Genomic DNA, 144,179 nt, shown 5'->3' with positions numbered 1-144,179 from the left:
CGCAAGAAAGTTAGAGTTCTTCAACAGAAGTCGATAAGCTGCACCAAGATAAGATGAGGTGTGCTTCGTATCTTCTTCAGTGTGAACTGGTATTACTACTGCAGATGTACAAAAAGAAATCCTTCAACGACGAATGTCACATCATCATCATCATCATAATCGTCGTCTTCATCGTCATCTCGATCTAAAAGTTGATGACCGGGCGAGTGGGCCGTGCGGTTAGGGGCGTGCAGCTGTGAGCTCGCATCCTGGAGATAGTGGGTTCGAACCCCACTGTCGGCAGCCCTGAAGATCGTTTTCCGTGGCTGTTCCTTAATTAAGGCCACGGCGGCTTTGCAATTATATAAAATTACCTAAAATTACTCATCATGAAAACTACCCATCGGATTTTGTTCAAACCACTTCATAATCCCTCTCAGAAGTAATAAGAACAAACTGCGAAATTTTCAGCGAAATCGGTCCAGTAGTTTTTGAGTCTATTAATCTCAAATATACCAACATCCAATTTTATATATATACAGTATATATATATCTATTTGAATATAATGAGATTAGTGCATACATTTCAAACTTCGTATATTGTGGACGTTTTCGACTTTTATTATGCATATTTTAACGTGTTTTACAAGCATTCCTAATCTTTCGGCAATGAAACGGTTAAGGGGGAGCGGAATTATCATGACACACATCCAAATCACACTATAATAATTCAAGAAGGTGGAAACAAGTGGATTTCAACTTGGTGATTCACTGGACGTTATGCAGAACGTGAAACGTGAAATGGAAGATATCCCAGGAAACCTTGCACTCCGTCTGCTAAAAAAGTATTGCGATATCATTAAACGAAATCCTGGCTACTAGATCATGATAGCTATAAACAAATATTTAGTTGGTACTGATAATCTGGATCTATCAGACTGTTTTAACACCTACACTCGCTCCCGAATTCAAGTACTGTCCTGTCACATCCGTAGACGTCGAGAGATCATTCTCCACATTGAAGCTGGTTTTAACGGACAAACGCCACAGATTTAAACCAAAAAACTTGGAGAAGAGTGTTGTAGTGTACCACAAAGCAAATTATGGACAGGAAAAGTGCAGTGTAAAATGAAAGAGGAATGTTTATTTAAATGTGTTTCTGCATGTTTGTGGATTTTACACGCTTTTTAAAAACCTTACTAATTGACTTATCATGTGTATTCATTAACATATATGCTGTTCGTTGAAGGATTTGTTTTTGTACATCTGCAGTAGTAATACCAGTTCACATTTCCAGTCCTGATATCCAGAACATTCAGGTGATATGAGTGCCTCTCTAAACAAACTTGAGATTTAAACAGACTAACTTTATTGCAAGTTGAACTTTAGAATCAGTGATTTCGTTCATAATTCAACGAACTATTTCGTTCATTAGAATTCACATTACATTTTATAAGTGGTGAATGACAATTCTAAAATAGACTATAGCACAGAACTTTAGAAGAAGATAAAATTTACGATATTTTGAAGTGTTAAAATATTAAAAAGACTCTAGGGAAATTCATTCTCAAGTGAAAAGATGTTAATTTGAATTTCATTTTTTGTCATTTAAACAAATACTTTAAGAACATTATGAACTTATCAGGAAAGAACTTATTGATTAACACACTGGGTCTTGTGTAGGAGAAGTGTGCATATAGTTTTAACACTGAACACCGACAGAATACGTCTCACAAACTATGCACGGATTTTATTGCAGAAATTAAGTTCCCAGGAAGAAACCATAATTTAATTTAATCGATTGTGCATGTTAAAAACACTTGGGCTCTTTAGGTTCAATCGTGAAATTGCCAGCGTTTCAACCCAGTGTAGCAGTGAGCTTAAGTGCTTTTAACGTTTGAAATCGATCCAATTAAATTACGGTTTCCTTCTGGGAACTTCATTTTTGATATGAAGGTCAAAGGCAGACATTTATACAAATGGAGGCACATAGTGCACTGCCACTGCATTGCGCTACGTACGAAGCTTGCAGTGGTGTCTCAAAGGGGCGATCGCAGAGTCCGACGGCTCTGTACTCGAACCGAGCAGAGGAGGGGTGGATAGGGCTCTACCGTGGCTCTACGCCTCCGCTTTCGGGAGACGGAGAGGAGCAGGTCCCCACTGTCGGCTGTGCTGAGAATGGTTTTCCATGCTTTTTCATTCTCCTGCACTAAGGCGAATGCTGGGATAGTTCCTAGTATAGGCCACGGTCACCAACCCTCTCACCTTTTCCCCATATCTCGTTCACCGTAACAAATCTCCTGGCCTGAGAGACGGCGTCACCCTGTAAGAGGCCCTCCTCTCCCCTTCAGGGGAGAAATGAAAACATTTTAATAGTAACAGTAACGTCTGAAAGGTGCAGTAGCCACCAGCATCTCGGATAGCTGTAGTAATCCAACTGACAAGCCTAGTGCTACACGGGGGCGAAGACTGAAGAGACCTAGTGTACTAGTGGAGCAGTCGAAGCTGTAAGTAGTGTGATTTTTGTCTTTCATACAGATGTTTATTCATGACGTGATATTATGTATTGGTGATGGTGAACGGCGTGTATCCAGTAAAGGAATGTTACGTTTGTACTTCTCACAAGCGTATAATAGCGTGAAAATAAGTCCATACTTACTGCATATTTCACCACTTTTTGCAGCCTAGTTGCATGTTTATATCGGTGATTTCGATGTCAAGTCATCAGCTTTGGTTTCGTTCTTAATCATTCTCTTATTAGACTTCAGTACTTAGACTTGTAGAAATCAAGTATGAGGCATACAGATCCTGTTTATTAAATACCCATAGGTCACAAATCAATAGTTGAAGTAATGTCAATTTAATCGTAATGTTTTACAAGAACTGTTCGAATGTGCATCCTACTGCTGTAATGCACACACACTTTCTGTCGTACACGTTCAAAGACCAGAGACATGAGAGTACCCGAGTGACGAGCTCTTTCTCGTATTCAATCCGAGTCGCATACTCCCTCGCTCTGCTCCAAAGGTGTTGTCACAGCACATCTTAACGTCATAACATGGTTAACAGAATGTATATATAAAATAGGAGTTTTGTCTGTACATTCTCAGGAATGGTACAGAATGGTATTTCTGTATCTGACGTGTCCACAGTAACAAGGAAGTGCACATTTTACTTTTCCTTCATGTCTGTCTGTCTGTCTGTCTGTCTGTCTGTTTGTCTGTCTGTCTGCACGGGAAACACGAGAAAACGGCTGGAAAAAATGAGAGGCACTACTAGGCTATAAATAATTTTATTCACGCTGATTGAAATGGTAGTCTAGAGAAAGGCGTAAAATGTAATTCAAATATTTATGGTATTAATGGTCCTATCGATAAATATTCGATACCTGCAGTTGTATAGAACTAAATTACCGATCATTTATGTCTTACAATTTTACCGTTCCGGCGATGATCACTGAGAAATTCATGAAATTCGGTTTGTATTGCTAAGTCCATATCAACACCGAACCACGAGAAAATGAGTCAACATAATTTAATTAAAATTGGTATGAAAGTCTGGAAATAAGGTACTACCGTCTAGGTTATAAATAACTATCATTTACAGCTGGATAAAATGGTAATTTAGGGGAAGATGCCTAGAATTCATTTTTTTAAATACCTATCTTATTGGCCCTATCGTACCGCACCAAAAGTTGTAGCGAATACAAGTTCCAGCCATTTATGTCTTCTACAGTTTCACCATATCGTTTATGGTGATAGAATTCATTAATTTAGACGTTTCTTGCTTATGTAGTCCATATCAACAGCAAGCATTCCTAACATGCAAATATTGTTTAATCATGTTAAGTGGTGATGGCTTTTTATCATGATTGCGTTAAGGTGTAAAAGCCGAGGTCATCGGTCCGTATTAAAACGGGAAAATGTGAAGAAAATTATTTTTAAAAATAAGAAAAATCGTAAAGGAACGATCACTTGAGGAATAAGACAAGAGAATCATAAAGAAGGAAGGACTACCTTTACATTAGATGTTCTAAGAGTCGGAAGAAAACTAAATGTGAAGGCCTACAATATCGAAAGTTCGTAAAATTGATCAACAATAACATTGCATTGACCATTGTTGTGATGTGATTTGTCTCTTCTGCTGCCACTCATCTCTGATAGATGGGATTACTGCTGCATCCCGAGTAAAACAGCCCGCCCGAATATTGGCGGAAAGTAGCTGGGGGAGTTAGAGAACTGTCTCGTCTACGACGGTTACTGCAGCTAGTATGTGATATTGACAGTTTTGAATCAAGATAAGTCAAAAGTTATACCCTTACAACAAAGTTTCTGATTTTATCAGTCAAAAATTCGCTTATACCCAGGATTATTTCAGTCTTTTATCAACCATATGAGTTAGAGAATTGAATTTGGCACTCCCTATAGATTAGCTTCAACAAGTTCTAAAGCCTCTAGCAGGCCATGTCCCTATTCTGCTATAAAGGCTATGCCGTCAGCTCGTATGTATACAAAATCAAATTAATTCAAACGAATAAACACAAACATTATCCAGCCTCTATACCAGCGCGTGTCCAGACGACTTGGATGAACAAGCAGAGCAGCATCTCTGATCTCCGACAAGCCTCCCTTGAGGGTAGAGAACTTAAGAAAAGAAACGAGATGGAGAAAAGGAAAGTAAAGGAGAATCACTCCCTTAGGCAGGAAGAAGTTTTCCTCCTAAACTGCACTCACACAATGGAACTGAGGGGGGTGATTTTGAAAGGGAGACACTTCGCTCTCCTCTGGAAGAATGCACGTTATATTCCCCATGACAGTGATAGCCTACGGGAACCAGAAGAGAGCGGTGGTGTTCCTCATACAAAACCTTCTCACGTTGAAGAATGCGCCGTGTTCTGGCTCGTGTCAATGAGTCCCCCTACAGTTCCTTCTGGGAGAGGCTGCGATTACCGAGTCAGTGTAGTCTATTGGTCCATTTTCTCCTATTTTATATGAGTAAACATAGCGATTTTAGAGGTGGATTAGAAAGACTTCTGCACAAATTTTCAGAAAAAGTAAGCCTATCACTGTGGCTTAGCGCTGATGGTCTCATCATATCAGATTTGAGTCCACTCACCTCTCTAAAAGTATTCGGGCATCTACTTAAAACTGTCACCTATTTTTGCTATTCCATAAGAAATCTGTGAACTCTGTGACACATGTGGAATTGGCTCTGTTTTACGGCCGGATCCCCTTCCTGACACAACCCTGTTGGAGGGATATATTTACTATCGCGTGTCTCTGTAGTGGATGGATAGTAGTCTCGTGTGTTGTATGTAAACGAATTAGAGAAATTAACTGTTCACAGTTTAAATCCCCGGCCCGCCCAGAAAGCGATACCAGGGTCTTCTCGACCGAAGGCCAGTGCGCTGCCAATTCAGCCAAGGAGCCAGCATTACTACACGATACATCTTAATCATGGACCAACATTGTCCGTTCATATTGCCGGAAGTAGTTCGATGATCGTTCTGCAGCTGGCAGTTTTAACGCAACGCTCCGTGGTAGTAGGCCTATTTCCGTTTGAAAACATATTCAATCAATCAAATGTCCGACTTTTTAGTTGATTGGTCAGCGCCAACGCCTTCGATTAAGAGAGTCTCGGGTTTGATTCCAGGTCGGGTCGGGGATATTAATCACGTCTGATTAATGTTTCTTGCTCGGGGAATAGGTGTTAGTGATTGTCCCAACACCCTCCTCTTCATATTCATACAACATATCACGCTACCAACCACCACAGGAACACGCACTAGTGATTACATCCCTCCACATAGGGTTGGTGTCAGGAAGGACATCCGCCGTAAAACGTGGCCAAGTCCACATGTGCAACACAGTTATCAATCAATCAATCAATCAATCAATCAATCAATCAATCAATCAATCAATCAATCAATCAATCAATACTGCATTTAGGGCAGTCGCCCAAGTGGCAGATTTCCTATCTGCTGTTTTCCTACCCTTTTCTTAAATGATTTAAATGAGATTGGAAATTTATTGAACATCACCCTTGGTAAGTTATTCCAATCCCTAACGCTCCTTCCTATAAATGAATATTTGCCCCAATTTGTCCTCTTAAATTCCACCTTTACCTTCATATTGAGATCTTTCCTACTTTTAAAGACGTCACTCAAACTTGCTCGTCTACCAAGGTCATTCCAACCGAGTTCGATAGCTGCAGTCACTTAAGTGAGGCCAGTATCCAGTAATCAGGAGATAGTGGGTTCGAGCCCCACTGTCGGCAGCCCTGAAGATGGTTTTTCGTGGTTTCCCGTTTTCACACCAGGCAAATGCCGGGGCTGTGTCTTAATTAAGGTCCCGGCCGCTTCCTACCACTTCCTAGGCCTTTCCTATCCCATCGTCGCGATAAGACCTATCTGTGTCGGTGCGACGTAAAGCAAATAGTAAAAAAAAAGAAAGAAGAAAAAAAGGTCATTCCACGCCATCTCTCCGCCGACAGACAGCTCTGAACATACCACTTAGTCGACCAGCTCGTCTTCTTTCTACCAATTCTTCCCAGCACCCGCGACCCCACATGTGTGGGAAAAGTGATAGAAAAAGAAGAATCAATCAATCAGTCAGTCAGTCAGTCAGTCAGTCAATCAGTCAGTCAGTCAGTCAGTCAGTCAGTCAGTCAGTCAGTCATCACTGATCTGAAATTAGGGCTGTCCACCAGGTGGCGGATTGACTTATCAATTGATTAAGTAGTATTTTTTTAATTATTGCAAAGAAGTAGGAAATGTATCCAACACGTAGGTTATTGTTCAAACACAGTATTGTTCCTTGTTTCTTATTTCATATTTAGTCTTATTGTTATATATTTATTCTAAAGAAATGTTTGTTTACACCTGTAGTTCTAATAATTCGAAACCTTTTCATTTTTATAATTGGCTTTACGTCCCATCGACACAGATAGATCTTATGCCTACAATTGGATAGGAAAAGGCTACGAGTGGAAAGCAAACACCGTGGCTTTAATTAAGGCGCACCTCCAGCATTTGCCTGGTGTGAAACGACGGAAAACTATCTTTCGGGCTGCCGAAAGTGGGGTTTGAACCCACTTATCTCCGGAATATACTGTATTGGTTCTTTAAATTATTATGTTCCTCATCTCCATCCAGTTCCTCACACACTATTTCCTTATCGAAAATGTTTTATGTCTACATTCCTCCGAGTTCAAACAACACACGAAAACATGAGCTACACAAGGAACACACAGTCGTTGCATACAGGACATGTCGTAATATCAGGGAAGGACAACAAAATACGAGGCATGTTTTTTTTTAAGTAAGTACCGCTTTGACAAAGAAAAACAAGTGATGCAATTTTTTAACAATTATTTTTTTTGCATATAAGCCTGTATTATAACTACTTCTCAACATTAGTTCCAAAAATGTTAAGGCACTTGTCATATCGTGAAACGAGCTCCACCCTCATAGAAATCAGCCGTCTGATGCGCCAGGACATCATCCGTGATGACGCAGATCTCCTAAATGCTTTTTCAAGTGCAGGAACAAGTTTTCAGTATCCACTACGCTTCTCGTCGTAACGTTAGTACGGCCTTCCTTAAATGCTCTGACCCATTGTCTTACCATTACTTCGCTCTGGATGTGTTCTCCTTACACTACACTAATCGGCCGATGAATATCAACAGTTTTCACGTCTTTTGCATTTCGGAAACGAGTCGCAATGCATACTTCACACTCGGCGGGACCGTTAATTGTCATAGGTATTTTCAATACGCACAAACAAATGTAAATACAGGCGAATGCTTACATAATGACGTTTGTGGCTTTGAATTAGGTGTCGTGTACGGCGGTTAACGAAGCGCCTTCCGCGTATTAACGAGAGAGCGAACGGGTTCGAAGAGGATTCGAATCCGCGAACTCCAAGGTAGAAAGCCTGTGATTTAAAAAATAGCAGGCATATAAAGGCATGTATATATGAAAGGAAATTACAGGAGAGTCTGTATATGTTTATAATTCATAATTCATAAATGAAGTAATAATAATAATAATAATAATAATAATAATAATAATAATAATAATAATAATAATAATAATAATGGGAATGACAGAATATTTCGAAGAAGGATTTAGAACAATCGATGTTGCGTAGGAGCTCGTAAGCCAAGAGCTTTGTGAAACATTGTGTGAGTTAAATACGCATTTCTTCTGAGTTGGAAATATACAGAGTCACGTGTAAGGAACATAGGGATAGCTTCTCAGAGCTTCTGAAACAATGTGTGTAGTGCAACGTGACAGGAAGGTTGCATACTAAGGAACCAATCAGAGAACAGTGCCGTCGTGACGTGAACTAGTGACTTGTGGTGGTGGTATATGATCAGTAGGATTATTTGAGAAAGAACAGAAAGAAACTATATAACTTGGTAACTGGCAAACAACAAGGCTTTTGACGTTCATCACTCGGAGAGGCTTTTTGACTCACAGCACTCGAAGAGGGCTTTTGACTTTCACCCCTCGAAGGAGGCTTTTCGACTGTAGACAGTATCGCGCAGAAAAGTGAATAATTAACTAGGGAGAACTGTTGGAGTTCTGGAAGACTTAGCATTGAGCCGTAGTACGCAGTAAAGTGATAGTAAGATATAGGGATATCAGGCTCTTGAACCGAGTGTGATTTGTTGGTGAACAATCACAAGGGTTTTCCACACCGATTGTCAAAGTAGGTGTTGGAATATAAGATTATAGACCAGCAATTCAATTTTAATTGGGAGTATTCACGTCGCCGGAAAGTAACGAGTTCCGGGCATATCTACGCAGAAGAGGACAGAGGACTGAAGTTCTTCAGCGGCCATATTTAAAAACGGTACTTAAAAGACACGCTTCGTAATAAGACAGTGGATGTCCTTAAAGGCCGCAGTACAGTTAATCACAATTCACATCCAGATGTCTCAACATATTACTCCAAGAGAGAACAAAAGGCTGGTACTTAGACCTATGGAGATCATACTACAGTACATTACACTGCTGTCCGTTCCGTCGCTCTCAACACTTAGCCGGCTGCACGTCAGTACGATGCAGGATACAGGGTCTCTCAAAATAATCTGGGCATAATAAAACCAGTAATATAAGAGAGGATCCGTCATCAATTTTTCCTAAACCCTTCGGTTAATCGCAAGGGGTAACTGGTTCATATCTCTTACGTCCTGCGACATAGTGTACTGAATTCGAAACAGAACGTTCACGGTGAAGAGTGTTAATATTAGCATTCGAAATTCCCAAGGAAAATGCATGCGGTACGCAGAAATGATCAGAATCTCCTCTAGCGAACGGAGCACAGAAATGAGCACGTGACTGAGGAACGCACAGTATCCGCTGTTTACGTGAACTGTGAAGTTCGCAAGCTATACAGTAGAGTGCATTGCGTGATTCAACACATGTCGTGAAAGGACAAGCGGGGCATCGGAGAAGATAAATTTAAAGCATTATTTCCTGTACGTTGTAGTGTTTGTGTACTGCTCTACGTGAAGCACACTACGAAAACAAAATACAAATATTAATATTCATAGTATGTATTATACATTAACAATTAACAGAATTCAGTTATGATTAAACATATCTCCTCAATGGCCCAAGGACTCTAAAGTCGAGCTGGGAAGGTTCGGTCTGTTACATCAGGAAATCTAAGTAACGTAAAAAATATATTTGGCATTAATAGTGGTGTCATTTCTACTTAACACCTATCAAAACATAATAATAACGTACGGATCTACCTTAGACTTAGTTTTACTAGCCTATATCCTAGGATACAGTCTTTAATACCTGTCAAGACCACATGACGTGCTTGAAATGTTTCCTTGTATTCCATAAGTTATGTTACATGAGTACGTCATTTCAGTAATTATCTTGTAGTGTGACGAACTTGGACGTGCAGGAAATGTACTGTGTTTACGACATGCTTTATAAAATAAATGCACGATGCTCACCCGAAACCGGCAGGAGTTTTACTACTAGTATTCCAGTTTTGTACGCCAGTCGGTACAGGATACCTTAGCGCATGATAATAATAATAATAATAATAATAATAATAATAATAATAATAATAATAATAATAATAATAATAATAATAATAATGTCACTACATTATCCGGGCATGATGAGCAGATGGTTCTCAATGATACGCCGCCAGTAATTTGCATGTGAGCGAGCGACACGCCAGTATACAACGGTAGCGCACTGCCCAACGTTATCAAGCAAGACAGCTTGGCCGGCTACACGCTGCACAGGCTGACACAGAAGTTGCTCACGATTGAACTCATATTTCTTTTCGATTTTCCAGTGAGCTTTCTGCACAAGGAAATAAAAAACGCCAGGGATCGATTTTTGTTCCAGAACACTATGTCCTCTTACAATTTCAGTAACTTATTTTCAGACACCCTTAAGTCGTAAGTGTCATATAAGACAGACATCGCTTGTTCACGTGCAAACTGTACTGAAATGACTGAACAGGTCTACACCAGGACGATAACGACATCCATAGAAGCAACAAGCTCGAACGATATTTCAAGCAAACAGCACGTTTAAAGGTGACGCAGACAAGGCTGAATATATTACATTCTTAATTGCCTTCATTAATACTGTTGAATACAAAAAGATAACAATAGAACGGAGGTGAGAGGTTTGTCCTGGAAGACTATTGCAGTCGAACTGAATTTAATTACCTCATTACATTAATTATATTGTACAGATGAAATTAATAATTTCTTCCCTTCCTTTTGTTCTTTATAAATACCGTACCAATACAGTGCGACAATGTCATCTTCACCTGAAACTGAATGGAAAGTGTGTCTTGTAGCAGAGATCCTATCGCTTTAGTGTGCAGTGTTACAGCTTTAACTCGTAAAAACTAGGGCACATTTCGCCTTCCTTCACTCAGCAACAGAATGCCTCACTGAAATTAAATATTAAGTAGGAAAAACTCAATGCCTTCTCAAAATCTCAAAGTATTTATATATTGCATACCAAGCATAATTACAAAAAGAAACGTTTCCTTTGCGAAAAGCTATTGATCATGAATATGTCTCTCAATAAATTAAACTCAATGCTAAATCAAGGAAAACTGCAACTCTACGTCTTTTGGCGATCAAGGCCTACAGTAACGAGTAATGTGACGTCACTGACGGTACACTTTCTATTTCAACAGAGTCTATTTTTAAAACTCTTCAGCCGCAGCATCTCTGGCGACCAAGGCCTACGGTAACTACAATTGTGACGTCACTTCCGTCACACATTTTGTCGCGCTACGTTGCACAAATTTTCGGATGACCCCCGGCCGAAACATACATTCATGTCAAAAATCAAAATGGCGTCTGTGCGGCCGTTTTCCGGATAATTTACACAAATATCAACATTATACAATGATATCAACATTATACAATGCTTCTGGTTCCACTAGGAGTTTGGCTACAAGTTGTAGAATAATTGAAATCTATGAAGTAGGCAATTTATATTTTTATTATAAACTGATAAAGACATTGTCCAACAGTACTGATCGTCCGATTTAACTGTAATGTTTAAAAAGATAACTTTTAACTGTAACGACACACCCAACGCAGTTTTAGTCACTGATGATGGAATTTAAAATCTGGCAGCCGTCTGTGAATATTAAATGCAGACAGCTTTTCTTTATAGTTCATCTTTTGACAAGGTGTTTTCAAGAATACTATTGTTTTTATTTTTTTATTTCCACGTATCAAATATTTATTTTAAGTAAACAGCGAGGGGCGAAACAACAATCTAAAACACTTTGTTATTTTGCACAAAATATAGATGAAGTTTCACTTCAATTGCTTTAAAATTATTTTGATTTTGAAAAGGTAATATTTAAGAATGGACACGGTTGAGATAATTTGAAGAGCTTAATCTATTGACAATGCTGCACTTTTTGACTCCAGAATTATTATAGATATCAAGGAAATTCTTGAAAGAAGACACTCCAAACTAAGTTCTAAGAAATAAATTGAGGAATGACATGTACGACCCTGAAAGGTGTTGGTCCCCCAAGAACATTGACCGATTACCAAAGAGGAAAAACTTTGACGAAGCGTCATTGTGACACAGACCCTCAAGCGATAAGCTGGCATATTAAGGTTGGATCGATCTTTCTATAAGAAAATGGTTCGGTCTTGTTCTGATTTAGGAGAGAATATATAAGAGGCAATTGCTTCCATTAGAATCTGTTAGATTTGAAAAAGTAAGCTACACAGTGGAATTCATACGAAGGGCACATAAATGACAATCTAAGCAACAAGGGAAGATACACTACGCAACGACATCAAGAGTATAAATATAGGCTACATTCCGCCGCGGCTCATGCGAAAATCAAATGACGCCGGTAGAGGGCCGGGGATCACAATTGATGAACAGCAATAACAGTTGCCTGTGGGGAAGTGATTTAACTTATAACGCTTCTTTTCGGAATAGTGTATCAAATCCCAGGGAAGAGGGGCATAAATTTCAATTTTGTGGGGCGACACCCACGCCTACTTATAGGAGAATCCCTGAATTTCAACCACCAAAAACATCTACCTACTTCGTGTATCTGTCAGTATAACGTTTAGCTTGAAGTGGTAATTGTAGAAATACGTGAATAAGAAGCTGTACAAGTAAATATTTATTTTCAGCACATTCATAGGCGTATATCTGTACCGAATCAAATATAAATTTAAATGAAGATTACATTATGTTGATTTGTAAACATGAAGTTCAGCCGTAACACGAAAATTCTGGAAACATGTGAATAATGAAAGTATACTTTGTATATTGTAGGCTTACAGTATTTCTAGATGATAATAACGAAATAGGGTGTGGACTAATAAACACACTTTCACATAAAATACTCAACAGCTTCAAGAATCCAAACAACATTTTAACAGAAAATATTCCCATTATAGTACTGCGTATGTAGATGCGCCCAACTTAAATTTATGGAACGTGAACGGGACAGGTAAGATTCTAATTTACATGCTACAGTTATTAAGTAGTGTCTCGATTAACCTATATTCGCTTATTCGGCAACTTGAAAATCATAGAAAATGTTGTTAAGTGGGAGGGAAACAAAAAATTCTGACAGTGAAGAAATTAACACAGAGATGATAGATAATATATTGCCTTGTATGAAACGAATTCCTGAATGTGCAGATGCGACTAATGAAGACATAAGGGAACGGTTTGTCCTTGGTGACCAGTTCGAAGTGACTAATGAAGATGATATCGGCATTGTTAACAACTGTGAGAGAAGAAACAAAAGAAGTAGGATTGAGAGCACTTGGAGCAGCATCGGAATTCGTGGAGCAACGAGAAGAAACCTCTAGCTCTGATGTGTTACTCCTACAGAGAATGCGTGACATGACGGTGAGAATATTACAAACTTGTTTTAACAAATTTGAATCCGTATGAATATGTTCTTAAGTTCAAATGTTTAACTGTATCGCACAGTGAATGTAAATATCAAATGTATCAATAATAATACATCTGTAAGCAATTCGCGACTTTGTTTTATGGCACTCACTTGAAGTAGCTATCTGGTCATCATCTCGGGCATGTTTCTCCAAATTTACTTGATCTTAATATTTGTGAGGTACGTTTTCCTATCTTCCAAGATATTCTACTACAGTATTTCTCATTGTTCCTTAACCACGGATATCTCTTATCAATAGATATTTCGACTGGAGGATTTAAATTTACATTTCGGTTTAAAAAAACTGAACAACTTTCATGAGTAAGTTTGAAGAGTCTGCCTTATAATGCCTCATGACATCAATAATATTTAAACGTATTAGGGTCTCAAAATAATAATCTATTTTGGCACCATGTTCAAGATACTAAGGTTAGGTTTTCTTCTTTTGTGAAGGAATGCCTTTTCCCATCATTCGAAATAATCTGGCCTGGAGAGGGTTAATTAGCCTAGCCAGAATAGTGAACAACACGCATACAAAATGAAATATAAGATTAAATAAATAGAACGATACGCTGTTTATTTTTCAAGGAACGTATCTTCTCTCACATTCAACACACAGATTCAACCACAAAATATGTCGTTAACAGGTCTCTTCAGTGAATTATACAAACAAAAACACCATAAGAAGAAGACATCGAAATTGGAGACAGCCACTTTGTTTTATGACAAACTTTACACAAACTTATAAATGTTTTCTCTGATGAAACTTCTGATTTCTACCAGAAAATTCTTCACGGACTTAGACTTCACTAAAGTAAACAACGGCCCTCTTTCCCAGCATGTGAATGCGATAAAAACAATACACCACCAGGTACTGTAAGCAAAAACTTTAGTTTTGCAGTGCAAGATGAATGCTATTAGAGAAATTGCCACTAGATTCATCAAAATGGATTTAACTAGCGACAGGACTTCTTCGTCGATGTTAAGAATAGCGTCCTGTATTCGCCAAATCGTCGTGGGATCTTGATGTAAAATATAAAGTACTGGTAATAGAACAAGCACTACAATAGTCTGGTAGCCCTTCATTGCTGCGCTGCTATCAATAATCGACTGACCTCACTTGCCTTAGACCAACAAGTGGATGAGTGGGAAGATTTCCATTGGTCTCCTTTGTCACCTGACGTGCCATAGTGAGGGAAAAATCTATAAACGTCGTCACAACAACAGAAAATCAATAGGCTACTGCTACGTGTTCAATACAGAGCTCCGCCTCATAAGTAGGTCAATTCACATTCACGTAAGTATTCTTCTTCCGAAATTATAGTTCGCTACAGTAGGGTCCATTTTCCTGACGGCCAGGACTTGCCCATGTTTAACACTAGTTCAGGTAAGCTGTTCTAGGTAACAGTGGCGTATGCTGAGAACAAGACGTGCGCTACCACTAGACTCAGGTTACCGCTTTTCGATAGTTTGTTTAGTGAATGTCATTCTGAGCTGCAGCCAATAGCCAACGGAGTAGCCTGCTGTGTTGTCAGTGCTGATTCACAAGCTACTGCCCTGGCCTCTGCTACTGTCAATAATCAACACATGATCAGTGGAGATGGTAGCCAAGGTTTAGCAAATTAAAGTCCGGCTTTGTGGCGAAATGGATAGAATGCTTATCTTTGGTCCGATGGGCGCGGTTTAATACTCAGAATCAACCCTCTCCTACTCTTAATTCCCCTGGAGAGGGGACTGGGTGTTTATTGCATCTTTACCATTCATTTCATCCTCACTAGGTCGCCAAAAAGCCTATACAGATGCCAAGGATTATTATTATTATTATTATTATTATTATTATTATTATTAATATTATACATACATTATCATTATACACTGTTATACCTTTCAGCGTTCAGTCTGCAAGCCTCTGTGAATTAACTAAATGTCACCACAATCCTCTATTTGCAACTTGTGCTGTGGCCTCATTTAGTTCTATACCTCTTATCTTTAAATCGTTAGAAACTGAGTCTAACCATCGTCGTCTTGGTCTACCTCTACTTCTCCTACCCTCCATAACAGAGTCCATTATTCTCGTAGGTAACCTATCCTCCTCCATTCGCCTCACATGACCCCACCACCGAAGCCGGGTTATGCGTACAGTTTCATCCATCGAGTTCATTCCCAAATTAGCCTTTATCTCCTCATTCCGGGTACCCTTCTGCCATTGTTCCCACCTGTTTGTACCAGCAATCATTCTTGCTACTTTCATGTCTGTTACTTCTAACTTATGAATAAGATATCCTGAGTCCACCCAGCTTTCGTTCCCATAAAGCAAAGTTGGTCTGAAAACAGACCGATGTAAAGATAGTTTCGTCTGGGAACTGACTTCCTTCTCGCAGAATGCTGCTGATCGTAACTGCGAGCTCACAGCATTAGCTTTACTACACCTTGATTCAATCTCACTTACTATATTACCATCCTGGGAGAACACACAACCTAAATACTTGAAATTATCGACCTCTTCTAGCTTTGTATCACCAATCTGACATTCAATTGTGTTGAATTTCTTACCTACTGACATCAATTTTGTCTTCGAAAGGCTAATTTTCATACCATACTCATTGCACCTATTTTCAAGTTCCAAGATATTAGACTGCAGGCTTTCGGCACAGTCTGCCATTAAGACCAAGACGTCAGCATAGGCCATACTGCTCACTACATTTCCACCTAACTGAATCCCTCCCTGCCATTTTATACCTTTCAGCATATGATCCATGTAAACCACGAACAGCAAATGTGAAAGATTACAGCCTTGTCTAACCCCTGTAAGTACCCTGAACCAAGAACTCATTCTACCATCAATTCTCACTGAAGCCCAATTGTCAACATAAATGCCTTTGATTGATTTTAATAATCTACCTTTAATTCCATAGTCCCCCAGTATGGCGAATATTTTTCCTCGGTACCCTGTCATATGCTTTCTCTAGATCTACGAAACATAAACACAACTGCCTATTCCTCTCGTAGCATTTTTCAATTACCTGGCGCATACTGAAAATCTGATCCTGAAAGCCTCTCTGTGGTCTGAACCCACACTGGTTTTCATCCAACTTCCTCTCAACGACTGATCGCACCCTCCCTTCCAAGATGCCAGTGAATACTTTGCCTGGTATACTAATCAATGAGATACCTCGATAGTTGTTGCAATCCTTCCTGTTCCTTTGCTTATAGAAAGGTGCAATTGCTGCTCTTGTCCAATCTGAAGGTACCTTACCAACACTCCACGCTAATTTTACTACTCTATGAAGCCATTTCATCCCTGCCTTCCCACTATACTTCACCATTTCAGGTCTAATTTCATCTATTCCTGGTGTTTTATGACAATGGAGTTTATTTACCATACTTTCCACTTCATCAAGTGTAATTTCACCAACATCATTCTCCTCCTCCCCTTGAGCTTCGCTGTTCGTAACACCACCAGGATGATTTCCTTTTACATTGAGAAGATGTTCAAAATATTTCTTCCACCTCTCCAGTGATTCCCTGGGATCTATTATGAGTTCACCTGAATTACTCAAAACACTGTTCATTTCCTTTTTTCCCTCCCTTCCTAAGATTCTTTAGTACTGTCCAGAAAGGCTTCCCTGCTGCTTGACCTAGCCTTTCCAGGTTATTACAAAAATCTTCCCACGACTTCTTTTTGGATTAAACAACTATTTGTTTCGCTCTGTTTCTTTCATCTACGTACAAATCCCTGTCTGCCTCGGCCCTTATTTGGAGCCATTTCTGATAAGCCTTTTTACGTTTACAAGCTGCTCCCACTTCATCATTCCACCAAGATGTTCGCCTTTTTCTATCTTTACACACAGTTGCTCCTAGGTATTCCCTTGCTCTTTCTACTACAGCAACCCTGTATGCCATCCATTCACTTTCTATATCCTGAACCTGCTTGCTGTCTACTGTTTGAATCTTCCACTAATCATATCCATGTACTTCTGTCTAATTTCTCGTCCTAGAGATTTTCTACCCTTATTCGTTTGCAGACAGATTTCACTTTCTCTACCCTAGGCCTAGAGATTCTTAGTTCACTGCAGATGAGATAGTGGTATGTATCATCGAAAAATCGCCGGAAAACTCGTACATTCCTAACAGATTTCCTGAATTCGAAGTCGGTTAAGATATAGTCTATTATGGATCTGGTACCCCTAACCTCCCATATGTAGCGGTGAATAGCCTTATGCTTGAAGAATGTATTCGTAACTGCTAAATCCATACTAGCACAGAAGTCCAGCAAACGCTTCCCATTCCCATTAGCTTCCATATCTTCCCCACATTTACAAATCACCCTTTCATATCCTTAAGTTCTATTCCCAACTTTCGCATTGAAATCGCCCATTAGGATTATTCTATCCTTGCTGTTGACCCTGACCACGAAGTCACTCAGTGCTTCATAAAATTTGTCAACTCCATCCTCATCTGCACCCTCACATAATAATACACGGAAACAATTCTAGTCCTAATTCCTCCAACTGACAAATCTACCCACATCATTCGCTCATTTACGTGCCTAACAGAAACTGTGTTGCGTGCAATTGTATTCCTGATAAAGAGCCCTAGCCCAGACTCTGCCCTTCCCTTTCTAACACCCGTCAAGTACACTTTATAATCTCCTATCTCTTCCTCCTTATCTCCCCTTACCCGAATATCACTTACTCCTAGCACATCCAGATGCATCCTCTTTGCTGACTCAGCCAGTTCTACTTTATTTCTTCCATAAGCCTCATTAATATTGATAGCTCCCCATCGAATGTCATTTCGTTCGCCAAGTTGTTTCCACGGAGTCCCTCGCCTGTCAAATGGGAGTGGGACTCCGTTACTCCCATAGGTCCGAGGCTTGCTTGTTCTGAGCTCAGCAAATTTATGAAGCAGGATGCTACCCTACTTGCACATAGTCCAAGTGAGGATCTCTCCTCTAACGGGTGGATTGTATAGTCCTAGCCGCCTGAGCACAAGGAGGGCCATGACTCAGAATATGTCCGAGATGCCCACTCCCATTCCATAGCAACTGGTATCCCGACACTCGGGACCACTTACTAGGCCACTTAGCCGTTGCCCATGGTTCACGAACTAGGACGTGACTACAGTAACTCACACCATGAACCATGATGTGAAGAAGACTAAAGCAAGCGTTGTATGAAACGCGATTTACTCGCATCTTATACAAGCCCTTCCAAGACGATATTCAGACACTCCAGCGTCTTTTAACAACTTAAACAGTTAATGGGATGTTAGTTACATTAAGCGTAACGACGTTTTAAGCTTCAAGTTTGCAAGAGATTTTCTTCAAAGATGGCCTAATTGAGCATTTATAATATTATGTGACATCACGAAGAAAATGTACGAGAGAATTTTAGTGAGACCAGTGCATTAAATCAAGATGAGGGAATATGAATCTGTCTGCTTAGTCCGCTCAATAGGAACTGTTTACAGACCCAGAAAGAGTTTGAAACATTTTTTAGGATTGAGTTCTAAAATAAAATAATTAAAAATTTAAGCAAATTTGCAGTCCACCCACCAGCGTCTAATATTTTTCATTTGTGGTCAGATAGTAAGTACGTTGCTTGATTAATGACAAGCCTGCCTTTTTCAGAGCTACGGGCACTCGACTAACGACTGGTGAACAAATCCAGTCCACTAGAGCTGAAATGACGTCCAAGTAAGCTCGTCAGTGTGCCTCGCTTCTATGTACACGCATGCACAGAAATGGTGTCCCGACATAAACAAAGCATAGCGTTCGCCCACTTCCTCGCTTAACACATTGTTGCAGGTAGACAACCCGCTGTGTGACCTGTGATGCAAATACTTGAACTTGATTCCTCGTCAGGAAGACGAGAAATCAGAAACGATACTTCTACCTCTGGGTGCTCTAAGTTTCAAAAAATATGGTATGAGAGCCATTCAGGAGCGTATATGACCGGATATAGAACTAAATACGATATTCCATTGAATACTGAAAATAATAATGAAAGCAATTACCTTACCTTCCTTTAACGATCATCAGTAATGAGATTAATGGGACTAGGATCTCTGGTAGTAAATATTTTGTTTTAAACCTGGTGGATGTTTCGGTATTTAAAATGAAGTACTCTTCAAGAATATTTACGAAGAAAGAGTAAAATAATTACACAAGGACACACCCGCAAGGACGTGGGTTCAATTCCCAGTGAGGAAGTCGAAATGTTTCAGAAACAACATTTCTACTTCCGGAGGTACATATGGTCCTGAGATTAACTCAGCCTACACCAAAAATCCAGGGCAATTCCTCAGGGCAAACGCGGCTGGGCGTAGAGCTAACCACTCGGCCCCACAAAGTGCCGTGGTTACGGATAGTGGAAGCCTTTACCTTCATGGCCTGTACGAACATGGCTTTGCTTTTTTTTTTTCTTTTTTTTTTTTACTAATTATTATTATTGAAGGGGCAAGGAACTGCAGTAGTGAACACTTTGGTCCTAGATCAGGTACATATTTTGGTAATTAACGTAAAGTGTCTTTGCAGAATTTTTCACAAGCAGGTCTGACATAACCTGCGGAAATTCTCTAAGCATTACTGACAAGGCTGGTTATTCGAAATTTAATTTCTAACTAGCAGTGGCGTATACTGAGGGCTACCAAGGCTAATGGTGAAGCCCTAACCTCAAATGAGAATGATGGAAGTCTAAAGCACATTATAATGTAAGCATCTCACAGATTGTTCCATTTACAAAATTTTAACGCAACGAGATTAAACGTCGCTCGTATTTCTGAGTACAAGGCAACGCAGAAAGACATTGCAGCCCAGACACAGCGTCCTTCCCCCCACGCCGCACCTCGCTCGGCTTGCTGCTGAATGCATGGTAGGTACGGGGACTGGGGTGATAGGTGTGCTTCGGTCCGTCAGATCGCCACTGTTAACGAAAAAGAGATAGCTTAAAGACTCGAAGTTCAGCGGAAGTTTTCGAATAGACACATGCGTTGCTCATCGTATATACTTCCTCACCTCACACTCAGATAACAGAGTGCTGGTATTCACCTCACTTTTGCTCCTACATCCTGGTAGAAAGACTGCAGGCTGCTGTTAGAGGACTAATATAGTTTTCTTCTTATAGGTTGATCTGCTAAAATGAAATGCAATCTTTCAGGTTCTGTGTTCTCTTTGGTTGGCTGAAATCGAACCTGTGATCATGAGTCGGACAAAACCACTTATCTCCCGAGGAAGCTAATAAACCAGTGACGATGGCTACAACTGCTAGTAATATTGTCAATTGAAATCTTCAATTTAATAATAATAATAATAATAATAATAATAATAATAATTGTACCGAGACGTACACCTCTACGCCGCACATTTAAATCTTGCGCCTTAAAGAACTCCTCTAGAGGATAAACCGTCAACTTGAAACTGGACCAACTTATAAATTTTCTCCGAAGATGGCACCAATACAATTTGTTATTGTGAACTGTATGAATTTCTATTTGTTTTTGTTTTCCATTCATAAATAAGTTTGAACATTCTCTCATAGATGTCACTACTAACAAACTTTGATCATGCACCCTGGTGCGAAGTGAAGGAACCTTTTTTTTTTTTTTTTTTTTAAGAAACTTTGTATTCATAAGTTTTATCTTTACTAAATTTCGTTCATTCATTTTTGTTTTGGCAATATTTATCTTTTCTTTCCACCAGTTTTGAATTTAGCCAATCAAGAATTTCTGTAAATAATTTTCGACCAATCCCATATTTCTTCTTCGATTTTGAGTGTAACTTTTGATTTTAACCAATAAAACTCTGTGGGTGTGTCTTGATTATTCATGAAAGGTCTCAAACTTTCCCCAGGGTTTATAAACTTCTCTCTTGGCAATTTGATCAACATCTAACTAAGTGTGTGTGTCACGCAGGCAGCGGGAGGCGCCTCTTTCTTCACGCAGCAGTTCTTCAGCAAGGTAATGGCCGTTTAACATCTTTATTTCTTGCTAGCTCTCCAGTTTAAACCGAGGGGAAAGGTAATAATAATGTTAATAATGTTATTTGTTTTACGACCCACTAACTACTCTTTTACGGTTTTCGGAGACGCCGAGGTGCCGGAATTTAGTCCCACAGGAGTTCTTTTACGTGCCAGTAAATCTACCGACACGAGGCTGATGTATTTGAGCACCTTCAAATAACACCGGACTGAGCCAGGATCGAACCTGCCAAGTTGGGGCCAGAAGGCCAGCGCCTTAACCGTCTGAGCCACTCAGCCCGGCCCGAGGGAAAGGTTCGAAACCTTAACTATGTAACAAACCTTCTAAAATGTAAATCTCATTTCGGCTCATGTAAAATTTTATAAATTTTTAACTGTAATCGGGGATAGAGAGTGATTTACCCTCTCGAGCTCCCCTTCATCTTGGTTTGAGGTACCGCATTTGTTTCTGCTATGTGTTAAAGTTATCTCCATGCGCGCTACCTCACGAGATTGGGATTAGCCCCTGTTTCGTTGGCCAAGTGCCCTGTAGGTCTGTAAATGTTTGGTGGAGCTCAATCTCAGACTCCATTCCTGTTGTACTCGGGACGTTTATTGAACCTGTTCCTTTTTACCAAAGCCCCGTAGGTTGGGTACTAGATACCCCTGTGTAATAAGATGGCTATTTGTAAGTAGTGCCTTGTAAGGCCAGTGATTGTTAGGCTTTCACATGGTGTTGCCTTGAGTAGGCTGTGTATACCAAGAGCACGTCAGCTCTTTTCAAGTGTTGTAAAATTGCCTCTGGGAGGCCTGATATTGCAATTTTGGGAGCAAGTGCTCCAGGCATTGGGGGATTTCTGCCCTTTGGGTAAATGTATATTCTTTGTAAAGTTGAGCTAGGAGTTCAAAATTGTAAAACTAGTGGCTTGTAGCCCAAAAATTTTAAAATTCTGAAGTTTTGGAACTTTCTAAGTCTTGTTTCTAAATTGCTGGGTCATTGTTATTTCACTAAGTTGTTTAAATTTTGTTGTTTCAAGAAAATATAACCTTTGTTAAAATTTTAAATTAACTTTGACTTTGTAGTTAGACCGCCAACGGCCGTAGCCGTGTTCAAACACCGGATCCCGTGAGATCTCCGAAGTTAAGCAACATTGGGCGTGGTCAGGAGTTGGATGGGTTGCCACGCGTTGTTGGTGGGGGGTAAGGGAATGGAGGAGCGGAAAGGAACTGGCCACCCTACCGCACGTACACTCCGGCTCAGGAACACCTCTGCGGAGGTTCGGACCTGCCTTCGGGCAGAATAACCCTTGCCTTACGTTGTAGTTAGACCCATTCATCCCGGCACCTTCTTTCACCTCTGCTGATCCACGGGTAACCCGGTAATAATAATAATAATAATAATAATAATAATAATAATAATAATAATGATGATGATGAGAGATACTGGCTTTGAAGACCTTAACTCAACTGCCTGAGGGACATCCTTACTAGAAACCTCTGTCTTAAGAGTGAAATAAAGAAAGTCTAGAGATCCCTAAGATCGGATTCCGTGTAAGACTGCATGTAGCATCATAATGATTCGTGATGATCCAGCCCCCGTAGCACGAGCTCTGAGCTTTTGGTATAATTAAGGCAGTCCAATCAATATGTGCCACACAGTGGTTGTACGGCATGGACCCTTAATTGAATCGATGTGAGCTGCGACTATGTTATGGACCGACATCTAACATTGCAGTTTACGTTCAAGTCATTGTGGATGATGATTGCAAGGAAAATGATGCTATAATGGCAGGTGGCCCTGATCTAAGTCACTGAGGTTGATGACCCCATGACCATCCAATTTTCAAAGCCGAAGGCTGAACACAATTAAGTGACAGTAATTGATGACCAAGGTTTCCACATTAAAAAAATTCCCAGCGGATCTGATGCTCAACAAATCAAAATCAAAAATAATAACAACAACAAACGCTCACAACACTTGCAGCAGTAAAGTCCCTTTGCCATCGGACAAGTCCCCTTAATCGGTAAGATTTCCCAGCAAGTAAAACTGAGATTTCCAGAATACATTTTCAAGTTAGTCACCTGATTTTAAGCTAATTCTCAAAATACGATTTCACTGAATTAAATAATTCAATAAATGAAGTAATCTCATTATCCTAATTAATAACAAAATTTTATCCATCCCGGACGAATGGTTTCCTTAAACTCTCTAACTATTTAATTACATTGTTTTATTGCTCATACTTTTATTCATCGCTGCTGAAAACGGGATACATTTTTATAATTTGGAGTAATGAAATGACGCATGGCTTTTAGTGCCGGGAGATCCCAGGACGGGTTCGGCTCGCCAGGTGCAGGTCTTTGTATTTGACGCTCGTAGGCAACCTGCGCGTCGTGATGAGGATGAAATGATGATGAAGACAACGCATTTTATTTGATGACGTCACTAAGCAAGCTTACGTTATAACACTAACGATTATAAAGACACTATCTTGGATAATCCTAACATTATATCCTACAATATGCATAAATTAACACACAATCCAAAATAAACAAATCCCTGTCACATCGCTTCGTGACATTCAAATAAAACTTTGTACACTCTCAAATGATATCAGACAACATCACTACCGATTTTCAAATTTTGACATCCCTGAAAATGGTTATTTCCAATAAATCGTACCATCGTCTCATTTCCGTCGCTTCAAAAAATGAATTCAAGTTTCTACTGAAACGAGTCTCTTATAAATAATTAAATGTAATTCCAAAACTTTTTAGTACAAATGACAAAATCTCAGTTACAGTTAGATTCTTTCAGACACCTCATTGACAATGTCCTCAGCAGAGTTAAATCCGTCATAAAGGCGAAGTGTGGACACCACATATTAATGACCAATAATAGGGAATTTAACACGGGTGAAGTCTAAGAGCAATTTCAGACAGGTACCCGGATACTTTGGATCAGGTAGTGTACTTTGGAGTTATAAAATCACATGCACACTATTCAAAGCAAAATAATTCAAGCGTTGACGCGGCAAATACAGTACGTAACGAGCTTGCTTCCTCGATATCTATCGATCTCATTCATGAATGTGGCATAACAACTGCCTGCTCGTCTGCAGGAACTGTAAATAATGTTTCATCCGTCAACAGGTGAACTGTGTGGGATGTTAAACATCTAGAAGGAATAATGGATCGTGATTGAACTGTCGCTGATGTGACGTCCTGCCTCCCAGGTGGCCTGCGTGCTGGCCATCAACAAGTATTTGGTGTCGGTTATTTGAAGTGAGGGACGGATGTAGAGCGGTGTATTGATTAAACGTGGTGGGCCAACTACAGGAACAATCTCTTCAACTTACCAGCTATGAAATACCTCTGTTGGAAGCCTGCTCGTAGCATGTGCCATTTAGATCAACACTGCGGTCCAAAGGACGGTTTTTCATTTTAACCCGTCTGGTCCTTTGTTGTTCTTTTGAACGCAATCAGCTCTGGACCACGAAGGGCGTGAAAATGAAAACCTCCCTAGGCCTCAATACCATCGGTGTCGGAAAGAACAAGAGTTGACCAAGGGAGACAGAGGAGCCTAGCACAAGTACGCGGACGCAATGCCAGATCTCAGCTCAGAGCCCCATGGTCGCCAACCCACGCTCCCCAAGTTGAGAGCCTTGGGGCCCCTTTTAGCCGTCTCCTACGACAGGCAGGGAAAACAGTGGGTGTTATTCAACCGTCCCCACCCTCAGCGGGGTGGAACTGAAGACAGACACACATGCATTTCCTGTTCAACGGACAGAAGTTTCCACGTTTTTTATCCCTCTTGTTCCAGTTTCTACTGCTTTCGTAACACTTACGACTCGTTCTCATTTTCGTTACTCTCAGATTCATTCACTGACTAATCTTCAACTTTTCTCTTCTTAATCAAAAAATTGTCCACACTAAACCTTGAAGAAACGCAAAATTAACGCGATAATGTATATAATATTGGTGGAATTATCATACAACCTCAAAAATGCCAGAACACGGACATAATGGCGTTACGACTCCAAGCCTACAGACAAGTGACTGTTTAAAGAAAGCTGTGCGCGCAGAAGATGGAGTCTCCTGCATTGTGTCGCAGTAATAGAAGATAATGTGCCGTAAATTATAAAGTGTTGCCAACCGCTGTTTTAGAGATTGCTTAAGAGGTTAACTGGTTCATGTTGAGGAGATGACGTTAACAATTTTCAGAACCCCAGCCTCAGCTTTACCTTGCTCCACAGCTGAGTATTAAACTGGACTGTGGCTGAACAGCTCTGGCGAACGACTGGTTGATGTCCGTTATTTCTGGCTCACTCCCTTCAACTACAGTCCAGCGGCTACCCTGATTGATCAATATTGTACGACTTCGCATTAGAAGAGAACAAGCTCAAGAGTCTGCAACTCATAGGCCCTATGTACAGAGTTCAGTCCTACGGACCGAGGGATACAGCAGTCTCACTCAACACTAAGCAGAAGAGATGTGATCGTTCGAAGGTATCGACAAGAGAAGAAGAAGGGGAACGAATGGCGTAAAACAGAATTACTTTCTATTCCTCGCAAACCAAACATCGTCGATTTCGGGAGAGAGAAAAAAGTGTCCAAGGAAGGACGGATTTAAAAGATGAAAGTGAGGACAAAGGAACAGGCCACGAAAGCCGTCGGAATGAGGAATTTTCCATGTCTCCGAAAAGAATTACCGTCTGGGTTGGAAGGGAACAAGAGCTAACCATGAAGGAGATGCAGTCCTGTTGTTGTAATAGGAGGATACTCGACAAGACTGGTGACAAACGTAAGCACTAAATAAGCTCAGGAAGGGGAAGATACATGTTGTCCTACAATATACAGCATTGTTAACATCTAGAATAAAATAAATTATATTTAGTGTAGTAATAGTCAAATAATTGTAAGAAGAAGAATGTAATGAATTTCAATAAAAGGAATGCTCCCTCCTCAGTTTCAGGCTATCCGGAACTAGAGGAAGAGAGTAATCTAAAAGAAACATGCAGTCCTGTTTCTCCAACGAAAGCCTAAATAGAGCGAGGATGCCTCTAGTGACCCCAGACAGCTAATATTATGACAGCATGATGTTTGCAGGCAAGGCGTTCTTTGGAATATGAAAGTGTGTCACCTGTGATAACCCGTTTGCGTAGGTTTTCAAAGCCTGGGGTGAAACAGTCAGGTGAGATATTTTTATGACGTTTCTTGTGCTAAACATGACCTTGATCTGATTTTTCATTCATTTTCATCACCCACGTTTCAAACAGCTGATCGCCCAATTGATATTCATATAAATCAACGAAGGTCTTGTTAAAATTAAGGCATTCCCTTGACTACTTTAGGATTATCAATCAAGATCAATCAATACTGATCTGCATTTAGAGCAGTCGCCCAGGCAGAATATTCCCTATCTGTTGTTTTCCTAGCCTTTTCTGCAGTGATTTCAATGATATTGGAAATTTATTGAACATCTCCCTTGGTAAGTTACTCCAATCCCTAACTCCCCTTCCTATAAATAAATATTTGCCCCAATTTGTCCTCTTGTATTCCAACTGTATCGTGCACTACCTCCGAAAACAAGTTATATTTCCGTATTTGTGGGTATATGTTATATAATAACAAAGATTGCGAAATATTTCACCATCAAATTTAATCAATATTTTGACGTACAGAAGCACATTTTTAATGATCAACGACTTGGTGTGTTTCTTTGCGAGTTAACATACAAGGGATTACTTCTTGTCCATTTTGCATGTGAAACAGATCCCACAATTGTGAAGTCTGTATCAGACAGACCTTCCCAATCGTTCAGTCAAAGTACGTATCAAGTGATGAACAGCAGCCCAAACCCTGGGTAATTTTCATGCACAAGTTTCAGGTACCTTTCGGAAATTAGGTAGATGAAACTTTCTACAGATATCAACGCCGATTACTCAGATTGAAGATAGAGAACTTACATCCATATCCATGACCGCCTAAACGAAATAACCATGGCCCAACTTCGATAGTCATCAGACCTAGGAAGACCATTCACCAGTCCAGAATGGTAGGTAACATGGTAAGTCGACTGGGTAATATTCATTCTCTTTATCAATTTAATGTTTGTTTCTCAAGTAACTTAATGTAAAAAGATAGCCGTGCGGTATGAGTTTAGATGCCGTACTTCTTACTCTCTATCTCTCTTATCTAGATAATCTATTATCGTTTTTATTCCAAGCTTATAGTTATTAGGCTTTATTATTTTCTGTAGCTGTTCGTATATTTCTATATAATGGTGACAGTAGAACCTTTACATGATTACCATGTTTAGATGGATGTTAGGAAAACAATATCAAGTCCATCCGTGCTAAATCTAGTGGATAAATGACATTACGTGACTGTTTTATTCCTTACGTGTTGTCTATAAATTATTTTATTTATAAACTTTCATGTTTTGCTAACGCTTGTCTGCCCAAATACAGCTGCGAAACTAGAAACGTATAACACGTCAAAAACGTTTAGGGTCATAATTACTTCACCTAACACAGATAACAAACAGAAACTGTTACCGAAACACCCTTGTCTACGTGTAAACATGCTTCAATTAAAAGAATTTCACCAGTTAAATCCGAACCGTATAATAATAATAATAATAATAATAATAATAATAATAATAATAATAATAATAATAATAATAATAATGTGTACCGGGGGTACACCTTCTCCGGCCAGTTAAGCTGCACGCCTCCTATAAGGTCATCTAGGTAATCTGACTTGAACTCATGTTATGCAAGATACCTCGATTTTCAACCACTAGATGTCTCTGTCATCGGTTTATTTGCTCCCCCTAGTGGGTCGAACTCTAATTAATTTATTAAGAAATGTGTATTTTCACAGTTGGCTAACCTTACTTTTTGAAGATTGTTTTGTTCTTGTGTCAAGTTTGTCAACACTTCTGCCCCCTCCAACTCCTGTATCTATCAATCAATCAGTCGGAAATGTTGTGAATATTTTCTCTAGCCAATAAAAGTTGGGGATGTGTACTGAAATCCAGCCTATCCGTAAAGAGTTCTGAAAACTTTCCCTCGAGATACTATAAAACCTGGGCGCTTTAAGGCCGTATTGCCGTCTTCATCGCTCCATTTTTAGTGAGGCGTGTTCTTTGGGAGCAGGGGCCGCGGGCGGCGTTCGGAAGGCCCAAGAAGCAAGGTAATGGCAGAAATTCATAATATGTGACAGCTCCAGGCAGATAGCTTGAGAGGAAGGTTTCAAATATCTTTCATTTATGTAAAGTTTTAATTTCATGCTTTAAAGGTAGATTTTCGTTAAGTCTGAGGACCCTGTTCAAATCCCTGCTGGGAAACATGTAAACGAAGGGAACAAAGAGTGATTACCCTCTGTTGATTCCTATTCAACTTGGTATGGCGTGACTAAAATTTTCTGAACTTCTAAATTCTTGACACTTTTGGCATTTAACATTTCTCGTTTAGTCACCCCTCTGCAGAATGGGCTTAGCCTCTGTAACTTCGGGCCATAAGCCCACTAAGGGTTTTAATGGTTCTATAAGGAGTGCAGGACCCCCAGTTTTATCAAACAATACATTGTGGTGTAAAGTTCCTTTTTGAACACGTGAATTATAAAACTGTTGAGCAGACGATGAGCCCAAACCGGGACCGGTGATTATATACTATATATACTGTAATATTCATTTCTTGTATGTTATCGTGTTGATAATTTTCGGACATATGGTCCACTGTTGTTGTGGGAGCTGATTAAGATTTTCTTGACGGTTATTTGTTCCAAACTTTCTATCAAATTTTAAGATAGGAAGGAAAGGAATAGAATTTCAAAATTTAGTGCATTAAGTTATGGTTTGGTCAATTCCTTGTCCACCCATTCATGCCAACATCTCCTTACACCTTTGTAATCCATGATAATCCCGTAATAATAATAATAATAATATTGATAATAATAATAATAATAATAATAATAATAATAATAATAATAATAATAATAATAATAATAATAATAATAATAATAATAATAATAATTTTGTTACCGTGTTTTAGTGGTAGGTAGAGGTGAAAGAAGGTGCGGGCGTGAACGGGTCTCAAACTACGGAATCAAAGTTAATGTAAAATTTAACAAGGTTATATTTTCTTTTGAAAAACAAAGAAATAACAAGCATGGCAGGTACAAAGTAGCAAATCAAAAGGGGAGTTACAATATTTACAGGATTTGGGCTTCGCGCCCTGACTTTACACTGCTCGGGCAATCAGCTCAGTTTTACCCCAAACACAAGTTTCAACAGAGGGGCAGAAAACCCCATTCATGCCTAGGAGCCCTTGCTCCAAATTACACTGAAAAGCCTCCTCGAGGCATACAACACTCAATTTTCAAAAGAGCCACTCGCTCTCAATTTTAAGCCTCTCCCAGGCCACACCAAACTCCACCTTCAAGTTGTCCTCACTGGACATAGACACAGAGGTAAAATACCCAACCTACTGAGGTCTATTAAATGAAAAGGGGTAATTACATGACCTCTAAAATAACAATTTGAGAGGAGGCGATCTTGCACTCCTAATACACTTGTTTTTAAAACCTAATCTGGCTCTAGGCCACTAATGCAAGGGCTAATCCCATACTACAGAGGTGACTTTAGAAAAGAGCAGTTGGTTTTACATTAACGAAGAATAGGTTGAGAAAATAAGTTCACCTCAAAACAATGTGAGTGGGAGCTCGAGAGGGTTAGCACTCTCTATCCCAATATGCCGCTTAAAAGAGAATAGATGAAAAGATTGGTTACATTTTAGGAAAAGGTTACATGGTGGAAACGCTTCGAACCCGCTCCGAGAGTTAAACTGCCAACCTAGCAAGAAAAGAAGTTATTAAGAGGCCATTACCTGGTGTTGAACAGCTGGAGAAGAAAGAGGCGCTTCCCGCCCCCTGCTATGTACTTTACACACTGAAAGATGGAACAGAAGTGGCCCGGAGCCCCAAAAATCAGCAGTTTATATCCTCTCGCAGAAGTTTCGAGGCGTTAGGGGAATGAAAACACCCTCCCGCAAATTCTTTATTGGCTAGGGTACAGAAACATATCCAAGTTGGGGGAAGATACATCGGATTGGTCGGAAATAACTCAAAGAAATTCGGGATTGGATAAATCTAAAACAAGGGGAAAAAGAGGGGTATACAGCCAACTTAAACAATAACAGAAAGAAATTTAGCAAAGAACAAACATTTGAAATAAAAATTTCTCCAACAAAATAGTTCTTTGACTCCGCACTAGGTTGCACTATTGGTGATCTTCAGTAGTGTCCTCTAGAAGAGAAAGTTCACACTTCTTACTTCAAGCGAAACAAAAACACATCAAAAATGACACAGTTCAAAAACTCAAAGTTTTCCATGTGGTGACATCTTCAGAGAAAGTAGAGAATTAGTAGCGTAGATAAAGTTCAGACTTCCTCCAACAGAGGAGTTTCAACAGGCGCGCATTTTAAATTAGCGGAGTGGAGGTGTACCGCCCGTTACAGACCTCCCCCCCCCAAAGTTCCTCCCGGGGTGACACATGAAATGTTTGAAAACAAGGTCCAAGTTTTGATGTAGATATGGAGATTAATTGCCAAAAAAAAATTATAAGATTTTCTTAATTTGGTTTGATTCAGTTTCAAAATTTTGTTGTTGCAGGTGAAGTATAGTCTTTAAGTTTGTAGAAGTAGAATTCTGAAGATAAACTTTTAATACTCAAAAGTGATGAAAAATTTTGCAATGTCCACCAAATATTGCTGTTGAATTCCCAAGTGTAGTCATTGCTTATAGTAACTGTTCATGTAGTTGATGTTGATGAAGTTGGATGGCCAGACCGGCCGTTGCAGCTTGCGTCCAAAGGAGGCCGCTCGGACCCCTCAAGTACCCTGAGATACCGCTCGCCCGCACTATGAGGGGAGCAGAGGTGTTGAAACACGCCGCGCCCGCGGTGAACATATACAGGCTGCGGGCAAGTAGCAGGTCGTGCGCCGCGCCTCAGCCTTGGCCGGGAGGAGAGCTCCGGCTCGCCGTGCACCTGACGTCCTCGCTGGAGAAGAGGGGGCCCGTCCTCTGCCCCAGTTGCTGCACGGCGCCGCGCGGCTGCGGGGGCACTGAAACATTAAAGCTAGGCGGCAGAATTGTGTTGGACCATCATGTTTCTTTGAGGGCACAGGCATGTAGAGAGATTGAGGGGCCAGCGGCGTGCAGATATCCATGGCATTTCATCTAAGCCAGCCACTGTGTGTAGTGGAGCAGGAGACGGGAGCGTGGTAATGGCCGTGGCAAGGACAGGATGGCAGTTTAACAAATCGGGGGAGGTTTCACACAAATGCTTACATATAAAACAAAATAGAAGGAGCAGAATGCCTAAAGAGGGGAAACTAAAAAAAATATAACCTTCATATTCCTATCAAATTATATGAAGCAAGTTGACACAAAATTTACACCGGTTTCACCTGGGACAGGTGAACTCTAAATATCCTCTCGGTGGCTGGATTACTTAACAATAAGGTAACCGGCGTAAGGAAATCAAGAATAATGCATGGCCCATGAAATCTGGGGGCAAGCTTGCCCGCGGGAACAATGTTCTTGACCATCACCTGGTCACCTACATTCAAAGTGGTGGGTCTCCGTCCACGATCATACCTTTCCCTAACCTTTTCATGAGATACCTTAAGATTGGCTTTGGCCTTCTTCCAAAGATCTTTAATGTTATCCGGATCTATTGTCTCGGGTAGAATGTCACTCAGAGACCAGAGGTTAGAGAGCGGCGTGTTGGGAACAAACTTAAACATCAAGGAAGCTGGAGTGAACTTATGAGATTCATGAACCGCCGAATTCAAAGCAAAAGCTAACCAATGCAGGGACGTGTCCCACCTAGAATGATCTTCATGATGATAGGCAATAAGTGCGGACCTGAGATTACGATTAACCCGTTCAGCCAGAGATGGTTGAGGGTAATAAGCAGAAGTAGTTACATGAGAGATGGATAAGTCAAAACAGAATTTACGAAAAAGATTTGATGTGAACGCCTTAGCATTATCAGACACAATATATTGGCACGGACCAAAAGAAGCAAAAATAGAATTTAGGCAAGTAATGGTGGACTGAGCGGTAGCCAGCTTAGTCGGAAATAACCAAGAAAATCTGGTAAAACCATCTACACATACAAAGATGAATTTGTTGGCATTTCCCTTCGACTGGGGGAAGGGTCCTACATAATCAATATACAGGCGTTCCATGGGGCGCGATGCTTGATGCGAAGACAAAAGGCCTACCTTGGTGGACATGGTGGGTTTACTGAGCAAACAAGATTTACAAGCTTTTACAAGTTCACAGATTTCACCGTCCATACCTTTCCAGATGAACATTTCACGAATCTTTTCACGAGTTTTAAATATTCCCAGATGCCCCCCCCCCCCAATGGGGTCTCATGATAGTATTTGAAGATCATAGGCACAAGGACAGCTGGAACGACAACCTTCATCATCTTGTCATGCCTCGAAGGGCAACATAAAACACCATTCCTCAGAACATAAGGGACGACATGTTCCCCAGAAGAAAGGGTTTCCATTATCGGAGCCAGCGTCGGATCTTCACGTTGGTATTTCTCGATATCCCTAAAGAGCATGGGAGCATCTGTTAGGATGGCGTTAACCTCAGATAGTATGGACTCGGAAGTTGATGAACTGTCGACCGGTTCATGGGTCTCGACGTCGTTAGAAAACATACGGCTGAGTCCATCAGCAACAACATTTTCGGTACCTCTGATATGTCTAACATCAAACTGGAAGGCAGAAATACGGATGGCCCAACGGGCTATACGACCAGTACGACGCGGCCTACCTAAGACCCAGCTTAAGGCTTGATTATCTGTCTCCAGGTCGAATTTAACATGTTCCAGATAGAGACGGAACTTCTCTAAGGCGAATAAGACTGCCAAACCTTCGAGCTCATATATGGAATACTTGGCTTCTTGAGCCGACAAGGTCCTAGATGCATAGGCGATGGGTCGCCTCCCTAGTTCAGTCTCTTGAAGAAGGACTGCCGCTACTGCTGACGACGACGCGTCGGTTTGGACGATGAATTTCTTCGAGAAATCAGGCATAGCAAGTACAGGGGCATTACAAAGAGCTAATTTAAGGTCTTCAAAAGCGGCTTGTTGAGAAGGTCCCCACTCGAATTTGATGCCTTTCCTACGAAGAAGGTTTAAGGGCGCCGCTCTATTAGCGAAGTTAGGAATAAACTTCCTGAAGAAATTCACCATACCAATAAACCTGGCGATGCCTTTGATGTCCTTGGGAGGTTTAAAATCACGGATGGCCTGTGTTCTAGAATGATCGACGGCTACACCATCAGGTGACACAATATGCCCTAGGAAAGACATAGAGGGCTTAGCAAAGGCAACCTTGGACAACTTAACAGTTAACCCAGCTTTACGAAGGCGATCGAGAACTTCTCGCAGATGATCTAGATGCTCTTCAAAAGTCTCTGAAAATACGACGACATCATCCCAGTAGTGATATAAGTACTCAAATTTGATGTCGGAGAAGACCCTATCTAGCAGCCTAGTGAGTACAGCTGCTCCCGTAGGGAGCCCGAAAGGCACGCGGTTGTATTCGTATAAATTCCAGTCCGTGGCAAACGCTGTAAGATGTTTAGACTCTTCGGCAAGGGGAATTTGATTATAGGCCTGATTCAAGTCCAAGAGAGTAAAGAACTTGGCCTTACGAAACCATGAAAAACAATAATGAAGGTCAGGAAGGGGCACAGATTGCAACACCACCTTCCGATTGAGAGCCAAATAATCAATTACAGGCCTGAAGCCTCCTTGGGGTTTCGGAACTAGAAAAATAGGCGAAGAATACGCCGACTTAGAGGGCCTGATAATACCGTCCTTCAACATCTGATCGATGATTTCTTTTAGAGCCTTCATTTTAGGTGGAGATAGCCTATACGGTGGAAAACGGACAGGAATCGAATCCGTGACCTCAATTTTGTATTCGATCAGGTCAGTAACACCAAGAGTATCAGAGAACACCTCGGGAAACGACTGACACAATTTGCGAATACTATCAGCCTGCTCCTCAAGTAGATGTCTAAGGTCTAACAACATCTCATCCTGGGTAGGCGAAATAGAAGAACATGATGCAGAATTACACTTTAATAGAGGGATATTGCAATTAGAGGCAAATTTGAAAGTGCAAGACCTACTCTGAAGATCGAGCACAAGACCAGTGTGACAAATAAAGTCCGCTCCCAATATAATGGGGCAAGACAAGTGCTTGGCCACAAACAATTTAACTTTCCATGTGAATTTAAAAATACGAATTTTGACCAATAAGGAACCTAGAATTTCTAATGGGGATGAATTAGCCGAAACATATTGAACAGGAGATGAGACATAGTCAGGTAGTTTACAAACAGATTTCAATTTAGAATACCATTCAGCCGAAATAATCGAACAAACACTGCCTGAATCTAAGAGAGCTGTAATAGGCTCGTTATTTAACTCAATCTTAAGAAAAGGAACCGGTGCGGGGGAATCCGCCGCAATCCTAAGACACTCTTTGGGACCTTCAAAAGATAAATTTGAAAATTGCTCGTTCCCTGAATTTACAACCTGTTTACCAGGGGCTGAGTCTCGGGAAGATGGATTAGTGGACTCAGCCGAAGCCACTAGTCACTTTTTATTATTGGCATAGGTAGAATTTGCACCAGAAGTTGAGCAGGAGGGGGTGCTATTCGAGTTTGGGCAATTCTTGGCGATATGTGAGAAAGCCCCACATTTACAACAGCCTTGTGCTGAACCAGCTCCATTATTTGCCCTACTAGTTTTGACCAATGGACATTTATTGCGAAGATGGTCAGGCGACCCGCAAGCATAACATTTACGGGGTGTGACTGGTCGGCGAGGTGGAGGCCGAGTATTACTAAACGAAGGAGGGGGTTCTTTTGCCACACGCAAAGAATCGGCGTACCTAACTCCTTCCGCTGAGACGGCCAACGCTTCAAGTTCAGAGAAAGTTTGCGGGCATGCCGCGAAACACAAATATGACCTATAAGATGGTGAAATGCCTTCTACAATGGCTTGTACAATCTGGTCCTCAGGGAAGTGCAGAGCAAACACCCTAGTATAAAACTTAATGTCTTGTATGAAATCAGCCAAGTTCTCATCCAATCGCTGTACACGATAATAGTACTTCTGAATCAGAGAAGACCTCGCCCTAGCCGGGATGAAGTTAGCTAGCAAATGGGCATGGAAATCCTCAATAGATGATTGCTCGGCAATGGCTCTTACGATTTTATCTGAGAGAATACCAATAGCATACGGATAGATAATTTGCAAAATTTGACATGGAGAAAGAGAAAACACAAGTGCATGATCCTGAAATTCAACTAGAAATCTTAAAAATGAAATTACATCACTGGTGGTATTAACAGAAAACTTAGAGATACCTCTGAGCAACATTGCCAATGGATGAGGCAAGCTGCTAAACCCGGGTGACATAGTAGGTAAAGGTTTCAATGGCAAGGAAGTTAATTCAGAACGGATGTTACTCAACGATGCACGGCGTTCAGATTCGTTGTCCAATGGGGCAGAGATAGTTTGAGCGGCGATCGTTTTCCTATTAACTTCTCCCTTATGAGGCTCTTCCTCGCTACCTACATTCACTGTGGTGGGTAGATCGCTTTTGGGAGGAACCTCCCCTGTTAACAATTGAGTGACCTTGCTAGATAATTCAGACATATTTCCAAGCAGCGTACTAGCTTCCTTCTTCTGAACGTCATTTAACTTTAGAGACAACAGATCGTTAACTCTATTTGAAAAGTGATATAGCCTAGCTTGCACACGCTTAATTTGATTAGGAGAAGGATCATTTTCATCAAAAAAACTAACTACAGAAGCTAGCCCAGTAATGTTCTCCGTGATCGTGGAAAGAGAGTCGTCAATTTCTTTCTCTCCCAAATTGGGGATGGAAATGGGCAAATCTAGGGACTCTCTAAGCTTGTTTGTGTCTACTGCAACCGTGCCTCCAGATTGTACATTTCTAATAGTCAATTCATAGATCAACTCCTCCTTGCGCAAATAGTTAAGATGGAGAACATCGCGAGGGCCGGGCATGATGACAGAACAATTTTGAAAAGGTCAAAAAATTCCAGCAACTGAGAAAATTGTTAGAGTTCGGAACAAAACAATGTTTAGCCGTCAAAAGGGGCTAAATTGAGACCCATTCAACCACGCTCTGCTACCACTTGTTACCGTGTTTTAGTGGTAGGTAGAGGTGAAAGAAGGTGCGGGCGTGAACGGGTCTCAAACTACGGAATCAAAGTTAATGTAAAATTTAACAAGGTTATATTTTCTTTTGAAAAACAAAGAAATAATAAGCATGGCAGGTACAAAGTAGCAAATCAAAAGGGGAGTTACAATATTTACAGGATTTGGGCTTCGCGCCCTGACTTTACACTGCTTGGGCAATCAGCTCAGTTTTACCCCAAACACAAGTTTCAACAGAGGGGCAGAAAACCCCATTCATGCCTAGGAGCCCTTGCTCCAAATTACACTGAAAAGCCTCCTCGAGGCATACAACACTCAATTTTCAAAAGAGCCACTCGCTCTCAATTTTAAGCCTCTCCCAGGCCACACCAAACTCCACCTTCAAGTTGTCCTCACTGGACATAGACACAGGGGTAAAATACCCAACCTACTGAGGTCTATTAAATGAAAAGGGGCAATTACATGACCTCTAAAATAACAATTTGAGAGGAGGCGATCTTGCACTCCTAATACACTTGTTTTTAAAACCTAATCTGGCTCTAGGCCACTAATGCAAGGGCTAATCCCATACTACAGAGGTGACTTTAGAAAAGAGCAGTTGGTTTTACATTAACGAAGAATAGGTTGAGAAAATAAGTTCACCTCAAAACAATGTGAGTGGGAGCTCGAGAGGGTTAGCACTCTCTATCCCAATATGCCGCTTAAAAGAGAATAGATGAAAAGATTGGTTACATTTTAGGAAAAGGTTACATGGTGGAAACGCTTCGAACCCGCTCCGAGAGTTAAACTGCCAACCTAGCAAGAAAAGAAGTTATTAAGAGGCCATTACCTGGTGTTGAACAGCTGGAGAAGAAAGAGGCGCTTCCCGCCCCCTGCTATGTACTTTACACACTGAAAGATGGAACAGAAGTGGCCCGGAGCCCCAAAAATCAGCAGTTTATATCCTCTCGCAGAAGTTTCGAGGCGTTAGGGGAATGAAAACACCCTCCCGCAAATTCTTTATTGGCTAGGGTACAGAAACATATCCAAGTTGGGGGAAGATACATCGGATTGGTCGGAAATAACTCAAAGAAATTCGGGATTGGATAAATCTAAAACAAGGGGAAAAAGAGGGGTATACAGCCAACTTAAACAATAACAGAAAGAAATTTAGCAAAGAACAAACATTTGAAATAAAAATTTCTCCAACAAAATAGTTCTTTGACTCCGCACTAGGTTGCACTATTGGTGATCTTCAGTAGTGTCCTCTAGAAGAGAAAGTTCACACTTCTTACTTCAAGCGAAACAAAAACACATCAAAAATGACACAGTTCAAAAACTCAAAGTTTTCCATGTGGTGACATCTTCAGAGAAAGTAGAGAATTAGTAGCGTAGATAAAGTTCAGACTTCCTCCAACAGAGGAGTTTCAACAGGCGCGCATTTTAAATTAGCGGAGTGGAGGTGTACCGCCCGGTACAAATTTACAACAAAAAATGCAAGTCCACACACACAAAGTTCAGGCACTAGAGTATTGTGATCAAAGCTGAAGTTCTACACGCCAGTGAAACGCTGGTACTCGATAGAAAAGGGGATCTCGAGAACATTCTGAAGAAAGATCATGAGGAAAATTCTTGGTCCAGAAAAAATTGAAGACGGAAATTCCGTAAAGCAACCGAGAAACTGTCCAACCTGGCAACAGATATTAGAAAAGGAATATTAAAATTTTACGGACTAGTTCAAAGACTTACATCAAAAAGGCTTACACACAACATCATGATTCATGACAAACAGCGGAAAATTGAAAAGTCTACCATGGATCCAAGAAGTCAAAAAAGGATCTGTCCGACGAGAAAACGAGAAAAACAGAGTATTCTCGACATAAGCACGAGCGCGAGTAAGCGAACGGATGAAGGAGTACTGGCGAAAGAGATAGGAGAACTTGAGAAAATGATAGGAGTTGGGTAATCGAGACCCATAGAGAGTTGAAACGAAACAACTAATAATAACAATGTTACTGTTTTTACGTTCAACTAACTACTTTTACGGTGGCGCCTACATGCCGGAATTTGGTTCCGCAGGAGTCCGTTTACGTGCAAGTAATTTTTTTTTGCTAATTGTTTTACGTCGCACCGACTCAGATAGGTCTTATGGCAACGATGGGACAGGAAAGGGCTAGGAGAGGGAAGGAAGCGGCCGTGGCCTTAATTAAGGTACAGCCCCAGCATTTGCCTGGTGTGAAAATGGGAAACCACGGAAAACCATCTTCAGGGCTGCCGACAGTGGGGTTCGAACCTACTATCTCCCGAATACTGGATACTGGCCGCAATTAAGCGACTGCAGCTATCGAGCTCGGTACGAGTACATCTACTGTGGAGGCTGAAGTAATTGAGCCCCTTCAAATGCTACCTGACTGAGCCAGGATCGAACCTACCAACTTGGGCTTAGAAAGTCAGCGCCTTAACCATCTAGCTCAGCCCGGCACTCGTGCGATAATATCCATCAGTATGAAATTTGTCTTTCAACATCAAATACTTGAGCCACGGCAAATACCAAATCCTCGCGTGATAAAAATGTGGTCTGGAATCTTTTTTCTGTGAATAAAGGGACGGTCTCACTACAACTTTTCTTGACATTCGGGATATTCGAAGCCATAGAAAATAAGCTATGGCTTCTAATAACAGAGTATAATTGCGCAGTACATTACGGGTTCGTAAATAAATTGAATTCCTATTCACTGCCGCACTCGAGGGAATGGAAGAAGAGAGCCCTCCCCGCACCTTATAATCCAGTTCACACTGGTCAGCAAGCAAGTGGGTTGCCATGGTGACGAAGACGATGCTTTTTAAAAAGGATGCCATCGGGCTCGTCGAGCGGGAAGTGGAAATGAGCGAACAAGGACTGGGTGTGGCCGGTAGATTTATACGACGACGAAGGCGGGACACAGAGAGAGGGCGATGGATGTCCAGCGGCCTGGGGGGTAGAAGGCCACGCTTCGTTTAATTGCTTGTTTAATGCAAAGTAATCAAGCGGGAGGACGTTGGAGATGGGAGAAACCATCTGACAGCAGTCAAAACATATTTTAAAATGGGTCGAAGTAATTAGTTTGAATTAAATGAGCCTGCCAATTTTTAATACCAGCGGCGATTGCTAATGGAATATATATGCGACTTTTCTTTTTATCGTGTGCGTTCAAAATATCATTTCTACTTCGTAAACTCTTTCTCTTGTGGTGACTTATCGCTAGAAATATCGATCAAGAGATTTTTCAATTTGAAGCAGCGAACTATTACTAAGTGAAGGTGATTTAGCAAGGCCTTATCGCCCACGTATGGGCGTAAGGAAGAAATGCACATAAATATTTTTACTGTTGATGGGTAATAAGGGTCTGCACGACTGTCACAAAACAAGAACAACTTCCTGTGCAAAATTTGCCTCAATCGAACTTAATATCTCTATGTATGATCCATATGATGAGTTTGGTTTGTTCTATAACAGAAGGAAGAAAGTCTTACAATGCTCCATTCCTGTCGCTTTTATTATTCTGTCCTTGTCGAACGCGTCCCTTCAAACATTCCCTACCTTAATTTTCCATCTAATTACCTCCGTCCTTTTCTTTTAAATTCCTTTAACTTCAGTCGGTATTTTATGATCACTAAACTGCAGACAGAATCTAGTCTGCGAAAGTCTTGCCTTTCAAAATATTGTTCCTGTTTCCAGGTCTTTTCCATGCAAACAGATGTCGTTTGTGGTTTTCGAGCCAAGCGTTGTCAAGGGCTAAGTTAGGACCATGTCTACCACCGAATTTCTTCTTTTTTAGTTCAAATTCTCTTACTACGTTGTCTCCTCTTTCGTGGCCAATCACTGTATTCCAGTCTTCCATTAGAGTTGGATGTTCAACTCTTTCCACAATTCCTATCAACTCTTCGTTTATTCTTTCCATTTCTTCACCATTGCCTAAACCTGTATTATTGTTTTGGTGTCTATCTTGACCAAAATAATCCGCTCGCTACGCTGTCTTAGTAACTTATCTGTTGCTATATTGTCTTCTTCTACCGCTTTTCCCAAACTTGCGGAGTCGCGGGTGCGAGGTGCGTCGCACATGTGTATTTGACCCCGTTTTACGGCCGAATGCCCTACCTGGCGCTAATCCTACGTGGCGGGATTTAATCGCTATTGAGTGTTTCTGTGCTGGTTGGTAGTGTGGTGTGTTGTCTGAATGTTTCTCCCAACGCTTTGTTCCTCACAAACTCCCCGTCACCGAGCTGTAAAAACTCATCGGACGCTATTAAAACCACCGACCCTGCCGAGAATCGAGCTTGGGACCGTCTGAAAAGAAGGCTTCAATGCTGACCATTCAGCCAAGGAATGTTTCCTATTCATTATTAGACCGACTAATTCCTCTCCTACTGTTTTCTCTTCAGTTGCCTAACCAGAAATCCTCCCCTTCTTGTCGATGTACTACACTTGCACGAAGTAGGGTACATCTATCTACTTACCAGTACATATTTTCTCAATCAATCAATCAATCAATCAATCAATCAATCAATCAATCAATCAATCAATCAATCAATACTGAAATGAAATGGCGTATGACTTTTAGTGCCGGGATATCCCAAGACGGGTTCGGCTCGCCAGGTGCAGGTCTTTCTATTTTACTCCCGTAGGCGACCTGCGCGTCGTGGTGGTGGTGGTGGTGGTGGTGGTGATGAAAAGATGATGAAGACAACACATACGCCCAGCCCCCGTGCCATTGGAATTAACCAATTAAGGTTAAAATCCCCGACCCGGCCGGGAATCGAACCCAGGACCCTCTGAACCGAAGGCCAGTACGCTGACCGTTCAGCCAACGAGTCGGACTCAATCACTACTGATCTGCATTTAGGGCAGTCGCCCAGGTTGCAGATTCCCTATCTGCTGTTTTCCTAGCCTTATCTTATTAAATGATTTCAAAGAAATTGGAAATGTATTGCACATGTCCCTTGGTAAAATATTCCAATCCCTAGCTCCCCTTCCACAGCGATTCAAACTTGAAATATCCCACGCTGCGTCTCGCGAAATGTCAGCATTAATCTTCCCTGTGATCGCCCTCACTTGCTCGGTTCCCACCCGACATATTTGAAAAACTACGCTGGGTATAAAATCTATAAACTTTCGTCGGTCCCTACACCCGGCTGCTTTCTCACCTTTACAAATAAATATCATGCTAACACTTGTCAAAAACAATGCATTTCTTGAGGAGGTGTTAAACTCTCATGCCACAAGTTCATTTGTGTAATTACTGTGTGTATGTGGAGCTTTGAAGCATTCTCATTATTAAGAACAGAAATCCTGATAATTATCTTCTTATATCTGCAATTAAACAAAGATAATGAGTAGTTTAAATTAAATGCTATGACCTTCTGAAGGCAAGTAAAGAAACAGATAATGAAAAGAATTCAGATCGAAACAGATCAGCCACTGGGGATGAAGCTGAACAATTGAAGTAGCCACCACTTATGTTTGCATATTGTCCTAATGCAATAACTTAGGTTAAACGAGTCATTCTGATGTGAAATCAAGCAGCCTAATGATTGAATTCTTCTTCTTCTTCTTCTTCTTATTATTATTATTATTATTATTATTATTTTGTATTATTATTATTATTATTATTATTATTATTAGTATCCAGGTCCGTCTCAGTGGTGTAGTGGTTACTGTGATTAGCTGTCACCCCCAGAAGCCCAAGTTCGATTCCCGGCTCTGCCACGAAATTTGGAAAGTGGTACGAGGGCTGAAACAGCCTCCGGAGGTCAACTGAGTGGAGTGGTTTCGATTCCCACCTCAGGTCATCCTCGAAGTGGTTTTACGTAGTTTCCCACTTCTCCCTCAGCCAAATGCCGGGATGGTACCTAACTTAAGGCCAAGGCCGCTTCCTTCCCTCTTCCTTGTCTATTCCTTCCAATCCTCCCATCCCCCACAAAGCCCATGTTCAGATTAGAAGGTGAGGTCCCTCAGTGAGGTGCTGGTCCTCCTCCCCAGTTGTATCCCCACCGAAAGTCTCATGCTCCAGGACACTACCCTTGAGGCAGTAGACGTAGGATCCCTCGCTGAATTCGAGGGAAAACCAACCCTGGAAGGTAAGTGGATTAAAAAAGAAAGAAAGAAAGAAAGAAAGAGAAAGAAAGAAAGAAAGAAAGAGAAAAAAGATTATCCATATGGAATTATTTTATTATAATGAACATTTGTAAAACGTTACCTTAAAGAACACGTCAAACTAGTGACGTAAATATTGTTATTAAAGTTATTATTGTGTGAAATTATACACGATCCTGCTGAGGGTAGTGGCCATTAAAGGTGTTTAATTGCGACAACTATCCATCTCCATGCCTAAATGGTTACCGTGCTAGCCTTGGTCACAGGGGACTCGGGTTCGATTCCCGGCGGGGTTACGTCTTTTGACCAAAATTGGTTAATTTCGCTGGCACGGGGAGTGGGTGTTTGTGTTGTATCCATCATTATTCAATCATCATCAGGACGCACAGGTCGCCCGTGGTAGCCAAATCATAAGACCTGCACCTGGCGAGCCGAACATATCCTCGGACACTCCCGGTAGTAAGAGCCATTTCATTGTGACAACTGCTTCTTATTGGCTTCTGGCTAAGAAAATGAACTCCTATCTGACTTCTCAACGTATTACAGCAAGTGGGAGGGGTTACATTAAATGTATTATTATTATTATTATTATTATTATTATTATTATTATTATTATTATTATTATTATTATTATTATTATTGACCTACTCATTGGATGAATTGTCAGCGTGGAAGCCTTCGGTTTAGAGGTCCTGGGTTTCAGCCTTTCTCTACCTCATTATCACCACACACACACACACACACACACACACACACACACACACACACACACACGTACCCAGGCGCGCAGGCCACGCATGCAATCAACACAATCGAGCAACCGGCGCTTGAAAGCACTTCAGTTGGACAAAATTCTGACACCTTTGAGGCTCCGACAAGCGTAAAGGTTAGGTGAACGTAAAAAACCAAAACTATTTTTGTAGAATTAATTCATTTCTTTGTCATTGTTGTTCACATTGCTGGGTCTACACCAGTGAATAACACGTTGACCACACCAAATTCTTGGAGTGCGCTGTTCAGTATTCCAACTCTGTTCTGTCAGTATTTGCGGATTTGTTACTTTTACTCCCTCTAGCCTGGCGTGCACGTAGTGATCACAGCGAATGGTGGGTTTGATTGAGCAATTATTCCGCCAGGCGGAAGTTCAAATAACAATTGTCGAATTAGCTGATTCTACGATTAGCAGCTACATGGCTCTGATGTTGACACCAGAGCTGTATCATTACTTTAATGTCACAACCTTTGATTTGGGAACTGCTTCTGTAAATAGTGATTCAGTCCTCCTGACGATTAATATGGCCCCGAAGGAGTTTTAGAAAAATACTACTAGATTACTGCGATTAGCTTTTGATTTGATGGATCAAACGTACTGGAATCTTCCGAGCCAAACACATCAAGCGCACAAGAGGGAAACAAGAAGGATAAATAAATTTGAAAATATTTCCAAACAAGTCAATTGCAAATGTGTTTGACGTACATAGAAATAAGTATCCTTAAATAAAATGGTCTGAACAAATTATTGTTTAGAGACTTGTCTCGCTTATTGTATATTTATTTTCATAAGATCTTGAAACTACGTATTTACTAGTATTGGTCCACATATATCACCGTTCGATTGACGTAAAACAAAATGTAGCCACAAAGCACTTACTGCGAGCTATTTATTGACGATAAACATACTATTTTGCAGACTTTACAAGTATATTTCATCAAGAGCTACAGAAATAGCCCGTATAGTTTTGATGCAACTATAATAATTTAGGCAGAAGAAGAAACAGAGATATGGTGATTGATAGACTTCAAAATTGCATACGATTGCATCCATACGGAAAACCTACTAAAATTTCTGAGACACCTGGGACTACACCCCAAATTAATAGATATTATAAAATTGACCCGCAGAAACACCAAGACAAAAGTGAAGTTCACGGCTAAATTTTCGCAGACATTCGAGATCAAAACAAGACTACGCCAAAGTGATGGACTTTCACCACTACTGTTCAACTGCGCTCTAAAACCGGTAAGTTTGTAAATCACCTTCACTCCATGCCACTTCACTGTCTGCTTCACTGGACAAGCGTTACAATTCAGATAAGCATATCATTTCAAAGTTGTATTTAGTTCAGACATCAGAACAGAGGAATGCTTAAGTGGACTCAATGCTCAGCACAACGTTATCAAAGAAATTGGCTCTTACCGTAAAGACTAGTAGGTGAACGCTGCTACCAAACCATCCTCAGAGACCTAACACAATGTGTTTACGAAATGCTGTCTTAAAATTAGCTCCACATTTCATGAATCTGCTTGACTAGTAATACATAAACAGTATGTCCTATTTCTTTAAAACGACAAAAATAAATATTTACCGGTAACTTCGAAGTTTTGAAAATTAGATGGGTGGAATCACATGTCCTGTATGATTCGCTTGCTCAACCCTCCTCTTTCTGTAAGTAGAAATTTCCTATCCAGTGTCCGACTCCAGGGCCAAATGGTTAGCGTGCTGGCCTTTGGTCACAGGGGTCCCGGGTTCGATTCCCAGCAGGTTCGGAAATTTTAACCGTCGTTGGTCAATTTTTCTGGCACGGTGGCTGGGTGTGTGTATCGTCTTCATCATCAATTTATCCCCATCACGACGAGCAGGTCGCCTACGGATGTCAAATCAAAAGACCTGCTCCTGGTGAGCCGAACATGTCCTCGGACACTCCCGGCTCTAAAAGACAGTGCCAGTTGCAGCAATGAATGGCATACAAAATTAATTATTGTTGAAAAGGCACGATTGAAAGGAATTCGATCTGCTTTCCATTCTATGGCCGCAGGTGTTGCCAACAGGAAATCGGACCGATTTCCCTAATATGCTCTTCTATCACATTAAAATACACACAAAACGAAAGCACTAAAACACACTTATAAAGCCGGAAGCAGCATATGCAGCAGACAAACTCTTTCACGTGAACGAACAATCAAAGACTGACAGACTCCAGAAGATCGAAAGGAGGACTGAAAGAACCTGTATCAACAAAAAAACAGAAAGACGGGGCACTGGCGGATAGTTGGAACCCATTATTGATACTGTGCAAAGAGCCGACTGCAGGATATTGGTACAGTATAATCTCGCCACAAAAAATACCACAAAGGATCAGAAAAATAAGGGAGGAAATCAAGGAAATTGGCCTTACACCAGCAAACACCACAGATAAGATAAAATTAAACAAAAAAATCCAGGACATCGACATCCGCTTCACACTAACAAGAAAAGCTCATAACACGAACATTTTCAACACCAGAAGGGGCACGAAGATCGGACTCATGAAAAAGTACTTGGAGGATCGCAAGGTCTTCGGAGATAATGGACTGACTAAAGTGACCCCATGTGGTCATAAGAATGAAAAAAGGAACTTAAGCAGCTTAGTTACTTTTAAGGGTGCCGTACTAGTTGAGTAATTTTGTGGACTGTTCCACTTTTAATTTACTGTACGCTGCTCAGATAGTCTAGCATAATTATTCATAACCTAATAATATTTTGTAAATTATACGTTTTTCACGGTGAAAGATTTACTGAAAGTTAAGCTGTTTCCAAGATTACTTTCCAAATACAAAAAAGTCACTGTATTACATATCAAATTCCTTTAAATCGTGCCTTTCCAATAATAATAAAATTAATTAATGAAGAAATACTGTACCTTGCTGCAAGTGGCACATGAATTCTAAAGTTCATTCTGTTTCGAGAGCTGTGTTTTTATTAGTTCAGGAACTTTTCTGAAAAAGTTCTATTAGTATGTTTTCTTCAGCTGTGATACCTTGATCAAATTCAGCCTACACACCCCGAAGAGAAAACCCAATGGACAAGAGTGCTCTCCCGGTGTTTGCTCTGGTGCAATCCGCGATTCTCCCGAGTGTGTTTGCGGCTCCATGCGCCATTACATCAACAAACAGGCCGCCTGCCGTGGAATACTGATCAGGAGCCTCCACTGCTACAGACCTACTTCAGTGCATCCACTCAAGGATGATACAGTGTCTTGTGAATGAGAGGAACTTCCCAGAAACTGCCAGGGCAAGTTGTTTACGAAAGCTTTCGAGTTGTCCGATTATCCGGCAAGTTATATTAGCATCCAACAATGAATTAATATTGTTGATGACACAGATATTAAGTGTTCGACCAGGAGGCAGTTTGGATCCTCAAACAGTGCCATCGATGCTTGTAGGGAAACAGCAGAGAGCTATGGTGCGTCATAATCGGGGGTGACTGGGCCAGTAAATGCTATTACAGCACAATTGGCTGTATGAGCAGCATCGTCAGCTTGCATTCGGGAGATAGTGGGTTCGAACCCCACTATCGGCAGTCCTGAAGATGATTTTCCGTGGTTTCCCATCTTCACATCAGGCAAGCGCTGGAGTGTACCTAGGCCACGGTCGCTTCCTTCTCACTCAGGTTGCAATATATATATGAATAGCATTTTTTTAACAATTGGTTTTACGTCGCACTGACACACACTGGTCTTACGGCAGCGATGGGATAGGAAAGACCTAGGAGTGGGAAGGAAGCAGCCGTGGTCTTAAGGTACAGCCCTAGCCTTTGCCTGGTGTGAAAATGGGAACCACGGAAAACCATCTTCAGTGCTGCCGACAGTGGGGCTCGAACCAACTATCTCCCGGATGCAAGCCCACAGCTCCACGCCCCTAACCGCTCGGCCAAGTCACCCGATAATAGCATATTTCATAATTTCCAGATGCACTACTCATGCTCTGAATGTTATTCATTAATCAGCAACTTCAGCAGGTCCCATACAGTCACAGCCAAAAGAGAATGAATCATGTGTTTAAGCTACATTTTACTCCGGCCTGTGAGAAGAAGTGACATAAAAATACAGCATAATCAACAGATAGCAAAGTTCGGAATTTATCACCATTAAAATAATGAATCCTAGGATGCACAAGTAATCAGAAGCAATTTAGGCTGACGTTATCAATTGAACTGTGGGGTTATTTTATAAGTGCTCCAGCAATTCACATACATACAAACAATTTACAGGATGAAAGAAAATTCAATACTCAAACCTCTAGGAATGACAAAAGAGACAGTTTTTTTAATTACATAACCATAGGTAAGAAATCAATAGGTGAAGTGTAATTTTAGGTCGTGTGTCATTGCAATTGTAATACGTTTTACTAAAAAGAGACCACGTTTCCCTGTGCGAAAATCAAATGATCGTAAGTATGTCTCTCGGTCATGGCCATCCATGAACGGCTGCTAATTTCAGATGGCGACCAGCCACGGTTGCTATGGTTACACTTCCGTCACACATTACAAGATACACAAATGTCGGGATGAGGCCGTAATTCTGTACGTCATTCACACGAGAATGTTTCAACAGCTGAAATTGGTACCAGAAATAGATTGTTACGTCTACCTTACATAAAAAATACAATGAACCTCTGATGACCACGATTTTTGCACTATTTTAAAGAAAAATACGGTTCTATCAGCAAAGTCGATGTTGCATATTGGCCGTATGACGTAAGTACACAGCTCTTTCTATCTTCATGATGCCGAATGCGTACATCCTGGCTTCGGTTGCCTTACACAGCCATATTTGAGAGAAACTGGTAGCAGTTATGGGTTACAAGAACAATGCAAGGAACTGTCTTTCAATTAAATGAATTAATCATATCTTTCCATTCTGGGGTTTATCTCTATGTCTGACACCGTGATTATCCGAGTTCGTGTAAATATTTTGACCAAGAGATGTTGGCCGGCAGGGAAGGAGAGGTGATGTTATAGCAGTTCTAACCACTAGAACGCGTGCCAATCCATTCCAGACCTCTCCGCAGTGCTCATATGACGCTGTTGATGGTGATTCGTTGTATGTAGCTTTCTCAAGAGTGCGCAGATCCATAGACGTCAAAGTACAACTCCGAGCTACAACTGCACTAAAAATACTACAATACCTGTTTTGATTCCATTCGATTGCCATACAAAACCTGCAAAGTGTAACTTTTATTCATAACATGTATTAATATAGAACTTCCAATTTCGGTTTAGATACACAGTTCAAAAAAATTAGGGGAACATGTTTTGTAACTTCTGGTATGTGAACGTTAATTTGGTAGATGGGGTTCCAATGGTCGTACAGCATACCTTGAGACCTTAGCTACTCAGGGTATGTCAAATCGAAGTTATACTCTATCTGTAGGCGTAGCCATGCATTAAAATGTCAGGTGACCACTCAAAATAATGCGAATAGCGGTGCGTCCGTGTGCGTTGTGAGGTACACAGATTACTGCGGTCATTTGAGCACGTTGTACGTAAACCAGCACACCCCATGAGACATCTTTTTCTTCTTTTTTTCTAATTGCTTTACGTCGCACCGACACAGATAGGTCTTATGGTGACGATGGGACAGGGAAGGGCTAGGAGTGGGAAGGAAGTGGCCGTGGCCTTAATTAAGGTACAGCCCTAGCATTTTCCTGGTGTGAAAATGGGAAAACACGGAAAACTATTTTCAGGGCTGCCGACAGTGGGGTTCGAACCTACTGTCTCCCGAATACTGGATACTGGCCGCACTTAAGCGACTACAGCTATCGAGCTCGGTATGAGACATCTTAACGAGGTTCAAGTCGCAAGGACCGTCACTTTGATCCAGGAAGGATGGACGTTTCTTCGTGTTGCTGCGAATCTTAATGTCTCTCCGTCAGTAACTCACCACTTGGGGAATCGCTACAATGAGACAGGCCAGTTCACAAGGAGGGTTAGACAAGTTTGTGGATGCATGGCAACCCCATAGCATGACCGATATCCGACCATCTGTGTGTTGCGGCGTCGATCAGCAACTGCCAGAGAACTGCAACAAGACCTCAGGAGGGTCACTGGAATCACAGTGTCTGAGCAGGTTAATAGAAGTGTCCTTACGACCCAGACGTCCTGTTCGAGTGCCCCGTTTAACGCAGCAACATCGCGCAGCTCGCCTTCTGTTTGCCCGTACTCACGTCAACTGGCAACTTTGCCAATGGAGACCTGTGTTGTTCACAGACGAGTCCAGATTTCCCCTGATACAGCGTGATGGACGTCAACGTGTATAGAGTTGCCGTGGTGAGTAGTACATGCCAAATGTTGTCCAGGAAGGCGACCGACTCGGACAAGGTTCTGTGATGCTGTAGGGTGGCATCAGTATTGATGGCCGTATGGATCTTGTGTTCGTCCGTGGTAATCTTACCGCTGCGGGGTACATCGAACAGATACTGCTACAGCATGTGTTGGTTGCTGCATACGGTGTTGGCCCTGAATTCGTACTCATGCACGACAATGCCAGGGCTCATGTAGCATGCATCACCAGGGCTGTCTTGCGAGAACTGGACATTCAAGATATGGAATGGCCAGCAGTGAGTACCGACCTTAATCCCATCGAGCATGTGTGGGATAGGCTTGACAGAAGTGTTCGTGGGGGGCGTCCTGTTACATCACAGACTCTCCAAGACCTCGAACAGTCTCTCATTGAAGAATGGGATCTGATACCGCAACGTGACCTCCGTCAACTTATACGTAGCATGCTACGTAGGTGCCAAGCTGTGATAAATGCTCGTGGAGCACATACATCATACTGAAGCTCTCCAACTGTGATAAAAATCTACCCTGGAGGACTGTTATCACTTTGGTTTAGCCCCTATTTGGAGATTTCCTTTTGTGTTCTGAAAATGAAGGCGAATCCATCTATGTTCTTTTGTATACTTCAACGGCAATGTTTAAGGGTTTGGTTGGTAATATACTTGGGTGTGAGGTATTGTTTTGTGGATCATGGCATACGTCCAAAAACATGTTCCCTAATTTTTTTGAACTGTGTAGTAATTTCGACTGTCGAAGACAGGCTTTTGTGAAAACAGTTCAAAAGTCCGTCCTCCAGGCATGTCCTGTAGAGAGTACGCAGCGGCAAGCAACCAAAAGACGAGCTCTCCCTCGGGCTCCCTCTCCCGTTCTGCTGTAAACGAACACATACGTACTGCGCCTTGTCACAACACATTCTGCCGTCATGGCTTGTTTAACAGAGTACGTCATTTTGTGGTTTTGAAATGAAATGGATGGGAGTGTCCGAGGACATATTCGGCTCGCCACAAGCAGGTCTTTTGATTTAACTTCCATAGGCGACCTGCGCGTCGTTATGAGGATCAAATGATGATGAAGACAACACATACACCCAGTCCCCGTGACAGCGAAATCAACCAATGGTGGTTAAAATTCCCGACCCTACCAGAAATCGAACCCGGGACCCCTGTTACCAAAGGCCGGCACGCTAACTGTTTAGCCATGGAGCTGGACTATAGAGTAGTAATAGTATACAATATCCTAGGCCCCTAAAACGTATCAACTACAACTTCACAGACTTCTTGTCAGTTAGCTTGTCTTTGCATTTAACGGGTACAAACTAGAGCTTGTCAACAGCCGGTACAGGGGCCAATTCCACATAAAATTACAAGGTTTAAGAATGCAAAAGTACAACCTTCGGTTGAGAAGCACTGTAATAACGGAGTGAGGAACTCCAGGAGTTTGTTCTTGTAACTATGAAAGGCTTTATAGCTTTGTCGGCGACACGGAACAAGTATGTTCCAGAGGAGAACTTATTGGTCAAAGTTACTGAGGCCAAAGCCTAACCGTGCTTACAGTTGGGTGCCGCAAAATTAACTGTTCCAGTTCGAAACTGCTGTTTCTGAGAGTCTCCAATGTTCCTGCAAGTCTATAGATTTAGTGACTTCCTGCCAAAGTATTCACAGTGGGGCAAAGGGAGATATTATTTAGTTCTAATTTGAACATTTCCATTATTTAAAGGTTATATACGTAGCATAAATATGTGTCTGAACTAGGTGCATAGTACAATATTTCTTATCAGCACAATCTTTGTTTTAACTAGAATTTTCTATGGAAGTTCAACATTAATAAGTAAGTCTCATGTAATTACGAGAGTTTTCCAGAAGTCATGGCAAGTCTCTCAAGAAAACTCCGACATAGGAAATGTACTCATTACATTTGAAAGTGTACCAGAAGCAATTAAAGGTGATAACACTTGTAGTACGGACGCAGGAATCTCTGGCAATTTGAAAGGAAAAACGTGGTATTTCGAAACCATTGCTTTGTTCCATTCTCGTAAATCCTGCACACACTCACTTGTGCGTATGGAACAAGCTATTTAACATCCTTCCAAATAGCCTTCTAGGTTGATCATGATTCGTTGAGAAAGACGGAAAATAACAACTGATGCATGAGATTCGTCGTCAATGTGTGCCATCTCACGTCGAAATTCTCGCACGATGTCTTGTTTGTTGGCAAAGCGTTTGCCACGCAATGGCTTCTTCACTTTGGGAATAAGATCAAAGTCACACGGACTAAGATGTACGTATGGACGCTGTTTGATTTCGTTTCCTTATTATCAGACTAATGCACTCATACCCAATCTGCTGGCAACGTTACGAAGTTCACCTACTTTCAAATAGACATATGTGTTTTGTACTGGCACAGTTTCAAGAAATAAAAGATAGTTGTCGGGAATTCTGAAACGACCCTCGTTTGGTTTACTTTTCTCTTTCACAGGTTCTTTTTGAGCTGGGATTCAATATGCAATTAGCGTCATCAGTTCCTGAAACTGTCTGAACAGTGTGAACTGTCTGAACGTATCTGCAAGGAACAATATTATCCGGAAATTATCGGGTTCATCCTGGTGGACGCATCCTCTCCTTTTACGAACTTCAGCAATAGCCGTCTGTTATTCAGCATCAGAATATGCCTGCCCTGTCTGGTGTAGATCTAGTCGTGATAATCAAGTGGATGTCGCCTTAACTGAGACCTGCAGACTCATTACAGGATGTCTGAGATCTACACCACTTGATAAAGTTTGTTGTCTAGCAAGAACCTTCAGATGTTCGCCGTGAGTGTGCATCCAGACTGGAGATATCTAAAGCACTGAACCTGATGACACACTTTTTATGGGTACCAACCAGCAACCCAACGGCTCAAGTCAAGGAAAAGCTTTCTCCATACAACAGTCTCACTGAACCACCATTGAACTTCAGAGTGAATTCACGGCGTTCCAAGTCCAGCCACCTTGCTGAACGGCTGGCGCTCTTCCGAAAGACTTCCTTCAGGCCAAGAGGTAAACTGGTCAACATGCAAGACGCTTAACAGGTTGCGTTCAGGAGTTGGAAGAACAAAGACCAACATGAGAAAGTGGGGTTTTGTCTGTGACTCCACTCTATGTGAATGCGGTGAAGAACAATGAGCCATCTTCTTGTTTGTAACTTGTGTCCAACTACTTGCTCTCTCCAGAATGTGATCGACGCTACCAAGAAAGCATGTCAATTAGCCGCATATTGGTCACACTACATTTAATTAAATTTGTATTTATGTAGAGCTTAATCGCATCGTTACCCGCCTTCATCAGAAATGATTAATGGTTATAGTACCAGATTTGTTATTGTTATAATGTATGTTTCTGACACGTTTAAAAAAGTAAGTTCCCGACACCCTTGTTACCATGGCAACCAGCGTCATCTAGGAGGGCAAGCTCTTAGTTCGTTTCCAGACGGTGACGCAGGAGCTGTTTCTCGCTAAGCAACATACACTAATGTGGACGAAGGAAACATATTTAGAACTGGCACCGGGCATGGCACAAAAATCGATCAGTTTGTTGCACGACGAACACAGCGAACCGCCTACACCCTAGATCGAGCACGTCACTCCGTTTATTAAGGATACGAGTTAAATTCGTAGACGAAACAGACGCGGAGTGAAGCCAGAGCACGTCCTCTACATGGCGATGCGGATTTTACGTATACGTTTAACTGAAGGTTTGTTCGCCGTGCTACAGCAAACCCAACTCGCGCCGGCCTAGAAGACAAGAAGTTCATGAAGGGATGTATTGAGCGGAATTTCTTAAATCGCTTCCCAACTCCATACGGTACTGGATACAGCGGAAGAAGGACGCGTCTGCGATGATCCATCAGTTAGGTAAAACCACTGTAACTTTGAGCAGAGAACTGTGGACATGAACTCGTTCTCCCGTCTTCAAAGCCCAAAAATATATCCGTGATTCTATATTTTTCCGTGTAGCGAAGAAAATATATGCGTGTGAATTTTTTGTAATTACATGGTTTCCCAGTTAGACTTCATAATATTACAACAACATACATACCGTATATCTTACTTAGACTTCTACCGTCGTCACTACCATTTTTAACTGCTTGCCAGCGTTTCTCTTCTGGTTTCAATTGGCAGTTGGATGCGTCGGTTGTTCTGCAGGTAATGAGGGTAGGTGCTCCAACCCTTCGTTTCGCGTTACCACTTAAGGCGAGGTTTCAGCGGCGTGACAGCCTGGTCTGGTGAAGTCCACTGAAGTGATGGGCTTATCAGGAAACTTTTTTTTACAATTGGCTTTACGTCGCACCGACACAGATAGGTCTTATGGGGACGATGGAACAGGACAGGGCCAGGAGTGGGAAGGAAGCGGCCGTGGCCTTAATAAAGGTACAGCCCCAGCATGTGGCTGGTGTGAAAATGGGAAACCCCGGAAAACCATCTTGAGGGCTGCCGACAGTGGGGTTCGAAGCCACTATCTCCCGGATGCAAACTCACAGCTGCGCGCCACTAACCGCACGGCCAACTCGTCCGGTCAGGAAACATTTGACAGAACAAAACAGTTCATATAACCGAGCGAGATGACCGCGCAGCTATGAGCTTGCATCCGGGAGATAGTGGCTTCGAACCCCACTGTCGGCAGCCCGTTTTCCGTGGTTTTCCCATCTTCAAACCAGGGAAATGTTGGGACTGTACCTTAACTAAGTCCATTGCCGCTTCATTCCCACTTCTAGCTCTTTCCCATCCTCGACATAAGACCTGCCTGTGTCAGTGCGACATAAAGCAACTTGTAAAAAAAAAATTCATACAGCATCACATACGGTATAGACACAATAAGTCAAGAAAAGAATACTACTTCCCCCTGTGGGTGGGGGCGGTACAGTAACACCCACGATATCACCTGTCTGCCGTGAGAGGCGACTAAAAGGGGCCCAAGAGACTCTGAACTTGGGAACGTGGGTTGGAGACCACGGGGCCCTTAGGTGAGTCCTGGCATTGCTTCCCCTTTTTGTGCCAGGCTCCTCACTTTCACCTATCCTATCCGACCTCCCTTGATCAACTCTTGTTCCTTTCCGACCCCGACGGTAGTAGAGCACTTGAGGCCTAGGAAGTCTTTCATTTTCACGCCCTTCGTGGCCCATGTCTTCCTTTGGTCAATACCTTCATTTTCCGAAGTGTCGGATCCCTTACATTTTTCTCCCTGATTAATTTTATATAGAGGATGGTTGCCTCGTTGTACTTCCTCTTAAAACAATAATCGCCACCACCACCAGAAAAAGAATACTAATCGTGGCCCTGCGGAAGAAGAAAGAAGGCTGTTCGCAATAACCTTCAACTAAACGGAAGAACTTCAGACTAACTGCCTACTCTACTACGCCTCATTTGTTCGCCGCGATCGGTTCTTGCGGTTTCCCTACAACTCTACTCTTGGTGCTATTTGAGGATCCAAGGAGCCTCCATGTTGAAGATCTAACGGTTAGAGGAAGAACTCCTGGCGGGAGGAAAGGGGTCACCCGCCCTTCCCTGTGAGCGCAGCAGTTATAGAGTACGTGCAGAATGTATTGCAAGCAAACTCAATCGCGTGCTGGATAGCAACCATGTGGGAGAGACAGGAATTAAAACCGGCCAACCCGAGTAAACTGTCAGAGGCCATCGAACAGACATTAGCACATACAAATGAGGCAACACACATAGGAATAACGAATTACAGCACCGCTTATTATTTCAAATTTCAGAGTGGAAGTGATTCGGTAACAATCTATAAGAAAACATAACTTGAAAGTTTCCAAAAGGAATTGCAACAGAGAACAATTCGCATTACAGTTTAGAATCTGATAACATGTTAGTTCTGGAAAATTACAAACGTGCCTAGCAAATGTTCATTTCCTGAAGTATGAAACCAGGGAAATTAAAACTAAGTCCAAAGTTTACCTTCAATACATTTCGACTATAAACACGGGTTTCAAACATGGCTCGATTGCTGAGAAGTAACTTGCTAATGATTGAGTCGTTAAATATTCAGAGATACCCGCGCACCTCCTCCGAACGGTCAACAGCTTAACGCACCACTGTAAACCGGCGGTTGAAGATGAAGACCCGTCAGAAACGACTTACCGTATCTCGGGCGAGAGGCTCAGAGCTTAGCAGCTAGTCCCAGAACCTCGTCACATTCAGAGACAGCACGTGACAGCCCCTAAGCACAACACGCTCGCATATCTTGGTCACACGTGTCACAACGAAGAAAATGGAGTGGAGCACACACAAAATGTGCAGCGGGATGATAGATCATGATGTTATGGTGTTCGTTGAACAGGCCTCTGAGAATGAACTAGGTGCCTCCACAAACCTCTATCTGCAGTTAATTCTGAGGTCTCCTCTAGTTCTGGGCCGAAAACCTCGTTCTTTCTCTCTTTAGGTACAGAGTCCCTTTAACAAAGAACAGCAATATTTATTTATTTATTTATTTACTTACTTGATTTCTGCCCATTTACAGGACATATGCATTGTGTCCAGTGCTCTAAATACCAGATATTTAAAAGAATTAAGGTAAAGTTCTGCAATTTACATACATACACACACACATACATCATCATTATACACTGTTATGCCTTTCAGCGTTCAGTCTGCAAGCCTCTGTGAATTTACTACCCGACGCGCCACCAAAATCCTCTATTTGTAACTAGTGTTGTGACCTCATTTAGTTCTATACCTTTCATCTTTAAATCGTTAGAAACTGAGTCTAATCATCATCGTCTTGGTCTACCTCTACTTCTCTTACCCTCCATAACAGAGTCCATTATTTTCCTAGGTAACCTACCCTCCTCCATTCGCCTCACATGACCCCACCACCGAAGCTGGTTTATGCGTACAGCTTCATCCATCGAGTTCCTTCCTAACCTAGCCTTTATCTCCTCATTCTGTGTGCCCTCCTGCCATTATTCCCACCTGTTTGTACCAGCAATCATTGTCGCTAATTTCATGTCCGTTACTTCTAACTTATGTATAAGATATTGCTGAGTCCACCAAACTTTCAGCCCCTTAAACAAAATTGGTCTGAAAACAGACCGATGTAAAAGTTTCGTCCAGAAGCTAACTTCCTTCTTACAGAATTCTGCTGATCGCAAATGCGAGCTCACTGCATTATGTTTACTGCACCTTGATTCAATCTCATTTACTATACTACCATCCTGGGAGAACGCACATCCTAATAAATACCTGAAATTACCTACCTGTTCCAGGTTTGTTTCCCCAGTCGGACATTAAGTTCTCTTGGATTTCTTACCAACCGACATCATTTTGGTCTTTCAGGGGCTAATTTTCATACCATAGTCATTGTACGTATTTTTCAAGTTCCAAGATATTAGACTGCAGGCTGTCGGCACAGTCTGCCATTAAGACCAAGTCGTCAGCATAGGCCAGACTTCTTACTGCATTTCCACCTAACTGAATCCCTCCCTGCCACTTTATACCTTTCAGCAAATGATCCATGTATACTAGGAACCCAGTGAGGGGATTGCCACCTGTCACTTACAAGCTGTGGACCCCTGAAGTCTGAATGTTTGTTCACCCTTACTTCCAAGTCTTATCGTACAGTAGGAGTAGCGCAAGGAGCTGCGAAGTGTATAGGGAACCCCAGTGAGTACCCTAAACCAAGAAGTCATTCTACCATCAATTGTCATTGCAGCCCAATTGTCAAAATAAAATGCCTTTGATTGATTCCATTAATCTTCCCCTAATGTCATAGTACCCCAGTACGGAAACACCTTTTCCCTCGGTACTCTGTCATATGCTATCTCTACATCTACGAAACATGAACATAACTGTCTATTCCTCTAATAGCATTTTTCAATTACCTGGCGCATACTGAAAATCTGATTATTTTACATATTATATTTCATATAAATCAAATACTTAATTATAAAAAAATAAACTATCTTTATGAACTATATGCAGTGGTAAGTGTGCAATTAATTTCTATCTGTTAATGTCCACATAAATATACATTTTAGAACGGGATTACAAGGTAATACTAGAAAAACAGTATATATGAATATGTATTATAATTAATTTAGGTGTAATCCCTGTGTGAGATCCGTTCCGATGGACCGTAAAAATGAACTCACCTCGTCAAATGTGTCCACTGGCATTTAATGAATTAGCTGACACATTCCATTTACAGGCAAGTTCTGATAGTGATCTGTGTTTAAGAAATTATACGTATGAAGAGACTATGTAATGTATAAAGACTCTATAACGAAGACAATGAACCTCGAGCAGTTCGCGTGCAGAGCACTGTGCTCGTCTTCATACGATGACTGCAGTCTGCTCGAGGCGCAGGATATGGGCAGATTGCTCGTCGTGTCTGTACAGATCCTTTTCTTCCATGAATATTGCTCTCTCTTCAACACCTCAAAGTTGAACAACCTTCCTGTGCTAGTCATACACTATACACTTCGCAGCTCCTTGCGCTACTCCTACTGTACGATAAGACTTGGAAGTAAGGGTGAACAAACATTCAGACCTCAGGGGTCCATAGCTTGTGAGTGACAGGTGGCAATCCTCTCAGCCCTGTATACTCTTCCCCGCCGCCAATCACTTTGGAACCTGCGCTGCAGCATCTGACTGATTGTGGTCCTTACAACTATTTGTTCTACTGTTCCAGACATCCACGGTGACGTGTGTTAGGGTGAATGATTTTTACTATTGGTTTTACGTTGCACCGAATGATTTACCTATTTCACAGTCATATTGAATAACCATTGAATATATATACAGACTAGCTGATGTACCCGTACTTCGCTACGGCATTCTCAGAAAGAGTGACTGTGATTTTCCCAACTGAAGTCAACATAGGTAATTACAAAAGGGTCATTCGGAATGTAGCAATTAAAAGCAATGTTATATAAAATACTCGATCAAATGAAAAACCGCACACTTTCTCACTTTTAACGGACAGTACTATGCTGCCGAACGAACAGTCCAAAGTTCCAGAGCTGGAAAGAAAAAGCCGCAGACAGCCGTGAATTGTGAAGACTTCCAGGGGAAAAGCTATGCCCTTTTACTAATCTGTTTCCTAGGAGTACCCGATGAGTCAGAAAATATCAGTTCACTACACTGGCAGAGGAAAAATCTATCTGAGTTGGAGGCAAATTTTTCCTCCAAGCCAGAGGAGAAACCCCCTCTTCACTGCTAATTTGGAATTAAATGAACGTGGAATTGAATATAAGTGAAGAGGAAGAAGCTTTTCTTAAGAAACGACACTTTTCAGGGTTGAATTCTGAGTTATTTAGTGAGCTGTGGTGCTGTAGTTTGGAACAGGCGTAAACTGTTATTCTAGACCAGGCCATACTACTACTACTACTATTACTAAGGCAGCCTCTGCCTTAAGTATACACACTGCTCATTCAAAACAGGGCGTCAGAGTAGGAATCGAATAACTGGAATACTATAAAGAACCAGTGTGTTACGTACCAGCTGTATCAGAAAGTGTATGAACCAGAGGAATGGCATGCTAAAGAAGAGAGTTTTCTAACTCCCCGGCTGTTTCCCGCCAATATTCAGTCAGGCTATTATACTTGGTACGCAGCAGTAATCCCATCTATCGGAGTTGAGGGGCAGCATAAGAGACAAATAACATCACAACAAACAATGGTCAATGTAATGTTATTGTTGACCAATGTTAAGCGCATTCGATATTGTAGGCCTTCACATCTAGTTTTCTTCCGAATCTGAAATACCACTCATCATAGTCGGAACGGTAAAACTGAATAAAACATAAATGAGAGGAAATTGTATTCTCTGTAACTTTTGTTATGTAGTAGTTTTCTATAGGACCAAAAACATAGGTATTTAAAAATTAAATTTTGGGCGCCTGCCCATAAACTAAAATTTCATCCAGGGTGAATAAAATTGTTTATAGCTTAGACTGTAGTTTCTTGTTCCCCGACTCTACACACCTATTTTCATTTAAATTCTGTTAACCCATTTTCTCGTGGCTCGGCGTCGATATGGACTTAGCAACAAAAATACAAATTCATGAATGTCTGTGTTATCATAGCCGTTAAGGTAGAAATTTAAGACATAAATGGTCGGAAATTTAATTCAGTTCTAAATAACTTTGGTTATGTAGTATTTATCGACACGACCACTAATAATATAAATATTTGAGAATTAAATTTTAGGCCTTCCCCTAAACTACCATTTCATTCAGCGTGAATAAAATGATTATAGTCTAGATTGTAGCGACTTATTCTCCGACTTTGCATACCATACTTTATTAAGATAGGACCACTACTAACGTAAATATTTGAAAATTAAATGTTAGGCCTTCCCCTAAACAACAATTTCTGTCAGCGTGAGTAAAATTATTTATGGCTTAGATTGTAGCGACTTATTTCCCGACTTTGCATACCGATTTTCATAAAATTCTATATAGCCGTTTTCTAGTGATGCGTGTGCATACATACATACAGACAGACAGACAGACAGACAGACAGACAGACAGACATTACGGAAAAGTAAAAAGCGCATTTCCTTATTACTGCGGACATGACTGATACAGAAATACCATTCTTTTCAAATTCTGAGCAATGTACAGACAAAACTCTTATGTTATATATATAGATTACGACATGGCCAAGAACCAACTTTCCAACCACTCCGAACCGAGTGAAAGTCACGTTACTAAACTGATAATTTTTTTGCAAACATAAAATTCTTAAATTTATAAACAATGTATAAAACATTCAAATGTACAGTACATTGTATTAAAATTTGGATTTGATCAGATAGCGGGTTTTTGAGAAACAATGTAGTCGACTAAAGTTGACGTAACATTTGAGTTTCAACTGCGATAAAATGTATAAAAATATAATTTTAAAGTTTCATCTCCATTATCTAACGTGAAATGAACCTCCGAACTCGAGTGCACATAATATGTTGGTCGACAGTCTACCTGGTTGTTTTCCGTTACTGTCTGAAGTAATGAGACGCTCTGCATGCTGTAAAGTAGATTTGTGTGCAACCTCGAGAAGGGTTTATGTTACTATTGTTCACACGAGTGCGCGTCACACTGACGTATTATTGTGATGCTTTTGAATGCATTAGGCGACAGTGAAACCAGTCCATATTATTTTATCTCTGTCGCCACATTATGCGTTTCCGTCACATGAGATTGAAACAATTTCATAGAGGCACAGCCCAACACGTTTCTTGTGTACACATGTCACTATCGAGTTTCCAAACATATATCGATGTTGAAAATAGTCTATTGGATAGCTGGTTCCATACAATATAATCACCCACACCCCAGCTATATGAGGAGATAGGGTCAAGGGGTAGAAGGGATCTTCCGCATCAGCGACATTACGAGAAATGCTTATGAACACTTATACCTTCGTATTTTCATGTTTCACGACTTATAAACCACTTTCTATTTTTGAAAATGCGATAAATTTCGAAATGTTTGCTAAAATAAGATTAGACTATTTTTTCTGGCAAGATCAAGGGCCATTTGACCCTTTTTTCCGCCTAATCAGATTACGAAATACAAATCAAATAGATACAATAATAATGGAAAAAATCTTACAACTATTAATTTAATGGAATAATACTAATGAGGATGATGATAATCACAAAGTAGTAAAAGATGTACAAACAATATTAAGGTAGACTCTAACAACTGAAAACACAACTTAGTAGCTACAGATCATCAAATAAATTAATTAGATTCACTAACAAATTACAATTTAGTAACTGAGAATATTTAAATGCGATATAAATACGAAAGGAACGTTTTTCAAATAAATCTTTATTTATGATCTTTAATCTTTTTTTAAAGACTTACACAGATGAGTTTGTTCAACCCTAGATTGCCTACAAATGCTGTCTTCTGTAAAGCTCAGGTATCCAGAGTAAGCCCGAGTACGTCTGCAATGCGTTTGGGGTCCTACCATAAAAATATTTTAGTAAATACCACTTAACTGTAGGTGGTAGAAGAGCACTGATGTTCCATGATTACTTTTTCAACAATGTCACTGATTTATGAACACGACGTAAGTTTGCATCAATATAAATTTGTTTTCTGTTCTGTTATGTTTTTGCCTATAAGAATAAAATAAATTTTATTTTATAGTGTGTCATGGATTTTTATTATAATATTAGCTCTGTGCAAAAACAGATTTGAATTTCTCATTAATATTCTATTTACAAGAATGTATTAAAATAGTATGTTTGTATTAAAAACGCCACAAAATGCTAAATTTTTGACGCCAACACTCAGCACTCCCTTACACTACACGTACCACTATCGTTCTCAGTTAAGTCGGAATTATCGTCGACAAATATCCCTTGTAAGAGTATGGAATAGCCACCATCTCTCCCGAGAATTAACCCGACACGGTACTCAATTCTGGTGTAAGCTGAGTGAACCTCGCGGCCACTTGCCTCTCTACAAGTAGAAATTACACTTCAAAATTTTCGACTTCATGATGGTGAATCGAACCCATGTCCTTTCACTATAATGTTATTAACATAATGAGGATGTAGTTTCCGTTCGTTTCTTATTGCGATTTTGAGAGGGTTGATAGTATACACTAAGGGTTTGCGGCCTTTCTTGTCAGGGAGCTGCATTTACTAGGCGGGAACTACTATTGCTCAGTGTTTTCATTCCTCCCCTGAAGGGGGAGGCGGGCCTCCTAGACGGTGACGCGGTCTCCCAGGCCATGAGATTTGTATCGGAGGAGATATGCGGAGAAGGTGAGCGAGTTGGCGGCTGTGGCCTATACTAGGAACTGTTCCAGCATTTGTCTTAGTGCAGGAGAATGGAAAATCACGGAAAATCATTCTTAGGACAGCCGACGGTGGGGATCAGCCCCTCTCCGTCTCCCAAATATAGAGGCGTAGAGCCACGGTAGAGCCGTGGCCACTTTCCTTCTGCTCGGTTGGCCGGTCGGAGTGCAGAGCTGTCGGACCACAAACCTGTCGAGACCCACTCTGCATCCGGTGACCCTAGGCGATGAGAGGGTAGACGGTCACGTTAAGAGGGATCAGTCAAAAGTAATTTGCAAGTACTTTACAACTACTCGCGGTTGTAGCAAATACAACGAATAAATTCTATAAATCAGTGTATTTATTTATTTCTTTATTTCTTTATTTCTTTATTTATTTATTTATCGTATGGCTTTTAGTGCCGGAAGTGTCCGAGAACATGTTCTACTCGCCTGGGGCAGGTCTTCAGATTTGACGCCCATAGATGACCTGTGCGATATGACATGATAATGATTATGATGATGAAGGAAGAGATTGAAAAGTGGCACATAGCATGATCCTGTCAAATAACACCAACGGATCTGCTCAACGCTTAACGTCACCATCTGAATCACCATTAACATCGCCATATCCCCTCACTCCATATGAACACTATGGAGATGTCTGGAATTGAACCCAGACTTTTGGTACGCAGTCTAGTGATTAGAAAATATATATCACCCCTTGTCCTACCCTGCCAGCCAATTCGAACTGGTTAACCAAGGTGTCAGACCGCATACAGCGATCATGGCAACTAGGAGCAGCGAGTCTCGTGGTCATGTGGCAAGAAGTAAACCTCGTGGATAGGCCTACCTGAGAGTCAACCACAGACAGGGTGGCATAATGTGACCCAACGTCATACCTGGAGGAACTGGAGCCCAGGACGGCATGGAAGAAATTGGAAGAGGCCTATGTTCAGCAGTGGACGTCTAGAGGCTAAAGAAGCAGCAGCATAAGAAGACAACCTTTCCTACAGCACCTCTTGCGCCACACATGTTGAAAGACTTCAGTTTTTAGTTTTGTGTCATTAGGAGGATCCAGTACTAGCTTTTCTTCCTCTTTTTATTTTTATTTTTTTACAATTTGCTTTACGTTGCACCGACATATAATTAATTATATGCCACAACTACAATCTACATACCTAATTGCTCTAGACTTCAACAAAATTACATTGTCTAGGTTGCCTTAGGCACTATTCTGTTACTAACGAGCATGCATCATTCTTTTTTCTTCCCTCAAATTACTTGCCCATATTCTTTCATGACAGTAAATAATTTTACAATTTTTTCCGGCGAAGATGGGATAGGAAAGGCCTAGGAGTAAGCTGCCTTAATTAAGGTACAGCCCCAGAATTTGCCTGGTGTACCTGCGGCAACTCCCTAGCGGACAGCAGGGACGAGCCCAAGCCTGCCTAGCATCAGGTAGCATGCTCGCCAGTATCGGTCTCAGGGGGTTCGCTTCCCTACGGCAACTCCCTAGCGGACAGCAGGGACGAGCCCAAGCCTGCCTAGCATCAGGTAGCATGCTCGCCAGTATCGGTCTCAGGGGGTTCGCTTCCCTACGGCAACTCCCTAGCGGACAGCAGGGACGAGCCTAAGCCTGCCTAGCATCAGGTAGCATGCTCGCCAGTATCGGTCTCAGGGGGTTCGCTTTCCTACGGCAACTCCCTAGCGGACAGCAGGGACGAGCCCAAGCCTGCCTAGCATCAGGTAGCATGCTCGCCAGTATCGGTCTCAGGGGGTTCGCTTTCCTACGGCAACTCCCTAGCGGACAGCAGGGACGAGCCCAAGCCTGCCTAGCATCAGGTAGCATGCTCGCCAGTATCGGTCTCAGGGGGTTCGCTTTCCTACGGCAACTCCCTAGCGGACAGCAGGGACGAGCCCAAGCCTGCCTAGCATCAGGTAGCACGCTCGCCAGTATCGGTCTCAGGGAGGTGCACGAGACTAGCAAGTCCCCTACCGAGAAACAGCTCCAAATATCCCCGTTAGATTGCACCACACTGCGGAGATTACTTTATTCAAAATTTCTCTCCTCTCGCAAAGGTAATTCATTTCCATTTTTTTAATTTACAAATTTCATTTACGTTGCACTGACGCAGATAGGTCTTACGGTGATGATGGGATAGAAAAGGGTTAGGAGTTGGAAGGAAGCGACCATGGCTTTAATTAAGACCTGGTGTGGAAATGGGAAAACGCGGAAAACCATCTTCAGTTCATTACTTACCGATAATAGAGTTTCTTGTTATTTCTGTAAGCTATAAAAATGTGACACTGAAAATATTGGTGCAACATCCAGTTTCAGATACCATAATCCGCCACTGCTCTCTACGATCATTCAATTCATTCACCCAAAGTCAACAGAGAGCTGTCCACGTTAGCTGGAGTGATTTTTTTTATAACTATTGATCCGCTTCCTACCCAATTCACACGATCGCCCGACTTAGTTCTTTTTCTTAAATTCGCAGTGCGTGTTTCTCGCACATGCTATAGAGGTCCAATGGATACCCCAGAAACATGAACCCCGCCGCCCTAAAGTGAAGGTCATCCTCAGTCTCTCCTTACCACGTCCGACAAATAAAATTAGTATTAGTATTATCATCATCATCATCATCATCTGTTTACCCTCCAGGTTCGGCTTTTCCCTCGGACTCAGCGAGGGATCCCACCTCTACCGCCTCAAGGGCAGTGTCCTGGAGCTTCAGACTCTTGGTCGGGGGATACAACTGGGGAGAATGACCAGTACCTCGCCCAGGCGGCCTCACCTGCTATGCTGAACAGGGGCCTTGTGGAGGGATGGGAAGATTGGAAGGGATAGGCAAGGAAGAGGGAAGGAAGCGGCCGTAGCCTCAAGTTAGGTACCATCCCGGCATTCGCCTGGAGGAGAAGTGGGGAAACCACGGAAAACCACTTCCAGGATGGGTGAGGTGGGAATCGAACCCACCTCTACTCAGTTGACCTCCCGAGGCTGAGTGGACCCCGTTCCTGCCCTCGTACCACTTTCCAAATTTTCGTGGCAGAGCCAGGAATCGAACCCGGACCTCCGGGGGTGGCAGCTAATCACGCTAACCACTACACCACAGAGGCGGACATAGTATTAGTATTAACTGTCGGAAACCATGCACACTAATTAAAACACGACAGTAAATTAATTAATGATATGCCACAACTACAATCTACATACCTAATTGCTCTAGACTTCAACAAAATTACATTGTCTAGGTTGCCTTAGGCACTATTCTGTTACTAACTAGCATGCATCATTTTTTTTTCTTCCCTCAATTCACTTGCCCACATTCTTTCATGACAGTAAATAATTTTACAATTTTTTCCGGGTGCAACCCCTCTCTGTTCAATAACTTTACAGTAGATGGATGATATCTTACTGAAAGGATCGATCGTTCCAGTACATCCTCTGCAGTACAAAGCATGCTCTGGAATGCGCAATGGCTCAATTTCACCGTCGATAACTTCTAACTAAGGAATCCCACTCGCAAGCATTCCTCCAGCATTCTCCATGTGAAGAGGTAAGTGCACCTCATTAGCATCTATCAGCTCAGGCAAGGCGTTCTGAGAGAGCATGTATATGGAGGCGCAATGGCAGGAAGAACAGGATAGTAGCGTGCCATATGGTGTAGCGTTAGCATCTTATTACCTTACTCCCTACGCTCATACAATTCATTCAGCGAAAGTCAACAGAGAACTGTCCATGTTAGCTGGAGTGATTTTTTCCTATAACTAGTCTATCCCTTTCCTAGCCATTTTACACGATCACCCGACTTCGTTCATTTTTTTTAATCCGCAGTGTTAACGAGTCACTGTTACGGCGTCAACCCCCACTGCAATGATTGTGTTGGTCTCCCAGTGCGTGCTTCTGTAATTGTTGTTGTTGCTGGCGTTGGCTAGGAGATGGCAGATCTGGGATTTGTCGATGCGAAAGTAGAAACAAAACTCACTGTCTTAAGTGCGATGTGGCGGGCTGGGTAGCTCAGGCGGAAGAATGCTGGCCTTCTGAGCTCAAGCTGGCGGGTTCGATCCCGCCTCAGTTCGTTAAAATTTGAAGGTGCTGAAATACGTCAGCCTCGTGTCGGTAGATTTACTGGTACGTAAAAGAACTCCTCTGAGACATTATTATTATTATTATTATTATTATTATTATTATTATTATTATTATTAAGTGCAGAGCCTCCGTGGCACAGGCGGCAGCACGCCGGCCTCTCACCGCTGGGATTTGTGCTTCAAATCCCGGTCACACCATGTTAGGTTTGTGCTGGACAAAGTGGAGGCGGGACAGGTCTTTTCTCCGGGTACTTTGGTTTTCCCTATCATATTTCATTCCAGAAACACTCTCCGATATATTTTCATTTCTTCTGTCATTCATTAATCATTGCCCCGGAAGAGTGCGACAGGCACAATTCCTATCCTCGCCGCTAGATGGGGGCTTCATTCATTCCATTCCTGACCCGGTCGAATGACTGGAAACAGGATGTGGATTTTCATTATTAAGTGCGACGTCTCCACGCAAAACAATTGTTTTGAAATGTTCTACACACGTGTGCAATGTTAAGAAAGAAAGACATGAACTGGAATTAGTTATTGTTGCTATCTGTTTCACCTCCTACTAACACAAATTATATATCTTGGGTAACGAAGATTTAGGAGGCGACCAAGAGTGAGAAGGCAGTGGCCGTAGCACTGATACTGTACCGTACCCAGGGGTAAATACCCTCTAGGACGATGCCTCCATTCCTGTATGAAAATCCGACTAACTCAGAGTTGGGCAGAGAGTGGGTTGGTCGTCAATTGGGTCAGGATAAAAGTCGAATTTCTACACTTAAATATAAGTAAATGACAAGAAAATGGAGGTATAACTCGAATGAGAAACAATCATATGGGGTAGGATGAATTTATTCATAAATATCCCCGAATCATTCTACTAGAAATCAATTAAATCATTCGAGTTATACCTCCATTTTCCTGTCATTTACTTATATTTAAGTGTAGAAATTCGACTTTCATCCTGACCCAATTGACGACCAACCCACTCTTTGCCCAACCCTGAGTTAGTCGGATGTTCATACAGGAATAGAGGCATCGTCCTAGGGGGTATTTACCCCTGTGTACGGTACAATACTTGTCTCAGAAAGCGACAGTGGGGCTCGTACCCACTATCTCCCGAATGCATCCTTACAGCTATACGATCCGTACTGGCTTGCCAGTTTGCGTAGTGATCCTGGTTCAGTCCGGCGGTATTTGACAGTGCTCAAATACGTCAGCCTCCTGTCGGTAGAGTTACTGGCACGTAAAAGAATTCCTGCGCTACTAAATTCCGGCAACTCCCGCGTCTCCGAGAACTGTCAAAAATATAGTTTGTGGGACGTAAAACTATTATTATTATTATTATTATTATTATTATTATTATTATTATTATTGCGCAGTCTCGTGATCATAGACCACGAGGCCCCCCATTTATCTTTTTACTTTTTTTGCTAGTGACTTTACGTCGCACCGACACAGGTAGGTCTTATGGCGACGAGGGGATAGGAAAGGCCTAGCAATGGGAAGGAAGCAGCCGTGGCCTTAATTAAGGTACAGTCCCAGCATTTGCCCGGTGTGAAAATGGGAAACCACGGAAAACTATCTCAGGGCTGCCGACAGTGGGATTCGAACCCACTATCTCCCGGATGCAAGCTCACAGCTGCGCGCCCCTGATCGCACGGCCAACTCGCCCGGTGCCCCAATTTTAAAGTGGAATCCGGTCGATAGGGCGGTGACTTATCATTTCCCTGAGTTTCGAGCCCCGACCGTCTTGGTGAAAAGTCAGTTATTATACTCAAAAGTGGGAGAGAGTTTTCAGCAGCAAAATGTTTTAATACCGTGGCCTAGCAGGATGGTTAGATGAATGTCCCGCCTGCACGCATAGCTGGATATGATGGATCTCAGGCGGAAATGCCCACGGCTCGTAATCTGGCCCGTTCTTCCTCAAAGAGGCGCAGTACCATGTGCGACCTACAGCGTTACATTCACACTCTTCCCTCATTGTGACCGATACAAAGCGATGCCGGCGAGCAGCTGACACAAAGGTTGCCTGCAAGTAGGAATTGAATATTCTACCACCGAGCACCAAATGAGCTGCTCTAAACGGGAGAGAGGTTAGATCGATGTTCATCTTGCTTCAGAAAACATCTGTTGTCACCGACACAGCTTTAACCGAGACAGTTGGATTGCCAAACAGTATTCCTTCAGAACCTGCTCAAGTTTACATTTTATATTTAATCTGCATTAATATCTTCATGTGTGTTCACGGGCTGTCCCATCCTAAGTATTTCTCTTTTCTGGTGGCTTTACGGTCCCACCTTTTGAGTGCCAGAATTAGTGCTGAAGTACATGTGATAAGTGCCGCGGTATTTTAAGGAAAACTATAGTGATTTATGAAAACAGCAATATTTCTAAACTCTCCAGGGTTTTTGGTATGTAATTATTTACAGAGTGTACATAATGTATTCCTCTGACCACGTTTAAACTTTTAATATGACGCCTTGATAAATAAATAAATAATGTTCAAAATCAATACTAATAATTTTGATAAATACAATAACTTAAGGAGCCTCCGTGGCTCAAACGGCAACGCGTCGGCCTCTCACCGCTGGGTACCGTGGTTCAAATCCCAGTCATTCCATGTGAGATTTGTGCTGGACAAAGCGGAGGTGGGACAGATTTTTCTCCGGGTACTCCGGTTTTCCCTGTCATCTTTCATTCTAGCAACACTCTCCATTCTCATTTCACAGCATCTATCAGTCATTATTAATCACTTTGGGAGTGGCGACCCCAGTCTATATCTGCTTCATTCATTCCATCCCTGACCTGGCCACTGACTGGAAAACAGGTTGTAGGTTTTCATTTTCAATAACTTAAAAATCATTTTAACGTATAACCATGTAGGACATGACTAATAAATATTTTACGTCGAAAAAAGAAAAGCACGTACTTCACAATGAAAGAAAATTGTGTTTGTGAAACATGAATCAAAATATTCTTAACCTCCGCATTTTATTGAATATGCCTTAGCAGTGACCGACGGGCCGAAAGAAATAATGGATGTTGACAGGAGATGGAGCATGTTTCATACCTGGTAACTCAGCATACTGTATTGGAGGTTGTGGTAGATTATCTTAAACATCAACTTTTACTTCTTCCCATTCGCCGTCACTGACACTGCTCATATCAGAACAGCTCATATAGTGCCCACCTACTGACGATAACTACCCTTCTTCACCTCGTTCAGGTGATATATTCTATTGAGATTCTTGTAACACAAATTCAGAAGAACCACTGTATTTAAAATCTTAATAATCTACATCATTTTCGTAGATAATTCCGCCAAATAACTTCTTCCACCGTTCATCATTTCCTCCGCGCCGCCATTTCGTGTTTACATATAAAATCGAGATATATCGAAAACTAATCAAAGAGTAAACGGCTGGCACACCACAGCTCTCCCCAGTGGTCGCAACATTCATCCACCGCCATTTTAATTCCAGGCAATGCGATATGTTGGCATAATGTAGGGGTCACTCTGAGCGACAGGCACTTCTAGCAAAATATTTCGGCATCGTTCTGATACTCCAAGAGTTATTAGCTCAGGTAGGTTTTCGGCGACGACAGGATGAGAAAGGAATGGAACTGGGAAGAAAGCGACCGTGGTCTTAATTAAGATACAGTCCCAGTATCTGCCTGGTGTGAAACCGAGGAATCACGGAAAACCATATTCAAAAATGCCGATGGTGGAGTTCGAACCCACCATCTCCCAAATGCAAGCTTACAGTTGCGCGGCTTATTTCACGCAGCGAACGCGCTCGGTCATCAGAATTTATTGCACAATTTGACTTAATAAATCCATCCACAGTTACAACACAAGATAGATATAACATTTTCATAATAAGCAAACTAACTTTTCACAACGTAGTATAAGGAAAGATTTAAATAAATACATTTTCCATGGTTCAGCAAAATACCTATCTTAAAAGGTATTCAGTAAAAGAGTGAATGAAGTATGTTTTACAGACTACCTGAATCATCACGTGAAACTAACTGTGCTTATGAGCGGAGTACGAATAATTTCGTTTATTGATCATTATATTACGACTTAGTACCGGATCCTCGGTCTTAGGTTCAGATAACTCCAAGTTCGATTCCCTGTACGGTCGGGGATTTTAAGCATGCCCTGTAGCTCAGGAACTAGGTATTTTCTAAATTCCTATATTCACATAAATACGCCTTATGGCTGGGGCTCATCCGAAAATTTGTGTAACGTGACGTGACGACAAAATGTGTCACTGAAGTGTAACCATAGCAACCGTATAGGCAGTGATGTAAGGTATTGTTACCTAGCAAGCGTGCAGGCAGTGATGTAAGGTATTGTTACCTAGCAACCGTATATAGGCAGTGATGTAAAGTATTGTTACCTATCAACCGTATAGGCAGTGATGTAAGGTATCGTTACCTAGCAACCGTATAGGCAGTGATGCAAGGTATCGTTACCTAGCAACCGTGCAGGCTATGTCTTATGACTGTTGATCATCTGAAATTAGCAACCGTTGAGTGGTGGTGGTGGTGATTATTGTTTTAAGAGGAAGTACAACTAGGCAACCATCCTCTATATAACACTAATCAGAGGGAAAATATGGAAGGGGTCCGACACTTCGAAAAATGAAGGTATCGGCCAAAGAAAGACAAGGGCCACGAAGGGCGTGAAAATGAAAGACTCCCTAGCCCTCGCAAACCTAATAGCGTCGGGGTCGGAAAAGAACAAGAGTTGACCAAGAGAGGTCGGATAGGATAGATGAAGGTGAGGAGCCTGGCACAAGTAAGTGGAAGCAATGTCAGGACTCAGCTGAGGGCCCCGTGGTCGCCAACCCACGCTCCAAAGTTCAGAGCCCCTGGGGCCTAGCAACCGTTGATGGCTGACCATGACCGAGAGATCTATTTATGATCATTTGATTTTCTCAAAGGGAAAAGTTGTTTCCATTTTATTAATGCACACATCACACCACAAACCGCCACAGAAGGACGCAATAGTGAGGGTAGGCGGTCGTAAAACCGCGCTTAATCTTTTTTTACGAGTGCCGACCCCACATAAATGAAAAAAGATACTAACGAAAAGGAAACTAAGATGATATAAGTAGTTAAATTATACTATCTCTAATAAAATAGCCGCATGTCCTAGGCTGCTTAACTGCTCATGACTGCAGAAATGAACATTGGTTGGCAGGTCCTGACCTTGATACCACGTCCACCCATAATGTCTCCTTTATTCCTGGGATTCTGCAGAAAGGAAGTAGAATACAACCAGTCTCTTCACCGCAGTGTGTGTACGATAACAATATGCCGATCCTGATGTTAGGCTGTAATTGGCTCAATCTACACACAGATTTTACTTCGAAATGTGTGTCATCAGATCAAGGGTTCAGACCCAATCGACATAAGTACTTCTAGCGGCATATACAAGTACGAAACGCACTTAATTCACAAATAACCCGCGTACGCGAACCGAAGTGAGATACAGGTCACTGCTCGAATGTACATTTATCTCACGCGCGGCTCTCGAGCTATAATTAATTGTCAGTCAAAGATTCGCGTGACCAAATCTTGGTCTATCAAATAAAGGCGAATAAAATCAGGACATAAAAATTTATCCTGCAATTGTCTTGCTGGAGATAAGCAGAGAAATAATTTTAAACGCGCACAGGCGTGTAACGGTTTTTGTTATCACAAAGAAAGATTCACATCCGCGCACTACGTACTGCTCGCACCACAAACTTCAGAAGAATGAGAAAGCTTCCTCCCACCAGGAGCCCTTAAGCTGTGCGTCTCTTTGTAGCGCGAGGTGAATCCCCGCCTAACATTGGCTGCGTGACGGTTAACAGACTCTCGCCTGCCTAACGACTTTCCATTCAAATAAAATGATTAGATAAGGACTCAAGTAAACATTATTCTGATCTAGGAGTGAATAATAAATATATCTGCAGGTGGTATTTAGTTTGGAACTGTGGAGTTCTAGCTTAGTGGCGAAGTGTGTGAACTTATTTAGCACAACGTTTCTTCTTGTCTTCTCAAAATCTCTTCATACTTTCGCTGTGCTTTATGCGTTCTTCCGTCCATCCTGTAGCTTCTCTTTTACGTTGACCAGCAAATTTCGGTTTGTTCATGAGATTTCTGATTTCTTTTTCTGCCTCGCAAGATTTCTTCATTTATACCAATTTCCTGAGGATCTTCGTTTATTTCTGTAAGCCAGTTGTGATATTTAGAGATACTGAGAGTTTTAGTCTTTTCTTTGTTAGCCTATTGTTATCCATCCTGATCAGGTAAACAAATAATTTTTATCTCCTTTTTCTAATGGTGGCTGTGATTTTTTCTGTTACTTGATAGATTTGCTGTGATTTCCTTTTCATCCAAATACCATTTTCGCATTTATGTCCTAGAATTTTCCTTAAAATTTTCCTCTCTTGTTTTTCGATATTTTTTATTTGTTATCTGCCACCAATTATCAGAGTTTCTGATGCATAAAGGGCTTCAGGTTTGACAACTGTGGTGTAGTGTCGTAATTTTGCGTTTTGGTATATAGATTTTTTGTTGTATCTGCTCCAGAAAATTTTGTATGCTTTTTTGTAATTTTGTAATTCTATCTTTGTTTGCTTGCTGACTTATCCCGTTTGGTTGTATAATTTTGCCTAGGTATCTGAATTCACCTACTTGGGAGATTTTCCCATATCTAGTGATTAGAGGATGGTTGTTAAATCTTGATTTTGTACCTTCCATAAACTTTGTCTTTTCATATGAAATTTGCAGATCTGTTCTTGCCGTTATTTCATGAAGTTCTTCTACCGACTGGAGTACTTCTTTTTTCTTGTTGGAGAGGACCGCCAAGTCAATCAAGGCAATCAAGGTGAATTTTATTTTTCAGAAGTCTATCAATATTGATCCCTTTAGTTTCATTTTTCCATTCTCGAACCACTTGGTGATAATCCATCGCCTTGCCTGACCCCTGTTGTCATTTGGAATGGCTCTGAAATTTTTTCTAAAAATGTAACTTTCGCTGTTGTGACTGTTAGAGTTTGCTTGAACAATTCCCTTGTTTTTCTGTCGACTTATTATTATTATTATTATTATTATTATTATTATTATTATTATTATTATTATTATATATTCCCAACCAAGGAGCGCTATTTAACTAATTTCGCTTATATGGTTGCCTCTTTCTTCTCCCAAAACCTCTACATATTCTCTCTGTGGCTTTTCTTGCGATCTTGTGACCAAGTTTTGTTGGTGGTAGTGCTTGGATGATGTTTAAAGCGGCGATTGTCAACTAATTTCCTGAACGTAGATCTGTCTAACACAATGTCATCTGTGATGCCTATTTCCTGAAGATATTTTCCAACTTAGAGCTGCCATTTGTTTTTTACTTTCAATGATAGGGCTAGGTTCAGAAATATTTTGGTCAATCTCCGATTACTCATTCTGAGAATATGTCCATAAATTTCAAACGTCTTTTCCTAAACGTGTCAGATTTTCTCCCAGTGTTGGTACACGTCATGGGATTTCCTTATCACCCAAATTCCCCCTGTACAGACTGATCCAAAAAAATTCCTTAAGATTTGTCTTTCTTGTTTTTCTACATTTTTAATCAATTATCTGCCCCCAATGATTATTATTATTATTGTACCGGAAGGTACACCTCAAACCCGCACATTTAAAAGAAGCGCCTTAAGAAACGCTATCTATCGAACAACTCTTGAAACCGCTAATGCATAAAGTTGGGACATTGATCAGAAGATGTCACTACTGAATAACTGAGTAATATGTTATTTTAAAGTTTCCTAAACTGACTGTATTTATTTGTTTTGTTTTGGTGTACATCAAGAAGTTTGAACTTTTTTCATAGATATCTCTATAAAACTGAGGTCATGCACTCTGCAAGGTGGAATAATTAATGATTTGAAGAAGTTGTGTGTTCATAGGTTTCCGCAACTAAATTGACTTTCATTTATTTTGGTATTTCAAGGTTTGCAACACTTCCTTCTATTCCCGCCAGCTTTTGAGTCTGGCCAATCACAAATTTTCTTTAATTATTTTGCAGCCAATCAGAGGCTTCTTGTAGCTTTTTATTCTGCCAAAAAATGAGAGGGTGTGTCCGGATTTAGTCCAGAGCCTTCTCGAACCCTCCTCTCGGGTATATAAGCTGCGGCTTTTCCAAGCTACATTGTCTTATTGATCGTCGGATTTCTGAGTGCGTGTGTTAAGACAGAATATCAGCCCAAGTAATGGCCATCAGTTTTATATCTCTGTAGCTATCTCCGCAGACTTACCCGAGGGGAAGGTTCTGATTTATAACTATGTAGCCATCCGTTTCCTAAGAATGTAAACTACTTCCTCTAATGTAAAATTTCACAAAATCATAAACTGTAAATCGGGGATAGAGAGTGCGTTACCCTCTCGATTTCCCCTTCAATTTTATCTTGAGATGAGTACGATTTTGTAACTGTTTCTCTTTCTGTACAGCATTAATTAACCATTCTTTCTAGTCACCTCTGTAGCTTGGGATTAGCCTCTGTATCATCGGGCCGCGAGCCCAAGTAGGGTTTTATTCTTGGTTTTCTAGGAGCGCAAGTGTACGCCTGCATACATTTTGAGTTTGGGCCAGCAATGTTAACCTGTTCTTCTTTTCACGAAGGCCCAGTAGCATGGATACTAGATAACCCCGTATTAACTAAATTGTAAGTCATAGGTTGTGCCTAGAGAGGCCAGAAATTACAAGACTTTTTAAAGTTGCCTTGTGTAGGCTGTAAGAAATTGGGAGCCAGTCTCCTTTGTTGAATTCGGAGAGCATGTAAACACTTATCTAATTTTTGTGTAATATTGATGGTGCCTTTGGAAGGCCGTAAATGTATCGGTTGGAGCAAACTGCTCTGGAATTTTGTACCTAATTAAACACTACTTTGGCGACATTTTAAACTTGTAAATTTGGGGCTTAATGCCCAAAACTGTTAAATTCCCTATTCTTGGGTTTTCTATTCTGGTATCAAAATTGTCATTGTACCTGATACATTGGCTTCTCTTCCCCAAGTGAAGAATGTTGTTAAAATTGAGATCTGAAAAGAAATATAACCTTTATTTATAGTTTTAAATTAATTTTTGATATCGTAGTTAGACCCATTCAAGCCCACACCTTCTTTCACCTCTCTGCGTTCCACAGATACCCCAGAACAATTATTATTATTATTATTATTATTATTATTATTATTATTATTATTATTATTGGTGAAAATAGGATTTTTCTTCTCAGTACGTGCCGTATTATCCTTCTCTTGAGAAATACAACGTTCTGGTACTTGACCTCCTCTTACAATCATAATAAGTACCGTAGCATTATAAAATAAATTCATCTGAAAGGAAATGACATCTAAATATTGAAACCTATTTACAAACTGTAAAATTTCGCATAGTTCATGGGAAGTGTGATACTGCAACATCAAACAAACGTTACATCGGGATTACATATTCGAAGACACTCGTATTCTGTGAATGATAAATCCTTAAGATACAAAGAGGATTTTTCTCTTTACCTTTCTATGCCATCAGTGAGGCGAACCCAGAAGATATTTTCCTTTGTGAACTGACGGAGAAAAGTTTCCAATAAACCGCTTTCCTCGCTCTCAATCCGCTTACCTGAAAAGAGAAGAAAATATCTTCATTACTTGTGTTCTTCAGGAAGAACATATTCATATCCCGCAACAGCTCGTTGTTGTTTGAAGCGAGCTGCTGTAATATCAACTAAAAGAAGACGACAACATAGAAGGATGGGATGGACTATGAAAGACGAGGGGGAAATCACAATTTCTTCAGTCTCGTGAACCTATAAAGAGAAAAACTGAGGACCCGAAAGGAAGGAACAGGAAAGATGAGAAATACGAACCAGACACAATTATATGGAGAAAGTGTTCTGCTTCCACGGCTTTTCCCCACACCTGTGGGGTAGCTGTGCGAATAGCGTCACACGTGTATATTTGACCCTGTTTTACGGCAGGATGCCCTTCCTGACCCAACCCTATATGGAGGGATGTAATAATTATTACGCCGAGCTCGATAGCTGCAGTCGCTTAAGTGCAGCCAGTATCCAGTATTCGGGAGATAGTAGGTTCGAACCCCACTGTCGGCAGCTCTGAAAATGGTTTTCCGTGGTTTCCCATTTTCACACCAGGCAAATGCTGGGGCTGTACCTTAATTAAGGCCATGGCCGCTTCCTTCCCACCCCCAGCCCTTCCCTGTCCCATCGTCGCCATAAGACCTATCTGCGTCGGCGCGACGTAAAGCAACTAGCAAAAAATATATATATATATATATATTATTACGTGTTTCTGTGGTGGTTGGTAGTAAGGTCTGTTGTGTGAATTTGAGGAAGAAAGTGTTGGGACAAAAAAAAACACGGTCCCCGGGTCAGAAGAATTAATCAGACGCGATTAAAATCCCCGACCCGCCCGGGAATCGAACCCGAGAATCTCTGAGCCGGAGACCTTGAGGCTGACCATTCAGACACGAAGTCTGACTATATGTAGAAGGAGTAACCTAACCCCATGGCGCAACATCCCCGAAGGGCCTTGACCTACCAAGCAGCCGCTGCTCAGCCCGAAGCACGAGGTGTCGTGTGGTCAGCACGGCGAATCCGCTCGGTCATTATTCTTGGCTTTCTAGAACAGGGGCGCTATCCACCATCAGATCCAGGTAAAATCCCTGACCTGGCCGGGAATGGAACCCGGGGCCTCTGGGTAAGAGGCAGGCACGCTACCCCTACACCACGGAGCCGGCATGTACAGTAGAAGGAATACCCTGCTTAAATTGATCTCCGAGGTTGTTGAAGGATTCAGTACTTCGAACATTCCCCCTTTTCATGAATATTGTTCATCATCATTATCATTAACATCATTATCACCTTGATCAGAACCTTATCAATCCCTTTTTTGAGATAAGATCTCTCCCACCGTGTTCCACTTCTGTCTCGTGCAGTTCTCATCCCCTATGGCCTCGCATTCTTTTTTCCGCTCTCTATCCGTCGGATAATACTCCTTTGCTGTCTTTATAGACGCGCAGGTCACCCATAGACGTCGCCTAGCAAGATCTGCACCTTTATATAACAGAGTACTCCCATCCCCCTCCTGAAACTGGGGAGAAAGCCATTGATACTTGCATATTACAACATTCAACATTTACAATTGAACTAATTAACTATTTTTTCTTTAAAGCTTATTTATTTATTTATTTATTTATTTATTTATTTATTTATTTATTTATTTATTTATTTATTTATTTATTTATTTATCGTCCTAGACGTTAATAGAGTTATATTGTCTAGGACAAGATGTATCTTACCCTCCCTAGGCTGTATTAGTGCTCAATTGTCTCGTCAGTCTGTATAGTGTTATCCTACAATTAAACATATATTTTGAATAAACTGAATGACTGGAAGAATGACTGAGTGACTATACGAATCGGTGAGTGAATTGATTTCGTGATTATATTGTGGTCGTGCATGAATGAATAAACACTCTTCTCACCCGGTTACGGATAGCCACCAACTAGGGAGAGAGCATTCATGATTGACTGGATGAATGCAAGAGTGAGTGAATGAATTGGATGAATTGAATTTAATGTACGATTGAATTAATTAATTAATTGGATCAAATGAATGATTCCATGATTGAATGGATAAAATTAATGTAATGTATATGTGGCTGAATTAAAAAATTACCCTCCCTAGGCTGTATTAGTGCTCAATTGTCTCATCAGTCTGTATAGTGTTATCCTACAATTACAACATACCTTTGAATGATGGATTTAATTTAATGTATTAGTGACTGAATTAATAAATTAATTAGATAATTAATCGAATGAATGATTCCATGATTGAATTGATGAATTTCTTCCATGGAGTTAATTCCTAACTTACAGTCGAGGCAACGAGAGTTCTAGTCTGACATTTGAGCGGCGAAAGCAGTAACTACGAAGTATGCTGCGTTGTCATAGTTACCTCCATCTGCGGTATTTCACCCGTTCACATAGGCTGAATATTTAATAAAACGTGTTGGCTTAACGCAATTCAATAAACTTTGACCCGTTCCTAAACTCGTGCTAATAATTCCAGCATTTAAGATAGAACACGTCATTGCCGATAAATATGAGATTTCATAATTACTTAACTGACAACGACCTCAGCAAATGCACATGTTAAATAGAGAATAGAACTGTATGACTAGCCACTGGTTAACTTAAAACACACGTATATAATTGCATAAACCAACGACAAATAATACAGCTAACACAGTAATACTCCGAATATATCACAAAAGCGACTGAGAGCAAGCCAACCCACGTGGCGATAGCTTCCTTAAATGTGGCATCGCTGTTATCGTTGCCATAGCAACAGACCATTTTCGAGCAGCGTTAGTCAACTTTTTCTCGCCGGTGGCGCTAAACGTCAGACTCCCAACTCTTGCGAGCGCAACCATAGCTTTTGTTACCTCAGTCCGAGTAACGTTCTAACAATCATTCATGCCCCTTACTTTCAACTTATGTGTCTATCCAGTTTTCAGTTCGCACAGTGAAGTGGGTCTGCAGACATATCGGCGTAAATACGGTATAGGCCTACTTAAGTTTCGTATAGAGCTCACTCCATTAGCTTTACTGTACCTTGATTCGACTTCACTTGCTATACTACCAGCCTGGGAGAATTCGCATCCACTTGTTCCTGTTTTGAATTTCCTACGTGTCATTCAATCCTCGGAGGTTTCTCCCCAACTGACGTCTCTCTAGCCTCGGAAATGAGCCGTTTGGTTTATTTAAGAAAGTGCATTGCTTGTTACGTTAGTAAGTTTGATCTCAGTAGCCATCCTGACATTAGAAACGTCATTATTGTAACAAAGGTCTGTACAAAAAGTGAAATTAATTTTTCTTACCTGATTTGATTTTTACAATTCGACTGTATAAAATCTCTTGAATGTAACGCGTTCGAAAAGTGCGTATGATGCATCCATCTGCCCACTAATATTTCAGTAATGTAGCTATTAACATACATGCAGCTCCATCATAGGCTTCAGATTTAACAAATGTTTAACATTATGCATCCCAATGTTCTCTCCAGAAACAGAGCTCTAGGGCTAGGGACTCATATAATTAGATGTTAATCAGGTACAAAATGCTTGGGACAAATTCTTGAACAGGTCGCATTTAATGAGGAGGAAATCTGCAAGAGAGAAGAGTTTAGAAGCGGCGGAGAATGACCTGCGCCCTCAAAATGGATTGCAACTTGTGTCAACGTTCCGTGTCAAGTTCACCATCTGATTCTCTCCTAAACTAACATCACGGCCCAGTTCCCCCTGAAGTGCCCCCGGGCAGCCACCAGTCGCTCATGCCTAGTGTCTCCGAGGAGATGAAACTCGGAATTCTCTGGTTTAAGCTGTGATACAGAATGTAAAGTGAAATATAACACCCTTGATCACTTTATCCGTCTAAGTCGTGAGATCTGGATTAAGATTTACAAAGTTATTCTGCCGGTTGTCTTGTAAGATGGAAGACGAGCTATGTATATTATCTATACACAATGACTCAAAGGGCTGTGCAGAAACTGAAATAACCTATAGAGGGCTCGAATTACAACAGTAGGAACTTACAGTCTGGGTCCAAACCGTGCTTCAGGTCAAGGCTGGTGTAATGTCTCTAAAGACATAACAGACAATTTAGATTTCTTTCTTTTTTCCGAAATGCTCTAAATTCCTGAACAATTCAGAACTGGCAATCAATGAAGTTCTAGTCGTTTGTGCACACAGTGAAGGTGAACACTGGACACTGAAAAAATATCCCTTATTTAGTTCTTAAAATTCCCAGGCTTAGCCGACTCAGGGTTTTGTTCTGAACTACATTACGCATTCCTGTTCGAAAGTATTGGTGTGCTTCGACCCTTCTATTCTTCATTTTCTGCACAATCTTTTCAATCTGAATGTCCAGCACTATCATACCCGCGTGCTTAGCTCCATATAAAATTCGCCATGAATTTTAAAGAAAACCTTCTGGGATACTTGCGTATTACCAATGTGTTACTTAATTTACTTACTTGTTTATTCGGCCCAAAGACTGTTTGCCAAAGCGACACAGAATAATTAAATACATATTGTTTACAATATAGTAGTAGATTTTATACTAGTACTGTCCTAACAGGTAAAATCCTTACTTCAAATAAGAGTGCCAAAATATATTCAATAAAGTTTGTAAATACATTGGCAGTTTAGCCAAGGAGGTAGGCATATGCTCTCTTAACTCGGAAGGATATTGTTTCGAATCCTCGTCCGGAAGCTAACCAGTTTACCCCACTCAGTGCCAAGTTTACTCAGCCTTGGAGGGTAAGAGAAGTACAGGGACACAAAGACGACAATGGTTAGACTCATTATTTGCTGATTGATTGCCGGGCTGAGTGGCTCAGACGTTTGAGGCGCTGACCTTCTGACTCCAACTTGGTAGGTTCGATCCTGACTCAGTCCGGTGGTCGATAGATTTACTGGCGGGCACGTAAATGAACTCCTGCGGGATCCGGCACATCTGCGCCTCGCAAAACCGTAAAAGTAGTTAGTGCGACGTAAAGCAAATAACATTATTATTATTATTATTATTATTATTATTATTATTATTATTATTATTATTATTATTATTATTATTATTATTATTATTATTATTGATTCAACGATTAAAAATGTGAAACTAAACGCAGCCGCAGAGGTAGTTGCAGCTAAAGCGTTGTGGTGATGCGTAGTTATTCACAGAGGTTTTGCAGACTGAACGCTAAAAAATAGAAGTCTATAATGAAGAAGTATGTTTGTTCTTATTTGCGGTGATGGTGGTAATCATTGTTTTAAGAGGAAGAACAGCTGGCCAACCATCCTATATTAATATTAATCAGAGGGAAAACATCGAAGGGGTCCGACACTTCGGAAAATTAAGACATCGGCCAGTGAAAGACAAGGGCCACGAAGGGTGTGAAAATGAGACACTCCCTAGGCCTCCAGTGCTCTAATACTGTAGGGGTCGGAAAAGTACAAGAGTTGACCAACGGAAGTCTGTGCTAGGATAGATGAGAGAGAGGAGGCTGTCATAATTGGAAGCAATGCCACGACTCAGACAAAGGCCCCTTGGTCGCCAACTCTCACTTCCAAGGCCCATGAAGACCCCCGTTTTGTCGCCTCTTACGGCAGACAAGGGATACTGTGATGTTGTTCTACCACCTCCACCCACAGGAGAGCACTGTATGTATGTTATGAAATATTCTAATGTACAAAGCTAGAATGTTTCCTTATAGGAATTCGATTGCCTTACAAGGTGAAGTACAGTACCGTGCCAGGGTTTTGAGTGGCAGGCAGACGCTTGAAATCAATGATGTAATCACTGTAGAACGTGTGTGCAGCTCCTTCCTCCCTGTGTCGGAGATACATCCCTTGTTGGATTATCACACGATATTGATTCGTCTCGCGGTTCACAATTGACGTGAGACATGTGTGTAAATAGTTGAGGACGTAGCGAGAAAGAGAGGCAATGCTTGCATTTTATATGGCTCTTTTATCCACAGCGTGAGCTCCCAGGAGATGTACCGCTACCAGAATAACTCTCAACTGCTACGTGAGAGCCAAATCTTATCTTCATCCCACCGCCTAAACCTCCAGCTAGGAAAATGGAAATCGCAAAGATGGGCGTTAGTAATAATGATGATAATAATAATAATAATAATAATAATAACCAATTTATGAAAAGTTCATATTCTTGAACACAAAACTCAGACATTATTGCACTATTATAAGATCAGAGGCGTTGTATGCAGTGGAATGCCTTGATATGACAAGGAAGGCCTGATAGAAAAATTGGAAATTAAAGAAAGAAAGAAAGAAAGAAAGAAAGAAAGAAAGAAAGAAAGAAAGAAAGAAAGAAAGATCCTAAGGAAACTTTTTGACGCAATTAAAGACAAAGATGAATATAGACGTCGGCATAACCATGAACTGTATACTCTGTCCAGAAGACCTCCGATGTCATGCGCTTACCGGGCGAGTTGGCCGTGCGGTTAGGGGCGCGCAGCTGTGAGCTTGCTTCCCCGAGACAGTGGGTTTGAATCCCACTGCCTGCAGCCCTGAAAATGGTTTTCTGTAGTTTCCCATTTTTACACCAGGCAAATGTTGGGGCTATTCCTTAATTAAGGCCACGGCCGCTTCCTTCTCATTCGTAGGCGTTTCCTATCTCATCGTCGGTATAAGACCTGTGTGTGTCGGTGTGACGTAAAGCAAAGATGTCATGCGGAGAAGGAAAATTACATTTTATGGCTACTCACTAAGAATAAAGCCAACCCGATTATCGAACCAGATCTTTACCTATTTTAAAGATAAGAAGATACAGTCAACTTGGTTCAAGGAGGTTGAAAGGGACCTACAGGAGACGGGGATCATTTATGAAGGTATACCAGAGCGCAACCCACTCAGGAGGAAACTTAAAGACCACCATAGTTTTCAAGAAAGGTCGATGTTGATGACAGGAAAGTCGTAGACGGAGGAAAGGAAAGAGCAACACCGGCAACGAATGCAGGAGCACTGGGCAAAGCCCAGAGAAAACAGCTGAAATAACGTTGTCCTTTGTAGGCCGATAAGAACAAAGGAGAAGAATAAGGAAATTATGACTAATACTGGAAATTCGCCTAGAGTGTTAATAACAGCTTATGGGAAAATCGACAGGGTAGTAAAGTTTAAGTACTTGGGAGAAGTAATTTAAATTAATGGTGCAGACAAAGAAGCAACTAAATCAAAAGCAATAAAATAGGAACAAGCTTACCAACTTACTAAGGATACCTGTAATAAAAAAAAGAGTCTCTCTATTAAAATTAGAGTCAGGCATTCCAGCACGGAAATGTCTATGCTACAGAGTGAAACCGGGCGAAATAGAAGAGCTCGAGAAAAAAAGGAAAGAAAAATTCTAAGAAAAATCCCCAAATGCTCATCAACAACAGAGTATCTATGTCATTGATTGTAGCCTAATCCCTATTTCCTGAAGGGGCACACTGATTTGATAAATGATGTTAGACCCGTGTGCGACCGCGACCAGCCAGTGGGTTGAGCTGCCGCCAGCTGCAAGGTAGAGACATCTGTGCCACCCACGCAAGTCTCTTGGCACTCGTGTCGTGGTGTTTACACCAAGCATCAATTAACTCCAGCCCCATCAAACATCGTCGCCGTTAATGACGTGCTCTGGAGACATCTGGTAGTGGAGTGTGGAACTCAAGGTCCGTCCCTACCACGTGCTCGAATTCACATTCACAGTAAAATCTGTACACTGATTTCTTACAATAATATGACCGGGAGAGTTGGACGTGCGGTTAGAGGCGCGCAGGTGTGAGCTTGCATCCGGGAGATAGCGGGTTCGAACTCCACTGTCGGCAGCCCTCAAGATGGTTTTCCCCGGTTTTCCATTTTCACACCAGGAAAATGTTGGGGCACTACCTTAATTAAGACGACGGCCGCTTTCTACTCACTCCTAGGCCTTTCCTGTCCGATCGTCTCCACAAGACCTATCTGTGTCGGTGCGACGTAAAGCCAGTTGCAATAATAATAATAATAATAATAATAATAATAATAATAATAATACATCTCTAATGTGTGTTTTATATAGAGGTTGTACGGCCGAAGTGCAGGACACGTTCCACGTAAGTAGAATAAGAAAATACGAATGTTACATGAACCTGGGTCTAGAAACGTTTTATATACACGTTAAAACTCATTTTTACATCCGATTCCTTAGCAGAATGGTCAGCGTTGAGGCCTTCGATTGAGAGCGCCCGGGTTCGATTCCAATCGCGTCTGATTAATTCTACTGGCTTGGCAACTGGGTGTTTAGTTCCTCCCAACACTTTCCTCTTCATATTAAGGCAACACTCCACACTACCAACCACCACAGAAACATGCAATAGTGAATATATCCTTCCACATAGAATTGGTGTCAGGAAGGGAATCCAGCCGTAAAACAGGGTCCAATCCGGATGTGCTATACATTTCGCACCCATTACAGCACAGGTGTGAGAATAGCGGCAGAACTCTACATAGTACATCAATATTGGTAAACACACGGGAACAGAACGTGCAAACATAGCACATGAAACTCTTGGATCAAGTGTTCGAAATGCTCTCTACATGTATGAACTGGCCGTCGCCTTGATATACCGGCCGCTTTTTGTGGTAAAGAAAACACATAATTTTCAAGGGAAATGTTTTTTTGTTTATTCAAACTATTGGTCATCGGCTTCTATACAGTTCGCCCATTTTTCAGGTAACTTATGAATACCATGCCAGAAAAACGGCTTGTCTTTTGCGGCAAACCATTCGTGGAGCCATTCTCCAACTTCCTCGAAATTGCTGAAGTACTGCTCTGCGAGCGCGTGCCCCATTGAGGCGAGGAGGTATTCAAATGGCGCCAGGTCGGGGCAGTACGGCGGGGTAGGAAGGATGTCCCATCCAAGCGATTTCGAGGTGTCTTTCACTGGTTTTGTTGTGTGAGACGGCTCATTGTCGTGTAACAAAATCACTTTGCCATGTCTTATGGTCCATTCCGGTCGTCTTTCGATCAACGCGCGATTTAAATTAATCATTTGTTGGCGATAGCGTTGTGCATTAACGGTTTCACAACGCAATTGTTTATCTTCCAACTTATGTGGCACATTGAAATCGCCACGTTTAAACTGTCGAAACCATGTTTCACATGTTCTAATCGACGGAGCGTGTTCACCATATGTTTCTACCAGCAAACGATGACTTTCCAGAGCCTTTTCCTTTGATTAAACATAAGCGTCTGAGGTAATATTATTTTCAGATTGCGTGGAAGAAGGGACTGGTGAATTTTGAGACGGAGGAGCGTAGTATACAGAATACCTTCCTGCAAAGCAAAGTCATCCCCGTACAGACCATGAAGGCCCTTGGAGGGGTGGAAGATAAAGGCTTCCACTATCTGTAACCTCGGCACTTTATGGGGTAGAGTGGTTAGCTCTACACCCGGCCGCCTTTGCCCCCCAGGAATTAACCTAGTACCCATTTTTGGTGTAGGCTGAGCGAATCTCAGAGCCATGTACACCTCCGGAAGTGAAAATATAATTTCCTGCATTTTTCGACTTTCTGACGGTGATTCAAACCCGCGTTCTTCAAGCTGGCCACCTTTACCGCCTCGGCCAGGCAGCTCCTATATTTTCCTGCAAGTATCTGTCATTTGTTCATTTCAATTTATGATGATCCCAAGATTTCCGTAAGGGTACTTCCCTATCGTCCATGATGAGTGAGTGGGGTGGCGGTCCTTCTTTCAGAGTAGCCATGTGGCACAAGTTTCCCCAGAATTAATTCGCCTTGTACACGTGTAGTGTCGTTATATGTTAGTATTTTTGTATCTTTATATTCAACATTAGAAATAAAACATTACAACACAGAATTGTGATTCGCTGCGTACACTTTTGTCGTGTTACTGCAAAACATTTCTCGGGGCCGCAGAGTGCAGGAAAGATTGACACACACGTCGAAAGCACCACACTTTTTTTAATTGTCCTCTATTTCCTTTTACTATTCATTTATATGTAATAACTGGTTGACAGAGCTTATAAAAGATTGTTTAGAAACAAGAGAAGAGTGAGAGAAATTTATGGATGAGGATAATATGAGCAAAATTGATTACATTCGTATACAACGCGATTTTCTTAACTTATTGAACAGAGAGTGGATGCACCCGGAGAAAACTGCAAAAGAATAATAATAATAAGAAGAAGAAGAATAGTCTAATAACCATAATAAATAATACATTATTATTATTATTATTATTATTATTATTATTATTATTATTATTATTATTATTATTAAGGGAATATTGGGAAGAAACAGAAGAACTGAATGAAATTTCTCTTTAAATTTAAGAACTTCGACATTAATTGACATTCAATAACACATATTTTAATTATTTTTTTTATCTTTGTTTTACGTCGCACCGACACAGACAGGTCTTATGGCGACGATGGAACAGAAAATAACTGGGAGTGGGAAGGAAACGGCCGTGGCCTTAATTAAGGTACAGCCGCAGCATTTGCCTGGTGTGGAAATGGGAAACCACGGAAAACCACCTTCAGGGCCGCCGACAATAGGGTTCGAACCTACTATCTCCCGAATACAAGGTCACAGCTGCGCGCCCGTAACCGCACGGCGAATTCGGCCGGTATTCAGTAATACTAGGTGAGCAACATAAAGCCAGTTCGCTATAAGCAGACAGTAATGGAAAACTTCCCATTTTCCTGGGAATTATATACATAGTAAAGAAGAAGAAATATTAAACCACCTCTCCAAATAGGCGCAAATGGAAAACTTCTTTCGTGATAGAAATAATATCATAAATCACAAAGCCTAATACAATAGAATGTTCCTCCGCAACTAAGATGCATCATTATAAAACAAACCGGGGAAAGGAGGATAGGGTAAGAAGCTCCTTGTAAAATGGAGTGATCAGTTTATCATGGCGAAGTGTATGACGATGGTAAATCGTGGTCACTGCACGTAATCACTCGAGTAGCGATACGCAGAGTTTTATGAATGAAGTTGGCCTGTTGTAGCGTGCTCTCCATTAATAAATAAATAATGTTCTCAGTCACGCACACACGATTGAGGCGCTGGGCTTCTTGGCAAGTTCGATCCTGGCTCAGTCCGGTGGTATTTTAAGGTGTTCAAGTAAGTTACTTTCTTGTCAGATTTACTGGCACGTAAAAGAACTCCTGCGGTCCTAAAGTCTGACATGTCGACCTCTCCGAAAACCGTAAAAGTAGTTAGTGGGGCTAAAAATGAATACTTTGATTATCGTGAGTAGCGTTCCCGAACTTTTACCTTTAAATCTCTCATACACTTCTAACAATTCTGCACTGCTGTAGGCTGGTTTCCACGACCTGGTCTTCCTTCAACATGCCCGCGCACGCTATTGCATTATATAACAGAGCTTTGCGAATACGCGTGTTGTGTACAACCACTGTACAGGGTACATCCCTTTGATCTTTTCTATTTACCACTCTTGGGCGGAACAAATTTGCTTGGTTTCATCTGTGTGCTCCAAATGGCACAAATCCAAATGAACACAGGCAAGGCAGCGTCCGGTGAGTTACTTACTAACAGCGCCCGGATGCCTCAGTAACACTTAAGTCAATTAGAACAAGTGGCCGCGTAGTTGGCTCACGTAGCTATTTGCTTGCATTCTGGAGATAGTGGGTTCGAAACCCACTGTCGGCAACGTATTCAGTGATTTCCCATTTTCAAACCAGGCAAGTTCTCAGGCTGTACCTTAATTAAGGCCACAGTCGTTTCCTTCTCACTCCTATCACTTTTCTGGCCGTCTGTGTCAGTGTGACGTAAAGAAAATTGTATAAAAATATCCACAGTTGTAGCCCTCCAGGCTAGCAACATCCTAGGCATATGAGCTACGAATTTTAGGTAAATAAAATATAATAAATTATGAGAATGTACCCTTTATTTATTCCTAAAAGTTACAATTCTTTTCTTAATAATCGTTACCCGGTCGATTAGATTAGCAGTTTGCCGTTCTCTACCACCACAAGCGCTAATGTGAGACAATGCAGAGTTTCAGTTACGGCGGGACCAACATCTTTGACCGAACAAGAACACGAATTTTCAATTTTTTTTTTATTTTCGTTTCATTTTGAACTTTTCTCTTTATAACTGTGCAAAATTGTTAATATCTCCAATACTTCCGGAGTTATGACCAGAAACGTGAAGCCCTGTAACCCAAGCAAGCCCTTTAGCGGTACGTTGCTGGTTCGTTTCCCTTAAATTTTGTTTTTCAGTACCTTTTCCCTGATAACTCTGAAAAATGTTAATACTGACCACCTCGCCATAATTCATGTTAACGACAGTAATGGAATATCGAGAGATATCACACTATAAATAAATAAATAAATAAATTAATTAATTAATTAATTAATTAATTAAATAAATAAACTGGCTAGAAGAAACTAAGGCGGATCCCCAAGAAATGAATATCACACACAGATGATCCAGGAGTCTTTAGTACAATAGTAGCCAAGCACAAATTCGTGGGGAAACCTAAAAGGAAAACGAGTAGGAAGTGGTCCACAGAATGCAAGATGCAACACAGCGTGGGAGGAAATCATCAGGCCAACGATCGAGTACAGACGCGCTGTTTGAATGGGCATAGCGAAGAGAGAAGAAATAATTATTTTTTGTACTTGAGGGCACTTTCTGTCCACCCAGTGTTGTTACTTTATAATTGGTGGCCTGTGCTCTAGGCCGGGTTATTTGTCATGCTGTTGGCACTATCTTTACCTCCCCATCTAGAAAAATGTTTCCAACTAAGTTGACGCAGAGAAAGTTTTACACAAGTTGTTATAAAAATGGATTTGCTTGCTCATACCATTTCCACTGTCTGCATAGCGTTCGTACCTTAACTTTTTTATGCTCGAACAAAAGATGTCTGTTCAGCGTCAAAACTTCTCTCTTCTCTCTGTTTTACTTCTTTTGTGGCTCTGGGATGTGCATGCATGTGCTCTGTGTGCCTTAAGGTCACAATCCGCACTGCACACAAACTCTGCTTATCAGACATGAATGCAGAACATCTTTGGCAGTTAAACAGAACATCCAACTTGGCAGAAAGAATCTCTGCGTTTCACTGCAGAACTGTCATTTATAATATGCAGTTCTGGATTAACAGCTGATAACTGGCGTCCGCATTTTTATATAATATCAAAGGGCGAAGTCTATAAAAATGAAATCGTAACGACCATGTGTCTGTACATTGACTATTTTAGCGAAATTTTCTTTCAGTTATCCCTTTCAGGTGTACTAATGACCATCTGCATACTTTTTAGCTCTCGTGTCTGTCTGTTTGACTTCTCGTAAGTTGAAAAGTACTGGATATATTTCTACCAAAATTCATATTTAGAATCCACCTCTCCTTGGATAGGTTTTAGGCTCAATATTCTTTCTAAATCCCTGAACTCAGTGGGGGTTTATACGGAATTGAAACCCTGATTTTGCACTGCCACAAAATATACACAACCAAACTTATTCGAAATCTACCTGCCTTAATGGAAATCAACTTCAAATTTTTATTCTCATGTGCATCATTTCGATGTGAGGATTAATCAGGGAGATATAATTAACGGACTATTTTACAGGCTGCCAAGTGACTTCAAGGTGGATTGAAGGGTTTACCTTGAAAACCATTTTACTCTTTTCGATAGAACAGATAATAGGACAGGTTATTGTCAACGATTGGTCCCATGTGTTTTGAGCCACTGCCGGTTTCAGATGAACAACAATATCTAACCGATAAGTAGGAGGAATTACGCACAACTTCTGACCACGAACTGCACCGCTCAATAAACTCTGAGCTACCTCATTCTGTCTCCACTTTGTTCAGCTCTCACGTTACAGCCACATGCGCTCGTTGAAGAATATCAGTTTAACACGCCGTATTAAACGTTTGAATACAGGCATGAACTGTAACTTCGCACAAATTCATGAAGGGACTGTGAAATCGATCACCAATTCCCATGCAAAGAACGGGTATATATGCTAGTATGTACATTAAAATGTACTAAAAATAGTTTAATGTATAACATTCACAAAAAATGTAATTAAATATTTTTTAAAAATTATTATTTGCTTTAAGTCGCACCGACACAGATCTCTTATCGTGACGACGTGATAGGAAGTGCCAGGAGTGGGAAAGAAGCGGCCGTGGCCTTAATTAAAGTACATCCCCAGCATTTTCCTGGTGTGAAAATCGTAAACCACGGAAAATCATCTTCAGGGCTGCCGACAGTGGGGTTCGTTAAGGAGTCTGACACCATGATTAGCTGGTTCGTGGAAAACAGTACCTACCATTAGAATGTTGGCCGGCAGCATAGGAGAGTTCGTAGCATACAATTTCTAATCACTAGATTGCGTGCCAAAAGTTGTATATTCAATTCCAAATTAGCTTGAAGAATACACTAATGCACAATAGCCTATTCATTTTAACATAAATTTGTCTTATAGCTGAAGATTATCTGAGAATTTGCGTTATGGAAGTTAGCGTTACGAAATGTGTGACGGAAGTGTAACCATAGCAACAGTTCAGGCAGTGATGTAAGGTATGTTACCTAGCAACCGTGCTGGCTGTGTCTTATGGCTGGTTGCCATCTGAAATTAGCACCCTTTGATGGATGGCCATGGCCGAGACACATATTTGTGATCATTTGTTTTCTGCAAAGGGAAAAGTGCCTTTTTAATAAACCTCAGGTGGACGGACAAGAGCCGCTTTGATACTTGTACGATAGATATGGAGTAACGGGTTATTATACACTGTAAATGAATGCTTGTTGTTGTTGCTTGTTGTTTAAAGGGGCCTAACATCGAGGTCATCGGCCCTGTAAATTAATCAATGTCCTTGGTGTTATTCGACAGAAGTAGGCTACATGCCAATACCGGACCGGATTTCACCCTCCCCCTGCCTCATTATCATCATCCCACGCAGAGACTCCAGGCGTCAAGTAGAAAAAACCTGAACTAGGTCAGCGGAACAATCCCGGCACTAACAGCCAAAATAATAATAATAATAATAATAATAATAATAATAATAATAATAATAATAATAATAATAATAATAATAATCCTAGAGTGATTAAGTTTAAATACCTTGCGACATGGCATTCGCGACAAGTGTATATAAGACATGGAAATGAAATACCGTACAAAGAATACTGTCATGAAATTCAAGGAAAGAACGATTTGAACGTGAATCTTAGAGTAAGATTTTTAATCTGTTGCATCTTCTGTATAGTGTTGAGGGGTGAACGCTAAATAATGGCTGCAACGAAGACTATCGAGGACTTTGATATCAGTACATACCACAGGTTTCTTCGAAAACTGCTGACGACGAGAGTACCTGAGGAAGACGACGTGAAACGTAAACAGAGAGATCGAGACATAATAATAATAATAATAAGAAGAAGAAGAATCGAACCTGCCACGTTGGGGTCAGAAGGCCAGCGCCTTAAGCGTCTGAGCCACTCACCCGGCTAGAACTACGGGTTTGTTATACTTGAAAGAGAGACTGAGTAGCTGAGACACATCTTGCGAAATTCCAAATATTGTCCTTTACACTTGATTACAAAAGAGGGGGATGAAGGCAAAAGAGGAAGAGGGTGAAGAAGAAAATCCTACTTACCCAACATAAAGCAATAGAGAAGGATACTACTTGTTGACACTGCTACACACAGCAACCATTCGGACAGAAATGCAACATGTGTTTAGTAACATCCATTAATAGGCACGTGGAAGAAGAAATCCTGGAGACGGACACAGTGGCTAAGGCGCTGGCCTTCTGGCATGTTCGATCCTGGCTCAGTCCGGTGGTATTTGAAGGTGCTCAAATGCGTCAGCCTCCTGTCGGTTGGTTTACTGGCACGTAAAAGAACTCCTGCGGGACTAAATTCCGGCACATCGGAGTCTCCGAAAACCATCAAAAGGTAGGTAGTGGAACGTAAAAATAAATTACATTACTAAATCCTGGGGTCTACTCTGCTGATACCGATGCTTGATTGTTTTATTTGTTTTTGTTTGCTTTTTACAAGTTTCTTTACGTCGCACCGACACGGATAGGTCTCATGGCGACGATGGGATAGGCGAGGCCTACGAGTGGGAAGAAACAAGCCGTGGCCGTAATTGATGTACAGCCCCAGCATTTGCCTGGTGTGAAAATGGGAAACGACGGGAAACAATCTTCGGATTTCGAACCCACTATCTCCCGAATGAAAACTGACAGATGCGCACCCTTAACCACCCGGCCAACTCGCTCGGTAAAATAACAGTTGGTCTCTTAGTGTAGAGGTAGCGGGTCTGCCTGGCCGAGGCGGTAAAGGCGGTTCGCCCGGGAGAACGTGGGTTCGAATCCCCGTCAGGAATTTAAGAAACGAGATTTCCACTTCCGGAGGTGCATATGGCCCTGAGGTTCACTCAGCCTACACAGTACGAGGTTAATTCCTGGGGGCAAAGGCGGCCCCACCAAGTGCCGAGGTTACGGATAGTGGAAGCCTTTACCTTGTACCCCTCCAAGGGCCTTCGTGGTCTGTACGGAAATGACATTGCCTTTTGCTTTTACTGATATCTGGATTGTGTCCGACTCCTTAGCTGAATGATCAGCGTTTAGTCCTTCGGTTCAGAAGGTCCCGGGTTCGATTCCCGGCCGGCTCGAGGATTGTAATGGCATCCCATTAATTCTTCTGGCTCGGAGACCGGGTGATTGTGTCCGTCCCAACACTCTGCACTTCATATTTGGATAACACACCACGCACCCAACCACCACAGAATAGTGATTACATCCCTCCACATAGGGTTAGCGTTGGGAAGGGCACCCGACCGTAAAACAGGATTATATCCTCATAAACTACATAGTTCGCACGCGCGACCCAACAGGTGCGAGAAAAGCGATAGTAGCAGAAGAAGAAGACATCTTTACAACATGGCTAAATCGGCCTATTAAGGCAAACTGAGCAGGTGTTAAACTTTTTCTAGCGAGAGCTAGTGTTTACGGTGCACGGTACGGGCTAGAGTAAATTTGTTACTTCCATTCTTCCGGCTCAGTCTCGTCCTTGGCTTTGACAATGTGAAAGTGACTGAGGTATGAGCGATGCAGCCAGTCCCAGTTATGGAGTGAATGTTGCTCATAGGATCGGTTAGTGCGGGCATTTCAGTGGGCTTGGCAGACTGAGATGTAATACCAAATTCTGGTTCATTGAGGAAAGCACCGGGAAACTATCTCACTCCTCATTTTAGTGACACCTGGACCGCCTATGACGGCTGATGGCGGAGCTGTTGAGGTCCAAACCAGCCTCCGGGCTGAGCTCTCTACAAACAGCAGGTGTTGATATAAGAGGCTAAGGATCCGGACGAAACGTCAAACAAGTACGACTAAGATTGTCGTAACACTCCAATATCTGCAGGCCATCTCACTGGGCAGAGGTTGTCTTCGCAAGGCAATCTCCCACAATAGGCTGTATGGGCCACGGAGCTTGACTTCTTTAAATGGCCAAATGTTGTTTTCATGCAAGACTAATAACAATAATAATAATAATAATAATAATAATAATAATAATAATAATAATAATAATAATTGTACCGGGGTATACCTCCGTCCGGTTGAACTGCGCGCCTTCTAGAAGGCCATGTGTGATATGGATCTCGAACTAATGTAACGCAAGTTACTTGGACATTCAACCATTAGATGTCTCCACCATCGGCCTATGTGCCCCCTCTGGTGGGATTAAGGACAATTAATTTTTAAGGGAATTTTCAAAGTTTGTAAACCTTACATTTTTGTAGATTGTTTTCTTCGTGTGTTAAAGTTGTCAACACTCCTGCGGCTTCCTTCTTCCTTAGTTATTAACCAATTAAGAATTTCGTGTATATTTCTCTAGCCAATTAAAATTGGGGGAGTGTATACGCATCCAGCCTATCTCTAAAGAGTTATGGAACCTTCCCCTCTGAGATGCTACAAAAGCTGGGCGCTTTAGGGCCGTATTGTCATCTGCTTCGCTCCGGTCTAGTGAGTGCGGCGTGTTATTAGGAGGCAGAGTCTGCCTGCTATCGTTCGGAAGGCTCAACTACTCAATTTTTTTAACATGTGATAGTCCTAACTTTCGGTTTTCAGTGTAGATTTTTGGCAAGTCTGAGGACTCTGTTCAAATCCCTACTGGGAAATATGTAAATTAAGAGAACAAAGAGTGTTCTCCCTCTGTTGATTCCCATTCAACTTGGTATGGGGTGACTAAAATTTTCTAAACCTCTTTATTCTTAAAATATTTTTATTATTTCTCGTTTGTCCACCCCTCTGTAGCCTCTGCAAAGTATCACATGAATACATCTCTCTAATTCTGTACTTGATATTTGACTTTAAGGCATTGTTGTTGTGAGAGTTGACGAGCTCATCATTATATCTTGTTCATTCAGATTATCTAAATAAAAAGAAGGAAAGAAAAAAAATCAAAATTTAGTGCCTTAACTTATGCTCTGGTCATTTCCTTGTGCACCCATTCACCCCAGCACCTCCTTACACCTCTGCGTTCCATGAAATTCCCAGAATAAGAATAAGAATTTTTAGGCCGAGTGGCTCGGACACATTCTGGCAGCCCCTCTGTGACCCTCATCCAATTTACTTACCGCTGTTGAGCATAACTTATTGTGAACACTCTGCCTGGTATAATGATTAAAGAAATACGCGAATAGTTGGAGCAATTCTTCCTGTTACCTATCTGCTTTTGTCCAATCAGAAGCAACCTTATTCAAAGACCATTACCCTTCCCACAATATATCACCACTTTAGGTCTGTCTAATTTCGGCTATTTCTTCACTACCGGCAGTCTTCTCTTGCAATAGAAAAACCACTCCAAGACCTAAGCATGACCTTGCCGGTACTGTGAAAGAATCAACCAGGTCAGGGTCAAGTTTCAACCCAGAATGAATGTGCTTTTGTCTTCAAACTGATATCTTAATTGCTCCCGCAGTGCGCTCCGTGCTGCTACCATTGAGAGCAAACCTTTTGTTCCACAGATCTGGGAATCACGTTTGCTTGCTCATACAAACAGCTCGATTTAACTTAGTCTCCAGTTGGAATCCACCACAAAGAACGAATCGTAATACCAATCTTCTAGAGCCTTGCGGTCATAATCCGGTAATCTACTGCATTCGGGAGATAGGGGGCTTAAATACAACCGTTAGGAGCGGTAAAGATGGTTTTTCCTGGTTTCCCATTTTTACACCAGGCAAATCTGGGGCTGTGCCTTAATGGTCACGGCTGGTGCCTTCCCAAACCTAGCCTTTTTTCCATTCCTGTGTCGCTGAAAACCTTACATGTGTCAGCGCAGCGTCAAACTACAAGCAAACATACTAAGAGAGTTTGTCAGTTCATATGTACTATCTGCGTCTCACGAGAAGTCGCGGTATCTTGCAGGTACGGTACAAGAAACAGATACTACACTCTTAGCTACAAACATTAGTCGTGATACACATATGCGTGTTCATTATGAAGTACTTACAGTGTAACTAAATCGCAATTGCACTACCAAGTTTAACCATCTTACTTCACAAGAATTAGCGCGGACGGAACCGATGTTTATTGTCAGCCCTTGACACTTGAGATTGGCGCATGCGCAGCACACCTTAACCCGCATGCACATGACTTCAAGTCAGACGACCACAGTATGTAGAAGTCAAACTTAGGAAACACTCCTTCGATGTCAATAATTTTTCACCATTACCTTCAGGTTATCATAAATTATGTTATGCTAGTTAATCAGGGTAGCAAGAAATTTAAAAATTGGAGAAAGACAACAAAATTGCTTATGTGGAACCTTTAATTATGATTCCATTGCCTAGATTATTATAGATGCGTGAAAATGATGCGAAAATGAAAATCGACAGCCTGTTTTCAGTCATTCGACCGGGTCAGGAATGGAATGAATGAAGTACAGAAACACACAGAACTATCAGGCAGTACCCAGTGTTTCGTTCCGTACGCCGTCTCCAGCCCAGCTACTTATTGGACACTCCGGCACAACAACCACAATTCCTCGGTGGGATACTGACGACAGCCAACACGTCTGTCGCCTTCAGCCCAGCCACCGAACACACTGACTCCGAGTCCAGCACCAACACTGACTGTCCGCGGCTAGCCTCTCTTTTTATAACTCAGCCGATGTGCACCAGAATATTCGCAATGTGGCCAGAGACGGAATACTCCCGTTGAATCTCCAAGAAACTCACAGGTAAGCCAGCAGTCGAGAACAATACACGGAAAGGCCGACCATGCCCTCCAGGTCGGCTGGGAGCTTCCCGGTCAGTCATCTCACTAGTTCGTTCCAAGAAGTTCCGAAAGTGGCTACCACAGGTCTGGAAACTAACAATAATATATCCTCCAATATTTATTTTCGATCAATAGTACTCAAAGAAATTCGGGTGTTTCAAGGTTGGTCGTCTTTTGCTAGTACTCACATCCAAAGCAACTGATAATTAGGGAAACTAATGTGGATTCGATTAACATTTGTAATCAACGAAATGAAGTACTGTACAATCTGAAAACAGACAGATGCGAGGAAGTATTATAGTTCATGCCTTAGTCCTGGACATAAAACTAAGAACGCAAGGTAGAATATTAAATAAGTTAAGGTTGATGTGCTACCAAAACTACCTCTGAAATTTGCTTTAAATATTATATAGATTGTTACCGTGTTTTAGCGGTAGGTAGAGGTGAAAGAAGGTGCGGGTGTGAACGGGTCTCAAGCTACGAAAGTAAAATTAATTTAAAATTTAACCAGGTTATATTTTCTTTTCAAAATAAGGAAATAACAAGCATGGCAGGTACAAAGTAGCAAGTCAAAAGGGTAGTTACAATATTTACAGGATTTGGGCTTCGCGCCCTGACTTCACAATGCTTGGGCAATCAGCTCAGTTTTACCCCAAACACAAGTTTCAACAGAGGGGCAGAAAACCCCATTCATGCCTAGGAGCCCTTGCTCCAAATTACACTGAAAAGCCTCCACGAGGCATACAACACTCAATTTTCAAAAAGAGCCACTCGCTCTCAACTTTAAGCCTCTCAAAGGCCACACCAAACTCCACCTTCGAGTTGTCCTCACTGGACATAGACACAGGGGTAAAATACCCAACCTACTGAGGTCTATTAAATGAAAAGAAGGTTGATTACATGACCTCCAAAATAACAATTTGAGAGGAGGCGATCTGCACTCCTAATACACTTTGTTTTTAAAACCTAATTTGGCTCTTAGGCCACTGATGCAAGGGCTAATCCCATACTACGGAGGTGACTTTAGAAAAGAAACAAATTTACATAATGTTAAAGAAGAATTGGTTGAGAAAAAAGTTCACCTCAAAACAATATGAGTGGGAGATTGAGAGGGTTAAGCACTCTCTATCCCAATACGTAGTTTAAAAGATAAAACAGATACCAGATTCTTTACATTTTTAAGGAAGGTTACATAACGGAAAAACTTCGGACCCGCCCCGAGAGTTAAACTGCTGAGCTAGCAAAGAAAGAAGTTATTAATTGGCCATTACCTGGTTGTTGACCGCAGCCGGAGAAAGAGGCGCTTCCCGCCCCCTGCTATGTACTATACACACTGAAAGATGGAACAGAAGTGGCCCGGGGACCCTAAAATCAGCAGTTTATATCCTCTCGCGGAAGGTTCGAGGCGTTAGGGGAATGAAAACACCCTCCCACAAAGTCTTTATTGGGTAGGATACAGCAACATATTCAAGTTGGGGGAAGATACCTCGGATTGGTCAGCAATTAATAAAAGAAATTCGGGATTGGGTAAATACAAAACAAGGGGAAAGAGAGGGGTATACAGCCAACTTGAACGATAACAGAAAGAAATTTAACAAGAAACAAACTTCTGAAATAAAAATTTCTCCAAAAAACAGTTCTTTCACTCCGCACTAGGGTGCACTATTGTTGATCTTCAGTAGTGTCCTCTAGAAGAGAAAGTTCACACTTCTTACTACAAGCAAAACAAAAATACGTCGAAAATGACACAGTTCAAAAACTCCAAAATTTCCAGGTAGTGACATCTTCTGAGAAACTTGAAAATTAATACCGTCAATAAAGTTCAGACTTCCTCCAGCAGAGGAGTTTCAACAGGTGCAACTTTTAAATTAGCGTCGTGGAGGTGTACCGCCCGGTACAGACCTTCCCCCCCAAAAGTTCCTCCAGGGGTGACACATGAAATTTGTTTGAAAACAAGGTCCAAGTTTTGATGTAGATATGGAGATTAATTGCCGAAAAATTGATAAGATTTTCTTAATGTGGTTTGATTCAGTTTCAAAATTTTTGTTGTAACTGGAGAAGTAAAGTTTTTATGGTTGTAGAAGTTGATTTGAGAAGGAAAACTTTAGTTTTAACATCGAGGAAAAATTTTCTAAGTCCACCAGATTTTGTTGTTGAATTCCCAAGTGTAGTCATCTCTTATAGTAACTGTCCATGTAGTTGATGTTGATTAAGTTGGATGGCCAGACCGGCCGTTGCAGCTTGCGTCCAGAGGAGGCCGCTCGGACCCCTCAAGTACCCTGACATACTGCTCGCCCGCACTATGAGGGGAGCAGTGGTGTTGAAACACGCCGCGCCTGCGGTGAACATATACAGGCTGCGGGCAAGTAGCAGGTCGTGCGCCGCACATCAGCCTTGGCCGGGAGGAGAGCTCCGGCTCGCCGTGCACATGTCGTCCTCGCTGGGGTCGAGGGGGCCCTTCCTCAAGCCCAGTCGCGGCACGGCGCCACGCGGCTGCGGGGGCACTGAAACATTAAAACTAGGCGGCAGAATTGTTGGACCATCATCATTTTTTGAGGGCACAGTCTTGGTGGAGAGGTTGAGGGGCCAGCGGCGTGCAGATATCCATGGCATTTAATATAAGCAAGCCACAGTGTGTATAGCAGGAGACGGGAGCGTGGTAATGGCCGTGGTAAGGACAGAATGGCAGTTTAACGGTGCGGGGAGGGTTTACAAAAATACTTACATATGAAACTAAATTTTATAGAAGGGGCAGAAAGCCTTAAAGGTGAAACTCAAAAAAATAGATAACCTTCATATTCCTTTCACGATTATATGAAGCAAGTTGACACAAAATTTACACTGGTTTCACCTGTGACAGGTGAACCCTAAATATCCTCTCGGTGGCTGGATTACTTAATAACAACGTAACCGGCGTAAGAAAATCGAGAATGATACAAGGCCCATGAAATCTGGGGGCAAGCTTGCCCGCGGGAACAAAGTTCTTGACCATAACTTGGTCACCTACCTTCAAAGGGGTGGGTCTCCGTCCACGATCATACCTTTCCCTAACCTTATCATGAGACACTTTAAGATTGGCTTTAGCCTTCTTCCAAAGATCTTTAATGTTGTCCGGATCTATTGTCTCGGGCAGAATGTCACTCAGAGACCAGAGGTTAGAGAGCGGCGTGTTGGGAACAAACTTGAACATCAAAGAGGCTGGAGTAAATTTATGTGATTCATGAACCGCCGAATTCAAAGCAAAAGCTAACCAATGCAGGGACGTATCCCACCTGGAATGATCTTCATGATGATAGGCAATAAGCGCGGACCTGAGATTACGGTTAACCCGTTCAGCCAGAGATGGTTGAGGGTAATAAGCAGAAGTAGTTACATGAGAGATGGACAAGTCGAAACAGAATTTACGAAAAAGATTAGATGTGAACGCCTTAGCATTATCAGACACAATATATTGGCACGGAACAAAAGAGGCAAAAATAGAATTTAAGCAAGTAATGGTAGACTGAGCGGTAGCCAGCTTAGTCGGAAATAACCAGGAAAATCTAGTAAAGCCATCTACGCATACAAAGATAAACTTGTTAGCATTTCCCTTAGACTGGGGGAAGGGTCCTACATAATCAATATACAAGCGTTCCATGGGACGCGACGCTTGATGCGAAGACAAAAGGCCTACCTTGGTGGACATGGTGGGTTTACTGAGCAAACAAGATTTACAAGCTTTTACTAGTTCACGGATTTCACCGTCCATACCTTTCCAGATGAACATTTCACGAATCTTCTCACGAGTTTTAAAGATTCCAAGATGCCCTCCTAATAGGGTCTCATGATAATACTTGAAGATCATAGGTACAAGAACAGCTGGAACGACAACTTTCATCATCTTATCATGCCTCGAGGGGCAACATAGAACACCATTCCTCAGAACATAAGGGACGACATGTTCCCCAGAAGAAAGGGTTTCCATTATCGGAGCCAGCGTCGGATCTTCACGTTGGTATTTCTCGATATCCCTAAAGAGCATGGGAACATCTGTTAAGATGGCATTAACATCAGATAGTATGGACTCGGAAGGTGATGAACTATCGACCGGTTCATGGGTCTCGACGTCGTTGGAAAACATACGGCTGAGTCCATCAGCAACAATATTTTCGGTACCTCTGATATGCCTGACATCGAATTGGAAGGCAGAAATACGGATGGCCCAACGGGCTATACGACCAGTACGACGCGGCCTACCTAAGACCCAGCTTAAGGCTTGATTATCTGTCTCCAGGTCAAATTTGACGTGTTCCAGATAGAGACGGAACTTCTGTAAGGCGAATAAGGCTGCCAAACCTTCGAGCTCATAGATGGAATACTTGGCTTCTTGAGCCGATAGAGTCCTAGATGCATAGGCGATGGGTCGCCTCCCTAGTTCAGTCTCTTGAAGAAGGACTGCAGCTACTGCTGACGACGACGCGTCGGTTTGGACGATGAATTTCTTCGAGAAATCAGGCATAGCAAGGACAGGGGCATTACAGAGAGCTAATTTAAGATCTTCAAAAGCGGCTTGTTGAGAAGGTCCCCACTCGAATTTGATGCCTTTCCTACGAAGAAGGTTTAAGGGCGCCGCTCTATTAGCGAAGTTAGGAATAAACTTCCTGAAGAAATTCACCCTACCAATGAACCTGGCGATACCTTTAATGTCCTTGGGAGGTTTAAAATCACGGATGGCCTGTGTTCTAGAATGATCGACTGCTACACCATCAGGTGATACAATATGCCCTAGGAATGACATAGAGGGCTTAGCAAAGGCAACCTTGGACAACTTAACAGTTAACCCAGCCTTACGAAGGCGATTGAGAACTTCTCGCAGATGATCTAGATGTTCTTCAAAAGTCTCTGAAAATACGACGACATCATCCAAGTAGTGATATAAGTACTCAAATTTGATGTCGGAGAAGACCCTATCTAGTAGCCTAGTGAGTACAGCTGCTCCCGTGGGGAGCCCGAAAGGCACGCGGATGTATTCGTATAAGTTCCAGTCCGTGGCAAACGCTGTGAGGTGTTTAGACTCTTCGGCAAGGGGAATTTGATTATAGGCCTGATTCAGGTCCAAGATAGTAAAGAACTTGGCCTTACGGAACCATGAAAAACAAGAATGAAGGTCGGGAAGGGGCACAGATTGTAACACCACCTTCCGATTGAGAGCCCTATAATCAATGACAGGCCTGAAGCCTCCTTGGGGTTTCGGGACTAGAAAAATAGGCGAAGAATACGCCGACTTAGAGGGCCTAATAATACCATCCTTCAACATTTGATCGATGATGTCCTTCAATGCCTTCATTTTAGGTGGAGATAGCCTATATGGTGGAAAACGGACAGGAATCGAATCCGTGACCTCAATTTTGTATTCAATAAGGTCAGTAACACCAAGAGTATCAGAGAACACCTCTGGAAATGACTGACATAATTTACGAATACTATCAGCCTGCTCCTCAGGTAGATGTCTAAGGTCTAACAACATCTCATCCTGGGTAGGCGAAATAGATGAACATGACACAGAATTACACTTTAACAAGGGAATTTTACATTTGGACGCAAATTTGAATGTGCACGACTTACTCTGAAGATCGAGCACAAGACCAGTGTGAGAAATGAAGTCCGCTCCCAGTATGATGGGGCAAGACAAGTGCTTAGCCACAAACAGTTTGGTTTTCCATGTAAATTTAAAAATACGAATTTTGACCAGTAAGGAACCTAGAATTTCTAATGGGGATGAATTAGCCGAAACATATTGAACAGGAGAGGAGACATAGTCAGGTAGTTTACAAACAGACTTAAATTTTTAATACCATTGGTCCGAAATAATTGAACAAACACTACCTGAATCTAATAGAGCGGTTATAGGCTCGTTATTTAACTCAATCTTAAGAAAAGGAATAGGTGCGGGGGTATCCGCCGCAATCCTAAGACATTCTTTAGGGCATTCAAAAGATGAATTTGAAGACTGCTCGTTCCCTGAATTTACAACCTGTTTACCAGGGGCTGAGTCTCGGGAAGATGGATTAGTCGACTCAGCCGAAGCCACTAGTCACTTTTTATTATTGGCATAGGTGGAATTTGCACCAGAAGTTGAGCAGGAGGGGGTGCTATTTGAGTTTGGGCAATTCTTAGCGATATGTGAGAAAGCCCCACATTTAAAACAGCCTTGTGATGAACCAGCCCCATTCCTTGTCCCACTCGACTTGATTAGTGGACACTTATTGCGCAGGTGGTCAGGCGACCCACAAGCATAACATTTACGAGGGGTGACTGATCGGCGAGGTGGAGGCCGAGTATTACTAAAGGAACGCGGGGGTTCTTTCGCTACACGCAAAGAATCGGCGTATCTAACTCCTTCTGCTGAGACGGCCAATGCTTCAAGTTCAGAGAAAGTTTGCGGGCACGCCGCGAAACACAAATATGACGTATAGGGAGGTGAAATTCCCTCTACAATAGCCTGTACAATTTGATCTTCAGGAAAATGAAGGGCAAACACCCTAGTATAAAACTTAATGTTCTGTATGAAATCAGCCAAGTTTTCATCCAAGCGCTGTACACGATAATAGTACTTCTGAATCAGAGATGACCTCGCGCGGGCGGGAATAAAATTTGCAAGCAAGTGTGCATGAAAATCTTCAATAGATGACTGTTCAGCTATGGCTCTTACTATTTTGTCAGAGAGAATACCAATTGCATAAGGATAGATAATTTGCAAAATTTGACATGGAGAAAGAGAAAACACAAGGGCATGATCCTGAAATTCAACTAGAAATCTCAAAAATGAAATTACGTCACTGGTGGTATTAACGGAAAACTTAGAAATACCTCTGAGCAACATTGCCAATGGATGAGGCAAGCTGCTAAACCCTGGTGACATAGTAGGTAAAGATTTCAATGGCAAGGAAGTTAATTCAGAACGTACATTATTTAATGAGTTACGGCGTTCAGACTCGTCCAATGGGGCAGAGGTTGTTTGTGCAGCAATGGTTTTCCTATTTGCTTCTCCCTTAGGAGGCTCTTCCTCACTACCTACATTCACTGTGGTGGGTAGATCGCTTTTGGGAGGAACCTCCCCCGTTAACAATTGAGTGACCTTGCTAGACAATTCCGAAATATTTTCAAGCAGCGTACTAGCTTCCTTCTTCTGAACGTCATTCAGCGTTAGAGACAACAGATCGTTAACTCTATTTGAGAAATGATATAGACTGGCTTGCACACGCTTAATTTGATTAGGAGAAGGATCATTTTCATCAAAAAAACTAACTACAGAAGCTAGCCCAGTAATATTCTCGACGATCGTGGAAAGAGAGTCGTCAATTTCTTTCTCTCCCAAGGTGGGGATGGAAATAGGCAACTCAAGGGACTCTCTAAGCTTGTTTGCGTCTATCGCAACCGTGCCTCCAGATTGCACATTTCTAATAGTCAATTCGTAGATTAACTCCTCCTTGCGCAAATAGTTAAGATGGAGAACATCGCGAGGGCCGGGCATGATGACAGAACAATTAAAAAAAAATCAAAAAATTCCAGCAACTGAGAAAATTGTTAGAGTTCGGAACAAAACAATGTTTAGCCGTCAAAAGGGGCTAAATTGAGACCCATTCAACCACGCTCTGCTACCACTTGTTACCGTGTTTTAGCGGTAGGTAGAGGTGAAAGAAGGTGCGGGTGTGAACGGGTCTCAAGCTACGAAAGTAAAATTAATTTAAAATTTAACCAGGTTATATTTTCTTTTCAAAATAAGGAAATAACAAGCATGGCAGGTACAAAGTAGCAAGTCAAAAGGGTAGTTACAATATTTACAGGATTTGGGCTTCGCGCCCTGACTTCACAATGCTTGGGCAATCAGCTCAGTTTTACCCCAAACACAAGTTTCAACAGAGGGGCAGAAAACCCCATTCATGCCTAGGAGCCCTTGCTCCAAATTACACTGAAAAGCCTCCACGAGGCATACAACACTCAATTTTCAAAAAGAGCCACTCGCTCTCAACTTTAAGCCTCTCAAAGGCCACACCAAACTCCACCTTCGAGTTGTCCTCACTGGACATAGACACAGGGGTAAAATACCCAACCTACTGAGGTCTATTAAATGAAAAGAAGGTTGATTACATGACCTCCAAAATAACAATTTGAGAGGAGGCGATCTGCACTCCTAATACACTTTGTTTTTAAAACCTAATTTGGCTCTTAGGCCACTGATGCAAGGGCTAATCCCATACTACGGAGGTGACTTTAGAAAAGAAACAAATTTACATAATGTTAAAGAAGAATTGGTTGAGAAAAAAGTTCACCTCAAAACAATATGAGTGGGAGATTGAGAGGGTTAAGCACTCTCTATCCCAATACGTAGTTTAAAAGATAAAATAGATACCAGATTCTTTACATTTTTAAGGAAGGTTACATAACGGAAAAACTTCGGACCCGCCCCGAGAGTTAAACTGCTGAGCTAGCAAAGAAAGAAGTTATTAATTGGCCATTACCTGGTTGTTGACCGCAGCCGGAGAAAGAGTCGCTTCCCGCCCCCTGCTATGTACTATACACACTGAAAGATGGAACAGAAGTGGCCCGGAGACCCTAAAATCAGCAGTTTATATCCTCTCGCGGAAGGTTCGAGGCGTTAGGGGAATGAAAACACCCTCCCACAAAGTCTTTATTGGGTAGGATACAGCAACATATTCAAGTTGGGGGAAGATACCTCGGATTGGTCAGCAATTAATAAAAGAAATTCGGGATTGGGTAAATACAAAACAAGGGGAAAGAGAGGGGTATACAGCCAACTTGAACGATAACAGAAAGAAATGTAACAAGAAACAAACTTTTGAAATAAAAATTTCTCCAAAAAACAGTTCTTTCACTCCGCACTAGGGTGCACTATTGTTGATCTTCAGTAGTGTCCTCTAGAAGAGAAAGTTCACACTTCTTACTACAAGCAAAACAAAAATACGTCGAAAATGACACAGTTCAAAAACTCCAAAATTTCGAGGTAGTGACATCTTCTGAGAAACTTGAAAATTAATACCGTCAATAAAGTTCAGACTTCCTCCAGCAGAGGAGTTTCAACAGGTGCAACTTTTAAATTAGCGTCGTGGAGGTGTACCGCCCGGTACATAGATAATTGTCTGTTCTCATTAAATACGCAACGCATTTATCTGCCTGGTGTCGAGTTACGAAGCAAAAGCGGTAGTAGTTTGTCTTCTTGTCAGCAGATTGCTGTCAGGGTGTAATTATTCTGAGTGACAAACTGTAAGTAGACGTGCCATGCTAGAAACTTAAATGTTACTTCTGCACTCCGGTGACAATATTATGAAATTATAGATGAAAATTATGCAATTATTAGTGCAGTTAACAGTTAAACAGGTGATTATATCCGGTCTGTTATTCTTATCGTCGTTTATCAGCTATCGTTGACGGGTTAGTGAATGTGATTTTATCAGCGATGTTATTTAGCGGAGATGAGTGACAGCAGAACTCACTACAGTACTCCACATTGTAACGTTGTTGTTGATGATGATGATGATGATGATGAGTTTTAGAATCTTAGGGCATTGCAGTCCATCATATTCTGTTTATTACAATAATTAATAATAAAGCGATTTGTTTTTCGTCCCACTATCTACACTAGTATGGTCTTTTGGAGACAGCGATGTGCCGGTTTTTTCCCTGCAGGAGTTGTATACGATCCGGCAAATCTACCGACATGAGAATGACATATTTGAACATTTTCAATAGCACCGAATTGAGGCAATATCGAACCTGCCAAGTTGGGGTCAGAAGGCCAGAGCCTCAACCGTCTGAGCCACTCAAACCGGCGTAAAATAATTTACCAAGAGAGACATTCGATGCACGACCAGCTTCTCTGAAATCATTTAAGAAAAGTTGAGGTAAACCATCCAAAGAGAATCCGCCTCCGACATGAGTGGCTCAGACGGTCGAGGCGCTGGCCTTCTGACCCCAGCTCGGCATGTTTTATCATGACTCAGTCCGGTGGTATTTGAAGGGGCTCAAATACGTCAGCCTCGTGTCGGTAGATGTACTGGCACGTAGAAGAACTCCTGCGGGACTAAATTACGGGATCTCGGCGTCTCCGAAAACCGTAAAAGTATTTAGCGGGACGTAAAACCAATAACATTTTTAATATAAAAATATAATTCCGCATCAACAAAGTGCTAATGTAGGAACGTGGTGGGGGAGGTACACAACTGATAGCCATCAAATTTTATGAATAAGATTTATCTGAGCCAATTTGTTCGTGGTGTGGGTTACTGTAGTCACGTCCTAGTTCGTGAACCATGGGCAACGGCTGACTGGCCTAGTAAGTGGTCCTGAGAGTCGGGATACCAGTTGCTATGGAATGAGTGTGGGTATCTGAGTCATGGCCCTCCTTGTGCTCAGGCGGCTAGGACTGTACAATCCACTGTAGAGCCCTGCGCGGATATATAAAACAATATCCGCAACCGCAAGTGGTTATCCGCGGATATTATAAATATTTGCATACATTTTATTACACCCAAGATATTGAAGCGGATAGATCTGTCAACATAGTACAATAAGCCTCATACCTGGTGCCAGAACCCCTGCAAGTCACAGGTTTATGAGTGATATTTTCTTGGGACAATTTCCGACGTACTGATCTTTATACCTTCCTTCCTCTAACTGCGGGCAGGAACCAGTCAGGCTTAGGTCAGATTTACAGATTTATGGTTTCAAGGCTCTATATGTCAACATTCTCCCATACCAATATCAATAGTCGCCTAACCACAAGCAAGAGTATACCCGGGTGAAAATCAATAAATATCATTATTTAGAAATGTTTTGCTATTTGCTTTACGTCGCACTGACACAGATAGGTCTTATGGCGACGATGGGATAGGAAAGGCTTAGGAATAGGAAGGAAGGAAGCGGCCGTGGCCTTAATTAAGGTACAGTCCCGGCATTTACAGTTCGTATCCACCAAGACACAAACTTCGCGGATATCTGCGGATAAATCCGCATTCGTGCAGGTCGCTAATCCAACTGGCGGACCGTTAGAACAGACATCCTCACTGGGACTATGTGTGCGTAAGGCAGCTGCGTAAATAACTATTATTGAACTCCCTGAATTCATCTCGACACTTTTTCCTTGAAAGCTGAATATTTCACACATTTACAGAATACCTCATTTTGCCTTCCGCTAACGAGATCTTCAATGGCTTGGGTGCTATTCCTGAAGACAAAAGGTGTTTTGTATACTGTATACAGGGTTCTCGGAAAGAACGTGAACCAGGTATGCGACTGTTGATAAATAATTTGAAAACATAACTCGATATCTCGCATTGTTGTCATTCCATCAGCTGCTTAAGTTACCCAATCAGATCACTTCGCGGGCAAATTCAAATGGGTTTTGCGAGGCGGTGTTGCTAAATATTCACGTGACTGAAGACCGGATTGATAGCCATGCCGAGAAATCGGCATCAAACACTCAAACACCGCCATTGTCAGCGTAGCGTGCTTCCGATGGTTCGATCTTGCCAACTCGGAAAGTCGGTGTTTAAAGCCTTCCTATTGCGAACGCTTTGTTTCTTCGAATAATGCTCTCAAGCTGGCGTTGACCACACGCACAGATTTAACACCACCGCCCCACAAAGCCCACTTGAATTCGCCCGCGAAGCGATCTGATTGGCTAACTTCAGCAGCTGACGATATGACAACAGCACGGGATACCAAATTATCCTTTCAAGTTATTTATCAGCATGACGAAACCTCTAGGGGTCGTATACCCGATTCACGCTGTTTCCGAATACCCTGCATACAAGGTGGATCATTTAAAATATTTCCGAAACGAGATGTGCAATTGATGCGCCGTTTTTACAGGATGGAATTACATACAGGGACTCACAAATGAAGACCATACGGCGATTTCAACAATGCTCATAAAGTGACTACGATTACTAAATTTATGTGCTTTGAATTGAAGAATGCCTATCATTAAAAGGAAAATAAAATAATGTTACTGTCTTTACGTCCCTCTGACTACTTTTACGGTTTTTGGAGACGCCGAGATAACGGAATTTAGTCCCGCACGAGTTCTTTTACGTGCCAGGACCTCTAACGACACGAGGCTGACGTATTTCAGCACCTTCAAATACCACCAGACTAAGCCAGGATGCAACCTACCAATTTTGGTTCAGAAGGCTAGCGCCTCAACCGCCTGAGCCACTCAGCCCAGCGAAAATAAAAGTAGACACGATTTGAGTCACAATGGATCCCTCTAAAGTTTCCCCTCATATATTTTCATTTCTGGGATACTGATCTGTCTTAGATCTTTCTCTTATTCTTGGAAATATCTCAACAACCTCTTCTTTGATTTTGTCAAATTCATAATCTCTTTAATCGGTCGTCAATCGTACGGAAGATGTCCGTCTCCAGAGCTAAATGGTTAGAATGCTGCGCGGTCCCGGGTTCCATTCCCGGCAGGGTTGGAATTTTAACCATCACAGGTTAATTCCCCTGGCACGGGGCTGGGTGTATGTGTCGTCTTCATCATCATCTCGTCCTCATCATGATGCGCAGGTCGCCTACCGGTGTCAAATTAAAAGACCTGCACCTGCCCTCTTCGGAGGCTACACGCCATTATTATTGTTATTATTATATATATATATATATATATATAATTCGCTTGGGCCATCAAGGACCACGTTAAGTCTTGTTGCATTTGACACTGAACTTGGCCTTCTTTAGAGCCAAAATTTCCCTCATTCTTTGTGAGTGGGCCTGCTTACGCTCCTCTGTCCAAGGGGCACCGTGTCTTCTCTTCGGTTGCTCGTCTCGGTTTAGCCCGTTCGTCAATATTTTCTTGCGGAAGAGATTTCTGTTAAGGGCGTCTTCAGCTGAGATATGTAGCATTTGCAGGTCTTCTTTGGTATTTCTAAACCAGGGAATTGTGGTTTTGGGGTTTGAATAAAAAAAGTGAAAGATTTCTTTAGTTAACTTTCTTCCGTCCATTCTTTTCAGATGACCGTAAAATCGTGCCCGTCTTTTTCTGATTGTGTCGGTAATTTTCTCTGTTTTTCTGTAGACTTCCTTGTTGGATCTCTTTTGATGGATTCCATTTCTGTACTTTGATCCCAAGATTCCTCTCACAATTTTGCGTTCTCTTTTCTCCAGTTCTTCAAGGAGTCCTTTGCTGGTATTTAGAGACAGGGTTTCGGCTGCATATAGAACTACTGGCTTCAGAACTGTTTCATAGTGACGTATCTTGGTGTTTTGGGAAAGGCATTTTTTTGTAGATTGTGCGGGATGTTTGGTAGGCTATTTCCAGTTTGCGTACTCGCTCCTGAAGTGCTTCTTTGCCCAGTCCATTTTTCATGATTATCTCACCCAGGTATTTGAATTTGTCTACTCAGGTGATGTCCCCGTATTTTGTATGGAGTTTTGGTGGAGCCTCTTTGATGTTAGTCATTACTTCCGTTTTCTCAAACGATATCTGCAAACCAGTTTGTTCGGCAATTTCCTTTAAAATTTCAACTTGAGCTCTAGCGGTTTCTATGTCGTTTGAGAGAACAGCAATATCATCGGCAAATGCTAAGCAGTCTGTTGCGATCCCCTTGGATTTGGTTCCTATTCTCAATGGACTGTAGTTGGTTTCCTGTAATCTCACCCGCCAGGTTCTGATGATCTTTTCAAGAACACAGTTGAAGAGTATCGGGGATAGCCCATCACCTTGTCGGACTCCTGTTTTGATGTCAAAGGAATGCGAGAGACATCCGTGGAACTTCACCTTGGATTTTGTATCGGTCAGGGTGGCTCTAATTAATGCCAGCAGTTTCAAATCAACTCCAAATTCATTTAAGATGTTTAGCAGGACTTCCCGGTCAATGGAGTCGTACGCTTTCTTAAATTCCACAAAGACAGACACATACTGCTTGGACCTTAGTGTACAATATCTGATGATCGTTTTGACATTTTGGATCTGTTCAGCTGTTGAGCGACCTTTTCTGAACCCTCCTTGGTATTCACCTATTCGATGTTCGACTTGTGCTTCCAAACGCTCCAGGATGGCAAGTGATAGAATTTTGTAAGTCACGGGTAGCAAAGATATTCCTCTGTAGTTGTTGATGTTCTTCATGCTGCCTTTTTTGTGTAATGGATGGATCAAAGCTATTTTCCAATCTTCGGGCAGGGTCTCCTTGTTCCAAATTTCTTCTACTTGCTTTTACAAGATATCAAGTGATTCCTCTGGGGCATATTTCCATAGTTCTGCTACTATTGAGTCTTCCCCCGGCGCTTTGTTATTTTTGAGACGGGCAATATGGCGCTTGATCTCATCTCTGTCGGGTGGTCTGGAATCTGGGTACCTGAGTAAGGGTTCCTTGGTCTCAATGGAGCTTTGCGGTTTAGAGTAATTAAGTAAATTCTTGAAGTAATCTGCCAGAATGCTGCAATTTTCTTCATTTGACGTCGCCAGTGTGCCGTCCTTTCGCTCAGAGCATAGAGATGGTGGTTTATAGCCAGTGAGTTTGCATTTGAAGGCTCTGTAGTACTCTCTCCTTTCATTCTTCCTAAAGTTTTGTTCTATCTTTTCAATGAGAGATTTTTCGTATTTACGTTTCTCAGTTCTGAACACCCCAGCTGCTTGGGCACGTTGGGTTTTGTAGGTTTCCCAATCATTTTCTGATTTCGTAGAGTAGTACTGTTTCCATGCATTGAGTCTTTCTTGGAGGACTGATTCGCAGGTACTATTCCACCAGGCATGCTTTTTGCTTCTCTTGATTTCTGCAACGTCTTTGGCGGCCTCAACAAGGAGACTTTTGGCGTTGTTAAAGTCACTGTCATTTGGTCTAGCCTTCTCCTGGAACTCCTCGACCCTTTGCTGAAGTTTATCATTGTCGAAGCGTGTGATCTGTTTGGTTGTCTTCCTTGTGTTTGCGGGAATTGGTTTGAATTTGATAAGAGACATATAATGATCTGAGGCCACATTGATGCCTTTCTTTACCTTGACATTCATAATCACAGGGCTGTTTCTCCTGGAGATTGCAACATGATCAGTTTGGAACTCTCCGAGAGCTTGGACGGGAGAACGCCAAGTCATTTGCTTTCTGGGTAGATGGCGAAAGTGGGTCGACATGACCTGCAGGTTGTGATTTTCGCAAATGGACACCAGTCTTTTGCCGTTGGGATTGGTTCTTTTGTGAGCAGGGTAATTTCCTATAACTTTCTTGTACTTCTGTTCACGACCTAGTTGGGCATTGAAGTCACCCAAAAGAAGCTTGACATGGTGTTTGGGGATTTTGTTTAATTTTTCATCCACTAGGTCCCAGAAATTATCAACTTCGTCTGGATCAGACTTGTTCTTATCGTTTGTAGGAGCATGTGCGTTAACTAGGGCGTAGGTTTTGTTCGCGCATTTAATTGTGAGTATAGACAATCTGCCATTCACAGGTTCGAAATTTGCAACCGATTTAAGGATCTTGGTTCTAACAGCAAACGCGGTTCCAAGCATCACAGCTCCATTGAGGATTCCTCTTTGCGCTTTGCTCTTGAAAAATCGGTAGCCTTCCGATTCAAAACTGTCTTCATCTGGGTACCTTGTTTCCTGTAGGGCCATTATGGATATCTGATTTTCGTGAAGAGCGTTGGTAAGGGTTTTCAGCTTGCCAGTTTGTGTAAGTGAATTTATGTTGAAAGTTGCTAGAAAGGTTTTAGATTTTGGCCTGAGTTTTTGACTCTTCAGGGTACACCGAGACGCTCCGACTCGTCTCTTGCATGATGTCGAGTCTCCCCCAGAATTCGAACGAGACTCGTGCGCCGTGGTGTTCACGACGAGGGATTTATCCGAAGATTTACCCCCTGGGGTATGTTTCTTGAAATGTTGTGCCATCATGCTTTTTGACTTGACTTTGCTTTGGAGGTTGCCCTAGAGGTTGCCTCAAGATGTTTTCTGGCTTCTGGTCGTTTACCAGTCTTCGCCGTAACCCTGGCAAGGGACCAGTTTTTCTTTCCACGGTGGTATTTTATTTCCCTACTACCCTCTGACTCTGCTGGCGGCAGAGCCAGCGAGATTCCCCAATTCCAATGGGACGCGCCCGATGGAGGTAACCGGTAAATCCCCACACGGATATTATTATTATTATTATTATTATTATTATTATTATTATTATTATTATTATTATTATTATTATTATTATTATTATTGTCCGACTCGTTGGCTGAATGGTCAGCGTACTGGCCTTCGGTTCAGAGGGTCCCGGGTTCGATTGCCGACCGGGTCGGGGATTTTAACCTTAATTGGTTAATTCCAATGGCCCGGGGGCTGGGTGTTTGTGCTGTCCCCAACATCCCTGCAACTCACACACCACACATAACACTATCCTCTACCACAATAACACGCAGTTACCTACAAATGGTAGATAACGCCCACCCTCATCGGAGGGTCTGCCTTACAAGGGCTGCACTCGGCTAGAAATAGCCACACGAAATTATTATTATTATTATTATTATTATTATTATTATTATTATTATTATTATTATTATTATTATCTGACTCGTTGGCTGAATGGTCAGCGTACTGGCCTTCGGTTCAGAGGGTCCCGGGTTCGATTGCCGGCCGGGTCGGGGATTTTAACCTTAATTGGTTAATTCCAATGGCCCGGGGGCTGGGTGTTTGTGCTGTCCCCAACATCCCTGCAACTCACACACCACACATAACACTACCCTCTACCACAATAACACGCAGTTACCTACAAATGGCAGATGCCGCCCACCCTCATCGGTGAGTCTGCCTTACAAGGGCTGCACTCGGCTAGAAATAGCCACACGAAATTATTATTATTATTATTATTATTATTATTATTATTATTATTATTATTATTATTATTATTATTATTATTATTATTATTATCATTATTATTACTATTATTATTATTGTCTGGATTGCTGACATCCAAAGACACCACGGGCATGAATCAGCTCCTTTGGTAAATACAGAGAAACAACAATCTCATTCGATATATGGTTATGAACCAGCTACTTATAGAGTGAGATCCAGGAGGAGATTCCTGAAAATCACTGCAGTCTTGCAAGCTACAGCAGCTACAGCAAGAAAACAACTGTGAATTTCTCGACTGTACGGATCAATCAATCAATCAATACTGATCTGCATTTAGGGCAGTCGCCCAGGTGGCAGATTCCCTACCTGTTGCTTTCCTAGCCTTTTCCGAAATGATTTCAAAGAAACTGGAAAAATATTGAACATCTCCCTTGGTAAGTTATTCCAATCCCTAACTCCCCTTCCTATAAATGAATATTTGCCCCAGTTTGTCCTCTTGAATTCCAACTTTATCTTCATATTGTGATCTTTCCTACTTTTATAAACGCCATTCAAACCTATTCGTCTACTAATGTCATGACTGGAAACAAGCAAATTACGAGCTTCGACACGTATTAAGGGGATATCCAACACTCGGTTTTCATCACAGGTTCTGCCAAAACAAGAGATTTCATCACCCGAACGAAAATTGTGAGTGTGAATTTTGCAATCAACACTGCGAACTATATCATGCAGATATCTGCAGTAGAATTCAAATATCAATAACGAAACTGGGACTAAAGTAATGTAATATGGTTTTTGTATTTTGCACATTGTGCGCATTTTCGTTAATAATAATTTCTAGACTTGAGAATATCTGTACCTGGCCTCCTACCTTGGCACGAACAAAACTGGACTGGACTGTGTGGAAGTCATTCAATCGTCTTCTTCCTGGAGTCGGAAGATCCAGGAGTTATATCCGCAAATGGCACTTTCTTGTCGACAACTTTAACTATGACTGCGGAGAACTCTAGACTATGGATCATCTACACGATTACCTACTGTGTCCTGTATCTTGTATAGCCACACATTTTGTTTGCTTCTGACTCGAATAAGAAACATCCATTTGTGTCGTAGTAGTAGTAGTAGTAGTAGTAGTAGTAGTAGTAGTAGTAGTAGTATTTTACACTTGGCTTTACATCCCACCGACGCAGATAAGTCTTATGGCGACGAAGAGATAGGAAAGGGATAGGAGTGGGAAGGAAATTGCCATGGCGTTAACTAATGTACACCTCCAGTATTTCCAGGGTATGAAAATGGGAAACCACGTAAAACCATCTTTAGGGCTCCTAACAGTAGCGTTCGAACTCACAACTGCGCACTCTAACCGCACAGCCAACTCGATTCGTAAGTAGTAGCAGTCGTAGTAGTAGTCCGTATGTTACTGTAGTTTTATATCAATCGCCGTAAGATTGTATTTACTAGTATTGTATTTATTAATCTAATATTGGGCAGAAGAGTAGAAGTAATCTTGCAAAAAAAAAAAAATACTTAAGGACGTCTAATTTGTTTGTCTGCAATAATCTGCATTTAGTGCTGGAATGCCTCGGTGCAAACTGAATAATATGCACATATGGGGTGTATTAGTATAAAAAGACCTTGGAGTAGACAAGAGCTGTGTGACGCAGATATTCAATTCATTTTTAATTTATTGGACCATGGCGACAAGTGAATATAAATTGCAGGAACTACGGAGGGTGCAATGTACAAGGTGCTATGCTGAAAGCTGCTAGGAATAATTCCTTTTGAATATGTATCAAGCAACTAAATTATATCAGAGGTGCAAATATTTTCAATGAATCGTCAGAATTCTTTGAACAATATTCCCAAGACCGAATGGATTCCAACAGCTCCATCATCAGCGGTTCAGGCGTCACTGAAGGGGCCTGAGGTAGTTTTCCGTTGCTCACTGAACCGGAAGGAACTATCACATATCAGTCTAACAAGCCCACCGAAAAGTAAACTCTCGCCGCATTCCGAGGTGATGCAGCTCTTTTCAGGCATACCCCCCAATGGAGGTACCATTTTCAAACATATACCAGTTCTCCTGCCATCCTTAAATTCTGGTAGTACCGAGAATCGGACCCGGATCTCCGAGGACGGCATCTAATATCATTAACCGTTACGCTACGGAGGTGGACCCACTGAAATGCACACACCCAGTGACCGTACCTCATGGTGATCAGTACCCAGGTGTTTATATAACGAACTATCTTCACTGGGGTTAATATATATATTCGTGTGGCTATTTCTAGCCGAGTGCAGCCCTCCGGTGAGGGTGGGCGACATCTGCCATGTGTAGGTGACTGCGTGTTATTGTGGTGGAGGATAGTGTTGTGTGGTCTGAGAGTTGCAGGGATGTTGGGGACAGCAGGAACACCCAGTCCTCGGGCCATTGGAATTAACCAATGAAGGTTAAATTCCCCACCCGGCCGGTAGCCTCTGAACCGAAGGCCAGTACGCTGACCATTCAGCCAACGAGTCGGACATTGGGGGTAGTAAATAAAGGTTACAGAGGGTACAGACCCACACCAGTACTACTTGATACGAGAGCTGGGAAAGCTCCAAAGGATAGCAGCATTTTTCGTTCTTGGTCATTTCCGACGAAGGAGTAGTGATACGTAAGTGTTGCAAACGTTGGACTGGGAAAACGTGGGAGTTAGGAGAAGAGCTGCTGGACTAAACGGTATGTTCCGAGATGTCAGTGGACAAATGGTGTGGAATGACATTAGGAGACAAATAAGCCTGAGAGAAGCTTTTAAAAGTAGGACAGGTCTTAGTATTAAGATAAAGTTACAATTCATGGGGACAAATCGGTGTAAATATTCATTTATAGGGTGAGGAGTTAGGGAGTGGAATATTTTATCAAGGGAAAAGTTCGATAAATGTATTTGATTTGATTTGATCTGATCTGATCTGATCTGATCTGATTTGATTTGATCTGCTGGTAAGTCCACAGCATTAAGGTTGGTCGGATCCCCAACACTCCAAAGTCAGCTGTCCTGGAAAGGCCTGCCCACAGAAGAAAATGCCTCGGAAATACGATGGAAGATAGTATCCATTTCCTTTCTGTACTGAGCCAGAAGGTGCTATTACGCATCACCTTCTAGTAAAACATAAATCCCGTGCTTCAGCAGTCAATTAGAGTCTTAACATGATAAGCAAGGTTAACTGCAGATACCGGAGTGAGCGTGGTCAGCGTTACAAGATCCTCAGCCGTATTGCTTGGGCTTGACCGAGTCAGCTGTCTCTCGTATCACGTACTTCGTAGTCACTCTCGCGGGGAATTGAATTGAAATTGTTGGGCTGGCTGCGAATGGAACCCGTAGCCTCTAGATGAGAGACAAGCACGCTACCCCTTCCTTCACCACAGCACTGGCATCATTCTGTATTGAACTGAATAAACCAATGTAAGAAAAGCGCCATGGTGGTCTCTGGGGAGGGATGTGGCTATTGCTCGCCTGGTGCAGGTAGACCCTCCGACATGGGTGGGCGGCATGTGCTGCGTGCTACTGTTGTGTGCGCTGTATGAGTTGCAGTAATATTAGTGGCGCCGACTTTGGGGGGAGGCGGCATGGCGTTTTCTTTCCCCCACCCCAAAATTAAAGTTAGGGGGCAGACTGCCACATTTCACCCCTAAAAAAATCTCCTCCTAGATGTTGAGCCCCCTTAAAACGTTATGTTTGTTAGTCTTCGGGGGCTGCCAAGTCGTTAAATCTGGAGAAGGTGGTAGATGGTTTTAAATCAAGAAAGTAGATTAGAAAGCGGACATTTCCCAATGGACACTGTTCTAGCGGTACATCTGATGGTAGAGCTTTTCACATTCCGTATTATGAAATGCATAATATACATCAATAGGATGCAGTACTTATTAAGGAAATGTATTTATGAAGCAAGGTATATTTGTTTTTTACACGTGATTATTTGTGATAGCTTCGTACATAAAACATTCCTTTAAAATATTAAATTTTGAATCAACTTCTATTTTCTTCTTTGCTTGTGAATATTATTGAAAATTCCGTGCACAAGACTCGTTCAAAAATGTGCTTGAGAAACAAGCTCTGTTGTTGTTCTTTTTGTTTGTGAACGTTGTTATTATATAGGAATGTTTGCATTGCTAGTTGATCCTCATTCCACATGCCCGTGTTCATGTTAATCAAGCCCCACCAATAATTACCCGAAGTCGGCGCGCTGGAACATGAAGTACACTCCCGAACCCAAGGATATTAGGGCCTCAGGAGCGTGGGTTGGCGACCACGGAGCCCCTAGATGAGTCCTGGCATTGCTTCCACTTGTGCCAGGCTCCTAATATTCATCAATCCTATCCGACTTCCCTTCCTCAACTTCCTTTCTTTTCCGACCTCGAGCGTATTCGAGCCCTAGGGAGTCTTTCATTTTCACGCCCTTCGTGGACATTCTCTTCTTGTGGTTGATACCTTCATTTTTCGAAGTGTTGGGTCCCTTCAATTTTTTCCCTCTGATTGTTGTTAATAGAAAATGGTTGCCTAAGTTGTACCTCGTCGTAAAAGAATAACCACCACCATCACCACCAAGGGAATCGGCTATTTAGGATGAAATATCTCCGAACCGGTCGGGTATCGAACTCGGGACCCTCTGAGTCGGAATTCATCGTACTCGACTCATGGCATATTCCATTATTTTTTTCTAATCGAAATGTAAATTATTTTCCCTTCAGACCCAAAATGCGAGACCTGCGGTGTCTTATTTTACCCTTTTTTAATGATTGCCGTTTTCTTTCCCCCTTCGTCCTGTAAAGGCTGAGGATTATGTTTGTTGTTTCGCCCATTCAAACAGCGATCACCACTACATCAAAATAATGACACTTACGACCAAGGCTATTCCACTTCCCTAGCATGTATCTTCAATTTCCTTTCAGAACTGAACGGCAAAGGTCCCCCAAGTTCGGTGGCATTCCTAGCAGATAAAACGCGCCCTCGTCAAGTGGACTGTCTGAGTGGCGCTTTGAACGGCCGCACTAATGGAGCCTCTGAATAAACTAGCAGGTGATAGCGCGTCCGTCTCTGCAGGCTCATTACATTTCATAAACACACCTCGCTGCTGCTAATAGACACACAGATCAATTATTCTTAGGTCGATTCAACCACATGACATAGTTGCTGGCTTGGTAGCCTATTTCTGAATGTTGGAGGTGGTATTAATGTTTTGCTGTCATATCCCAACAGCTATCCTTATGGGGCTTTAAGAACCTCAACTGTTCTGTAAAATACATAGAGTACTAGAGTTTAACTGTGGCTTCACCTGAGTGGAATAAGTTCCAGTTTAATGCGAATTTCAACCAATAGTAGCACACAACTTTTTTCCCGCAAGATAAAGTACACTCCGCGCTAGACGGGTTGGCTGCATGTTCAACATTCTCCTTGACGACCAAGGCCTTCGGTAACGACTAATGTGATGTCACTGACGGTAAAGTTTCTATTTCAACACACTATTTATATAAATGCGCCAGTTTCTGAACCATCGTTAGAAATGTCAGAAAAACTCATTTTGGATTATAAATCCTCCAGGCGTGCCCCCTTTTATTCGTAAAACGAATAGTTTACTGCAGTTTTGCTCTTAAGCTAGCGCGAAAACAAGAGAAATAGGTTTTATTGACATGAATATGTCTTACAGCTGGGGGTCATCCGAAGATTTGTGTAAAGCGAATAACTGTGTGCTGAAGAGACGTCATATTAGTAGTTACCGCAGGCCTTGGTCGTCAAAGATGCTGCGGCTGTGGATTTGTATAAACAGAGTGTGTTGAAATAGAAAGTGTACCGTCAGTGACGTCATATTAGTCGTTGGCCGTCAAAGATGAAATATATATTCGTGAACATTAGCTTTTCGCAAAGGGAAAAGTTTCTTTTTTTACTGGAAAACTCCTACATTCAGGAATAAAATGCAACTAAGGAACGCGACAGAATTTATTTATCAGATAAATTTGCTATCATCTCTTTCCAGAATGTCTTCATCCTCTCGGTGTGATTTTTCTTCCGCTCTTCCGTACATGCAATGTTGGTTCTCATCTTGGGCTTTTCAGAACAATGTTCGTTCACCAACGTTCTGTCCGATGTAAAATTTCGTCTGTTATGTTGAATGTTTGAAGGTTTTTTCCATTTCAATTATCCAATTATTCTTGATGTTCAGCGAGGAGACATAGTTAAACATCCTTTTAATAAATATTTCATTATCCATTCTCTGAGTATGGCTGCGAAATTTCAAATACTGCCTGATTTTTCTCAAAATGCTGGCATAACTCAGGAAACCTCCTTTTCATCCAACCCTAAGCATACTCGACCAAATATTTTCCTAAGCATTTTCCTTTCTTATTTTTCTAAATTTGTAGTTAGTTTTCTTTTTCTTATTTCACACCGACAGAGAACGGTCTTATCGCGACGGTAGGACAGGGAAAGGGTAGAAGTGGGAACCGTGGCTTTAATTGTGGTACAACCCCAGAACATTCCTGGTGTTAACATGGAATAAACCACGGAAAGTCGACAGTGTGGTTCCAACACATTATGTCCAGAATGCAAGCTGACAGTTACGTGCCCCAAACCGCACAGCCACTCGCTCGGATTTTTCACTTAGTGATAGACCTCCAATGATCAGAATTTAACGTATAATGCTTCACGCTTATTATAATGTTCAAATTTATCGTACGCATTTCATGTCATTCTACAGGCTCTTTTGTAATTAAGAAATGTTCTCCTTGTTTCGTGATGTAATCCGTAGGGTTGGTTGATTGATTTCTCGGAAGTGTTCGAAATTACATCCCTTAGGGATTTTACCAAATTGAGTCACCTGAGATTGTTTGTCTAAGTATCGAGGAGATCCTTCCACATATCGGATTTTCTCCTACTCATAAGCAGAGCTCGGATTTTTAGGCACTAACATGTCACAATACAAACTTACTGAAGCGAGTAACAAACGTATGCTAACCTGCATTGCGGTTGTGCTATGAGCTTTGCATAAACAAAAGGGTGCTCCCCATCCGAACTCTTTGAATTTGCGCTACACTCGTAACATTACGCAAGAACGGACTACAAGACAGAAGTCCAGCTGACGTTTCTCAAACAGGATTGCCGAACTGCCGGCTCTGCCACTAAATGTGAAAGTGGTACGTGGGCTGGAACGGGGTCCACTCAGCCTCGGGAGCTTAACCGAGTAGAGGAGAGATTCGATTTCCACCTCAGCCATCCAGGAAGTGGTTTTCCGTGGTTCCCCACTTCTCCTCAAGGCAAATATCAAGGTGGTACCTTCCCTCGTCCTTGTCTATCCTTTCCAATCGGCCCATTCACCCACAAAGCCCCTATTCATCATAGCAGGTGGAGCTGGCTGGGCTAGGTATTGATCCCCCCGCCAGTTGTATACCGACCAAAAGTCTCACGCTCGAGGACACTGCTCTTGAAGTGGTAGAGGTGAGTGCGAACCCTGGAGGGTAAACGGATTAAGAGAGGAACAACAACAACAATCAACTAACGGGCCGGCACTGTACGAACAACACAGCGGCATCTGGTGTTATGACGTCATAGGGCAGTGAGCTGAGGCATTGGTTTTACGTCCCACTAACTACTTTCCCGGTTTCCGGAAAGGCCGAGGTGCCGAAATTTTGTCCCGCGGGATTTCTTTCACGTACCACTAAAACTACCGACACGAGGCTGACGTATCTTCAAATACCACCGGACTGAGCCAGGATCGAACCTGCCAAGTTGGGGTCAGAAGGCCAGCGCTCTACCGTTAACTACAGTATCGTGATGTTTTCACTTACTACATTACTTTCAAGAAAGTAAAAGAAATACGTGTGGAGCAGTATGAAATAAAATAAGAATATATTAATGAGGATCGTTAGCAGGACTGTTCTGTGACCGACGAGAAAGCTACAGTATATTAATGAGATGTTTGTCCTTGTCGTCATCAGCTCTGCGTAGGGAGTAGATTCACGTGGGATCCACGCTCGACCTGCCAAATGGGACTACACCTACCTACCAGCACATTCCATTCCTCTTGCCGTGTGGTTCAACTAAACTCATTACCGAGACACCAGAGTGACGGGTTCACAGTCACGAGTGCCAATTAAAAATATGCCCCAAGTGCCAGGAACAAGGAGAGTGTTGGTCAGTGGGACTCCTTGTGGTAGGCAGCACAGCTGTGCGAAACGACGCATGCACTCGTTCAGACTCATTTATAAGAAATGGGTCCCGCTCGAACACCGTGTTCAATGAGTGCTGGAGAAGGCGCTCAACTTCACTGAACTGTCCGTGCTGTCTGATCAAATTGGGCAGGAACAAGTCTGGACACATCGAGCAGCTCGGAAATTCGAAGTTTAAGTACACTGTTGCCACTCTGCGAACATCTTCCTATGGTCGTAATTATGAAAGAACCATTCTGACATTCCTTTAAACGGAGGTCCGTTTACTGCGTGCATGGGTGGAAATAAGGGAATAGGGGTATGATTGCCATGGAAACGTGCGTGTACCACTGCGGTTGCCACGGAGATAAGCCTGTTGGCCGGCTCGTGTTGCCAAATCTATCACTTCTGAGTTACAGAACACAGCGGTCTGAACGAAAGAACAAGTGAGCTGGAAGCGAAGGGAAAGAGAAAGGAATGCAGAAATGTGGCAACACTGTGCAATACTCTTCTTCCTGCACTATTTGTCACAGTGCTTCTTTCAATATTGCGGCTGTAGTTCACGTATGCACAGAAATGGTGTTCCGACATAAACAATCAGCACTGTCCCACTCCGGTGTTCAAAAATAAGGGAGGGAGTGAACGGGTAGTCTTGAAGACCACTCCAGTACTGAAAAGGAGCGGAGGAAGTGAATGGTAAGTGTTGAAGGTCACTCCAGTGCTGAGAAGGAGGGGAGGGTTAGTGCTGAAGGCACACTGTGTGTATTGCTATACATCCATCACTGTGCCCAACAGTCTTGGAGCGAGCTGTCTACCGACAGTAATGCAGTAAACAAGGAGGTGCTTTGTTTATATCGGGACACCATTTCTGTGTATGCGTGTACAGCCACTGCTTGTAAAACGCGTGAAGCAGAAACATGGCAACAGCACACAGTTTGAACACCCACTGAGTGAACGGCTGTCCCGAGCCTGTTATCCAGTTTAGGTTGACACAAACAGCTCGCTCATTTCTTCAGAGCAGCAATGAGTCTCTCTCTGTTCGTTCTAGCAGAAGGCTCGTTCGCCAGCCAAGCGAGCTGGGTCGAGGTATAACCTGATGGAATGATCTCCGACTCACTTATTGCACGGCTCTATTAAGATGTAACCCATTCTTATTAAATGTGTTTTGTGGGCAATAAGAAAATTGCTGCATAAGTTTCTTGCTGTCCACACGTACTTTAGTACAGCTCCATGCCACCCTATCATATAAAAACGTTCTCATTTCCAAACAACTACTGCATTCCACATCTAACCTTTATTTCTTTTGCTATACCTTTACCGTTCTTAGCCCTTATATTTCCATCAAAACTGAACAAGTCATGGTTGTCGCAAAATGTCTTCTATTATTATATCACTCTTGGTAGTCAAATTTAAAAAAAAAAAAAATCGTTCTCATCTCACCAAACTCATTGACCATCTTGTCATTGGTAATTATGTATCTATCCATATCACCTGAAGCAATCTTCTATAGAGTTTTAGTAACGTTATAAACCTGTGTTCGGTTTACCCGGAGGGACGTCTCATCTATTCATTGTCGCGAAGTAAAAAATATAAGGAACGAGATTTCCAATTCTCCAGCTACACATGGCCTTCAAGTAAACATAGCCTACAGTAAAAATGAGTTCCAAGATAATTCCTCAGGGCGCAGAGCTAACCACATAAGGGATGTTCTGCTAAACTAAATTCCTAGTAACTGAAATATAACTTTACCCCGACGTGGAGGGAGACAAGATCTGACGTCCTCTAAATACCATGTACTGCGATGGTAAAGGTTCTAAACGTACAATGGATCACACTGGTGGTTACATCGAGAAACTTCAGTACTTACCCAGTGTTTAGAAGACAGGCGTCACTAATGTCACTATTGCTACAATGTTTATTAGTCACTACTGATCTGCATGGAGGGCAGTCGCCCAGGTGGCAGATTCCCTATGTGTTGTTTTCCTAGCCTTCTCTTAAATGATTTCAAAGAAACTGGAAGTTTATTGAACATCTCCCTTGCTAAGTCATTCTAATCCCTAACTCTCCTTCCTATATTTGTCCCAGTTTGTCCTCTTGAATTCCAACATATATTCATAATGTGGTCCTTCCTACTTTTAAAGACACCAATCAAACTTCTTCGTCTACTAATGTCATCCCACGCCGTCTCTCCACTGACAGCTTGGAACATACCACTTAGTCGAGCAGCTCGCCTCCATTTTCCCCCAAGTCTTCCCAACCCAAACTTTTCAACATTATTTTTAACCCCTCTCTCTTGTAGGAAATCACTCAGAACAAATCGAGCTGCTTTAATTTGGATTTTTTTCCAGCTCGTGAATCAAGTAATCCTGATGAGGGTCCCATATACTGGAACCATACTCTAGTTGGGGTCTTACCAGATACGTATATGCCCTATCCTTTACATCCCTACTACAACCCGTAAACACCCTCATAACCATGTGCAGAGATTTGTACCCTTCATTTACAACCCAGTTTATGTGATTACCCCAATGAAGATCCTTCCTTATGTTATTACCTACGTATTTATAATGATCCTCATAAGGAACTTCAACCCATCACGCAGTAATTAAAACTGAGAGGACTTTTCCTATTTGTGAAACTCACAATCTAACTTTTAATCCCGTTTATCAACATACCATTGCCTACTCTCCTCCTCACAACATTATCGGGGTCACGTTGCAGTTGATCACAATCTCGTAACTTATTTATTACTCTATACAGAATAACATCATCCCCAAAAAGCCTTATCTCTGATTCCACTTCTTTACTCATATCATTTTTATATACAAGGAAACATTAAGGTCCAATAACACTGCCTTGAAGAATTCCCCCCTTAATTATTACAGCGTCAGATAAAGCTTCGCCTACCTTATTCTCTGATATCTGTTTTCTAGAAATGTAGCAACCCATTCAGTCACTCTTTTGTCTAGTCCAATTACATTCATTTTTGCCAGTAGTCTCCTATGTTCCACCCTATCAAATTCACTCGGTAGGTCAATCGTGATCCAGTTCATTTGACCTCCTGAATCCAAGATATATGCTATACCTTGCTGGAATCCTACAAATTGAGCATCAGTGGAATAACTTTTCCTAAACCCGAACTGCCTTCTATAGAACTAGTTATGAATTTCGCAACTATATCTAATATAATCAGACAGAATGCTTTCCCAAAGCTTATACACAATGCATGTCAAACTGACTGGCCTGTAATTTTCAGCTTTATGTTTATCACCCTTTCCTCTATACACAGGGACTACCATACCAACTCTCCATTCATTTGGTATAGCTACTTCATGTAAACAATAATCAAATAAGTACTTCAGATATGGTATTATATACCAACCCAATGTCTTTAGTATACTCCCAGCCGGGCTGAGTGGCTCAGACAGTTAAGGCGCTGTCCTTCTAACCCCAACTTAGCAGGTTCGATCCTGGCTCAGTCCGGTGGTATTTGAAGGTGCTCAAATACGACAGCCCCGTGTCGGTAGATTTACTGGCACGTAAAAGAACTCCTGCGGGACTAAATTCCGGCACCTCGGCGTCTCCGAAGACCTTAAAAGGTAGTTAGTGGGACGTAAAGCAAATAACATTAGTATTATTATTATTAGTATACTCCCAGAAATCTAATCAATTCCATCCGCTTTTCCATTTTTCAAGGTTTGTATCTTATTGTAAATGTCGTTGTTATCATAGGTAAATTTTAATACGTCTTTAGCATTAGTAACCTCCTCTATCTGAACATTATCCTTGTAACCAATAATCTTGACATACTGTTGACTGAATATTTCTGCCTTTTTTAGATCCTCAGATACACACTCCCCTTGTTCATTAATGATTCCTGGAATGTCGTTATTGGAACATGTTTCTGCCTTAAAGTACCTATACAGACCCTTCCATTTTTCATTAAAATTTGAATGACTGCCAATCATGCTTGCCACCGTTATCCTTAGCTGACTTCTTTAGTAGATTCAATTTACTGGCAAGTTCCTTCAATTTCTCCTTACTTCCACAGCCATTTCTAACGCTATTTCTTTCCAACCTGCACCTCTCCTTCTTAGTCTTTATTTCTGTGTTACGATAAAGTTGATCTTTACCATTCTTTACCACCTTTAAAGGTACAAACCCATTTTCAGATTCCTTAGCAATTGCTTTAAACCCATCCCAGAGTCTGTTTACATTTTTATTTACCGTTTTCCAACGATCATATTTACTTTTTTTTTAACTCCCTCATGCCTGCTCTATCAGTCATATGTTACTGCCTAATAGTCCTGCTTGTAAGACCTACCTTTCTATCACATTTATTTTTAACTACGACAAAAACTGCTTCATGATCACTAATACCATCTATTACCTCGGTTTCTCTATAGAGCTCATCTGGTTTTTTCCAGCACCATATCCAGGATATTCTTCCCTCTAGTTGGTTCCATCACTTTATGAATCAGCTGTCCTTCACATATTAACTTATTTGCCATTTGTTGACCATGTTTCCTGTCGTTCCCCACTGACATTTTTAAAATTGAGATCTCTCGCTACAACCACATTCATTTCCATATCGTTTCCCACATAGTTGATTATCTTATCAAATAATTCTGAATCAGCATCAGTGCCATCCTTTCCCGGTCTGTACACTCCAAAGATATCAAGTTGCCTTTCTTCTTCAGCCAGCTCCACCTGCTATGATAAATAGGGGCTTTGTGGGTGAATGGGCCGATTGGAAAGGATAGACAAGGACGAGGGAAGGTACCACCTTGATATTTGCCTTGAGGAGAAGTGGGGAACCACGGAAAACCACTTCCTGGATGGCTGAGGTGGAAATCGAATCTCTCCTCTACTCGGTTAAGCTCCCGAGCTTCAGAAATAAGCCTTACACCTAGAATTTCATGTTTGTCATCTTTAACTTTTTCGTTGCTTGCAAATGCTTCTTTCACCAGAATGAATACTCCCCCTCCTACCATTCCTATCTTATATCTACGATACACACTCCAGTTCCGTGAGAAAATTTGTGCATCCATTATGTCATCTCTCCTATTGTAATATGTGGTAAGTATATATCTGTTAAATTACTTAATTCTATTCCCTTCTTTACAATACTTCTACAGTTCAACACTAACATTTTTATGTCATCCCTATTTGACTTCCAGATCCCTGTACCCTGTCACCGCTCTCTAGACCACCTCGTTAACTCACACGTACTAACTGCAGTATCTGTCGATGGGAAAGTTATCTAACTCCCCGGCTACTTCCAGCCAATATTCAAACATGCTGTTTTACTCGGGACGCAGCAGTAATCCCATTTGTCGGAGATGAGTGTTAGCAGAAGAGAAAGCACATCACAACTAGCAATGATCACTGTAATGTTATAGTTGATCAGTTTTATGACCTTTCGATATTGAAGGCCGCAGCAGTTAGTGTTCTCCCGACTCTGTGGTACTAGTAGGTCATCTAATGACTTCCTCTTGTCTTATTTTTCAATCGTTCGTTCCTTCACGATTTTTCCTCACTTTTTATAATCATACATTTTTCTTGTCGATATGGACCGATGACCTCGCGGTTTTACACCTCATGCCTTTGCTGGCAGGATGTAGTGTTTACTGTGCACTATGTCTTCTGGTATGGGCTAGATTAAATGTGTTACTTTCATTGACCTGTCTCAGTCTTATCCTTGGCTTTGACCATATGAAAGTGACCGAGGTATGAGCGATTCTAGTAACAACGTTCCTTTTGCAGCCAGTTCCTGTTATGAATGGTGTGAAAATATCGCTCATAGGGTCAGTTGGCGCATGCATTTCAGTGGGCATGGCAGACTGATATGTAATAGCAACTTCTGACTCGGTGAGGAAAGCAACGGGAAACTACCTCACTCCTCATTTCCCTAGTATGCCTCTTCAGTGACAACTAGGCTATCTATGACAGCTGTTGGTGGAGCTGTAGAGGATCAAACCAGCCTTTGGGCTGAATCCGCAACATACACAACAAAAACCATCGCCAGACAACACGATTCAACGATATTTCCATGTTAGAAATGCTCGGCGCTGATATAGACTAAGCAACACAAATCTATTATCGTAGTCTGAACGGTAAAACTATGTATAAGTGTTGTTATGTAGTACTTTTCGATAGGACCAATAACATACATGTTTACAAGTAAACTTTCGGCGCCTTCTACTAAACAACATTTCATCCAGCGACAATAAGATTATGTATAGCCTGGATTATAGTGCCTTATTCCCTGACTTTACATACCGATTTTCATTAAATTCCGTTCAGCCATTCTTTTGTGGTTTGACGTTGGTATGGACTTAAATCCAAAGATCGAAATTCATGAATATCTGTTATCATAGTCAGTACAGTTAAAAATCTGTACCGCGTAAATGATCGAAAATGTAATTCTCTATAACTTTAGATAAGTACTATTTATTGGTAGGACAATTAATAACATAGATATTTGAGAATTACATTTCAGGCCTTCCCCTAAAACTACCATTTCACTTAGAGTGAATAAAACAATGTATAGCCTAGATTGTAGTGCCTTACTTTATGATTTTACATACCGATTTCCTTTAAATTCTCTTCGGCCATTTCCTCGTGATACGCGTGCATACAAACAGACAGACAAGACGGAAAATTTAAAAATGCACATCCTTCTTAATCTGAACACGACCGACACAGAAATATGATTCCTTTTCTAAATCTGAGCGATCTACAGGCAAAACTGTTACTTTATATAATTATATGGAATAACAAATAAGTCACACGATTGTGAGTGATTGCAAAATGTCCTCGACAAAGTCGTGAGATGGACAGCAGACAATGGTATGAAGGTTGAGAGGAGAAGTGATTTCAGTTTTAAATACTGTATTGATGGAATGAGAGTAACTCATAGGAATCACTGTAACTACCTATATGTTAATATACGGAAAAACCGTCATTGGGGTGATCACATTAACGGGGTTGTAGTAAGCACGTAAAGGTGAGGGTAGGAGCCCAGTGTAGGAGACCCTCAGCAGGATTATTTGATACAGGAACTGGAGATGATCGCAGCACGATTTGTTCCGGGAGATTTCCAAGTGTTACGAAAGTGTTGTTAACTCTGAGCTGGGAAGTGAGGAGACGAGCTGCTCGACTAAACGGAATGTTTCCAGGTGTCAGTCAACAGATGGGACATTAGTACACGAATAAGCATGAGTGGATCTTTCAAAAGTAGGAAAACCGGGCGAGTTGGCCGGTTAGGGGCGTGCAGCTGTGAGCTTGCATCCGGGAGATAATGGGTTCGAATCCCACTGTTGGCAACTCTGAACATGGTTTTCCGTTGTTTCCTTCCAACTCCGAGGTTTTTCGTATCCCATCGTCGCCATAAGACCTATCTGTGTCGGTGAGACGTAAAGCCACTAGAAAAAAAAAGTAGGAAAATACATGAAATGAGGATAAAGTTGAAATTCAAGAGAGCAAATTGGGACAAATATTAATTTATAGGAAGAGCAATTACGTACTGGAATAATTTATTAAGGAATATTGTCGACAGTCCGCCTCTGATTAGTTGTTAGCCCGGAGGCCTGGGTTCGATTCTCGGCTCTGCCACTAAATTTGGTATGAGGGCTGGAACGGGGTCATGTCAGCCTCGTGAGGTCAACTGAGTAGAGGAGCATTTGTTTTCCTCCTCAGCCATCCTCCAAGTGGTTTCCCGGTCCTTCTCCAGGTAAGTGCCGGGATGGTACCTAATGTAAGGCGACGGCCGCTTCCTTGATCCTCCTTTGTCTGTCCCTTCCTTCCAGAAGGCCCCTGTTCAGCATAGCAGGTGAGGGCGCCTGGACGAAATACTGGTCCTCCTCCCCAGTTGTATTATCCAACCCAAAGTCTCACGCTCCAGGACACTGCATTTGAGGCGGTAGAGGTTGGATCCCTCGCTGAGTCCGAGGGCAAAACCAACCCTGGAGGGTAAACGAATTAAGAAAGAAAGAACAGACAGAAAGAAAGAAAGAAAGAAAGAAAGAAAGAAAAAAAAAGAAGGAAGGAAAGAAAAAAATGTTTCACAAATTTCCAACTTGTTTGAAATCATTTCAAACAGACTAGGTGAAGAACTGACTGGGTATTGCCACCTGGATGACAGGCCTAAATTCAGATCAGTGGTGATTGGTGATTGACTTGATCGCTACTGCGGAAATACCGGGACTGCTGAGAATTTAGCCGAAGTATTACAATTAAGTGAATTAATTGAAGTAAATTATAACATTTTTGTGAAGTAATAAATATATTATAAACAACAGTAATTCTAGTGCATGAATATTGCTCTGATAATCATTCCAAAAAGGGGTCTCACTTCGAATTTTTCCAAAATATTGCCGACTTAGATGAATGTCTTCTATGTTTTTTTAAATGAAATATGTTTTACTTGCATTTATCGGATGACTTTTCTAACACGGTACTTGAAGGCAATGGAATTAAATAATTCGCAAAAATTGTGTGAAAATATACGATGTGTTTCCTGTACCATTCAGGTTATGAGTGTCACCGCCTTTCCGCGGCCACGGCGCATGGCGTAGGCTGTTTTGGCACGGGCGAGACTTATATTTCGTTCAATTATTCTGGGAAGTAATTACGACGTTACAGCTTTGTTGTTCACATCATTTCAGAGCATTCTTCTTACTGTAGTCGTTTAATAGTTTTGTTAAAGTTAATTTTAAATTTAATGCTTTCTGTTCACTGACAATTGCTCAATGACAACATTTACTCATAAATGTAAGATGCTGGGGCCTAAAAGCGATGGTTACTTTAAGAGGAGTTGTTTTCAGATTGTTGCAGCTTTTCTCTATCACTTTCCTATTTCAAATTTTGAAAGGTGGCCTCCACGAACGGTCATATTTAGAACGTGGAGCCCATTTGATTGTACCATGGATTTCATTTACTTTTCTTAGATGACAATAATGAAGATGTGAGGAATTTTAAAATTAATTTTCAGTCTAAATCTGGTATCAATGAGAAGTTATAAAGGTAGACCAGTTCTCAAGGAGTTCATCACGAAACAGTGAAAGTGTGGATCAAATGTAGAATGTCCCAAAACCATGGGTTCATTCTCCACTGAGTGTAATTGTTTGAAAGGCGGTTACATATCTCGGTATTGTTGACACATTGAAGATCTCAGGTAGTCTCATCTGATGAAATTAAATTAGCTCAGCCATAGGAACTATCCAGTAGAATTCTGATTTCGTAGCTAGATCATCCGTCACCGTCTAACCTTACAACAACGCTGTATCTTCCACCGACTCCCAACTCTTGGTAACTCTTCTTCTTCTGCTTTTTCCACATCAGTGACGTCGCGGGGCAAACTGTGTAGAACATGTATATTTGTCCCTATTTTACGGCGGGGTGCCCTTCCTGACACCAACCCTGTATGGAGGAATGTTATCACTAATGAGTGTTACTGTGGTGGTTGCTAGAATGGTGTGTTTTCTGAATATGAAGAGGACAGTGTTCGGACAAACACAAATACTCAGTCCCCGAGTCATAAGAATTCATCAGAAGCGATTAAACTGCCCGAACCGGCCGGGAATCGAACTCGAGACCCTCTGAACTGAAGGCCTTAACGTTGACCACTAGCCAAGGAGTCGGACCTAACCATGACCTTTCCTCTTGCTAATCGACCATTGCCAGTCTTCGTTAATGTTGTTTATCCCGATTGTCACCTTATTATACTTATTGAAAACTGTTATATAATTAGTGCAAATGGCTCTCCATAGGCTGTGTCTAAAAGTAAGTAAATAAATAAAATAGCAGCACAATATAAATGTCGAAATTGGTTACTTGTACGCCTAGATGGTACCACATCAGATGGACTGCAGATTGAGCTGAGGTGATACGATTATTAATAGGAAAAATATTCTAGGTATAGTTATATTATTGTATTGCCAGTGCGTATCTTCCACCGACTCCCAGTGTGTGCGTAATGAGCAACCTGTAGACCACTTTCATTTTACCTGTTCGACTTTCCTTGGTCAACTCTTGTTATTTTCCTCCCACCCCCCTCCAGTATTAGTTCGACGATGTTGACGGATTCTTTCTTTTATCGCCCTTCGTCATCCTTTCCTTCCTTTTCCTGGTGTCTTTATTCTTAGAAGACTCGGACTTCCTTCCTCTGATGACTGCTAATTGAGGATGGTGTCCAGTGGTAATTCTTCTTAAAAATTGAAATGACATTTCAACTGTCGAGAAACATACACAAAAAGAGAAACTTTTCCCTTTGCAAAAATCGAATGATCATATGCCTCCTGGTCATGGCCGTCCATCAACGGCTGCTAATTTCAGATGACCACCAGCCATAAGACATAGCCTGCACGGTTGCTAGGAAACAATACTTTACATCAGAGCCTACTCGGTTGCTAGGTAACAATACTTTACATCACAGCCTATACGGTTGCTAGGTAACAATATCTTACATCACAGCCGGCCGTGTTGCTAGGTAACAATACCTTACATCACAGCCAGCACGGTTGCCAGGTAAAAACACCTTACATCACAGCCAGCACGGTTGCTAGGTAACAACACCTTACATCACAGCCAGCCGTGTTGCTAGGTAACAATACTTTACATCACAGCCAGCACGGTTGCTAGGTAACAATACCTTACATCATGGCCTGCACGGTTGCTAGGTAACAACACCTTACATCACAGCCAGCACGGTTGCTATGTTTGCACTTCCGTCACACATTTTTTCGCGTCACGTTACCCCGCTTTCCGGATGACTCCCAGCCATAAGACATATTTACCAGGTGTATTTGCTGTTTATGTGGTAAAGAAAACACGTAATTTTCAAGGGAAATTCATGTTTCGTTTATTCAAAACATTAGCCATCAGCTTCTACGCAACTACACACTTCGCCCATCTTTCAGGTAACTTATGAATACCATGCCAGAAAAACTGCTTGTCTTTTGCGACAATCCGTTCGTCGAGCCATTTTTTCAACTTCCTCGAAATTGCGGAAGTGCTGCTCCCGTTGATGCGAAGCGGTTATAGTCAGATGGCGCCAGGTCGGAGTCCCATCCAAGCGATTTCAAGGTGTCTTTCACTCGTTTTGGTGTATGAGACGCCGCGTTATCATGTAACACGTCTTCTAGCCCATTCCGGTCGTCTTTCGATCAATGCGTGATTTAGATTAATCATTTGTTGGCGGTAGCATTGTGCATTAACGGTTTCGCCGGGCTTCAACAGTTCATAACACACAATACCATTCGAGAGAGCGCACTGTCTTTCACATGGAAATCACCCCGTTTAACCTGTCGAAACCATGTCTCACATGTTCTAATCGATGGAGCGTGTTCACCGTATGCTTCTAACAGCGAACGGTGACTTTCCACGGCCATTTTCTTTTGATTAAATAAGCAAAGCAATGCATGCCACAAATATTCTTTTTCGACATGATTACTGAATGACACTACACAGACGCTGGTATTCGGCGGACTCAACTTGTGTGTGTTGGTACGTTAATGTCGGACGATCAAACTGACCTATGTGTCTAATTCATACGCTGCGTACTGTTCGCTGGCGCCATCTCTTAGTGAAATCGGAAAATACTTATGCATACACCTGGTATGTCAACAACATTCACCACCGAGCTCGATAGCTGCAGTCGCTTAAGTGCGGCCAGTATCCAGTATTCGGGAGATAGTAGGTTCGAATCCCACTGTCGGCAGCCCTGAAAATGGTTTTCCGTGGTTTCCCATTTTCACACCAGGCAAATGCTGGGGCTGTACCTTAATTAAGGCCACGGCCGCTTCCTTCCCACTCCTAGCCCTTTCCTGAACCATCGTCGCCATAAGACCTATCTGTGTCGGTGCGACGTAAAGCAACTAGCAAAGAAAAAAAGAAAAAAAAAACAATCACCTCAATGACCAAACTGAATTAAGCAGAGATGAGCTACGAGACGTACATTCATAATAAGATAGTAGAAACAAAGTATATAATGAACGTTATGATTGTCTATATTAGCGAATATTGAGTTATATTTAGATGTGTGAAGGAGGCTACCTAAAGGAGGCAGTAAAGATGTAAGGCAGCACGTGTGTCTCATTCCTCGTCGCGAAGCCGAAAAATTTAGAAACGATACCTCTGAGTGTTAAAAGATGTTTTAAATTTTAGGGGACAGCCCTGTATTTAAGGAAAATGGCCCGCGTCCGTCGTAATCCGTTCACAGGATGCAAATTTTACCATGACTTTAAGACTGAAATACATTTCTGAAGAATCCACAGACTGTTTCCAGTCATTCGACCGGGTCAGGAATGGAACGAATGTAGCCCCATCTAACGGCGAGGATAGGAATTTTGCCGGCTGCAGAAGCCTGTCGCACTTCTGTGAGGAAATGATTAATGACTGTCAGATGAAATGATATTGGAGTGTAGAGCTGGAAAGAAAGATGACAACGAAAATCGAACCACCCAGAGAAAAATTTGCCCCACCTCCGCTTTGTCCACCACAAATCTCACATGGAGTGACCAGGATTTGAAACACGGAACCCAGCGGTAAGAGGCCGGTGCGCTTCCGCCTGTGCCACGCAGGCTCCCTCTGTATTTACAGTAATAACATTCACATTTCGACTATGGTATTCATTCAGCTTGAGTGTTACTCTGTATTAAGTTATGAATACATGAACCCAAGCTACTCATCAACGATATCCCAGTTAATAATCTGCATTACTGTAACTAATAAAACATTCCCTAGTATCAAATTATTATTTGATTTATGGAATAGTTTACATGTCATAGTTTGTTAACAAGAGAAAATTCCAATGCTTGCTTTTGAAGGCTGATTTCACTGACATCATATCAGTATTTCAGAGAAATGTGGAATATTTAAAATTCCTCAAATGTCATGCTATAAAAGTACTGGTTTGAAAACTGAACGTAAATATATAATGTACATTCCTAGTTAAAGTTACCGGTTCGTGTTACAGTACTTAATAACTTATCTTAATCTGTTCACCCTCCAGGGTGGGTTTTTCCCTCGGACTCAGCGAGGGATCCCACCTCTACCGCCTCAATGGCAGTGTCCTGGACTTTCAGACTCTGGGTCGGGGGATACAACTGGGGAGGATGACAGTACCTCGCCCAGGCGGCCTCACCTGCTATGCTGAACAGGGGCCTTGCGGGGGGATGGGAAGATTGGAAAGGATAGTCAAGGAAGAGGGAAGGAAGCGGCCGTGGCCTTAAGTTAGGTACCATCCCGGCATTTGCCTGGAGGAGAAAAACTGGGAAACCACGGAAAACCACTTCCAGGATGGCTGAGGTGGGAATCGAAACCACCTCTACTCAGTTGACCTCCCGAGGCTGAGTGGACCCCGTTCCAGCCCTCGTACCACTTTTCGAATTTCGTGGCAGAGCCGGAAATCAAACCCGGGCCTCCGGGGATGGCAGCTAATCGCACTAACCACTACACCACAGAGGCGACAGGACTTAATATGATTATGCAAAATACGTAATTTATTCCGTTTCATTAATCCATACGGCATTCCATGTTGCACAATGTCGGTATGTAAAGGATCTCTGTTGACTTATGTGGTGTTTACTTGACAAAATTAATTAAAGCTGAGCACTAGATTATCGCCCAATAGACATCCGTCCGCATGCCATCTAGTGGAGTAAATGTTGTTTTTTTTTTTTTTTTTTTTTTTTTTTTTTTTTTTTTGCGTCGCACCGACACAGATAGGTCTTATGGCGACGATGGGATAGGGAAGGGCTAGGAGTGGGAAGGAAGCGGCCGTGACCTTAATTAAGGTACAGCCCCAGCATTTGCCTGGTGTGAAAATGGGAAACCACGGAAAACCATTTTCAGGGCTGCCGAAAGTGGGGTTCGAACCTACTATCTCCCGAATACTGGATACTGGCCGCACTTAAGCGACTGCAGCTATCGAGCTCGGTGTGGAGTAAATCGGAACGTCTAAATTGATGTGAAGGCAGCCAGAATGGAGTCAAATCTAAATGCCTGCACAAGTTAGCTGACGCTGTACTATTATAATTTATTTATTGACACAATTTTCCCCTTAAGGAGAGCGATTGAACTTGAATACTTAATGTCATCTTCGGGCGTTTTTCCTCTTTTCTTCCCAAAATCTCGTCATCCTCTCTGAATGCTTCCTCTTCCGCTCCTCTGCCCACTTTCTCCCAGGTTGTCGTGATACTCTTGACTCAAATTTTACATTTGTGGTTTTATTTCGGCACTTGGTGCGGTCCTTGAGATTCGCTATGTTGATCTGTCGTAGGTCCCTCTGAAACTTTTCTAGCCATTCCGCACCGTATTCACTCTTTGTTACGATGTTGAGTAGTTCCTTTGCCGTTCTGGAGTTGTCCATTCTGTAAATGTGTGTATAAAACTTTGCTCGGCGTTTTCTGATTTCATCCGTTGGTGCTTATCTTTTCAAAGAAGTCGTTTTGCGGTCTCTTGATCCAAATGTAATTTGTCTTGACTGCCCCATAAATCTTCAGAAGAATTCGTCGTTCCTCTTTTTCTATGTCCTGAATTTGATAATGGCCGTCGATCACCATGTTTCGGCTGTGTAGGTTGCTTCTGGAAGAATTGCTGTTTTATAATGCCATAATTTTGCATCTATCGAAATGCTTTTCTTGTTGTAGTGAGCCCACGTTAGCTTGTAGGCCTTCTGTAGCTTGGTGATTCTTTGTCAACTGGTGATCCGGTTTTTTTTTTTTTTTTTTTTTTTTTGCTAGGGGCTTTACGTCGCGCCGACACAGATAGGTCTTATGGCGACGATGGGATAGGAAAGGCCTAGGATTTGGAAGGAAGCGGCCGTGGCCTTAATTAAGGTACAGCCCCAGCATTTGCCTGGTGTGAAAATGGGAAACCACGGAAAACCATTTTCAGGGCTGCCGATAGTGGGATTCGAACCTACTATCTCCCGGATGCAAGCTCACAGCCGCGCGCCTCTACGCGCACGGCCAACTCGCCCGGTGGTGATCCGGTTTAGTCCCGAGGTAAGGTATTTAAAATGACTTACTTGTGCGATTTTACCGTATTGTGTCATTAAAGAGGATTTATTTTCTGGCCGTAATTCCATATACTGGGTTTTCTTATAAGAGATTTGAAGTCCAGCTTTATGCGCAATTTCATGGAGTTTTTCAACTGCGTGTATCGCTTCAGTTTTGTTGCCTGTAATAATGGCAATGTCGTCCGTAGAAATGAGACACTTCACTATAATTCGGTTTTCTTTTTTTGATACGTAGTTGGATGCCCTGTACATAAGGTTCCCATTCTCTAATGATATTTTCTAGAACAATATTGAAAAGGATAGGGGTAGTCCGTCTCCCTGTCGGACTCCAGCTTTTATTTCAAAGGGCTCCGATATTTCGCCCATGAATTTCACTTTGGAGACTGTTCCTGTTCGTGTCTGTTCAATGATGTTTCGAGTCTTTCTGTCTATCCCGAATTATTATTATTATTATTATTATTATTATTATTATTATTATTATTATTATTATTATTATTATTATTATTATTATTATTATTATTAATGGTGGCCTGAGTACCTCGGACGGCGGAGCCCCTGCCTTCTGAGCCCATCTTGGCAGGTTCGAAGTTGGCTCAGTCCGGTGGTATTTGAAGGTACTCAAATACGTCAGCCTCATATCGGTACAGTAGATTTACTGACATGTTAAAGAACTACTGTGGGACAAAATTCCGGCACGTCGGCGTCTCCGAAAACCGTAAAAGTAGTTGGGGGGCGTAAAATCTATAACATCAAATTATTATTAATTCGGGAGACGTGTTCGAACCCCATCGACAGCTCTCTTGAGAACGGTTTTCCGTGTTTTCCCATTTTCACTCTCAGGCAAATATCGAGACCGTGCGTATTCGTTTGGCACAGCCGATATCTTCCACCTCCTTACCAAGATCTATTCACCATCATTGATTTCATCTTCATTTCTGGACCGTAATATTTAGGTTTGCATGTATTTTTGCTTGTTGTATTAAACTTTGCCTTCGGAAATTTCATCTCACTAAGGATTTTTAACATAACACTATAAAATTGTGTCAAAACTCCCTTTGGGAACATCAAATTACCATAAATAGGTCTTTCAATGCATGAAGCTCAAAATGGTAACGATTCATTAATTTGCATCGTTTACGAGGGACGTCTGTATGGAATTTGGAGTTGAGAAGTGAGGAAACTGACAGAGTTCATGAAACTACCATTAGTTATTTAGAGTGTGGCGATATGAGTCATGGCCATCCATCAATACTTCACATCACAGCCTGCACGTTTGCTAGGTAACATCAAGTCATACATTTTGTATCGCCTATTCAGATGACCCCAGTTATAAGATATCATGTTCCTGAATCACTCCTATCGATTTCGATATAATCACCAAAATTATTCAATAAGTTGTCGTTCCGTAAAATAAGTCTTCTTCCTTCAACAATGCAATGGAAACTGACATCTCCCGAACCATTTCATCACTTCCACAGATAGGTATCACTTCCTATATAGATAAAGTCATCCTGTGAATGTTGACGTGTTACGTGTCTTTGTGTATACGAACCTTCTCCCGTAACCACTCATAGTACCTGTCACTCTGCTAAGGTTAAAATACTTACTTGTGCACCTGTGCACAATCTATTGTTGTGACTGATTACACAATATCAAAAACATAAGTTGGGGCAAGCACCGCCCCTTAGTTTCTGACCAACAAAACAGGGAAACTTACTTTTTGACTCACCCTCGTACCACTATTCTAGATTTATTCCAGAGTTTAACATGATACATACTTTTACTGTTCTGCGGCCTGTTTGATGAAACGTTACTCAAGTAATACTAGCGGATCCTGGTTATTTACCAGAGTAATTTTCTAAATTGCATTTCATATAACTTTCTTTCTTTCATTAGTTATTTTTTCTTTAAATATTTCTTTCTTTCTTCATTTCTTAATCCGTATACCCTCCACGGTTGGTTTTCCCCTCGGACTCGGTAGGGGATCACACCATTCCCCAAGGGCAGTGTCCTGGAGCGTGAGACTTTGGGTCAGGGGATAAAACTGGGCAAGAGGACCAGTACCTCACCCAGGTGGCCTCACCTGCTATGCTGAACACAGGCATTGCGGGGGGATGGGACGGTTGGAAGGGACCGAACGTTACCTTAAGTTCCAGTCCTCGTACTATTTTTCAAAATTCGTGGCAGAGCCGGGAATCGATCCTGGGCCTCCGGCGGGGGCAGCTAATCACACTAACCACTACACCATAGGGGTGGACGTTTCATGTAACTACCAGAGTATAAAAGAGCTACTGTTATAAACTTGCTTAACAGCGTTAAACGCTAAGATTCTGTTTCATAAACCGCCTATATTCTCTAGTAGCTGAGTTCCTTTACTAAGTTAAATAGAATTATGTTTCATAACTCTTAATACCGTTGTTTTAATTTAGTTAAGTACTCAGATTCATTACTCAACTCTTAACATAAATACAACTGTTCACTAGCGAATAAGAATTTCCTGCCAAGAACAATAAAAGTGTAAAGCAAGCAAGCTGCCTGAATGTAAGGATATTCTTTAGAAACGCCAACTGAACCGTCAGAGAGTATTGTGGAAGTGAGTCAAGTAACAATTAAAGAGTCGTTTGTTTACGAATGAGCTGATTGTGCCATAACAAGAGCTAGCTCATTTTATCGAGCTCGTTCTCTCTGAGCTAATAACATGCTGCGAATTATCATGTGACATATCGGATAAAGCCTCTGTGGCTCAAGCGCCAGCGCACGAGCCTCTCACCGCTGGGTTCCGTGGTTCAAATCCCGATCACTCCATGTGAGATTTGTGCTGGACAAAGCGGAGGCGGGACAGGTTTTTCTCCGGGTACTCCGGTTTTTCGTATCATCTTTCATTCCAGCAACACTCTCAAATATCATTTCATTTCATCTGTCAATCATTAATCATCGCCCTAGGGGAGTGCGACAGGCTTCGGCAACTGGCACGATTCCTATCCTCGCCGCTGGATGGGGGCTTCATTCATTCCATTCCTGACCTGGTAGAATGACTGGAAACAGGCTGTGGATTTTAATTTTCATTTTCAATTTTCACATATCGGATACACAAAACATCCTCGTATCTCATTGGTCTGCCCATTATTCCTGCTCCGGTACTGCCTACGGGCATAAACACTACGAAAGATTGAGATTGAACATAGTGTGAATCCAGCCAAAACAAACATCTCTGAAACTAAACTCTGCACATTCACCCCGTAACGTATCCTACACCATACAGACCTCTAGCTGTTCCTTGTACACAGCCCCCGTAGACTATTTTCACCTTACGTCTCGACAATTTCCCTGTTTAACTGAATCCGTTGGGACGCTGTCCTGACGGTGAAATATAAAGCTGCTGCGCTCCTTGGCATCGGTGCTATGATCGATCGAATGTATGACCACAGTATTCAATTTTGACCCCGCCAGGCTTCTTTCAAAATGTTTTCAGGAGTTGGTACTGCAATGGACAATGTGGTGTCGGAGTAGCTGGTGTACGCGAGCCTTACCGGCGCACCATCCGCCTCTGCGGGGCGCAGGTTCGATTCACGGCTCTGTCACGAAATTTGAAAAAGTGGTACGAGGGCTGGAACGGGGTCCACTCAGTCCAGCGAGGTCACCTTGGTAGAGGGGGTTCGATTCCTTCCTCAGCCATCCTCGAAGTTGTTTTCCATGGTTTCCAACTCCTCCTCCAGGCAAATGCCGGGATGGTACCTAACTTTAAGGCTACTGCCACTTCCTTGCTGTCCCCTCCAATCTTCCTATCCCCACCACAAGGCGCTGTTCAGCATTTCAGGCGCGGCCGCCTGGATGAGGCACTGGTCCTTCTCTCCAGTTGTATCCTCCGAACCAAAGTCTTATGCACCAGAACACTGCCCTTGATGTGGTAGAGGTGGGATCCCTCACTGAGTCCGAGGGAAAACCAAGCCTGGACAATAAACGGATTAAGGAAGGAAGGAAGAAAGAAAGAAACAAACAAACAAACAGGCAAACAAACAAATAAGCAAACGAAGAAAGAAAGAAAGAAAGTATGGAATGTGGTATAAGCTGCTGATGTATATGAAACACAAACAATATTGTTTTTTAAACATAACCATGTTTCAATTAAATCTGTTATGAGTCACAATTTGTTTCCTACAACGCATTTCAGAGTTTAATGTCGCACTAACACACAAACGGTTTTCGGTGACGGAGGGATGACAAAGGGCTGCGTATCGACCGTGGCCTCAATTAAGGTACAGGCCCAGCATTTGCCTGATGTGAAAATTAGAAAGCTTCAGAACTTATTCTCTCTTGTCAGCTGGTGAAATGCTCTAATGTCACAATCATAGTATAAACTCTGGAACGCATTATGGAATACAAATTAATAAACGGTGCGACTGTTAACAATATTTTATTTCATTACGAAAATTGATTTTGGTGATCAGTTGCACTATGTAGAGTATGTCTGTCTTACGAAGGACTCTTTCAAACAGATCCAATCCCATGTTGTAGCACAGAAAGGAGACGCACCTTATGGGCGATGTATTACCTTCAATCGCGCTATTTCACCTGAAGCCATCAAGAATCTTACTATAGTACTGATTATTTTTTTGTTTTGTTTTTGTTAGTTGCTTTACGTCGCTCCGACACAGACAGGTCTTATGGCGACGATGGGACAGGAAAGGCCTAGGAATTGGAAGGGAGCGGCCGTGGCCTTAATTAAGATGCAGCCCCAGTATTTGCCTGGTGTGAAAATGGGAAACCACGGAAAACGATATTGAGAACTGCCGACAGTGGGGCTCGAATCCACTATCTTCCGGATGCGAGCTCACAGCTGTGCGCTCTTAACTGCATGACCAACTCACGTGGTACTGATTTTATTCCATCCAGGACAGTTGTCTCCGAACAAATGAAGTTGTGCTACACCTGGACCTACTTTCCTTCATACATGAATTGTACATTTGTATAAATCCTCCCAAAATTAATCTGTGATTAATATCAGGTATACAAATTGATCAACACTATTTTCTGCAGAAATGAAAACAGCTCCGGACATGTTCTCTCGTGCTCTTTTTTTTTTTTTTTTTTTTTTTTTTTACATTTGTGAGTATGAGAGACGTCCCATTCCTGCAGATAACGATGGGGCTATGTCTGAGGATTACATATCTGATAAAAGACGTTCTTGAAAGAGTGATAAGAATCTCTTTCTATAGATAGCAACACATACTTTAATAACAAACTACACAGTAAATAGGGTCGGTGGTTTCAGACCGGGTCTCAGCCCACTAATGGCCACGACTGATCCGTGATCCGACAGCTCTGCAGTCCGACCGGCCAACAGAGCAGAGGAGGAGTGGCCACGGCTCTACCGTGGTTCTACGCCTCTGCATTCGGGAGACGGAGGGGGGATGGTACCCACCGTTTGCTGTCCTGAGAATGGTTTTCCGTGGTTTTCAATTCTCTTGCACTAAGGTGAATGCCGGGACAGTTCCTAGTACAGGCCACGGCCGCCAACCCTCTCACCTTATCCACACATCTCCTGGCCTGAGAGACGGCGTCAACGTCTAGGAGGCCCGCCTCCCGCTTCCGGGGAGAGAGAATGAAAACATTTAGTAGTGGTAGTGAATAGCTTCTTGAATGCATGTGAATGCCGATCAATAAACTATGCATGTCTCCATACGGGTTAGAATTCTGGACTATGAACATTACATCACAGAAAAAAGTACGCTTTCTAGGTTTAGGTAGGTGTACTCGGCGGATGCCAAGAATACCATGGACGTAGCACCGAACAGAAGTATCAATCAATCGCTACTGATCTGCAGTTAGGGCAGTCGCCCAGGTGGCAGATTCCCTATCTGTTGTTTTCCTGGGCTTTTCTTAAATGATCGAATAGAAATTGGAAAACTATTGAACATTTCCCTTGATAAGTTATTCCAATCCCTAACTCGCCTTCCTGTAAACGAATATTTGCCCCAATTTGTCGCCTTGAATTCCAACTTTATCTTCATACTGTGATCTTTCCTACTTTTAAAGACACCACTCAAACGTATTCGTCTACTGATGTCCTCCCATGCCATCCCTCCAGTAACAGCTCGGAACATACCACTTAATCGAGCAGCTCGTCTCCTTTCTCCCAAGTCTTCCCAGCCCAAACTTTGCAACATTGTTGTAACTCTATTCGTTTGTCGGAAATCACGCAGAACAAATCGAGCTGCTTTTTTCATACACTGGAACCATACTCTAGTTGGGGTCTTACCAGAGACTTATATGCCCTCTCCTTTACATCCTTACTACAACCCCTGAATACCCTTATAACCATGTGCAGAGATCTGTACCCTTTATTAACAATCATATTTAGGTGATTACCCCAATGAAGGTCTTTTCTTATATTAACACCTAGGTACTTACAACGATCCCCAAAAGGAACTTTCACCGCATCAACGCAGTAATTAAAACTGAGAGGACTTTTCCTATTTGTGATGTGGTTTTTCTTTGAATGGTCGAACCAGCCGTGAAAAATAAGAAAAATAACGAAATTAAATTAAACCATCCAAAACGTTGATGAAATAAACACATATTGGCATATGTTAACAGTGGCGTTAATATTTAGATGTGATGGTTCGCTTGCAACCTGTTGCTTTCCACTCCACCCTCCTGCATGTATTAACATTTAGAAAGCACAGGAATTATGGCTTCGTTTGGTTAAGATCTTTCACTACTACAATCCTCCTTGCAGTTTACTTAAGGCACAGGATTTCTATTATTTATCACTGACGAAACAAAATTTAAAACAGCAACATGTCTACCTGATTTACTTTTGACACTTGCCAGGAAATTTGTAAGCGGGTTGTTTAAATAAGTAATCTTTGAAAGCTATTAAAACTATTAAATTGACTAGCTGTCGTATCTGCCATAACTCAAAAATATCTTTGCTCTATTACAACTTCATTCATGTGGTTCACATCACACTGACACAAACACTGGCAACAACAACAACAACAACAACAACCACTCAACATGTAAAATATCAACACACTCTGAAAAACAACACGCCACAAAGACACAATAAACCACATTGAACTGAAAATAATTAGTTCAACAATTTCCAGGACTATGGCAGGCAACTAAATTTATGAATAATTAGCTATGGTTCCAATGTGCTTATTAACTTTAAGCTGGGGTTCATCAGTATAATTTACAACTGCTAAATCTTAGTTAGAACCAAAATAATCCTTATTATGGAAAAGTATTGTAAAATCATCTTTGTCTTCCCATATAAAACAGGATAACTTGGAATTTGATCCATGGCACCAGAAAAATGAATTACTGTACATAGATGATTGCATATGCAATATTCTCTTCTATTCCCTTAAATATAACTATTTTTAAAGGAGATCCCAAATACCAATTTTCACGTCATTAAAATGTTACGTTTTTGAGATATAGGCCTAAATACACTCATTTTAAAA

The sequence above is a fragment of the Anabrus simplex genome, chromosome 8 (genome assembly GCF_040414725.1).
Source record: "Anabrus simplex isolate iqAnaSimp1 chromosome 8, ASM4041472v1, whole genome shotgun sequence".
In the NCBI taxonomy this organism is placed as follows: Eukaryota; Metazoa; Arthropoda; class Insecta; order Orthoptera; family Tettigoniidae; genus Anabrus; species Anabrus simplex.
The sequence above is the reverse complement of the archived record's forward strand: the minus strand, read 5'-3'. Positions refer to the sequence as shown.